General features: G+C 37.7%; 4 protein-coding genes across 8 annotated transcripts; all 4 read left to right on the top strand.

Moving 5' to 3' along the window:
* Positions 1-38,969: 38,969 nt before the first annotated feature.
* dusp5 (dual specificity phosphatase 5) lies at positions 38,970-44,364 on the top strand. Its single transcript, XM_067497742.1, has 4 exons — positions 38,970-39,454; positions 40,570-40,709; positions 41,180-41,399; positions 43,575-44,364. Exons 1-4 carry the CDS (start codon positions 39,091-39,093, stop codon positions 43,979-43,981), a joined length of 1,131 nt encoding a protein of 376 aa, XP_067353843.1. The 5' UTR covers positions 38,970-39,090; the 3' UTR covers positions 43,982-44,364.
* Positions 44,365-45,248: 884 nt separating this feature from the next.
* On the top strand, positions 45,249-72,713 carry smc3 (structural maintenance of chromosomes 3). Its single transcript, XM_067497741.1, has 29 exons — positions 45,249-45,436; positions 46,055-46,130; positions 46,313-46,351; positions 46,446-46,513; positions 46,734-46,805; positions 48,856-48,935; positions 49,039-49,117; positions 49,443-49,560; positions 50,354-50,529; positions 51,187-51,267; positions 51,713-51,877; positions 53,628-53,749; positions 54,256-54,469; positions 54,837-54,940; positions 56,408-56,507; positions 58,392-58,552; positions 58,792-58,933; positions 59,238-59,388; positions 59,857-60,009; positions 62,880-63,031; positions 63,127-63,285; positions 64,956-65,063; positions 65,368-65,476; positions 66,418-66,665; positions 68,593-68,805; positions 69,024-69,215; positions 70,729-70,906; positions 71,175-71,281; positions 71,531-72,713. The coding sequence occupies exons 1-29, from the start codon at positions 45,422-45,424 to the stop codon at positions 71,600-71,602; spliced, it is 3,654 nt and encodes a 1,217-aa protein (XP_067353842.1). The 5' UTR covers positions 45,249-45,421; the 3' UTR covers positions 71,603-72,713.
* A 10,020-nt stretch (positions 72,714-82,733) lies between these two features.
* On the top strand, positions 82,734-122,290 carry rbm20 (RNA binding motif protein 20). Of its 4 annotated transcripts, none has more exons than XM_067497738.1 (14): positions 82,734-83,233; positions 106,292-107,321; positions 108,171-108,235; positions 108,546-108,655; positions 109,497-109,597; positions 113,796-113,942; positions 114,934-115,065; positions 115,137-115,216; positions 115,576-116,281; positions 116,369-116,455; positions 116,590-117,172; positions 117,505-117,570; positions 118,513-118,634; positions 121,277-122,290. In XM_067497738.1, exons 1-14 carry the CDS (start codon positions 83,115-83,117, stop codon positions 121,334-121,336), a joined length of 3,408 nt encoding a protein of 1,135 aa, XP_067353839.1. In that variant the 5' UTR covers positions 82,734-83,114; the 3' UTR covers positions 121,337-122,290. The 4 variants fall into 4 exon arrangements, with proteins under 4 accessions (XP_067353839.1, XP_067353840.1, XP_067353838.1 ...); XM_067497739.1 differs by having other exon boundaries at positions 82,735-83,228; positions 121,274-122,290; XM_067497737.1 differs by having other exon boundaries at positions 82,736-83,233; positions 121,274-122,290.
* A 1,640-nt stretch (positions 122,291-123,930) lies between these two features.
* On the top strand, positions 123,931-132,446 carry pdcd4b (programmed cell death 4b). Of its 2 annotated transcripts, none has more exons than XM_067499008.1 (12): positions 123,931-124,024; positions 124,468-124,571; positions 124,930-125,244; positions 127,475-127,569; positions 127,780-127,893; positions 127,984-128,205; positions 129,408-129,505; positions 130,462-130,576; positions 130,907-131,014; positions 131,287-131,397; positions 131,503-131,642; positions 131,753-132,446. In XM_067499008.1, the coding sequence occupies exons 2-12, from the start codon at positions 124,529-124,531 to the stop codon at positions 131,811-131,813; spliced, it is 1,422 nt and encodes a 473-aa protein (XP_067355109.1). In that variant the 5' UTR covers positions 123,931-124,024; positions 124,468-124,528; the 3' UTR covers positions 131,814-132,446. The 2 variants fall into 2 exon arrangements, with proteins under 2 accessions (XP_067355109.1, XP_067355110.1); XM_067499009.1 differs by lacking the exon at positions 123,931-124,024 and adding an exon at positions 124,031-124,053.
* The last annotated feature ends 3,577 nt before the right edge of the window (positions 132,447-136,023 follow it).

Here is a 136,023-nt window from a genome sequence, read left to right as displayed (position 1 = left end):
TCAGTTTCATTAGAGCTGATTATGTGTGAGTATAAAAGAATATTGAGTATATTCACAATGAAGGATAGCGTGTTGAAGGTGTCAAAACTCATTTTTTATAAAAAGGCACAAATGAAATAAATAAAGCGGTCATCTGTGGGCACCGTGGCCATTAACAAAGGGTCTGTGTTTTTCTATGATCAAACCCAGCTTTATGAGCCAAAATGGCCTCATTTTCATTTACGTCCTGTGTGTTACATATTTTGTTATGTACAGTTGCATTAGTAGGTCAGTTTGGAGAATGGCTACAATGAAAAACAAACCACCCAAAGAACTAAAGGGATCACATCTGAACCTTAAAACTGAACTGTGCTTTTATGTTTTAATGTGTATTTGTAACAGAGAACTTTAATTTACAACAATTACACTTATTTTGGCAGATGCAACTGTGTTTAATGACAGACTTGTCTCCAGCTATATTTTATTACACCACTAGGCTGCGCTGAAGCACTATGGATCTCATAATCTCATACTCCCTGAGTATTTATGAGAAACAGAGGAAGATTTTAAAGAATCATCTTTGCACACTTGAAACAGAAAACTATCGTTTCATTTGATCCAAAAATATAGTAAACTCCATATTGGACATTATGCACAGCTGTTCAGTTTGTAAGAGTTAAACACGTTGAACATGTTAAAAATGAAAAACTATAAGTTTAAGAATACCTATTGTCATCATCACAGGAAATCTGTAACTGCTTTTTTATTTAAATGAACAATGACGATTATTTTCTCTTGTGAAACTCGACCTCCTGCTCTGATCATTAGAGGAAACCCAGTGAGCTGAATTTCATTAGAATAAGAAAACTCACGCGAGAGTTTCCAAGAAGAGACTGATCACTATATTGTGACGTTGACGCTTGTTTCCTCAAAAATATGGCAAGAAAGACAGATGCTTACTTGGAAAGACAGATACTTACTTCTAACTATAAAGCTGAGCAAGTTTCTCATGTTCAGGGCCTGTTGCCAAACTGGAGAAATGCCAAAAATGACAAAACTAGTCAACAACTTTTTTATGAGCCCCCTTCTAGGCTGACAATCAACACCCTACTGTTGTAAATAAGCTGGTTTAAGCTACAGGAAACACCGATCATTCATTTTATACTAATTATATGCTAATTGTGCCAGTGATCTTGCCGTCAGCCTCTGGAAACGTCATCAATAATTACTGTTTCCCTACTGGCTTTTCACTGAACTGGCTGCATAGCAACTACACTTAGAAAGGTTTTCAGTTTGTTCATGAGTTGTTTAATTATGTAAAATGTCTTTTTTAGACAGACTTTCTGCCATGATAAAACATAGTGTGAATGTTGCATCAGATCTGACGTCTGCGTCTCAACTGAAGTATAAGGGTATTTTAGTGGCACTTTGTGGTGGAAACCAGTCGTCCACTCTGGGACTGCTTACACCTGAGACACCAGCTGAAAGCAATGAGGTGCCAAGCAGCAGGCAGAGGAAGCATTTGGTAGAACACAGAACTGGAATTAAAATATTATTGTCTGTAAACAAGTGGAAATATTAATGAGGAACATGTATTTCTGTCACCTACAGGCTGACTGTTAATGATGACCTGTCTGTAGTCTGCACCATCCATCTTAAATGCAAAGCCTGGCTTTGCTTTCCAGCGGGTTTCCACTTCAGCCAAGGTCACCTCTAGCTTCTTCTGCACCAGAAATCTACCCTTACAAGCCTTTTTTGACACTTTCGATTGCCATTTCTAAAAATACTGAAGCAGCTTTTTTGCCCAAGGTGCCTTGGATTGGCTGTGTTGAAATTAGAGCACCCATATCCACTGTGGGGTCACATGGGTCAGATGTTTGTGTGTATCCCACACAGTTGCTGCTCATCATTGACAACTGAATTGAAAACAGAGAGTAGGCTTTTCTGCCTAATTAAAATGTTCCTGGCACCCTTTTGGTTTCCTGGACTGAAATGAGAGAGAATGACTGTTGGCTGGCTCTGCTGTTTGTGAGGAATGTCACAGGAGGAGCGATGTTCTGCTTTCACTCTGTTCATGACTCATATTCTGGACCTCATCTACATATCATAGTGATTGTTTTTCAACCCCACCACCCTCCCTCGAATTTCCTTGCAGGAGGAGCAAACCCATGCAACCCATTAATGTTCAGCGGGAGTCCACAGGGGATTATAAGGAGGTAAAATGAAGCAGGCCAGTGGGGATGACTGTGTGGAGATATGCTAAGGGTGTGGGGGGGTGGGGTTCCTCTAGTGATGCGTGAGTCATCGTCCCCTAGGCGTATGGGCCTCTGACATCACAGTGGCCTCATCAGGAGAGGAAAGCAAATCCCCCACTAAAGTGGTGATGGTAGATGATGGAGGAGGAGACTCTCTGCACAGGAAGCTTCACTGCACATCCCTGAGGAGCCTGGCAGCAAAGAAGCCTCAAGGTGTGTTCGAACTCTAAAATTAGGAGGCAGGTCCGTTTGCAGCAATGTGTCTACGTGTATCAGTGTGACAGACAGTGAGAGTAATTGTAGTTGGTGGTTGAAGGACTGGTTCGGAGGCTGCTCGACGTCATGGCAAGGCCAGGCTTCAGGGCACCCAATCGTAACAACCCCCTCTCTGCCCGTCTCTCTCTCTCTCTCTCTCTCTCTCTCTCTCTCTCTCTCTCTCTCTCTCTCTCTCTCTCTCTCTCTGCTGTGTTAGTCATGTTGTCAGGAGACCCACCAGTCACGTAGGTCCCTTTTTCATCTTACAGAGTCCAGCCTATGCAGGGCTAGGTGAACACGTAATGGCGAGCCTGGATGGAGCGAACTGTGACCTGTGGGACAACGGGAAATCACACAAGCTTCTCCTCAGCATCCTGTTTTAAGTAGCTAATCCAGGAAGATCAGAAGAGAGGCTGACACAGTTTTAAATGGATTTGTCCTGAGTGGCTCACTAGTAAAAAATAACTGTGGGCCTTTATTACCATTTTAACTTAATACTATTATATACATTGACTGTGATTTGGAAGGATTCTTACTGAAGGACTAACACTATGTGAGCGCACACTAGACCGAACATATCAGTTTTTTGACTGAAAGTACAAATCAAATGGGTTTGTGTTTATTCCTCTGCTTTTTCGGTCTTTTATAGTCTTTTGTGAATAAATGTGATTTGTGTAATTTCAACCTCCATTAGTGTTTGAGGAGGCATGAGGCAGCTTAATAACACAACAACTGGTCCCTGTATCCCATTTACACTCCCATAAATACATTTCCTGTTAAGCAGGTGCAGAGGAGCCTGAGGAGACAGGTGGACTGTTTGTGAAGCAAGCTGTTGTTACACTTTGAAGGAGGGCTGTGGAGTATACTGAATATACAAATCAAGAAGATGCTAATTTTTCTGCCTGTCTCCAAAAGTAAGATTTTACTAGTAAACATGGACGTGTATTTCATCGTAGAGGAATATATTCCTTTAATTAGAACTGATGTATTGCTTTGAAACGTGACTTAATTGTCATTTTAAATAAATTTTTTTTACAAGCCAAACACAATGCTCATGGCAGTTTGAAGCTACCTCTTCTACCTCTGAGGTTATTCCAACGCTGTCAGGCAGGCTTTGCAGATATATATGAAGTGACAGGTGTTTGTCTGTGAGAAGCCATGCGAACCTCATGTAAGCAGGGATTGTAGCTGCGGCAAATAATAATCAGTCACCAACTTAATAGCCCAGCAGACATGATCATACATCACCTTCTTGACCACCACTGAGATTCTTCTTATTCTCTGCTGCTGAGAGATTCCAGCACAAAAGATTGAAGATGCCTTGCATAGCTTTAGCTTTGTGATCACACATTATTAACGTCTTCCCACCTCCTCCAAACACTGCGAAGATACTTTAATTCTTTTAGTTATGTTGATGGCCCTGGAACAATACAGCACAGTTTATTTTAGCAGTTTCATAAAAGGAAAGAAATGGAGAGGAGATTGTTGTTGATGCTGCGTGTCGTTTCTTTCAAACATGATGTTTGCTCGCTGTGCATTTTCACTGCAAACTCACATTTCTGTCTGTATTTGACATATTATGGTGGAGATTGACAGGAAATGTGGGTGGACAGCAAGCTTGACACGAAACAAACACGTTGTCATCTAAATGACATGGCAAGGCCGAGCACCACAACAGTTATAGCAAAGCCTGAAAACACACTGAAAAAATGCAGTTAATGAATTAGTTTAGGTCTTGTGTGTATCTATGGCTGCTGGAAACACTGTTTTCAGAGATGTTACTGGACTTTTATGTTCGCTGCAGAAAAAGCAACAGGGTAAAACCGCCAATTGTCACAAGGGCCCCTCAGGGGGTCACAAGGCTTCAGTTTCACAAGGTTATGTGTGTGTTAATATTGAATTACTATTCTGTGATATTCCATAAAGTGGAGGGCCCACCTTATAGAGACCGCAAATTAATAAACTGGTGCTCCAAATTAAATGACAAAGTACTCTCTACAGTGACATATAAGTGTTTACTGAACTGATGCCTTATTAGGTAGGTGGATAGGAAAGGTATCATTTGTTACAGACCAGTGTTAAACTATACATGTGTTTTATAATGTGACAACACTGCAGTTAAGTTTAGGTTATGTGTAATCACAAAAACACTGTAAGGAAAGATCATGGTTTGGTTTAAAATATCTACACGAGCAAGGGACTTTCATCCATATAGATGCAAAAACTACAATTGTGCTTATGCTTAAAAAACTTTGTTAAAACAGTTGTTAACTCAGCATATCTAGTGTTTGATGTATAGGTGTATTCCTGCAAAAACTAATTATGATTTATTAATACATACACAATCGTTGGTTAAAGGAAAATGACAAAAACAACTAAAGACTGATGTAATGGCTTTTCCCTCAGGTTCAAAATCGATATCTAAATAAGGTAAAACACATGCTCGCGTTAATGTGGTCCGGGGGGGGGTTAATGCGAAAAGTTCCAGTTAAAAAGCATCTGGGAGTGTATTTCTCAGAATATGTCCTTTGGTTTTTTTTACATGTAAATCAGTGTTTGAGCAGCAGCATTTTTTTTTTCACAATGCAAAGAAATACAAATGAGCAACAGCAGCTCGTCAAGGTTGTTGAGCAAATTGAGAGGTGCATATATGACTACGAACCAAGGCTGCCACCTTCCTTTCTGCTCCATAGCGTGACAGATGGACAGCCATGACAAATCTTGTCCCTGCATGGATGAGTAGGACGGTCTTAGTCTTCTGGGCCACCTCTCCAAAGTCTCCACCTCCCTCTCTGTTTTGCTGAGCATCATCTCTTTAGATGTGACTGTTGCAGAATGGGAAATAACACTCTGCTGATGGAGTGACATGTCATTTCCTCTGTCCTCTACACACACAGAGAGACATCAACACAGATAACAACCACTGACACATGTAATTTACAAACACGCCCACACACACACACACACACACTTGCATTGCACTGCCGCGGTCACACTGTAACTTGCCCCACAGACAGGCTGACCTTGTTGAACACTCAAGGTTAGTATTTTTGTCAAGTTGTCATCACAGTGGTGTAAGGACCGACTGTGTGTCTAATTCTCTTCACCTCTTAATATGTCTCCTCTTTTTCTCTTTTTTCACACACTTTTCCCTCAATCTCGCACTCTTTTTGGCATAATTTCCTGTTCTCTGCGTCTCCTCACTCTCACGCCTTTCTCTGTCTCCATTTTTGCATGGTGCAGTGTGACTTGTCACAGTCTATAGCCTCTGGAGCAGTGATGACTACACAGCTTTTGGAGGGGGGGGTACAGGGATCCATCTTCCTTCCATTACTTATTTTTGAATGTGCCTTATCTCTTCTTGTTGCTTCATGTCTCGTTGTCCCCTCTGAATAAATCAGAGTCACAGCATTACAGTATGTGAATGTGTGCATACTAGACATATAAATAATTATCATTTTGCACCATCTATAATATGCGCGGATGGAATGTTGCAGGACACAGTTCACATACAATTATTACAATGGAAGAAATGAAATACAGTGCATTCAGTTAAATCATTAACTGGTTGAATCAAAGCCACAGTCTCACTGTTTTGACTCGCTCTCATTAACATGATTTCCAGCAGCAGCTGCAGACAGCTGCTTATAGTACAAAACTTTGACACTGCATCTGTACCTTACTCCTCCAGCGTCACAGCAGATCCTAAAGCTGCTAGAACACATGAGGAGCATTTAGCATTTCCTATTTTTTAGTTTACAACCCTTAAGTGGCATTAAGTGAGGTGGCAACTAGCAAAGAACAACGGACAAAAGTATCTGATCCAGAGCCGGTTGTACAGTTCTGCTCATTTACTCGTGTTCAGGCCTCCCTCCCTCACTCCCTCTTCTTCTGCCGTCACACTCTCACCCTCACAATCAGGCTCAGTATTTTCTCATGGACTCAGTGCATGTTGTTTTTTAATGTAAATTGATGGAGTTTGTTGTTGTTTAATTCCTCACCTTTGCTCTGTGCTGTCTTGCCTTCCCTCGTCCCCTCATGTCCATTAATTGTCACTTGTGTCCACCCTAGTCAGGGTTAGGTTAGTCCATGTTTACATGGTGTCTTACTGTCCATGCTGTTTAGACCCATGTCTCCCCCTTAGTTTTACTTTTAGTTTACTACCCTGTTCGTTTTACTAGTCTTTTTGTTTTGTGCTGCTGTTTTCTTATGCCTGTTTTCATGTTATACTCTTGTTTTCCTGTTCTGCCCTGCTTTAGTTTATAGTAATTGTGGTCACCCTTTTTTCCTTTGCCAGCCCTAGATTATCTACATCTTGTTTCCTCCTCCTACAGGAAGGATTTTCTATTTTCCAACTTTTTCCTCTAGTTATTTTGAGTCTGCTCAAAGTCCAATTTGATCTTAGCTTAAGCGACTTTTGTTCTTGTTTAGTTGACTTCTGTTTTAGCTATTTTTGTATTTTCATCGTAGCATCAAAGCTTCTTTCTTTATCTCACTATAAATCTTGAGTCTTGCATTTGGGTACTGACAGTGAAATTATTTTTTAAATTGTGAATGGCAAGTTCACAATGTGCTGTCATATGTCTCTCAACAAGACCAGAGTAGTCGTGCTCACTGGGCACACTGACTGTTGGACTTCACTGAGCAACCAGGGTCACCTCGGGGTAAGAGAATGTTATTTTGAGGAGCAGTGGGTTTTTTGGTCTCATGCACTGAAGACAGAGGAGGATGAAGACAGAAAAGATGCATTATGCAAAAGAATGTGCAAAGCACTTTGTGCAAATAGGGAGACAATGGACTACTACACATTAAATTAACTTGTATGCTGATGAGATTATTTACACTTTAAGAACAGACCTATAGTTTATTAATATTCAATAGTTAGTGTTAGTTTTTTATATGTTCAGCCAATAACGTGTTACACTATCAAAATAACATGGAAATACTGATTAAATTAAATATCCAGATATTCTCTCTTGCAGAGTTAGAATTTTTTGTTCAACATTCATTTTTAACTACGACATCTCTTAAGATACATTTTGGTGATTTCTGTCAACAATGTGTGTAACTCTAAATGTATGGAAATCCTCAAACACATGGTTTAAAGTCTCTGTGAGAAAAGAAAGGACTTTCTATCTGTATATGTGTGACTGGCAGCGTGTGGGAGTGGGATTGCTAACGCAGGAGAAAGGCAGTGGCCACTGAGCCAGTTGTAGCAGCTGCCCTGGAGATGTCTCAGCTAATAATCATCCACACTCATGCTGTTGACTCAGACTTTTAGGGTTGGGCAGGTGATGTGTTCAACTACAAGCCCATGTGTAGAGTGAGCAGTACTCTATCAAACACATCAAGCTCAGAGTCAAGTCCCCACAAAGCAAAAGACAGGATTTACTGTACATGTTATGTATATTGTTTGTGTGTAAAGCGAGATTTCAAATATTTGGACAAAACTAAATTTGTGACATTATAAAGAAAATAAATGGTGTTCATTTTGGTTAGGAACAAGCAAGTATCTCAAAGCCTTTGTTTTTGGATTTCCGGTCAGATCATCTATGGTTCAGACATAGTGATTCGTGTCTGCTAATGCTAACATTCAATTTCTTTGTGTTAAATCCCAACAATAGAGATTTACGTTTTGAATGACTTGTGTTCATTTAAACCCACAAAGTGGGTAACTGAACATGCAGATCACACCTGGTTATGGTGAGGGTGATTCACCAAGGCTGCACCTGGTTTGTTTTTATGAAAGAAGATTTATGAATGTAGCTCTGTGTTTGCAGTAGTGGGAGTGAGTTCACGGTGGTCTGATTACAACAGCAAATATGTCAGCACTGAGACAGAACCACATCATGGAGGGTGTCAGAGGCACATCATTCCCCGGCATCTGAATCTGATAGTGTATTTGAGGGGGAAGAAGACATCAACGGGGGGTATGAAGAGCTGCGTAATACTAATAAAACGGTTAACACAATAATAACAGCAAATATACTAAGAAACTAAGAAAATGTGATCATTTCTAAGAAGGTAAAATATAAAGAGGTGGATGATGAGTCACCAGTGTTGTTGGTGTGCATGACACGACACAGCATCCGCCCAGCCTTGTCTCCATCACTCTGTCTCACTCAGTGTCTGTATTTCACTATCTAGAAACTATTAATTTAAAGGAAAATACAGATATTTAGTACTGCATGGTGGACATACTTTTCTGATTCACATTTCTGAAGCAGCTATAATAATAATATGACATCTTTTGGTTGATGCAACTGTGAGACATTACTTGTGTTTTTTATGTATGCCTTGATTATTGTTTGGTGTGACGAATATCACTGGTGCCATTTGGCTTCTGTCAGTCATTACAACATTGGCCAAAACATTCGAGCATTTGCCCTTTTAAAATCTATTTTGAGCAAAGATATGCTCTTGTGGGAAGAAGCTGTCGAAGCCTCACCTGACACTAAACAGCAGTGGAGAAATATTAACTTTCAAAGGTTTTGAGTGAGGCTCAAATTGGCTTCCAACCAATCAGAAAAGGTACAACCCCGTGTTTCAGAGTGTTGGGATTTGGGCAAGAGATGCCAAAGCATCTGTCTGTTTATTTATCCTAGGAGCATGATTGTTGTTACAATCTTTATGTCTAAGTGTTCTAAAGGATGTCTGGAAGGCTGCCGTTTGGCTGATTGCTGTTGTTTTTTAAGCCTGGTGGCTGATCTTTGAGATGCATGCTATAGGGTAATAATAGTGTTATAGTGTTTTTTTGGATCATATGCAATATATATATATATATATATATATATATATATATATATATATATATATATATATATATATATATATATAGAAAGAGAGAGAGAGAGAGAGATAGATAGATAGATATTAAATAAATGTTTCTCTCTTGCTTTTTCACCCACTGATTAGTTGTATGTGCATGTGACAGCACTATAACCTTATAGTATTTGAGTTTTTGAGGTAATTTTACTTGTTAAATGAGGTGCGTGTTAAAATGAAACCAAACTTAAATATATGCCAGGAAAGAGGTCATGGTTTGTGTCATTTAGAGGAACAAATGTTTGTACATCTTTAAAAGAAGCTGCAGCCAGCTGGTGTTGCAGGTCTTGTTCTGCAGAAAACCACTGTTTCAGCTGCATCTTGCTTCACACAGATGAGGGAGGAAGCTCTGGGAATTCACCTGCTAAGGAGGCACTCAAAAAGTTTTCTTGCTCCGTCGTCTCCCACGGCCCCTGTTAGTGAATGTATCAGCATTCATCAGCTTTATCACAACTTCAGCCCCTCCATTAAAATATTCACACAGCAGATGACTGCTATGATGATGGAGATGACGCTCATAAGAGGATAATGACTAACTCTTCTTCTTCTGTGCTCTTAATCCTCAAGGATTGGCTATAATTCTGGAGCACGAGGATGATAATTGCATACGTCAACACCAGCAGCAGCAGCACCACCTCCTTATTTTTCCTGCTCTTACAGTAGAGTGTGAGTGGAATTCAAATTCAGTGTGTTATCCCGTAGCACTGCAGGTACACAGCTCACAGAAGAGAGTGATGACTTTGTTTTGTTGGCACTTACAATATATATGTGAGACAGGGGCAGTGTGTATCAGTTTTGCAAAACTGGAGCTCGTCTCTGTGTGTATTTTTGCTCATACACTCTCTTGTGGGTAAACAAATGTGTACATACAGTATGGGCAAGTGAGCTGGTGTTGTGTATCGATGTGTTTGTGTGTGATAGAGAGGCTGTGTGAGTTCGCATTTGTGCGACAGAGTATCACACACATTCCTTTGTTATTCCTTGCTTTGCTGTCTCCAAGCAACCTGCATCGAGGCGCAGCTTCTTCAACAACAAAAACAACAACAATGTGAGTAAAACCGCCACCAGTCCAATTAGACATGAGACCGTGACTGTGTAAGATCTGGTATGCCTGACACCCGGCGTCATTCACGCCTTATCATATCACACACGGTCACCAATGAGAACTCTCTGGGGTGACAGCATTCACGATGAGGAAGGAGTCACGTTTCCGCCTGCTCTATCTGCCTCTGATCTTGCAACGGTCTCTGTCTGCCTTGATCCATGTGCTAATTTGTTGCTCTGTGGCTGTGGTCAACAGGAAATGAGGAGAGGTGAATCACCGCATGTCTTAATGAGGCCTTTGTAGTAGGACTTGATGTGTTTTCCAAGAAGTCCCGTCTACTTCATATTAAACACTGCGTAGAAGAGTGGCTCCTTATTACCAGTCTTCTTTTTGTCGGGTCGTTTTAGATTACCTTGTCTGCTGGAGCACTTTCAAATGTCACATTAGGTTGTCTGGTGTAAAATGCGACAGTGTGAATCTGACAGTGTGTCTGCTATCTTTTAAATGATAATAAATGTCCACCTCACAGTAAAGGACATTTACACTTGCATTCAATAATGATGTTTTATTATAGGAGAGCTGTAAAAGTGTGCCGTGTTCAGTTGGGAAGTAATTACACCTTTACAGACAAGAGCAGTGAGCGAGCAACAAATGGACACACTGAGCACCTGCGTATTTTCGACCAGCCTTACTCTGTGTTTTTACCCATCTCTAAAGACGTGTGTGTGCCACTTCCATCTTTCCCTTAGAGTTCGTATGCATTCAAGTCAACATGACCCTTCAACTAATAAAGGTACAAAATGACAAAAGAGGCCGTTCCACTGTTTGTTGACATTTAATGTGTCTTTTTGGTGATTTTTCGTCCAACTGTGTCATTTTATTGTCTATAAATGATAGTCTTTTCCAGCTGTTTGAGTATATTTAGTGTGTATTGTGTATAAGTGTTTGTGTCATTTGAATGAGCTCTGTGGTAATGATGGATGATGATATATTTTCACATTGGCAGGTTTGTTTTGACCAAACCAAATGTCACGCCTTACATATTTTGATCCCATTTTGTACTAAAACCAAACAAGTAATGTGTCATATACTTAAAAATAACAGAGTTAATTTGAAGTCAGTGACTATCTGCTACTGCTTCAGCACTAAATCGGAAACGGGTGATTTCTGCGGTATCAAATTTTATTTATGGGAGTTTTTGTCACAACACACAAAAATGAAGTGTAGTTTATTGCCCATTGCATGACAGTCAGAGACAGGTTGTGATCTTGGGCGGTCAGCTGAGTGGGTCACATCCTGTCACACCAAGCCAATTTAGGCTGGTGGGTCACCCGGCTGTCCCCAGTGTCCTGCCTTCTTCATCTTCTGATTGAAAAGAACTGAGCGTGAAAGTCAGCCAGAGATTTGTGTTTTGGTGTGCATGTGTGTGTGTGTGTGTGTGTGTGTGTGTCTGTGTGTGTGTCTGTTTGTGTATGCACATGCATGTTGTGACAAAAGAGTGTGAGTCACCACTTGATTATATATTAAAGCTGCTTCTTTGTGTGTTTGCCTCTCTTTTCTTCTTCTTTTGCTCTATTTGTGCCTGTAGAATCTCACTCTTTTTTTACTCTCTCACTCTATCTCTCTCCATCCTTAATTGGCTTATTCTCTCTCTCTCTCACTCTCACTCTCTCTCTAAAAGTGTGTTAGTGCCTACAGGCTTATCACAGTCTCTGTTTCTCTTTTTCTTCCTCCATCTGTCACTCTTACTGTTTTTCTTTGGCTGTGTGTGTTTCTGGCCATAGGCGTCCATCTCTCTGTCTCTGTCTCTTTATCTGTGTGTGTGTGTGTGTGTGTGTGTGTGTGTGCTTGCAAGCCTGTGGTTCTCATCATGCTGTGACTCAAGTTTGAGAGCAACAATTTATGATGTATTCCACATCACCAGACCTTTAAACACTCAGTATGACACCAAACATGGGCCTTTTTATCTTTGGATTACCGTTAAAGTGAGCAAACATTTAAGACTTAATTCTCGAATAGAATTTCAGCCTGCAGTTATTATGTATTTTTTTACATTTATGTTGTTTGTTTTGTTTGTTTTAAAGATAACATTTTATAATCTGTATGAAAATTGATTGATTGTGCTGTCCTTTGCAGTCCACTACCATTCCATAACACACACACACAGACCTATATATTTTTGTCATGGTGACATCCATATTAAGCTGAGACATGTTAGAAGGTGACTGGTTGCACACAAAATGTCTCTAGAATTAAATTAGATGTGGGGCATTAAAGCCTTTCTGGAGTTGTTGTTAGACTTGTTAATGTCAGCGATGACTTTGTTGTGTTGAATCGCTGTGTCTGGCGGTTTAAGCCACAGTTTGACTTCATTGTAACATTTATCATATTTATGTTTAGGGTTCCAGCCAGAAATTGGTCTTTCTTGCAAAAAATTAGCTTGCAAAAAAAATGGATATAGGGAAACTTTTTGATCTAAAGTGTAACCACCAGTTATAATGTTTGACCTGATATGTTTACAAAGTTGAAAATTAAATCACAACATCCTGCATTTAGATATTCTAATAAATAATTAAGACAATTATTTATGAGATTACATGCATGACTTGTTTATCAATTTAAATAAACTCCCTGACCAAAAAAAGTCATCAACTGGATTTAACTAAGAAAATAGGTAAGAGTCTTCCATTGGGTAATTATTGCAGTGATACATCTAAGCTGGAATAATGTTATTATTACACATGGATTGGCCACCACAGAGTTCATTTCTTAACCCTACTGAGAAACTATGGGATGTGCTGGAGAAGACACAGTGGTGCAACTCTCCCATCATCAAAGCCAGATCTTGGTGAAAATTAATGCAACTCTAGATGGAAATAAATATTGTGACATTGGACAAGCTGATCAAACCAATGCCACAGTGAATGCCATGTTTAAAGCTAACGATGATCTAATGAAATATATATATGCACTTTTTGGAAGTGTAGGATGGTGTTGGGCTCACTGTCGACTGTTTAAATAGTTTCTGAAACCTGGCAAACTATTTAAATATAAAATGTTCCAAATAATTAACTGCCCAACCAGTTCGTGTGCACTTGAATTAATCAATGAATAAGTGAAATTTGCATAATAGCAAAAACAAAAATCATATTTTGGCTACAGTCTCTACTAAAAAGCCTTTCTATTTTACATTAAAATGAAAATTTTATATTTGCTTTTCCAGATTATCACCATTTGTCTGTCCACATTTGACTGAGCTAGATATTTAACTTATAATGGGGGTCTTTGAAATAGTTGATGACAATTACAACAACGCGTCCCAGAGCAACTAGTTGAAAAACCTGAAAAGTATTGCAGCTTCAATCCAAAACTAAGGGAACAATTCTTTTTTTCTTCTATGAGTTTTCATGTTCATTAAAAAATAATAATAGACCACAATCAAAAACTAAATAAATAAAGAGAGTTTATAAATTATGATATCTGGGGGCCAGTGCAGCTCCCTGCCTGTTGTGATGTGCGTCATCCAAGAACCTTTTGAAGACGCACACAGTTTATGTATTGACAGAGAAGCAAGAATCACACCCACGTGTGCCGACACACACACACACACACACACACACATACACACACACACACACATACACACACACACACACACACACACACATACACACACACACACACACACACTTCTGCCCTCATTCTTCACTGTATTTTTCACACATATCGTCATGCGTAAGCACATACACGCAGGCTCCCTTTTTCACCTGCTCTCTTACAGTCTCAAACACACATTCACTTTAACACCAACGTATAAATATATGCATGCAGTTGAACCACATGAGTGGAGACTATGTTTAGTGGTATATGATTCAGCTATCATTGCTAAAGAGAGTCCAGCCTCTCCTTGTTGTCTTTGTCCAACTCACAAGGCCAATTTAATGCAGCTTTACACAATGATACATATCCATACGCAAGTAAGGGGCTCAAAATAGCATCCCCCCCATCTTTCCCCCCACAAGGGCCCGTGGGAGGTTGCAAAACGGTGATGGTGATTGTGGCCTTAACCAAGCTGCTCCAAATAGAGGCCGAAACCATCTCCCCAGCTGGAGACAACTGTATCTGGGAATGAGTCATCAGAGGACCTGAGGGAAAGGGCTGGTGCCTTGGGGTGTCAGGGCAGGTAGTCACTGCTGCTGAAGATGACACTGAATTGGAATTGTATTAGGTGTTTTGGTTCAATGATGGTGTTTCAGCAGCCATAATTAGGACTTTTTATAGACATATGTGGAAAAGGTGTGGAATTCTTGTGGAGTTTTTTTTTTGGACTGTAGAGGAAAAGAAATTGGTTTTAAAATGTCAAAGAGCTCCACATGAAAACACATATATAGGTTATTTCAGCCATTTTAGGCAGAAACTGCTGTATACTGTTGTATATATTCAGGAGGCAGAAATGAAATGTGGGGAGAGAAAGAGGAAGATTACACACAAAGTTTCCCGGTAGGATAAAAACCGAGGACAATGTTCCAAGTTATGTGTAATAAATTAGCTCGTTGTATGTGATTTGTAATATTGCCATGAATTGTCCAAAGAGGATTAGAAACACTTAGGATTAGAAACACATACTACACACCGTGATAGCATTGTCTTGTGTTTGAAACATGTAAGTACAAATTATAGAAACAAAAAGCAGTAAAATAAAAATTGAATCCACTTTAAAAAAAATCTGTACTTGTGTTATACCGCCTAAACAAGATTGCTGAGTCTGACCAGAAATAAAAGTTGCACCTTCATCTATAGGAGGTGTGGTTGAGAGATCCACGTGGCTATTGCTATAAAACAATATTCACACTCCTGTAAAAAATCCAGGAAAGGTTAATTGTTGACTCTGGATCACATGATCAAAAGCAAAACAGTGTGTGCAGACTCAGCGTGGTGTTATGTGACACAACAAACAAGTTTACTAACAAAAACAAATACTGGTGACTCACAAAGGAAGCATGTGCACACACAACTCAGTGGGTGTGTCCAGGTGAATATTTGGCATCTCCTTCAAGAGCTGTTTAATGAACTCATCTCATGTTTCCTCTTTATGCCAAAAAACTTGATAAAACATGTATGGAGTAAATTGTAATGGAGAAGATACAGTAATTTGTACCAGTCTTGTTAATGGCACAGAGATGTCATGGCTGATTCACAGATCTTGGCCTCACCTCTGAGCACCACTCCCATCTTGTTTATAAAGGTGTCATTGCTCCTGCCCCCAGGACATGAAAGTAAATGCCTCATGTGAAACTGAACTAATGCATAATTCAGATCTTAACTGAGCGTATGTGCCAATCACACCCTCTCTTTTCTGGCAGAGTTTCACTTAACGTATCCTCACAAAGTTCAAGAAAGTGAAAAGTCTGGAAAAACTTTATCATGAAAAGCATTCAAGGGAATAGTTTCACATTTTGCTTTTTTGCTGAGAGCTAGTTGAGGAAAGTATTGATCACCAAATTACGTATGCTACATAGAAGCTAAAAGATAGCAAAACCAATCAAAAACCTTTAAAACAGGTTGGCTCAATCTCAACAATACAATCAACACATCAGCACCTCTGAAGCTGCCTAATTAACACTTTATATCACACTTGTTTTCACAAAATCGTTTCCTGAATACAAATAGAAGCAAACCAGCTTCTTGTTGTAGCCATAGATTCAAAAAGCACAAATGTCTAAAATGTCTAACTATTCACATCGGGGGTTCACAGACAATTGCAGAACATGGTTCATGAAAATCTCTATTATACAATGACGATGAACCTGTCCGACTTGAAGTTGGGTTGGAAAACTTCTTATGTAGCAGAAAAAAAAAAACCTGTAGAGTGGGAATAAATAGAGGAGGAAGTAAGAGAATTAGGGATTTCTAGGTGATTTCCTCGGGCGTTTCACTTTCCGACTTGTGTTTCCTTGAACATAACTTCCTTGTGTGTTTCTCTTGGGTTCCTTAGAAACACGTGGTCCATATTTTGAAATACTCGGCTTATTTCAAGTGAAAATTACCCTGACTGTACCTGTTAGGTCTCACATGTTATCTGCCCCCTCTGTTATTATTGGCCAGTCTGCTGTTCAGTACACATTCCTTTTTCAACTAAAACCAAAAGTGCAGGGTAAACAGTTCACGTGTTCATATGAAATAAAAATGTAAAGCTGGAGCCCCACTGGAGCATCAGCCACCCAGCCTCTACCTCTGATCAACACGTCTCCCCAGATTTGCTACTGTATATCTGCCTCGTCATCCTTATCTTCCTCACTGATACTAGTCCCCGTTATCATCATCCTGTCAGATCACACCTATATCAACAGATAGGTTGACTGCATACTCAGCGCACCGTCCTCCCGCATGGTGGATCTGCATGACGTGAGTTGAGCTCTTGGCTCGGGGCTGTGGCCTGCTGGGAGGAAGCAGAAGCCAGAGAAGTGGGGGAGCAGATTGGGTGAGATTACGCACTGTTGTCTGACTCTGAGGCAGGCCTGTTTGTGCAGGATGTTGCTGGGTAAACAGGGGGAATCAAGGGCCTAGAGTGTTAGGCCCAGATACCCCCCACTCCGTCTGCTTCCTTCCTTCCAGGATCCAGACAATTTGACAGGGAGTGTTCACCACGTGAGAGAAGATACAAGTCAGATACAAGTCAGGAGCACAGTTAAATCGCACTATGAGAACTGAAAAGGAAAGTTACTCCATACTCCAAGATTGATGACAAAGTACAGTGCATCTCTGAGCACACTGTCACATAGAGCAGATATCAAAATTTCTAGAATTAGCTCCGATTTTGCTGATATATCAGGACCCAAATGCAGAGGCAAGCTGAGTTTAGTTTAACAAGGTTTATTAACAAAAAAGCGCAGAATGCAGCTGACAAAACATGAAAAAACTAAAATTACCACCATGTGAAGGATTATACGGGATCAGTAACAATCAGGTAAGTCACATCAAAAGGCTGAATAAGGTATCTTCATGCTCAGTCTTTAATATTGATATATATATATATATATATATATATATATATATATATATATATATATATATATATATATATATATATATTATAGTTTAACACTCTCAGTCTCTTTACACAGAAAACAAAGAGCAGTAGAAATGACGTGGATGTGGCATGAAAGTCTGGTCACATGGTGTGTTATGGAAGTAAGAAAGAGCTTTAACACTCCACTGAAGCTGAAGAAAGCTGGGTATGAAAGTGTGGATCTCAAGCAAAGACAAAGATGAGACCTGGAGACCAGCCAGGAGTTAAGGACAGTGAAGGAACTGTTGAAACAAACTGAAGCCAGGTGAGAGTGGGCAGGGCTAGGCTAAATGAGGGCAAACAAAACAAAACACCAGGGCCAATAATCCCAGATCATGACATTGTGCAACTGTTAGAAACCAAAGGACTTCATGAGAATGGATCTTAAAAAAGAAAACGGTTTCAGTTTGCCCCAAATGTCTCTGTGGTGAAAAAACTGACTTCAGTTGACTTCAACTGAATTCATGAACCGGTAGCTTGGTACAAACATTTAAACATGCTTAAACAAACTTTACGATTTCAAAGAGACAATTAATGTCTGTAGCAGAGCCAGGAAACCATTTGCTTAGATTAGCATCATGCTTGAAGCAAGGGGAAAACAGCTGAGATGAAACAACGACATACAATGTGTTAATCATTGAGCTTTGCAGGTGCAAGCAGGTGTTTTGCTTTCAACAAGTTGGGAAACAGAATAATGATGAATAATTATGAAATGTAGTTTAGTCTGTTGCCATGGCTTCAGCGCAGTACAGCCTGCAGTGGTTAGACCCTTTATGACCTTGGCATGACTTTAACTGATCTACTTGTTCCTGCAATGGGCATTACTTTATAGCAGAGTGTGCACCGTAACACAGAACATGTTACACAGAGCATTAGAACATGTCTAATATACAGTTTTAATGGTTTGGCCTTAAGCAAAATAAAGACTATAGCTGAGGACATACCATGTGACGTTTGTTCAAAGCTGCACCATCCATTCAGAAACTCTCACACAGATGATTGTGAGTCTCTGAACTGAATGGGTGTTTGAATTTGCATATTAAAATTATTTTAACTGACTGCTTCGACCAAGCAAGCTAGGAGGGGAAGGAACACTTCTTTTAATGAAACAGGACCTGCCTGGGAAAAAGTTGATTCCTTTCTGCTCAGCCATTACATGTTTATGTTTCGCTGAAAGAGAACTACTGTGAAAGTGGGTGTGATTTCTACAAAGGAAGTGACACACATGCTGAGCCTATTATGCATACTGTACACAACAATGTGCAGAAATGTGCAACTGAAAAAATGTTTCCAATCACACTTATTTCTTTTGCACACACCTCAGCCTCATCCACACTGACACACACTCAGATGTTTGTGAACACATGAGTTTGTTCGCATCACATTCACCACAGCTTTGGTCGTGCTATAAGCCAACTCCCCTTTAAAAAGACTGTTCATGCTGACAGGCCCTGAGCTTGACACAGTGACTCAAATGCACCCTGGGGTGATGATTGCTGATTGCAATTCAGTTACCACGAACCCTATGCACACATGCACTTAGTTTGACTAATTTCTGGAGAAGGGTTTTTACTAATATCTTAATCTTATCTGACTCTGGGGGTTTCCTTTCCAACATCTATCATGTACAATGTATATTCGCTTTGTGAAATTTAAAACAGTGTAGATTTTAGCCTTAATGAACAGTAGAGTTGAAATTTTGGATAAGCTGCAAAGTAGGAAGCTGGGTAGTCATGGTTAGATTGCCTAGAAAGGCTTTGGAATACTAAATGGAAAAAATAAGAGTGCTGCTTCAAAAGCAACATGTTGCCATTTAGCCACACATTTAATTTGCAGGCACCACAGTGAAGCATATCAGACTAAAGGGACAGGGCTGTTTGCACTGGATGTCTCGAAAGTAATAGTCTTTGTCAGTACAAAGTCAATTTCCTTCATCGGGTACTTAAATGTTACTATAATGTTCTAGTTACCCATAAAACTGGCAGTATATATGCAAACTTTGCCACCCAGACCTAAAAACCTGTGACAACAACAGGTTGATTTTCCAGTTCCAGAGGAAGTACGTGGCTTCTTTGTGACTGCCCAGAGCTGGGACAGGAAGACTACACTGACCAACAGGAAACTGCTCCCTTCAACATGCCAAACATTGTCTACAGCAGTGCTTGGGCCACTTTTCTAAAGCTGTGGATGCACAGTTGTTTTATATACATGGTACATGATAAGCACTGAACACGCCCAGTCATCACTCTACAATAGTGGCAATAATACAAAATTTGTAAGAATAAGTTCCTGTGTAACTTACAAAGTAAAACATTTCTGATTCCCAGATCTGATCACAGATTTCAGTGTGATTCATTGCAGTATTATCTGAAGGACGTATTTTTGGTATTGAACCTTAACCAGAATCTCTTTTTCACCTGTGTAACACTGGCAAACAAAAACAAACACTGTCTGTCTAATGTTTTCACTTCACATTGAACCCAGTAATGTGCTTTTGTTACTACATCCTCTCACGCTGGAGGAATGTAACCCTCACATTATTTGTGTCTGTACATTCCAGTGTTCATTTCATGAGGCTGTCTTGCTGCAGGCTGTGTTTACAGTAATACACTGGTCAGAAATGGAATATGAATTCTTTCTGGGACAAATTGTTTTACTTCAGATAGCTGTAGTTCAGTTAGTAAGGCAGCTGTCATGGGCAAGAGACTGAACCACAAGTTGCTCCTGGTGGGTCAGGCACTCAACTTGCATAGCAGCTGCCATCATTAGTGTGTGTATGTGTGTGTGTGTGTGAATGGATGAATGTGAAGCAACACTGTAAAGTGCTTTACAAAAAAAGTGCTATAAAAGAAGCACAGAGTTTACATTTACAGTTAGTCATTTTGCAGACGCTTTTATCCAAAGCAAATTACAAATGAGATACAAGGCAGCAAATATCTAAGTCATTTGACAAAAAGTGTTTAGTATTACAAAATAGAGGTATGAACTTTAGATGTTTTTGCAAAGCATGGATAATGTAATATAAATTTGCACAGTTTACTTTGTCTTTTTTTTAATCATTTGTATAATGTGTGAAAACACCTAAACATGGCAACTCAATACATGTTGTGATATATTCAGATTTTCTATTAGAACCTTTGTTGACATTTTAATAAGGCTTGTCATGCTTCATTAATTACATAAAATGACACATGCAAATCAGACATCACATCTGTTTTCTGTTCTGGAGAATTCACTTTGAAAACAGAAACTACCTCCTGATATAATTAAGGAAGTACAGGAAACCACAATACAGTTTGAGCAGAAACTGATGCAGTGTGGATGAATGTGTTAGATTCCATTACAATTGTTTATCATTATAAGTGATGTAACAAACAGTTCAGAGGACACTTTATTAGGTAAACCTCTATACTCAGAACATTTACTTTGCTAAACAGTAGTAAAAACAGCAGTAAAAGGACTTTGGATGTATTTGTTTAGCTCTGCGATTTTATGTCAGTATTAATATGGTATTTTCACTTGATTTGTTTGTTCAGTTCTATTCTTTTTTTACCTACTGATTTATATTCATTAATATTTACGACGTGCACAATGTGGTGTTTGTTTGTTTGTTTGTGTATATTGTGATTGTTTTTAAACAGTATTAATACAATTTTGTTTAAATGCTATATTTAAATGCTATTTCAGTATAATTTTAAAGGGGATCTCAGCTGCTTTTACACAGGAATTTATTACCTAACGTTTTCCCATGAAAGGGAGTTCATCTGTAATAATGATGTCATCAGGCCTATCTTGGCATGGGCTAAAGGACATTTTACATTTGAGAAAAAGTGTTTAGTGTTACAAAATAGAGGTATGAACTTTAGATATTTTTGCAATGCATGGAGAATCTAATATAAATTTGCACAGGTCTGGTGGGATCTGGTGTTTTTTGAGCTTGGCCTTTATCAGGGTATACAAGTCAGAAAGTTTTGTCCTCAGATGTATCAGTCTTGACAATTATTTTCCTTTACCCTCACAACTTTTAGCTGTCCACGTAGGGCACAAAGTTTCAATGTAATATATATAGAGTTTGATTATTGTACAGAGCAGTTCTAAGGGTCTTGAAGATATTTTAAAAACGGTCCACCCATGCAAAAACTTGCTATCTCTTTAAAGCCCCAACCCTTCAATACTGAAATCCTACTCAAAACACAGTGATCAGCCCTGTGGAAGCTCAGCGCAAACTCAGACAGTCATCAGCACTGAGGTCAGCAGCATCATTACCACACTGACGATGGCAGCTGCTAATAAGAGCGTGAATGCAGGTGGGCAGCAGCATGGCGATGACTCATCAGGTGATGCCCGATCCCTGCAGCGAGATAAAATGGACACTGAAGGGAAGCTTGGTGTGTTTGTGTGTAGAGAGGATGGGAGGTACAGGCTTACTTGTATAGGCACAGTGACAGAACAGAGAGACATGGCCAATTAACTCCAGCGATGTGATGTCAGGTGCAACTGGCAGACTCAAACAAGGAAGAGCACACAGTAAGTAAAGCTGACTTTAGAGGATAAGGTGGGTGTAGCAGATAGGGTGGTTGACAAGAAAGGCAGCAAGTAAAGACTGAAGACTATTTGAGTTGACATTTATCGGGTTTGCAGCAAGAGCAATGGGTGAAACAAAGAGCAACTATGGAGGATGAGTCAAGAGGCAAGATAATTGCTGTCAAATGGTATAAAACAAGCTTTTAAGTTATCAGATGTCACTGAGAAAGAGTGTTGGTGGAATGGGGGTGGTCCTACGTCTGAATTATTCATTTTGTTCACCCATGCTACTGCACCCATTGTATGTAAAGACACTTTCCTCTAATCACCTCTTTACATATTAGTCACCTGAGCTAAGATTTCTATCTTTAGGTGTGTGTGTGTGCGTGTGTGTGTGTGTGTGTGTGTGTGTGTGTGCGTGCGTGCGTGCGTGTGTGTGTATGGTGTTTGCGAATGGGTATGATTGTATCTTTTAACCTTGTCACCTACAAAACACATTCACATACAACTATTATGGATTAGCAATTTATTTTTGTTGCCAATATTCATCATCAAACAAGAAGTCTTGTCATTTTTTTTTTCGGTTGGAAGGTGAACAAAATATGAGTCAAAATAATGAGTCATCAGCTAAAGGGCAGGGGAAATGTTGCTAATTTAAATCTAGGATTGGAAAATGTTTTCATTACAGTCCACTTGTGTGTCAAATGGGGCAAATTTGACCACTGAACATGAATCTTGGCTCCCGTGCTTTAGTTTGTTTCATGCGCATCATACTTCTTCAACAGAGGCCATTCTTGCTAGAGACATTTGACATGGTAATTATCAAACTTATTAGTTGCCACATTTTTCCACTCCAAAATCAATATTTCAAACCTTCCAGTCCCTGAGACTACAACAAGAACACTTTCAATGTCTAAAACAAGTCACATATTTTACTGTAATACACAAAAGTTGCACATCATTTCCTGTCATCATCTAATTTTTCTGCATGTTTGAGTGAATGCAGAATACTGTAGGTGCATGTGAACTTTGTAAAAGATGACGTGGTCAGCTTGTTTGACTGGTCCCAGGCACATCAAATGGTGTGGCTCATCTCTCCCAGGACCGGTAACCATCGTGGGCTGAAGTATGATCATTATGTAGCTGCTTTGGTGATGAACTCTGTGGGGAGTGAGAGAGAGTGCGACTTCACAACTGAATTTAAATCAGCAGCGGTTGAATAAAATGTCAAATATCAGCAACTAAACAAATGGATGAAACTGAATAATTCTTCTATGACTATGAGTGTACTGCTATTACTTACAGGTAATCTTATGTTGTATTCATTTTATGTGGCCTAAATACAAAAAGTCCTAAAATATGTATAATATTAGAACTATGTTTCATTGTAAATACAAATGATACATTGTAACAGAAATAACTAAGCAACTTACTAGATTTTTAGAAAAATGTTGAGTTTACTACCTGGGGGTATAGTATTCAGTATAAGTGTTTACACTACTCAAATAATTTCATTACTTGACCAGCCTTAGTATTCGTACTGAGGGGATCACTGTCTTTACTAACCTCTATAACCTAAACTTAAATGTATTAGGTGGTACACACCCAATGCAAGCCACTGCATTACAAGCTGATTGGCTGATTTACTCAACTTGTCAGGAAATGACCTGATGCAAGTGACACATTCTCGCCACTTCTTTCATGTCCTCGATCAGCTTCTTAGTAAAAGCGTCTTCTCCTCAGCACATTTTAAACTATCATACAAAAAATATTCAACTAATATTTTTACATATTGTATATATTTTAAGTTTATTCAATTTGAGATGATTTTATTGTCTGACTTATAGTCTTTTAATTTTAAATGATTAATTCAATAAATAAAGGGCTGTGGATAAATAAATTACGTTTTAAAGAAACAAAACACAAGGCTTCAGTACATGCATTGCTTGAGATGTAAAAACCTTCTCAGACTTTTCTTGTGGTTTGTAGAAGATATTCATCACAGAAACTTCCTGTGTGTCTTTTTAATTTTCACAATAATAAGAAGAATGTGAACCATGATACAGGCTAGTGTCTACCCCCAGTTAGGACATATAGCTGCCTCTTTCTTGAAATGACTCAAACAGCTGCAGCTAGTACTTAATGTAAAAAAATCACCCTTCAAACAAGTAAACCTACTTACATTTGTTCCATAATCTTACTTAAAATAATATAAATCTTTATATGACCTGTCATTGATTAGCAACTTAGCTTAAATTTGGTTTTGGTTGGTAAAAGTGAGGCGATCGGTTTCCCATCATGTTCAGATTTACTTAACATATACTGTGTATTTATATTGTGGAAACGAAGTGTGAAACTTGACAGCTGCTCAAATAGTGACAGGTGTTTGTTGTCTTTCAACACCTGCTGCAAAATAAAGTTGCTATTTTTATTCCAAGCTGCTGAAGAGCTATCCTTCTCTTTTCTTTCTTCTCTAAACCCTAGACATGGTAAAAGTAATGTTCAGAATTAGTTCTTGCTCCCTATCTAGAATCTTTCTAGTAAGTTCACTTGGGGGGGGGGAATGACTAGCTAGCATCTAGCCCCACCCGGCTCCTCTCTGTAGGGGAGACGGCTGATGGCCTCGTCCCCTTTCATCAGTGCTAGTGCTACTTCATGATAACAGGCTTTAGCTCAGTCACTGATTGAATTCAGGTAAAGTAGAGCTCATTTCCAGGGCATTGATCACTTCCTTAATGAACAGACACCGCGGAGCCTTTTCGGCCCCTAGCTTTACATTTGTAGCAGTAAACCAAAGAACAGAGATAACATGGCTTGGGTATATCTGCTTCCAGTTAAATCAAGGGAGGAATCATAGCAAAATGCTGTATCTGTAGCTGCAGTAGATTAAATGCCCATTACCGTGCGTCAGTGGCTTGACTTTCAGGAGACAGGAAATTACCTTGTGATCTTTTCTTTTACCCTTTTATCGGGGAAATTGATGTTTACAACATGAAAACAAACACAAGAGAATGATTTGTCTGCCATACGAGTGGCTGGCAAGCAACAATTTGCTAGTAATTCCTGGATCAAATCTGACTAGTCACCGTTCTGTTGATTCTGCAGTTGCCTTTTAGATCTTTGAAATGGCTGATAATGAAGTGTATGAATCAGAATGAAACTCAAGTGCATTTCTTATAAATCTTCATGATGTCACATGATGTAAGAGATCAGAGGGAGATTTGATGCAGAAAAAGAAAGAAAAATAAATAAATGGTAAAATAAAAAAGATTAAAAAAAAAACCAAATGGATTTGTTTTAAGATTTGTCTTTTAAGAAAAAGACACGATGTTCCTATTAATGGGAAAAACAGGGACATGTCATTGGATGCTCTGAGGCATCAATATATTGATAACGATGTTTGATTGTTTCAGTACTTATTTGTTTTTTTTAAAAAAGTTAGATACAATTTTAAAAATTGTAAAAGTTTTTTTTGTCTTCTTGTGTCAGTTTGCCTTTAATTTTTCTTCTTCTGTCAGTGATTTCACAGTTTCATAAAAATGAGAAGTAAAACTCTGATGGAACATGTCTGGACCTGTTTGTGCTGAGTAGGTGGAGAGACAAGTAATAATATCATGAAAAGATTTTTGTAACCAGATAAATTGCAACGTGTGTTATTGATCTTGGTTAGTAGTTATTTTAAACGTTTCCTACTGTTTGTACAGTTGGACGTTTGTATAAAGTGGCTGAGTCTGTCCCCGACCACACCCTTATTCTTAATTCTGCAAGATTTTGAGAAAAGAGTTGAGAAGTACTGTACGTCACAAAAAAATACGCTTTTAATGGTCTTATGTGTTAAAATGGATATTTTTCTTTCATGTCTGAGCTCTTTGTGCTGCTGCTCCCTTCTGTCTGCTTCTATCAAAGGGATCTGTGTGTCCGATGATCTTCTATAGAAATGGAAATGACTGTGAGAGGGTATTCCCTGGAGATATTTCTGTCTGATTCTCCACTGCAGCTTGTATCTGTCTGAGTGTGCTGGTTATTATCCCTAACCAGTGATGGACTTTTTCTCGTTCATCATTTCTGTCTGAGTGACTCAGGAATGGGATATATGTCTCACCAGGATGACTCATGCAGGGCATTTTGATCTCAATAACTGTGATGAGCTGCTGGTGAAATGAAAGGTCATTCAGCCTGTCACTCACACTTCTCCCCTCTTATTTGTCATTTTAACAGCTTCTCATTAACACAGTTATGTATGTTTTGAGAAAATCATCATCTGAAAAATCTTGATACCTGATGAATGCCAAAACATTGTGGTTTAAAAAATCTAATGAAAGTTTCTTACTCATGCTGTATCAGTATAGACCAAAATCCAAAGTCCCTGTTTGTTTCTTTGACCACTGGTGCACAGACCTTTTAAGTGGTGGAGGAAGGTGGATAAAGGTACCAGTAAGGTAAAAATGAGCAGTATTAGATTAGAATGTCCTTGCCGGACCACTTATGCCCTGTGCCCAAATCAATATGGTGGCATGTTACTAGTCAGCTGGTTGCCAAACAGCTGATGACTGAGCCAAAGATCATGAAGCATGAATGAAGCAGCTGGTGCTAATGAGCTAATGCAAGCATGGCTGCAGTGCTGTGCCTGAGCCACCGCTATGCTCCATTACACTAATGTGTTTTAGACTAGCAGCTAATATGCTACACTTTAACTGTTAGAGGTAATGTACATATTATATATAGTCTCTAATAACATATAGGTTTGAGGGGCTGTTGAGGTTGTGTTCTAAGCTCCACTAAAACCTTTTATTTCTTTAAGCCACAAATGAAACCTTTCATCTTTCAAACGAAGGCTTCTCCTTCACTTCCTCCATCTCTGACCCACAAATCTACCCTCTTCTGTTCCTACAGCACTCTGAAGAATCAATATGATGACCATATTCCAGTCCCCTCTTCCCACCTACTTTAATTAATCAGTGAGTCATTACTAAGGACTGCTTACATGAGTAGAAATGGCCACAATCCCGGACTGCCCTTTGAGCTTTGTTTATAAAAAGCAAAGATGTTCTTGCTGGTGGTGTAAAATAATCATGTACAAATGTAATGAGTGTGATGATGACATCATAAGCATATGATACATGATCAATGCATCTGACTAAGTATTTTTATTTCTTTTGAGCAATGACCTCTTCTTTTAAATACCAACATTGTGGAATATATTGGAAATATCAACATTCCTCCCACTGATATATGAAGTTACTCCCAGCACTGACCTTTTTTCTAAACACAGTGTGTGATGCTGATCAGCAGAATGAAGCCTCTCGCCACAGTGTACTATGCCAACATATACAGTATCTGTTGAGAAATACACTCTTGCCTCAAAATCAACTTTGCAAGAAATGAGCCCACATGGTCGTTCCATCACCTATGACTCAGTCATTGAGAAGTGTTACTTTGTAGGCAAACGCCTAAAGAAGATTTCACTCTAAGCATAATTTTGTCACTCACACTAGGCATTGATCCTGCAGACATTTCTACCCTCTAAGTAAGCTGACAGATGTGAGTAAAATATTATGTCTGCTTTTAAGTCTAGTTTTGTAGCAGCCTATATGCCTTTTCAGCCACTAAATGTTCCATTATAGTCACTACCTAGTTGCTAATTTAGTCTTGCTGGTAAAGGTAGTGTACTGCTGGTTAAAGCCTTTTGTTATGTTGATGTTGCTGAAAACTTCCTGTTGCAAAAATAAAATATGATGCATGAACTGCAACAGTGAAGTCGCAAACTACTAAACCAAAACAAAAAGTTAAAATAAGCTTAAAGGTTTAGTAGCACTAAGATGAAGAGGTCGGTAATCATTTTACTTAAAATTGTCACTATGAATGACTAATTTGATCATTTGATAAACTGTTAAAGGATGCCTCCAATCAAATTGAACTTGCTTATTTTGGCTCCACATGTAAATGAATGCCAGTAAGCTCACCACTGACTTCCCCATATGAAAATATCTATCTACTTCTACCTGAAAAACTACTCTGGATGACACCACTTGGAGGATGCTTCAGTTCAGATTATGTCGTCTTGTTGCTCACACGATGAAAACTCCAAATTACATCACCTGAACTCATAATGATGAAAAAAACTCCTCCAGATTATGTCATCTGGAGGTTATTTTTAGCTAGAAGCAAAGAAATATTTCAATATAGCGAATTCAGTGGGAAGTTTAAAAGCATTAATATACACCCTAAACAAAAGCTGGTAGGTGAGTAGGATCAGCTTTAAATTAAAAGTAAAACAGTTATTAAATGAAGAACCCAAGCGTAATTTCTCATGAATCACATGTAAACTGTGTATTGTACATCAATTCATATACATTTCCTTGATAAACGGTCCGCACTTTTATAGCGCTTTTCTAACTATTGGCACTCAAAGAACTTTACACTGCTTCTCATTCACCCATTTGCACTCACATTCACACACACAGATAGGGGAGCTGGTATGCAGCTGGTCAACAACCAGGAGCAACTAAGTTTGGGTTCAGTGTCTTGCTCAAGGACACTTGACATGTGACCAGAGGAGCCAGTGGTTGGTGAACAACTGCCCCACCGTCCTGCACCACAGTCCCAACACACCACAGATCTGTTCACTTCAAACCCAACAACACACTGAGACAAACACTCCTCCACCCGAAAGAAAAAAACACAGAACACCGTAGTTTATGGAGTCCATTCCAGTAAAGAGTGTTCAGAGCTCTTCATTGGAGAAACCAAACAACCTCTACACAACAGGATGGCCCAGCAGTTATCTTTCGGATAACCAAACCTAGATGACGTAGAATCTTCACCTTCTTTATATTTACAACCCTCCTCCTTCCATTCAAACCCCGGGGCATGCCCGAGGGGGATTTGATAGCTTTTCTCTACATATCTGTATAATGTAGTATTGACTTCATTATGTCAGATGATCATGTTGTGAATAGGCACTATGAAAGTAAAGTTTAATTGAAAGAAAAATAACAATACTGATCAAATTCTATTGCTATTTCCACTAATACATATCAAGTCTTGATCCCTTTGATTTGGCCTCTACACCTGGATTTATGTAATTGTCAACCACAAAACCTATTGATTGCAGTGGTTGTGACAGTGATTACGTTTATTTTTAATAAGATATTTATTTCCACTATATCATCTGAAATCTATGTCATCTTGCTGTGACATATTATGGTATACAGATAAACAAACTGTCTTTAATTTTGTTTTGTCACTTACATGAAATAACATGTTGTGTTTCTCATTCTCTCATCCGACGGGATCAAAAGTGTGTGCCTCATCTTGTGTAGGATGCAGCCACTTCACCACAGTTGGAATTCTAGTGTCATTCATGGCCTCCTCCACTGCCCTTCCTTACACCACTCCAGCCTCCCACCCTTCCCACCCACTCACCAAGTCTTATGAAGAAGCAGCGGTTCCTCGTAATCAAGGCAGTGGGTTATTCAGATTAAATTAGACCCTCATTCTATCAGATACATCTGTGGGTAGGAAGGAAGGAGGAGGAGGCGGGCAGCGGGGAAGGAATGCCTCCAGCAATAAGGGATGTGTAACCTTTGTGCCCTCTCAAACAACCACACTCTTCGCCCTGAATCCATTACTTGAGGTGGCAGCTTGGGGAGTTACTGCTAAGAAACACAAGAAAATTGAGAGTCCAACCTCCACATCTTTTGTCCCTCCCTCTGTCTCTGATTGGGGGTAAGTCAGATGGAAATAGACATTGTATGAGTCACCAGTCTGGCCCTTACTTCAGCTCCTGAGAGAGTGTTAAAGAATGATATAGAATGAGGAAATGTCAAATTCCAGCTGACTGCCTCTATAGACTTGTGGCCATCATCAGTGCACTAAATATATCAGCTTAAACACAACCACCATGATTACAATCTGAATAATATATGTACAGTATATATGCACGAGTGAGTGTGTGGTTACGTAAGGAGATATGGTTCACCTTGATGATTACACAGGATTTGCTCACCCACTGAAAATCTGTCATCTTGTTTTTTTTGTTTGTTTTTTTTATAGTGGAATCTAATCAGAGACTTTGATTTAAATGTAATTTCTGACTATATGCCAAATATTCTGTGACCAATGATGTGTCATGTGCCATGACACTGTAGGCCTGTGTGGAACAAAAAAAAGAAAAACTTAATTTTTAAAATTATTGAGCACATTTGCAAAATGGGTATGACATATTTCAGCATGTAACTGGAGTTTGTATCCATGCCTGCAGTTGCAGCATCAGTCTGCATCAGCTTCCAATTCATGGTCAGTCAGATTTCCTGTGTTGTTCCTCACCTTTCAGAATTTCAACATGGTTTCTCAGTTTGCTTGTGCAGCAGTTCCCCCGAACAGATGTAAAACAAATGGAGAAAAATACATTTCCTGCAATATACTCCAGACAGCACAATGTTTAATTAGAAAAACAAAGCATAAATTTTTTTTTTTTAAATGAAATTACCTGGAAACAGGGCTGGATTTTAAATTCATCAGGCTTTCATCACAGACAGGTCAATGAGCACAGTTTGCCTGAATCAGCCTCATCATGCAAATACGCTACATGATACTACTCAGTGTTTTAAACACCTCAGCTGAATGTTTGCATTTATTGTATTTATTGAGTACACAAACTATAAATTATTACACTGAGCGTAAAGGACCAGCGTTATGTACCAGTGAAGATATAAGTATACATTTCCATTAAACAGTAGCAGTACAAAGCCGCAGCTGCCCTGAACTGGACAACTACGTTGTGTGTTATCAATTTTCACATGTCCAGAATCACTGCATTCCTTTGGTACAAATGTTTTTCACCACTTTTCTGCCACACCTGCTCCCTATGAAAACAGTTTCTGTGTGTGTTTTGCACTGACGTAGTTTATACGATCTGTGTGTGTGTGTGTGTGTGTGTGAAAGAGAGAGAGAGAGAGAGAGAGAGACAGTTATGCCTATATCTACTTCCTACAATGTGGGCCCCATTTGCCACCCGCTCCCAGAGCTCCTGTCTATTACATCTTTCCATCCCTGCCTCTGTCTTTCCATCCGATGAGTGGGAGAGTGCCTGCGTCAATGTAGGCATGTGAATGTGCAGGTGTGTGTGTGGTACTGTGCGTTGTGTGTGCGAATAATGTGGATCATTTCAATCCAAAAGGTTCCAGTGAGTTTAAGCCCTGCTGAGTGGTTGTGGCGTTGTGTCTCCCACACAGGTGATAAGAGGGGAGGATGGGTGGGGAAGGAGCTGGACAGCATGGGATGAGAGAAAGGGCTGGAAGTAAAACACAGAGCAGAGCTGCGAGGGCAACTTCCAGACACAGTGAGGGAGAGGTGGGAACAGGAATGACTCGCCTGTCCTGGTCTTTAATTTAAAATAAAACGAAGATGATTTCTGACAAGTCTTCCCATGAAGGTCACACATTGTTGTTTTCCATGATGAGCCACCGTCCTTCTGCCAGCTCTATTGTTTTTAAAATGGGAAGTTAAACACCAGCTGGTTTGCAGCCGCAAACTTGTAATTTCCTAAAGAAATAATGCTCAGTCTCGATACTTGTACACAATTACTTTTTTAGGTCTAGCATACAGTATAATTGCAGTTTTTTTGTTCAAAATGTTTCTTTGTCACAGTATAATTTAGAATAATCTTCACTGTGCAAAGATTTCCTATTATAGATTATTCTAATTGTTAATAGAATAAAATGTAAAATAGAATGTTTTTTCTTAAGATTGTATTAGGTAACAACACCTAGAAGGAAATAATGCACCCACATACTGACTGGCAAAAAATCAGAAAGTAATTTTTTTAAACTAGCTCTCCAACTTGGGGCTTGAGACAGTTCTGAAACTCTCTTAAACATTTTTTTTTCCCTTTTCCTTGTATCATATTTCAGAGTATCTTATTTTAATTTTGTGAGCAAAGGTGAACAGACAAGTTTACAGCCCCTGTGATTGGAATAACTTCTCCTCAAAGGCCATATTAATAATAATTCATATTATATTCTTTTACATTCATACAACCAAAAGTTATTGCCGCCTTAAAGCAACATTGACACCCTCAGAGAGACAAACACCAGATGCATTTCCATTGCTGCTGGTATGTTTATTTGTCTTCATGAAGATGAATTTAGACAATAATAGGAGTAAATATAAATATTCTGATGGAGAATAATATTTTAGACAACAGGGAATCTCTTTGACACTCATGAATAGGTTATAGCATACTGACTAGTTTAACAGAAAATGCTTGTTAATTAATATGAGCAACAAGAGCTGTTGTTTTTCTTTTGTTTTGTTTTTTTGAAACAGAAAACTGAAATATCAAATATCTGTTGGCTGCGGGTTATGGCTTGGAACAAAAACTACTCATCTGACATTTGAAGACCCTTTTACTTTCTGTAACCCTGCTCTTAATTGGGATAAAATGCAGTGCTGCTAGCAACCCATCAGCATTGCAACACATTTTAAGTGTAAAATGCCAAATTGTGTTGTTGATAGTCCAAAACAGGAAATTACTAAACAGTTTTCTACGGTGATGCATTACTTTTTCACCACATGTTTCTGGTAGATCTGCTGTAAACAGGTGACTCATTTTTGGTTAAAAACTAGGGACAAGGTACACGTATTTATAATAAACTGAGTTTGGAGTGGAAACAGTTCACTGTGTGCTGTGTGAATGTGAAACAGGTTCAGAGTACCTGGATTGTCATCTGTCATGGCAGTTTTCACAGATTTGCATGCGAACCTGTGTTATTTTAAGAGATGTGATAAAAGTGGGCTCTTCTTTAAAACTCCTCTTCAGTAACCAGGTCATGCTATGATTCATGCTACAGTGCAGCTTTTAGCTTTCCTCGCAGTCACAGCATCCTGATACCCGGATGATCTGCCTGATTTCTGGAGCAGCTTTAAACAAATGACAACATGGGTGTTTTTTTCTCTTTATGTTTACTCAAATGACTCCAGCTCCGCAGTGAATTCCCACAGCACACTTGTCTCGAACAGACTGAGCCAAACTCGTCACCACCTGAGGGTACAACTATTTTTATGCAATGGAAATTTCACCCGAAGACCTGGAGAGACTTTACTTTTGAACAATAACTCTGAGTAGAGGAAAGATTAACTACCTTCTCTTTAACCTGACAAAACACGAACACACTCTCTCTTTTACTCTCTCCCTCCTCCTCTTTGTCTTGCCTAAGAGTTTGGCTTGTCTCAAACAGTCAATACATGACAGTGAACAGTGGGTGGAACTGGGGGTTGAGTCAGGCCTTTGAAGCATGTGTGTGTTTGTGTGTGTAAGTATTCAGCATGTGTCATCGGGGCCATCGTATCGTGACTTGAACCCAGGAATACCAAGCATTCTTTTTCTCATATTGAGTTTGGCAGCCACAGGTTGACTGGTGCTTTTATGTGATTCAATTTGAATGTGAGGTTACTCACAATGCTGACGTTTGTTGTTGCTGTGTCTGATCATTCACAAGAAAAAACATTTGACTTTATGCTCTACATGCAATTAGCCTTCCCTGTAATACTTAGCAATATGAGACTTTCATGAGAGTTAATAATGTTTCACTGCTAGCAGCACTTTTGACTCCTTCACTTCTGAATTTATGATAATATTTGCATAGTATGTAATGTACTTTTTGTACTTTATATTGGACTTATCTCTTCACTCTGTAGGTCTGTGTCATTTGTCTATGTTTATATGACACCTAAATATAGAGAAAGACATTTGACATTGCAACCATGGGTTGGACCCCTTTGTTGGGAATCACTGGAGTAAATTACTAAACTGTACATAAAGAAGTAGGCAACCTCCACCTCCTACAACAGTAAGATTCTTCTTTCATTTATTGATGCATCAGAATCACCCAAATTATAGTCCTTTACTTACTGAGTAAGTACCAAGGGAACAAAACTGTACTTTGACTGGGATTATTGCAATGATTACTTATATTTTAACAATACCTGAGAAGTTTTCTTCTGAAGGATTTTGACTGCAATCAAGTACATTTGCATTAATGAATTGGTATTTATACCTTAGTAAAGGGTCTGAATACTACAACATCTGATATATTACAGCTTTTTAATTGAACTACTGTGTAAAAATGTTCAAACCCACACATAAAGAATACTTTAAACACAGGTTAAACAATTTCCTCACTACACTTCCCCGTCAGTAATGACCATACTTAGCTTTACTGGAATTCAACCGACTCTATTCTCATGTTTGTATTTGGTTTACTAGTTACCCAAAGTGCCTCTGTTGTTCCAGCACTTGTACTGCAATCCATTTACAATGTATTTGCACTGAAATTCATGTCAGCCATTTGACGGCACCTGAGCGGAATTTCAGCTCGCTGTGCTCGGTGGTCAGAGGTGAGAAATGTGAGCCTTATTGGGAAACAGCATCATCATCTCGAGGCTCCGTCCGCAAACCAGGAAGCACCTGTGCTGCAGAGGGGTGGCTACGGAGAAGGCGGCCTATTGTGTTTGGGGGCTTTTTTAAGTTGGATGAAAAAAGGGACATTCTGGACAGGAAGTGATTTGATGCAGTAGCATACCATTCCAATGCAATCAACATTATTGTCAGGAGCTACTGGCAGCACGAACACAGAGACATAAAGACAGCTGCTAAATAAACTATTTTGTTAGCATATAATGTAAACAAGGTTGTTTTTATTTTATGCAATACAAGCTAAGATATTTTTACATAAGCATTTAACGCCCTCATCAAACCCGGTGCTATACACTATGCATAAATGTTTCTTTAAGCAATTTTATATTTAATACTGTTTTTATGTCTTTTTTTAAAAAAATACAGTATTAGTTGGATAGTGAAGTTTAACAGCCTGAAACATCTCATGTCTGAAAATAGCACACAGTGACAGTATGGTTCAGGGCACAGAATCAAAGGCAAATTGATTTTTTCCTAGATGTACTGTTTTGGATCAGTGTTCAACAATGTAACAGAAAGAATCAATAATAAAAGAGGAAAACTGACAGGAGCTTCTACCAAGCAGAAAACTGACTTGAGGGTCCGTTTTTGTATATTTGACAAGAGAATATTTCTTGAAAACATATGGCTGTAGGCAAAGCAGGTTAAAAATACGAAACAAAAACTAAACTGATGGAAATTTTCACCATAAAACATTTCGAAAGCACTGAACATCCCTGGCATCTGAAAATAAAATGTTTTGAAAAATTTGAAACAATTGGCCGTGATGTTGTAAATTAGGAGAAACCATTAGTCATTATAGAAAGGCCTATGATAACTTCAAATGTAATATTTATTTATTGTGTGTGTTTCTCATTGCATTATTTTGACATCACTTTATCATGCCACTGTAAGTATTACAGTGTGGTATTTTATGGCAAGTTAATCTGAATCAACAACATGGCTCAAATTAAAAATCATGTCTTTACTGTTTCAGAAACCTGGTTCCATTATCATGGTAAAATGCAAATAATGTTTCATATCTCACATATTTAGAAGACTGATGATGATCTTTGGCAGAGTGAATCATGGATCATGGATCATTGTGGCACCTGAGACAGCCGGTATCTTGGCATTATCAATTGTTCTATCGTTATTCTTTTATTTTGTCAAATGTCTGATTTATAGAATGACAACAAATGTCATAAAAACACTTGGAGTTCAAAGGTGTCTTAAAATCTTTTGACCAACAAAATTAACTAAATGTATGTAGGACAAAACCAGAACTAATATTTTATTTATAACAAATGTATTGTTGTTCTCGTTACTGAACTGTAAATAGAAAAATCCCAGAAATTCAAACTGACCCAATTCATTTTTGATCCACTGACATCATCACGCAGATGACACAGTTTGTGAAAGTACTGTGTCACACACAGTCACAGTCCATAAAACTGGGTCCTAATAGCCAATAAGCTTAAGATTGTGGGAGGCTTAAAAAAATGCCTGCCGGTCTCCCAAATATATTAGTTTTACCACCGAACCACTGGCATACAGTTGCTACTAATGTAAACCACTGATGTGAAAGGGAGGAAGGGGGTGGGGGGTGGGGGGGGTGGAGGTGATGAGATGAGATACATGAAGAGAAAGAAATCAAGAAAAGGATAGGGACAATGTGGGGGAAAAAAAAGGAAATGTTTGGATGAGAAAATGGTTGAATGTTGAATGTACATTTTGTTTTTTTCCCGACTCCTCTGGGTCCATTGTTATTATTTACCGCTGACATTAACAACCAAAATGAAATGAGGCTCGGAAAAGGATGGCGGGCGTCCCCGCTTATCAGCCATGATGTCACAAGCCCAGATTAGACTGGACCATATGGCATGCTGCCTGCTGTCCCTTTAATCCTCAGCCAGCATCCCGGCACCGCACCCCAGCTCATCCAAGTTATCTCCATATATTATCCCTCTACCTATCTATGTAACTGAATCTTTTTTCAGCTGATCACAGATGGGCCTGGCACAACTCTACATTCAGAGTTCTGCATGGCCAGGGGGGCTGACTGTTGTTTTGTCTATTGTTTTGTTTGTTGGTTGTCCATCTGTGTCTGTGACTGGAGCTGTCAATGTGTCTGTCTAGTTGTCTGTCCATTTGTCACATTTCTGTTGTTCACTTCTTTCTGTCTGTGTTTTGCTCTCATTACCATTCCCACGCATTTGTGCAGCAGACACAACATGATGTAACATTAGTTGGGTTTTTGTGACCAGGCTTTGCGGCTTTCATTCACATTGTGTATACAGGTTTGACCTCTGAGTGGGTGGGAAAGATGATTTGAACACATGCAGTATGTAGTATGTCAACGATTAGGTTAACAGTCAAATGACCAGTTGGGTAGTGATGCCAGGAACAATTCTAACATCTGTTTAAGTGGAAAGGTCCGCATATACCCACAAACATCTACACGTGTAGTGAAGAAACATATTGATATTCGGACATTTTTTTACTTTTATTATTTCAATCACTTAGTGTTTTAACAAAATGTGATTAAAATCTCTCTGTCTCTACACTCACCTCCAAAGCTCAGCTAGCCATATCTCATTTGTGTAATAATAACTTATTTTGTGGGTATAACCTCACCAAACCAAACATCGAAGAAATAGCAGTGACAAAGATCAACTGCTACGTCGGCTCATGTTTCCTTTTGTCCGGGCCAATAAGTGGCACCAATACACCACAAAGTCAACAGCAAACATGTAGTATACACTTTCTGAAAAAAAAAATTGAATGACCTGACACTGCAGATAAACAATCTGCAGACAAATCAGTAATAGCTCACCATTTTCACACCACTGCTCCTCACCACAGTTTATAGCAACTTCTAATCTAGTTTCTATTAATAAGTTACAAAGCCCATCAGTGAGGTAATTGAAAAAAATATTCTTAAACTAAAAATATGATTCTGGCCAGACAGATGAGAATCATTCCGTTTTTGTGAGCTTTTTGTTGAAGACTGGATGAAATCAATGAGCAAACACTTGGCTGTGACTCTACTCTTGCCCTATTCTGTAGTGTTCTTAGCTGCAAACATGACACACTGTGACTGCAAAATGGTCTCACGTGTATTTCCCATATACATATGGTTCCATATTTTAATCCAAACACAAATGCAGGCCAGCAGAGATCGGTTGCATGTCATGTGAGTGAAGGCAGTATGACGTTTAAACCTGTAAATTCATTACTCGGGGATATAAGGCAGGTCCACTGGGCTATACAAGGGACTGAGCGGAAGTTAGAGCTTGCATTTGTCTCAGTGTGATCTGGCTATGGACATCTCCTGAAAATTCCCCATGACACTGAATATTCATAAATCACTTTAAAAACAGCCCTTGGGGATTCACGTATCCATTGTTCAGTTTAGAGTTTCAACATATGTGGCTATTTACAGTACTTTTATATCAAAAAGTGTAAATGTTCCTCGGAAATGTTATGAGAACTCTGTGTGTTACAGCATGTGTTTCTTTGTGTGTGGGAAATTCTTACCACGTCTTCTGAAAATAAAAATGAAGAAAAGAATTAGATTATTCAGTGATGAAAATGTATTGTTTGTTGCAGCCCTTCAGCAACTTTGGAAATTACTTAGTCTACTGAAAGAGAACACACAGGAGCAGCCTTAAGGTAAGGACACTTTAATCCACTGAAATGTGGATAAAAAGAGCTGGGAATCAAAGTGCCAACCCTGGCATTAGTGTATAACCCACTGTTCCTCCTACACCACAGCCTGCTAGCACATTCAGATACTTTCACATTTTGTACATTTAACTGTTTGAATTTAATTTTAAATGAAAAATCTCAGGTTTTCCTGCAGATCAACTCTCAATAACCTTTAATAACGCAAAAACATATTTCTAGAAACGTTTGCAAAATGTAATAAAATCTAAACCTAAAATCTGTCATTTAAGAAAAAGGAGCAATACTAATTCAGTAGAATGTAGTGCTTTTGACAGCAATTACAGCTTCCAGGCTTCTTGTCTAAACCTCTGCAGGCTTCTCACATCTTATCCCATCTCTCCTGACTGATCGCAAGCTCAATCAAACTAGATAAAAAAAAGCATCTGTGAACTGCATGTGTTAAACACCACAATCATATCATATAAGCTCCGTTACTGTAGACTGTAGAAGTAGGATGTGTAACTGTGGCCTGGATTCTTGACAGCCTTCTTCCATGGGCACCCTTTTAGTAGGTCAGTGCGGGTATTTATACGAATATTAGAGTTTTGGTCATGCTCTTCTGGTTTTATTCCCTTTCATTAGTGTATGTAAACGAAGTGGAACCTGAAAATAAAATGTGTGGGTGCGGGCAGAAGACACACTGAGTAATAGTTGAATCAAGCGCACAGCAGATGTATTTTTTTTTTCATTTAGCCCGACCGGAGGAGGAGTCACAGTGCCGTCATAGTTGTGGGCGGGTTTTCTTTGCTGCAATCACACCTCGCCGGTGTCCATATATGGTTCGTGACATCACGCGCCGGAGGTCCCATTCACATAAAACTGATCGGCCGGAATCCCCTTGGAGGAAATGTAGGCACAGACGCGCACGGGGCACCACTCTCGCCCGTATCCGCCGTTTATGAGCAATCCAGTTTAATTCTTTACGCAATAATAACATCTCCTAGACGTCAAAATGAAAATCTCCAGCATTGACTGCCGGCGTCTGAGGAAAATCATCAGGAAGGAATGTGGAAGCTGCCTTATTGTGGACTGTCGACCGTATTTGTCATTCACTAACTCCAACATCAAAGGCTCTGTTAATGTCAATCTCAACTCAGTGGTGGTCCGAAGGTCCCGTGGAGGACCGGTGCCTCTGCAGTTTGTCATCCCGGATGAGAAAGCCCTGTTTCGCCTTCGGGAAGGGAGCATATCGGCGGTCGTCGCTCTGGATGACCGGACGTCCCACTGGCAAAAACTGAAAAAGGACAGTGTTGCACAAATAGTAATAAACACCCTCTCACATCTAGCGAGCGGAGCAAACATCTGTTTCCTGAAAGGTGAGAGTGCTGGGAAATCAAACTGTTTTAATCCAGAGAAAGAATCGTAATTGTCCAAGATTTGTCGGCCACTTTAGCACCAAATTTCAGTATGTCTTTATGTGGTGTTATCACATTGACTTAAGACACAAGCTTCTCCGAAAGTAGCCATTTTTCGGTTTATCCAGTATCGCCGGGATAACCACAGCGGATCTTTGGTCCGCACATTGATTTGGCACCGGTTTTTACGAAGACCGTCCTGACTCAACCCTTCCTGAGCTTGGGACAGGCACTCAGATGCGCACTGTCTTGCGCAACCTCAGCGGTGGGGTTGGACAGTTTCGAGGTTCGGTGTCTTGCCCGAGGACACTTGGGCATGTGTCTATAGAGTGAGCTGGGGCGCAAACCGCTGACGGGGAGCCACAGCAGCAGCTGAGCAACTGGCGTTCCGCAATTTAAACCAGCCCAGGCTACACTATAGATTACTGTACTGATGTAAATATTTATATATGTTTTAATTTTACTCATTTTACCTTCATGAACTTATTTGTCATTACATATTTGGGCTGTGAATAAATAACCCTTCACTTTCATTTCAGATGTATTGTAGAGAAAATTTGGGGGGACTAGCTCATGTGTTTTATGTTTTATTTTACATTTTTAAATATGCAACATAATAGCACCATATTTGTCGCCCGTGTTAAGAGAAGCGTCTATTTTTCCCGCACTTCTTGGGAAAATAAATGTCCTGCTATGTGCGTCAACGGGTGAGTCAGTGCGGCAAAAACGCAGGCAAATTGGTGGAGCAAAGACTTTCATTAATACAATTTAAAGTTTGTCAAACGAATTCCCCTAATCCCTTCAGGTTTTGATAATGTGTTGATACACATCCATTTCCGACTGTCACCTCTTCGTCGTCAGGATGTTGGCCTAAAAGGATTACCGGTCCTTCCACTGCCGACTCTTGTAATTAATTACGCGCTCATAATGAGGTTAGAAATGTCATAATCCTGCTAAGACTGTTTCATAAACGCTGGCAATTCACAAGTTGTGAACGTGTGTGTCAGGGGGTAGAGGTGACCTACTTACTTATTCATCACGATGTGTTTTTTTATGGTTTCTCCCCTTTTGTTCAGGAGGATACGAGAACTTCCACTCTCAATACCCTGAACTGTGCACTGAGGTGAAAACCATCGACCAGAGCGGAACTGAAACCGAGAAAAGAGTCAGCAGCCACAGCGAGAAGCTTTCTCACCACAAACCAGATTATGATCAGGTATGGAAACACCCTTTACTTCCCACTGTTTCTCTCACACAGCAACAGGGCACATGATCTCTAGTCTAAAAGAAAGAAACCACATGCAAATCTTTCTGACATCAGAGAGATGTACAGTAATTGGCACCAGCCCATCAAAACATATTCTTAACATACATATGGTATTCTCTGACATTCACTGCTCCCCAGCCATCTCAAACTTGGCTCAAAAAGGGTAGGGACCACTCACTGATGCCCTGACATTGGGACGCCAAATATAGAAAAACACTCTTTTATCTGTGACCTTTCTTCTATCTTCTCTGCTGCCCAAATAAAAAGCATTTGTGGCTGCTTCACGCCACACAGAACCCTGTATTGTGTCTGATGTTCTCGTATTGTGTGTTATTTCACAATTTCACTCTGGGTGTTGTAGATTCTAGTTCTTATCTACTTGCCTAATGTCTTTGTTTTCTCATTCCTTTCCCTCTCAGGGTAAACCTGTAGAGATCCTGCCTTTCCTCTACCTCGGTAGTGCCTACCATGCCTCCAGACAGGACTATCTCAGTGACCTTCACATCACAGCCTTGCTTAATGTCTCAAGGAGGGACCTGCAACCGGCTAGGGGTCGCTATGACTACAAGTGGATCCCAGTAGAGGACAGCCACATGGCTGACATCAGCTCACACTTCCAGGAGGCCATAGAGTTTATTGGTGAGTTGAAATGACTGAATGAAACACCTTTTTCCTTAGTGTGCATTTAAGATTTGGGTTTAAGATTTTATGTACAGTCGCTTAAACCAGCTTGAAAGGCAAACGGACACTACACCGCCAAAATAGAATCTTTTTCTACATCAACTCCAGTGTCGATATATTTACACTGCGACATCACCTAAAGTAGTCTTAAATATATTTGAGCTGAGTTAGAGACACCTATACATAGGTGTGTTTATTTTCTTCTCGCTGCCAATCTCAAATAGAAGGCTATAAGAAACCCAGTCGTAATCAGTTTAGCTTGATTGCCTGCCTCCAATCCCCCACTAACATACCCAGCCTACTTTGATTCAGGATTTGCTCACTTCCCCCGTCCCCTTTCGACATCCCTCCCTCCATTTCTCTCCCCATCTTAAATTGAAAAGACGCTCTTATGCCACCACCGCCTCCCAGGCCTAATCTCTGATGGGTGTGTCCAGAGAGTGAGTTGTCCGTGTTTAGAAATGGTGGGGTGGAGGATGTTCAGGACTTTCTTTTTTCCTTCACACACACACATACACACACTAACAGGCATGTTGGTTAGGTGGAGGATAAAAGCCAGCTGATTGACACACAGTGAGAAAGCACAGTTACTAGTTATTTACAGGTGGACCTAAGAGCACTGGAGCAGTGAATGTGTTTCAGAGGAAGAACAAGTGTGTGGGAGAGGAGAGAGGTGCTGGATAATAGCGGCAGCAGCAGCAAATGATATACACAATGTGCTGGTAGTTATTTATAGTCAGGTTTAACCAAGGACAAAGCTCACCCACAAGCAGCTTGGCTGACCAGCATTTGTTGGCTGCTATTGTTGGTATTGTGCATTGTTTGGAGATGCAGCCTACATTTAGGGTGTCGTTCAATAAGCCCGTCTATTGCATAAGACAGGAAATTATTCCAGGGCCAGGTTTAGCCTACATTCAGGGGGGCTACCAAAATTCATCAATCATGCCAAGTGATTAGAAAAGTAGTATACACAAATCCTCACTGAGCTTCCTCTGGCCCTTACAAGAAAATCAGTCATCAGTCACCCTCTGACCTGATGATGTACAATTGGGGAGGACATAATAAATATTATTGACACCCCAGGATGAAAACAGATTTTTGAACATGTCATAACATATTCATCCAATAAAGCATCACTTGAGAACCCACTGCTGCTGCTGTCATTCCTTTTACCACCCCTTTTCCCTCTAGTTGCATCCTCCACTTCAGATGGGAGGTTAGTGATTCATTCGTGTAGTTTAACAAGGATCAGAGTAGTCAGAAATCACAGTTGTTCTCATCCAGTGGCTCTCTGGGACACTCGGAAGTGAGAGAAAGTGACAGATAGAATTGTGTAGGTGTCTACAGTGGCTTTTTGGAGCAAAGTGTCTGTAGGCTTATCAAATTTACGAGACAGACAGAAAAAATTACACATAGTTGGTCACGATAGAATATGCTAAATCCTAAGATGTGTCATAAGCAACACTTATAGAAGTGAAAAAAGTACTTTTTTGTAGGTATTAAAACAGATAAGTGTGTATCGGTGCAGCAGCTCTAAATTTGAACACACATCTCTGCTCTAGAATGAACTCTGCAGCAGCACACAACACCCTCAGAGCAGTAGTAGAAAGTCTAATGCACAGCTGTGTTCCATGACTCAGACAAGCCTCAAAATTGCCTGTGTGCACAACTCAGACTGGTAGGGTAAAGGATGTGTGCACATTTCTGTATTGTTGACAGGATTGATGTTCCTGCATGTTCCGGTTGCTGCATGTATGTGTGTGTGTAAGAGAGAGACAGAGAGAGAGGAAACTAAATAGGATGTACAGAAAAAGGCTTACATTAATTAGTTAGTGAATGGGATCGAGGAGTAAATATTAATTACACAGTTACAATTGGTTTTTCCATTTTTTTATTGTTTAAATTCCCTGTTGATTCATTGTAACCTTGTCATGGCATAATTTGACTTTAACAATTCCAATTTGAAATTCACAAACAAAATAATGAATAAAACCTGAACACAACCATGCAATAAAAACAAATAAATAATGATAAATAATTTTAAACATTTTGATGATGATCATGGAAAAAAATTGTGCCTCCATTATACCCTGTCATTTACATTGGCTTGTTGGCTTCTTCTTTTTCTTCCAGATCACGTGAAGCAATCAGGGGGGAAGGTCCTTGTCCACTGTGAAGCAGGCATCTCACGCTCGCCTACCATCTGCATGGCCTATATAATGAGGACTCAGCAACTGCGGCTGGATGCAGCCTTTGACATCATCAAGCAGCGCCGGGCAGTCATCTCACCCAACTTCAGTTTTATGGGTCAGCTTCTGCAGTATGAGTCAGAGGTCCTCTCCATGGCCCCAGCTCACACTGCCACACCTGAACCGGCGACACCCTGTGCCCCCGAATCTGCCTCATTTTTTGCCAATGACTTTGCTACCACCTTTAACACCAAAAACTTTGAGCCATCTGTATTCACCCTCCCTACCTCTTGCCTGCAGTCCACGGTCCACCACCAGTTAAAACTGAGCCCAATAACTGCACTGCCTTAAACTGAACTGTGACTGCTTGTAGTCTTACTTGAAAAATAAAAAAATAAAAAAATAATGCTTTCTATGTGCCTGGTGTTGAAACCAGCAAAGTAGATAAGATGGGAGATCAGCAAGCGTGAAGAGAAGCGGTAACATATTAGCATTCATGTAATAGGATTTTGACACCTATGTCATCTAGGCTACTGTTTTCCTGTCTTATAAATTGCAGAGATGAAACAACACAGCGATAAACTGCAATATACATGCCTTAGGTTGATATTGTGATTTATTTGCCTACACAGTCAGGTATTTTAAGCTAATTTATTTGAAATTTTATTTGTTTTTGTTTTTTCAATAATGTGGATGTCAATGTGTTTAATAAATGTTTTCACCACAAACTTAAAGTTGGTGTCGTTAATTATGGAAAAATTGTTGGTATGTCTGGACCTGAGAAGGTAAGTGGGATAGCAATGTGTTCCAGATAATGTAATAACATATTCGTTTCCACAACCAAGACAGAAACAAAAAAATCAATAACTACTACAATAAAAACTGATATCTATCCATCTGTCTATATCTATATCTGACTATGTGGCTTTTCGTCTATGGCTCTCCATATTCCATATTTCATATTCTGACAGAACAGGCCTAAATAAAACAGAGTAGACAACAGTGACACCTGCAGCAACTTTGACTTTACCTTTATGAGCAGATTTGCATATAAATACTTTTATTCATTGCTTTAGTAATGCATGTGCGAGAAAGAAATTAAAGGTGTCCTTAACAGACTAGTACAATGTCAAAACATTTCCCTACAGCATTATATTTTGGAAATAAAAAATACAGTTAAAAAAAACAATAGAAACAAAGTAATATCGAATTTCATAAAGACATGATGAACCATCGTAATTAACATCAAACTAACCTATGATCCTCTTCTTCCTCTAAACGTCGACCACGTTTCGTGGCTATGCACCTGGTAACTAGCTCTCGGTTAGAGAGTGAACCGCAGCGTCAACTCTTTTATTTCTTTGGCGCCTAGAAGACAGACAGCTAGACGGTACCAACTGGACAAACAGGGAAGTAATGAAATAGCAAATGAGTCAAACGTGTTTTTACATACAAAATCACAGAAAGCAGTGGCTCCAGATACTGTACTGAAATGGTAATTATTTTGAAATGATTAAATTTTGCGTAATTAATATCACTACTACTAATAAGAAAAGATAAGTTTTTTGCTACAAGCCTGTTTTCGCACAATGGTATCATCCATGCAATCCCGCCCCCGCCGCCATTTTCGATGTTATTCTGTATTGCCACACAGTGTTTCATTAATCTTGAATGCTTCACTTTCCAATAAAATACTAACTTTGGGTTATTAAATTCCCGATTTCTCCAGTTTAGTGGAGAGGGGATTTTAACCTCCAAATTCAGCCAGGAAGACACCCTGCTGAGATAGCCATGTACATTAAACAGGTAAGCTAACTACACCGGACTTTTGCGTGTTGCCGACTCTCATTGGCCTGGCATTAATTGTACTATCATTAACCGCAGCATAACGCCATTCTTTGCTCAAAACATTGATGTTTTTCACTCAACTTAATTTTGGTTGCAGAGATAGGCAAACCATACCGAAGAACGCAGGAAATGTAATGTCTAGCTTGCTAATGCTAGCTAGCGCTACATGTATCAATGCTAATTCCGAATTCAATTGCCCGCCCCCTTCACGAGATGCTAAGCTAATGCTACAAGGCTAATCTTACATTACCGGATTTCTCTCGCCTTCGTTTATATGCACAACACCATATTGTAGTCGATTAGAGGCTTTGTAAGCATGGGCGTTGATGAAATAGTAGCTATTTAGTCAGTGGTTTATCAGCACGCATGCAAGCGTGTTAATGTTTACGAGGCATACCCATACAGCGCGGGGCCCTGCTGGAAATGGTTCCCCAATTGTGACACCGCTTTAATTAATGCTGCATTTCTGACGTTAAAAATCGGAGAGACCTTGCAGTGACTAGTGCACAGCATTGTTTGTCTAAATTAAGATGTTATGATGGTGTGTTCACCGGTGGTCTTTGGGTTCTTGTGTAGGTCATCATCCAAGGGTTCAGAAGTTACAGGGACCAAACTGTGGTAGATCCGTTTAGTCCAAAGCACAATGTCATTGGTGAGTATGTGCTCACCTCAACTTTTGGCTTATGCCTTTGTGTTATGCTTTCTTGTGCCATAATATGTGGACTTGGAGCATCCTGAAGTCATTTGATTAAATTCGGTGTTGAAAGAAGTAAGTATTCACAGCTCCTCATAGTTTGTGTGTGTGTGTTTTATTTATTTTTTGTCCTCCCACAGTTGGAAGAAATGGGTCAGGAAAAAGTAACTTTTTCTATGGTATGTGAGCCTGAATTAATTTTACCAAACAAAGGCAAATATTCTTCCATGGTTATTGTTTGTTGTGTATAACTGTAATTCTCTGTTCACTTAGCCATTCAATTTGTGCTCAGTGATGAGTTCAGTCACCTGCGACCTGAACAGCGCCTGGCCTTGCTCCATGTAAGTACTGGCAAATGTTTAACACACACCAGATCCTAGTTACTGGAATAGCTCTCTGTCATAGTGGTAGTGTCGGAAATCAGAAATTTTTTTATTAGACAAAGTCTTATATCTTCTTACTAATGGGTAGTTTACAGAATAAACAAAATTGGCAACATGGGCAAAACTATCTTGACAAAAACTATTGTGTTAAACTACTTTTCCTCCCCTCTCACTGTAGGAGGGAACTGGTCCTCGTGTCATTTCGGCTTTTGTGGAGATTATATTTGACAACTCTGATAACCGGCTGCCGGTAAGGATGACAAAATGTTTCACATTGATGCAATTACTGAAATTGGTAACAGTGATTTTATTTTTATTTTGTTTTAATTTTTTAACCAATTTGATATTGTTAGCAATTTGTAAGTCTTACTGAAAGTTTTCTGTTCTATTAGTTAAAAATTAAAGACAATTAATGGTTAAAAGCATTTTCAAGTACTTAATGCAGTTGTTTTGGACTTAATGATTCCCTATTTTGATGGTGCTAAAGCTGTAGGTGTACAGGTATAATAACATGCCATCTGGATTGACCAAAGGAACGTTTGAATACAACATTTGTCCCAACATAACATACACCTGTACGTTCTAATGTAATCCAATACAGCAGCTCTGTTGTGAATTCTACAAGGTTATTATTGTAGGTTGGAATTTTTTGGTTTTTAAGTTGAAACTGTCAAAAAGGAGGTAATACGTTTATTATTGAAATCAAAGTGGGTGGTGGATAGTAGGCCATAGGGAGTTGCATTGTGTCTTTGTAGATTTAGAGAAAGCTTTTGACAGGGTGCAGATAGAGGGGCTGTGGTATTGTATGAAGAAGTCTGGAGTGGAAGTATGTTCCAGAAGTATGTTAAAGTGGTGCAGGACATGTATGAGAGCTTTAAGACCGTGGTGAGGTGTGCTGTAGCTGTGACAGAGGAGTTCAAAGTTGAGGTGGGTCTGAGCCCCTTCTTATTTCCTTTGGTTATGGACAAGCTAAAAGATGATGTTAGACAGGAATCTCCGTGGACTATGATGTTTGCAGATGACATTGTGATCTGTAAAAAGAGCAGGAAGAGAAAAATTGTCAGGCATGCTGTGTGATTAAAGAGTATCAGCGAGAATGAAAGGAAAGGTGTTCAAGACGGTGGTGAGACCAGCGATGTTGTTCGGCTTAGAGACAGTGGCACTGAAGAAAAGACAGGAGGCAGAGCTGGAGGTAGCAGAGCTTAAGATGTTGAGGTTCTCTTTGGGAGTGAAAAGGATGGACAGGATCAGGGATCAGGGCATCAGAGGGACAGCTCATGTTAGATGTGTTGTAGATAAAGTCAGAAAGGCCAGATTGAGGTGGTTTGGACATGTTCAGAGGAGAGACTGTGAATATGTCGGTAGAAGGATGCTGAGGTTGGAGCTGCCAGGCAGGAGGTCTAGAGGATGACCAAAGAGGAGATTTATGGATTTAGTGAGAGAGGACATGAAGTTAGTTGGTGTGAGAGAAGAGGATGCAGAGGACAGGGTTAGATGGAGGCACATGATTCATTGTGGCGACCCCTGAAAGGGAACAGTCGAAAAGAAGAAGATGGTTGGTGCTGGAGTTATATTGGAGTGCATTATATTAGGAGGTGGAGCTAATGTTTTGGCCACCCAATTTAAAATAAATGATGGGGCTTAAAAACTGAAAAATTATAATCTTGTAAAATTATAATTTGTGACAGCTTCTGTATTGAATTGCATCATATTGTACAGTAGACCTTAAAAAATGCCTGTTAATATTAATATTGCCACCAGTGAAGCAGTTATTCTTTTTTTATTATGTCTACATTTTGGACAACTCTGATGGCCAAAGATTTTATTAAACTGCTTCCAGTACACATAGTGCCTACTATTCCTATGATGAATATATTGTGTTTGTGTCACTCTAGAAAAGAAAAGGGGCGGCAGTGGCTCAGTTGGTAGAGTGGCCGTCTACGGCCCACAGGGTCACATGTCGAAGTGTCTCTGGGCAAGACACTGAACCCCCCAACAGCCCATCCCCACCCCCAGCCATGCAGTGCCGGTCCAAGCCCAGTAGAAATTGGGGAGTGTTGCGTCAGGAAGGGCCATTCGGCGTAAAAACTGCCAAATCAACATGCTGACAAATGATTCGCTGTGGTGACCCTGAACTCACAGGATAATCTGAAAGGACAAAAAAAAAAAAATTACTCTAGAAAAGATGGCTTTTAACTGGGTGCGAACCTATAATTATGCAGCCTGGTAACTTTGCCATGTATGATTCTTGATCAGTAATAAACCTCTCTGCCCTCCTGCTCTCTCTTTGCTCTCTCCAGATTGACAAGGAGGAAGTCTCCCTTCGACGCGTCATTGGTGCAAAGAAGGACCAGTACTTCTTAGACAAGAAGATGGTGACGTAAGTATTGCTGATGAACTTTCCATGTTGCTACAAACATAGGAATTTATGCTTCAGTGATTTAGTGTTATCACTTGTTTTATGGTATCTGTTATCATTACAGTAAGAATGATGTCATGAACCTTCTGGAGAGTGCTGGCTTCTCCCGCAGTAACCCGTACTACATTGTCAAACAGGGAAAGGTGAGAAAGGAGTGGGTGTTATTCTCATGCTTGTTTACTGCTTCATACTTGTCTTTCAGTGCTGTTTAGTAAAATTGTGAAACGCAAGCAAGGCTTTATAAAGAGTAACAGAATCTATAATTTTTCAATCTATACTTCAACCTATTAGGAACAGATTCAGCGTTTGTGTTTATATATCTTTAAGACCTGGAGCGATATTTGTACCCTTATATCGTTTCACTCTTACTCCCCACCCCCTTCAAAAATCTGAAAACAAAATAAAATTTACCCTATGCTAAACATCTTGATCTACACTAAACACTGTATTCCATTTGATTTCTTGCAGATCAACCAAATGGCCACTGCACCTGACTCCCAGCGTCTAAAGCTGTTAAGAGAGGTAGCAGGGACAAGGGTTTATGATGAGCGCAAGGAAGAGAGTATTTCTCTTATGAAGGAGACAGGTAAAGGCTTGTTTACATAATAATAAAATTCTTTGCACACTTTAAATTGTTGGTGTTCACGCTTCCCTTTCATGTGTAGGGTTTTTTTTATTTTTTTTTTTATTTTATTAACCTGAATAGTAAACCAATCCTTATGAAGATCAAACTCTGCACAGTGACAATTAATGTGAAGATGTTGTTAAGCAGCCTACAATTCCTTTAACGTTACATCATGAGGTTACTACCTGATCACGCTTCACAAGACATGCCCCCATCATTTCAGAGAATACTGCCTATATCTTCATATTCATATTTTGCTTTACATAGATGTTAAACAACAAGTTGTTCTTGTAGGTAGACAGAATTGTTCATTCCAAATCCAGTTTGGTTGTGGCACAGAGTTATATACACACATCAGGCAGAAAGTTATGACGACCTCTGCAATTTAATCTAATCCAATACAGTGGCTCTGCCATGAATACTACTTTTAGCAAGGTTATAATTAATCAGTTTTTAGGTTGAAACTGTTAAAAAGGTGATAATTCTACCATATGTTTAATATTGCGCTCAAAGTGGGTAGGGAAGTTGTTGGTGTGCATTATTAGAAGAGTTGATTCTAATGTGTTTGTCACCCTGTTGATGAACGAGGTCCACAGGTGTTCATATTGTTATGCCTGTTCGGTGTGAGTGTGTTACTAATTCTATTCTATATTCCTAATCACTACTATATATAACTCTGCTCCAATAAAAGTATGCATGCCCTTAACTTTGGATTGCTTTTTAAAAAACATGCATGTCTTTGGGTTTTCTGCAGAGGGAAAACGAGAGAAGATCAATGAGTTGCTGAAGTATATTGAGGAGCGTCTGCATACCCTGGAAGATGAGAAGGAAGAGTTGGCTCAATACCAGAAGTGGGACAAGATGAGAAGAGCCCTGGAGTACACAATCTACAACCAGGAGCTAAATGAAACTCGCGCCAAATTGGATGAGGTAACAAATGTGTAGAAATTTTTCAATCATCACAATCACATTATACGTCAGTGTCTGCTATAATGGTTCTAAAATGGCCGGCTTAAATAGAACTTTTTTCCAAAGCACTTTACGATGTTGCTTCTCATTCACCCATTCTGTTTAGCCAATTTGCATGTCCAAGTATATTTTGTTAGACTTCTTTTTGTTTTTTAATTCTGGTTCTTCGATAAAATGTTTTACTTATAAAATATAAGGTATATTAGATAAATATAATATATAAGGTATAATAGGCCTTACCTGTGTATAGAGATGACCACGGAAAGTTTATTAAGCAGTTTGTGAGCATTGCAACATTTGCACAGCAATCTAGTCAGCAACCAATCCAAAATGGCAGCTACATTTTTATGCTACTGTGGGAAACTAATGTTACTTGTCCTTCAGAATATTATATATGTATAAAATAGTACATATCTTTGCTATGGTAGTGTTAACAGATTAGTAGTAACTTAAACTTACCTGGTAGATGGATAAGTTACTCTTTAAATACGACTAAATGCGAGAATCAGCCTGTAAATGTAGGCTGTGCACCAAAAAAATACATCTCTTCTGTTGTGTATATCTTTAGTACTGAGACGTGTGTGTGTGTGTGTGTTTTGTTTTTTGTTTTTCCCCCAGCTGTCCACCAAGAGAGAGACCTGTGGAGACAAATCTAGACAGCTACGTGATGCTCAACAAGATGCTAGAGACAAAGTAGAAGTAAGGAACTTTACCAAAAAGTCTGATATCTCTAATTAGTGTTAGGTGAAAATAATATAGCAGGTATCGTAAGAGCATCTTTAACAAGGTGTAACAACATTTATAAATGAGTAAAAGGCCTGACTCTTTAAGTCTCTGGCTTTGGTAAGATATACAAGTGAATATATGTAAATAACAGTAGTAATTTTAAAAATATTTTTGATGTGATTCAGAGAGAAATGAGCCTTACAACCAAAACCTCACATAGAAGCTGCAAAAAAAAAAAATTCACTTTGGAATATTAGTTTGCATCTAAGACCATCATATTCTTTGTTAGATTGTTTAGTTGTAAGCAGGCTTTGGCCTTGTTAAATAAACAAATCACTAAATAGGAAGTCATTTGCTGTATTTATAGACCTTTGAATTAAATCTTGCACCCTGTCACTTTATCTTTCCTGTTTTGTAGGAGACGGAGCGTGTTGTGCGGGAGCTGAAGTCCAAGATCTCTGCCATGAAGGAGGAGAAGGAGCAGCTGTCGGCTGAGCGCCAGGAACAGATCAAGCAGAGGACCAAGCTCGAGCTGAAGGCCAAGGACCTGCAGGATGAGCTGGCAGGCAACAGTGAACAGAGGGTATGGAAGCCTCCCATCTGCGTCACACTACATATGTGATGCTACACCAACAAGACTTCCCCTTTTCCTTCCCTTCACTGTATGTTGGGAGAGATGAAAGTCATTTTTTCTTTACATGTACTCCACTCACCCATTGTTACAGGAATAGTGACTTCAAAGGCCCTAATTATATGTATACAGTTTAGTTCTTTTAAGTTATTGATTCTGTATATTCTATAAGATGTTTATAGAAACAGAAGTGTGACTACCAGAACCCAAAGTAATGTCTCAAAATTGTTAAGAGTCTAACAAAGATTTGATAAAATGTTACTATATTTAGTCTTTAACACTCAGAATGATGAGACGTTGAAAAATTGAACTAGCAAATGTCTTTTTTTCTTGAAAACTCCTTTTCAGCAATTAACTTGTTACAATTACCTTGAATATCTCAAAAAAACAGTGGTATAATGTCATATTATCGATAGTTTTAGTGATGTCTTTCAGCAGAACCTTCTTGTCTGATACTGGGTTGAATTGAGAACCAAAACATAAGAAGCACCAGCCTGCGTATCAGACTCTTTGTCATCAGTTCCACTGTTCATCATTGTTGGCATGAGACTTTGTGTGCTGGCATGGATCAGTCCATACGGCCTCATGTTCAGTGTGTGTTTCTGTGCACGTGTGAGTGTAAAGATGATAATCATACATAACTGCTTTATTGGCTCAGTCTGTGCAAAGACCCAGGATCCCAGGCAGGATGCTGGCTGGTGGTTGGATTAAACCCACCTGGCTACGGCTGGCACAGCATCGGCCAAAAGTTATTGAAGCAAAATAAAAAAGCAAGGGAAGCAGAACTGCGTCACTAGCTGCTGATGGTCCTGGTTTTATTTGGTTTGAAGTTGTTTTGACACCTATGGGGGGGAAGTAGAGGGTTACATACTTGCCAGTTATATCTAATGTTAGTTCTGGGGGTGCTCAACCTAACATAACTTTAAGTTGCATATGCTCAAAGCCGACTAGTAGCCCATTGGCATTGCAGTTTTTTCAAATGTCACAGATGTTTACAGTCACCATCACTTGTAGAAATAGGAATTGTGAATTTTTGGTTCAGCTATTGGTTAAATTATGTTTGCTTTGTAGCTGTATACAGTGCCACTGGAGATTTACAATTAAATAATATTACTGAAATTTATTTACTTAAGTCATAAACCTGATTTTACACAATGGTTGATGGACGGACAGACAGATACTTTATTAATCCTGTGAGAAATGAATTTGCTCATATGATTTATATTCCCTACAAACCTTGTGGCATCTTTTCTCAACCTGTGATGGCTAAAGTTTGGGCAACATTAAAAAAATGTAACTTCAGACTTGATATGAATGTGATATCTGATCAGTCTTGGCCATAACTATTTCTAGAAATATTTTTTTGTAATGCATTGTGCTAAACTATATGGATGTGGAGTTAGATAAGGTAGTGAGATCAAGTTGCATGAAGAAGTGGATGTAAATAAATGAAAAATTTGGAATATACTGTGCAGAGGTGTATGGAGTCCTAACACATCAGACACTTAAAATTGGTTAATTGTCTTTTTTAACATTTCCTTATAAGTATCTTCCATCTTGAAGTGACTCCTTTTAAATAATCTCCCACTGTTAACAATGTGTCTTTATAATTCTTTTTTCAGCTTTTCTTTCCCTTCTCATATTTTGTATTCTACATATTGGATATTTGTAGTGAAATGCTTCATTGCTCTTCCTCTCTCAGAAACGCCTGCTTAAAGAACGTCAGAAGCTGTTGGAGAAAATCGAGGAGAAGCAAAAAGAACTGCAGGAGACAGAGCCCAAATTCAACATGGTGAAAGAAAAAGAGGAGCGTGGCATCTCCAGGTAGGGATGACTCACCCCTCAGCTATGGTCCCTTGAGCAGCTGGTGACCAGATATAATTTGATGAGTCAGTCATCACATTTTGACAGGAAGAGATCAAGAGAGCATGCACAAGAGATATTTGTAGATTCTGCTGTGAAGCAGTTTGTGCAGGTGCATAAACATTTGGTATCCTCAATGTAGATGGGTGAGCCTCACATGACTTCTTGTTACTTTTCCTTTGGAAGACCTAAATAAATCACAACTGTGCTTCCTTTCAGAGCTCTGCTGCTCATGTATAACATCACTATAAAGAATTTGTATTTGTGGACGTTTTGTTGATCTAAATAATCAAAGCAACAAAACAGATGGATAGAGAAATGAAAAAATATAGCAATATAGACATAGTTGTCATCTATACATGTCTTCTCTTGTGGGGTTTAAGTAGAATCTGTTTGACTTGTGGTGTGGCTTCCTCTTTGTCTGTTTACAAAATCCTAACTTCTTCTGTGGTCCCACGCTTTTACAGACTGGCCCAGGCCACGCAAGAGAGAACGGACTTGTATGCAAAGCAGGGCCGTGGTAGCCAGTTCACATCCAAGGAGGAGAGGGACAAGTGGATCAAGAAAGAGCTGAAGTCTCTGGACCAGGCCATTAATGATAAAAAGAGGCAGATTGCAGCTATCCACAAAGATCTGGAGGACACAGAGACGAACAAGGAGAAAAACCTGGAGCAGTACAATGTAAGACAGCTCAGAATGTGTGTAGATGGTAGTCTAGAAGTCTAGCATTCAGACCCATTTTTAGCGTTTCAGAAAGAGTATTAGTATCTTTTGTAGTTTTCTTAGAAAGTATCATATATGACCTGTCAGTCCATGAATACTTCTTGGCTACTATTTTTAATACTGCTAAGATGTGCTAACTTCTTCATTTCAAAACTATATCCATCAAATCTTGTGTTTTAACTGGAAGATGTTAAAATCTAATTTTGCTATAATTCAAATGAATTTTCACATGTGACATACTGGATTTTTTTTTTTCCTAGTTTCCACAGTTTTAATTTAATCTGATTGCAAAGTATGTCTAACCCCTTTTTAATTTGTAATTTAGAAACTCGATCAGGATCTAAATGAGGTCAAGACACGTGTTGAGGAGCTGGACAAAAAGTATTACGAAGTGAAGAACAGAAAAGACGAGCTGCAAAGCGAAAGAAAGTAAGCATTTATTTTTCCCTTCAAACTTTTCTTTTCCCTCTGATATTTAAAGTTAACCTTAGCCTTGCTATGTTTAATGCCTGTAACTTGCATTAAATTGAAATATACAATTATGTATATGCCCAATTAACATTACCAGACTATCTCCACACATCTGAACTATGACGTTTATTTACACTTACTATATAGAAGATGATGCTTCCTCACACTTTTTTTTTCCTCATTAAAGCTCTTCAGTGAAAGGATTGTGTTGTGAGTTATTAGTGAAAACATAGTCAGTCAAAATGCTTCCCTGCTTCTTGAAAACACAACAAACGGAGCCATTGAAGTCTCTGTCTAGTAAATAAAATGGGCATAAATTAAAGCCTGCTAATTACATAATAGTTACCCAGTAATTGTTTCGCATTTAAAGTGAAATAGCAACTAACTGATGCAAAATCTGTTATATTTTGAAAAAAATACATGGTAATTTTCTATAATCCTAATTTAATTGAATCATTATTTTTATATAAAACAATCCTGAAATGTAAATAAACTGATAATTTGTGCACCATTGAAACAGTATTTCACCCATTTACTGTGAAACGTTTTGCATATTCTCTCCACGCATGCATTGGTTTTCTCAAGGTACTCCATGTTTTCCCAGGGCTTAAATTGAGTTGCAACATTATTGCAGTTTCATTAAAATTGTAGACAAAAACGGGTCTAGATTTAACACTACTTGTGCATCAAGGCATTATGAAAATATTACCAGGTAGTTTTTTGTAAATAGCAGGCTGTAAATGTTATTTTGAAATATGATATAACATGACCAAGTCAAAATGAGTGTTACAGATTTTGTGTGTGTATAAGTTTGTATAGTCATTTTTAAGAACACAGTTGAATATGAGACCATTATGATGGCAAAATAAACAATCAAATTAATAAAGACAAATAATGAAGCATGAGTTTATGATGCATCCTCCAGTTCACTGTGATCCATTGTTGTCATGTAGTGGGTGAAAAGGCAGCATAATGAGAGCTTTAATAAAAAGGGCTAAAATATGCAGACCCTCCAGCTGCAAGCTATTAGTAGTGTAAGATCTAAAAATATGTAAAAAAGGTAAAAATTACCATAATGCAAACAAGACGGCTGAGGAGAAGAGGACTGTTAAGCAGTTCTGTTTTATTATTCAAAGTTTAGTATTTAACAATGGAAACAAATTGGTCTCTAGGACAAAATATTAAAGTGATTTTAATTACAGTGAAAATCAAGGTGAGTAGTTGTGTGATGTACACTGTATTGCTTATGTACAGAAAGTGTAGCTGCAGTTATTTCAGTTGAGATGTATTCAAAGTTTTAAAATAAAACTGTTTTCCTTAGTTTAAAAAAATATTTACATTGATTTCTTTAAGTATCATGGCTGCACTTGGTTTTTGGTCTTTATGGAAAAGTCAGCAGGGTGACGCTATCTCTGTTCTGTTCAGCTACCTGTGGCGTGAGGAGAATGCAGAGCAACAGGCTCTAGCAGCCAAACGTGAGGACCTGGAGAAGAAACAGCAGCTCCTTCGAGCAGCCACTGGCAAGGTCTGAGCAAAATTATATACTTACTATAAAGGAATGGTTTGTGATTTTTGAAGTTGATCTTCATAACAAATTTATGGTGTTTATCCATCTGAGTTTTTGTTGCTTGTGTCCCTTTAATGCTGAAATTAACGCTAGGGTTTACATCCCTCATCCAGTCTAAAAATATCAGCACTTCAAAGTCCACCTGAGACTCGTATAAAATGTCAGTTGCACTGGGCTACATCGATTCTGAATCTTATCAAAGTTAACAAGATTTTGTAAGACAAATTTCACATTTTAATTAAATTAAATTAAAATGTTCTTGTTTTGTTTTTTTCTCCCAAGCTCCAGGGATATCATGTAATGGCTTTTACAAATGTACACCAATCAGACATAACATTATGACCACTGAGAAATTTGCATTCAATCCAATACAGTGGCTCTGCCATGAATTCTACTTTTACAAGGTTATTTTTTCTGAGGTGAAAATTCTACTATGGTCAAAGTGGGTAGTGGATTTGGACTGGAGTGAATTATAGGACCCTATCACTAACCCTATTTTATATAGGGTGGCCAAAACATTAGAACCACCTCTTCTTATAATGTCATTGCTACCATAATATGCAGCACAGATTTTTTTTATTTTTCTACAAAACTGAGGGGACAGAAGTTTTTTTTTTTTTCTCACAGCATTGTCCTCTGAGAAATAGTGACCACATACACATGAAACAGTGCAAATGGTGTTATATTTCCAATGAAAAGACTGTGGGCTCCAGTTAGCTATTTGTGTCGTTCATTTTGTACAGTCTAGTCACACTTGAGTAGAAATTATTTTGGGAAAGTGTGGGGGGCTTTTAGTGAATCAAAGCCTTATTCAGATGCATAAATAGGTTTCTCTTAAAACCAGCTTGAAAAATCTCGAACTATTACTTTTAATAATACAACTACAGGATGCTTTAATGCTACTGCGTAGACACAACTAAAAGACATGTTTGTGTTTGAACAAAGAAACTAAAGAAAATTACAACTGATCACAAGTTAGTGATACCAAAATTCTAAGCACACATACACACACTCAGCTCCCATGTTTCAGGTTGACACTTGCCAGAGGTAACCCTGCAAAATTCCCATCTATGAACCCTTCCCATATGCTGTTTTTTTTTTTTCTATAATATTGTAACAGAGGAAATTAGTTAAAGAAGATGAATCAAGTGGGGGGGGGGGGGGGGGGGTACCTCGCCCTCCCCCTCCCCCTCCAATTAAGCCCACCTGAATACTGCAAAGGACTTACTTTGTCCTAGCTGGCAGGATAGGTATAATAAATGAAATTGTTTGTTTGCCTTGCTACTGGCTTCTTATCATATCTAAGCACATTTACATATGACTCACTTCTCTTTGCCTCATTCACTAACGCTTCTTCTGTGGTGGTGCATTGTGAATAATGCTTGCTGAGAGGCTGTTTGTGCCTTCATACATAAACGGACAAATATGCATTTGTTTTATATTCAATGGTCCTGGCTGACTCAAGCAATATCTAGCCTTAGATGGACCATTTGTCATGTCTACAATATAGTTTCTTTTTCTATTTCCTCTGTATTTGCAATATTCTAGCTTTATCGTCTTTGCAACAATGTTGTTTAGATTTTTTTTTTATTGATTAAAAAAAAAAGCAAGCCCTTTTTAATAAGGATTTGGCATGTTTATCTGCTATGCTGACCACTGTGAAGTTACTCTTGTCCGGAAATGTAAAAACACATTTATCCAAATCATGTAATTTTCTTGGCGCCGTTTTTAGGTTATCATATTTTCACTTTTTAAGTGATTGATTTAAAATTATTAAATTTTGCGATTTAAATGTTAAGGGAGACTCATTATTTCTCTTTTTTTCTTCCTGTGGTCCTCCAGGCCATTTTAAATGGCATTGACAGTATTAACAAAGTACTTGAACATTTCCGTCGGAAAGGCATCAACCAGCATGTCATCAATGGTTATCACGGCATTGTCATGAACAACTTCGAGTGTGAACCTGCTTTTTACACCTGTGTGGAGGTGACTGCTGGTACCAGGTGAGGACTGCTGTTTACAGTTTTACTGCCAGATCCTGATGGTTTTTTTTCACTAAAATGTCACTCTTGAATCATTGGTAATAGGTAAGAGCTTTGCCACACCAAACACTGTGTGATTTTAAAAACAATGGTGTCCCTTTGTCCAAAACAATACTAAAACAAATGTGTGCTGTTTTCTCAGAAACTCACTGTTTTTGTCTTTGCTTTTATGTCCTTCTATCTGCATTTGTCTTCACCAGACTGTTTTATCACATTGTGGAGACTGATGAGGTTAGCACGAAAATACTAATGGAGTTTAACAAAATGAACCTACCTGGAGAAGTCACATTCCTACCTCTGAACAAGCTGGATGTGAGGGACACGGCCTACCCAGAAACCAATGTAAGAAATATGCATGAATTGTATCTGACACTCTTTAGGTAGTAAATGTAGAACCTTACAGTATATGGTATAAGACATTCTGAAAATTGAACATAAATAAAGCTATATTGTAGTATTACTTGATTTTGCCAACTTGCGGTGTAACAACCTTTTGCTTCATGGTTTTTGGGATTTAAGCCTGCGGAATACTTCCTTGACACTTCCAGTCAGACAAAAGATTCTGTGACGGCCTTTTTTTATGTGTTGATGATGAACTTTGCCATTTTTGCCACTGTGGTCTTACCAAAATGTTTTTCTCCCTAAGGATGCAATCCCTATGATCAGCAAGCTGCGCTATAGTCCAAACTTTGATAAGGCTTTTAAGCATGTGTTTGGGAAGACCCTGATTTGTCGCAGCATGGAAGTTTCCACCCAGCTGGCCAGAGCTTTCACCATGGACTGTATAACCCTTGAGGGTAAGCTGACCTGGGATACAAAGTACTAAATACTACTAAATAAAGCTGTAAGTGATAAGTGGCAGCTCTCAGAAAAAGAAATAGAATTATACTTTTACAATAAAACTAAATCAGAGAATATATGTTAAAAGTAATGTTAGTTGGAAATTCTGTAACTACAGAGCCTTAACCAGTATACCTGATGATAGCCTGTGTGTGTGTGTGTGTGTGTGTGTGTGTGTGTGTGTGTGTGTTTTCAGTTGGCCAGTATAAATACAGGCTGATGGCTTATTAGCATCGTAATTATGTTAACAACAAATCCTGACCTCATTATACTCCCAGTTAAATTACTGTATCTGTCCCTTTGTAGATGTTGAGAGGTTTGGCATCTGCCATTACACTATATCAGAAATTGCGAATTGCGTCTGCCATACTTATAGTCATAATGCTACCTTTTTTAAATAAACTATTTTGTGTTGTGACCTCCAGGTGACCAGGTGAGCCACCGCGGAGCACTGACAGGAGGCTACTATGATACCAGAAAGTCCCGCCTGGAGCTGCAGAAAGACATGAGAAAGGCTGAGGAGGAACTAGGTGAGCTGGAGGCCAAGCTAAATGAGAACCTGCGTCGGAACATTGAACATATCCTTTTTACTGTAACATACGTAATGATGTTGTTCAGCAACATCATGTTGTCGATGCCCAGAAAACATTGGTGAGGTATCCAAATGTAAGACTTAAAAAGTCTTACATTTGGTTTTTGAAGCCATAAAAAGTCATATTTTTATTCATTGAAGGTTTTACATTTTCAAGACAATGCAGACTAATTAGACTGACAGTGACCCCGGACAAATTAAATGTTATGTGACAAAAACGTGTTAATATCTTTCCCAGACCCTGTTTGAGCCCCCCCCTTTTTTTTTTTTTTTTTTTTTTTTCTTCACCTTTTCTTGATGTTTGGTTCTGCACAGACTGCCATCTGCTCTCATGGCTTTCCCTGAAGGAAAAAATTTTCAGGAAGTAAATAAATGATTTAGCTACAATGCTGAGCTATAGACAAACCCAGAAATCTTTATTAAATCTGTCTTAGTCTATAGACATTATGGCTAAGAAATAAAATATGTGAATTTATTGAATATGGGCATACCATCTCAGTCTTTGCATGGAGCCCCCATGTTCAATTAATGTGTGAGAAGATGACAATGCAGACATTAATGTTAACTCCCAACTAAGTTTCACAGACCTGACAAACAAGATAAGTAGACCTTATATTGGGGAGGACTGAGAAGGAGATGGTGTGTTTTGCACTCAGTGATAGAAGGTAATAAGCTGTAGCCTTTCTAAATGGGAGCAGCCTCATTTACTAACCTTGTATAGTGTGTGGTACTACATGTTAGCATATGGTCTGGCAGTCTGGATCCCATCTTGTAAACAGCAGCTGGATTGTTTTTTTGTTTTTTTTAATTTAAAGTCTGCGCTTAAAGTTTGTGTAATAATATATGATTGATCAGAATTGGTGACATGGTTACAGGGAATACTAATGTAGTTTGATATATGTGTGTGACTAGAAATGTGTGAAGATTACCAGTCTTTGTGTAAATATAGCGTTATGTTCAGTGTGATTATAGTTTTTAAAAAGTGCTAGTAAGGCTAGCTCTGATACAGTCATGTAGGTTAGAAAGGTCCCTCTCGTCCTCTTTCTGTTGGCTGAGTTTGGGATGAGTTGTAAGTGATGCATTTTTCTCAATAGCTTTGTCAAATGGTCACTTCTTCAGGGAGACAGATTTTCCCTTGTTTAGATATGTGGAAAAAATGAGTTGAGTCATATACTGTATGAGTATGTGACCAATTATTGTGTTAGTGTTGATTTCATGAGGGTATACAGGACGGAGTATACGACATTAGAGACTTAAACATTTTTAAATGAATAATTCACATTTAGTTCAACTTATTATTAAATTACTAACATGGTAGAATTATCATCTTTCTGACATTTTCATCCGAAAAACTGAGGAAATTATAACCTTGTAACTGTATTGGATTGCATTAAAATGCCTAGATGGTCATAATGTTATGCCTGATTGGTGTATGGTATACTTTGAGAGCTGCCCTCATAAATTGCAAGTTGATGTCATATTGCTGAGCCTGTGTTTTTTTAAATGTCAGCAGGTGGCTGACCTGGATCAGATGAGAGCATCTAATCAGCTTAAGAAGATTACTGTATGTTGGCTTATATTGACCAGAGCCATGACTCAGTGTAAATGAAAACAAAATGGGTGGATCACAAAGGATCTGGGTTTATTTGTACGGGTTGGTAATGGATGTGGTCACTTCCGCCAAGGTATGATTATCTATGTGTGCTCACCTTGGTGATTGTGTAGCGTCTCACTCACAGCTAAGGATGTGTCTGCAGGTTACTGTGTGCAACTGCCTATTACGTATATATGTGAGTAGGCAGGGGAAACTGATGACTGAACCAATGTCTTGTCCTTCACTCCTGCTACAGTGAGTCAGAGAACAGATCAATCATTGAAAAGCCTCTTGTTGCTCAATCTCCACCTCTGCCTTGTCGATAACATGAGATTACACTGACAGAACTCGTACATCTTTTTCATTTTAAGTCGTCTTCATTTTGCCACCAGGAATCAAATAGTAGTAACAAGGTCTTTGCAGAATGTGTATTTGTCTATTGTGTGCTCATGAATTGTGTCGACTCGGTTATGTGGAATAGACCAAACTTATGTTTTATTCAGTGGAGTTGAATCATCACCTAAGATCCTCATCCATAAATGCCAGTTCTGATAGCTCATCTGATGATGATGATGATGATGATGATGATATTAGTCGGTCTCATTCTAGAAAATTGTCAGATGGTCTTTACCATATGTTTTCTCCATCTGCTCTAGGCAATAGGGAGGGCAGTTGTCTAAATTCTAGTGGCCCTTTTTAAATCAGCAGATTGATTGACCTAAGTGTTTATTGAGTGTTGTTAAACCTCAAAGGCCCAAAGGGGTATTGAAGTCCCGCAAGATCAATAACCCTGTCTGTTCAATTAGCTTAATGATGACTATGCACAGCCCTCCTTAATCCTTTGCCTGGATGTCAGTGATGTCACAGTCTTCCCTTGGAAGCCTGGAATTACATTATTAAAACCTGTGTGGGCTGCAGTAAAAGGCCGACAAATTTCACCGCTATTTATACCCCTGTTATATCTGTTTTCCTTTGCGCACAATCTTTGTTTTTTGATTTTGTGTTTTTTTTTTTTGTCTTTCCTGTGGCTAATTTCAGTTTTGTGCACTCTCACTCTTAGCTGCTGTTGGATAGAACAACAGAAGTAATGTTGTCAGTTGTACCCTGTAGTTCAGATGATACGTTAAGCTGGGAAATCTGTAAGACCTGTGAGAAAACGGAGTAACTCGTCAGCTCGACTTGCCTTTTCTATATAACTACTGAGAGGAAGTAAAAATTTTCATCCAACATGGAAACTATATTTCCTTAATGGCTTCCTGCACGCATCAACAATGAGATCGACCAACTGATGAACCAGATGCAGCAGATTGAAACACAACAGAGGAAGTTTAAGGCATCCAGAGACAGTATTCTGTCTGAGATGAAGATGTTAAAGGAGAAGAGGCAGCAGTCTGAGAAGACATTCATGCCCAAGGTTAATTATTATTATTATTTAATTTTAGTTTTTTTGTTTACTAATAAAATATCATATTTTAAACTTGATGTGTTCCAACCCCGCTTTTACCCCAGCAACGCAGTCTCCAAAGTCTGGAGGCCAGCTTACATGCCATGGAATCTACGAGGGAGTCACTGAAGGCCGAGCTAGGTACAGATCTGCTTTCACAACTCAGCCTGGAGGACCAGAGGCGTGTCGATGACCTTAATGACGAGATCCGTCAGCTCCAGCAGGTCAGAAAAATTATCTGTGTGCTTTCCCACCACTTGACGTAACGAACAATGGCATTGATATTTGTTTTTACTATGAATTTCTCAGTAGAGGAGTGCTGCCTCAGACTAACTTTGCAAGTACAGCTGTACACAAATTAACAGACCTTGGCCGTCTTGTAATTGAGTGGTTATGGGTACATACCTTATAATCGCAAGGTCGTGGAATCCACTCCTCAGAGCTTTGTTACATGTCCTTCCCTTCTGTCTCTGTCTCTCTCTGATCAGATTTTCTTTCTATCTCTGCACAACGAAAGAATACTAGGTTGGGTCTCTTGTCCCTCTTCATCTCTTCCCATCGCCATCAAATTTGAAAGATTTTAACAACTTTTTATACAAAGAAACGATATGTCAGTAACACATTCTAATCACTGTAGCGAGCGCAGGTTAACATGGCAGGATGTAATTTGGTAATGTTTTTTATGTTACAATTTTAGGACCCTCAATTACATGGAGTGATTGAAATTTTTGTTTATGCCAAGCCCTAATTTGGTGGTTTCAAAGATCTTTTTGTCTTTATGATTTGTTCTTGTTTAACAAAGCATCTCAGACCGAGCAGATTGGGTCTGAAATGTCTTTAAAATTCGCAGTTAATTTGAAATATTCAGTCATTCAGACTGTTAGAATATGCCTTTCACGTAAAAATTTCTTGGTCCCTTTCCTGATAATTTATTAATTTGACCTGACTGAGGCGAGAGTAGCGGCAGCAGCTTCACGTGGGACGTTGCTGTGAAACTCCTTGGTCTTACCTCAACAACTCTCAGCCATTCCTATAATGGCTATGAAACATCTCCTCCTCCACAACATTGACCTTTTCCTGTATCGTTCTGCAGTGTTAGTGGTTGTCAAATTACATTATTTGTGATATAACACACGATTGCTATTTTTGGGTCATAATTCATACAGTAGATTAGATCAGTGTAAAGTACTAAGGGAAACTATCCACATTTTACACCAACTGTCACAGATTTCTAGTCTTTGACTGTCTAGAAGGCACATATACCTGATGACTCAAAGTTCTGAGGTAGACAAATTTGCAAATCCTGCAAGAACTGAAATTCTTGCGTGTTTTTCTGCCAAACCAAATATGGTGGTGACAAGGATTTTACTAATATAGTAAAAATAAACGTGGTTAAACAGAGCAAACTTCCGGTAAAGATGTAGTCACTGTAGTTGTCAGTCTTAAATATTAAATATGTTTAAAATGATCTTGAGACAAATGAGAATGACAGTCTGCTACTCCATCTTACGAATTTAGCAAAGCAGAGCTAGCATTCAGCTTAACTTCTACTGGTATTGTTATTGGGACATTTCTAAATATTTTTATAGTAAAACCACCAAGTGGTATTACTGTCATGGCTGGTTGATGTATAGTGATGAGTACTTTTAATACAACAAGCAGTTATTAATCTGAAACTATTTCCCACTAACTAATTTTCATATACACAATTTCAGCAACAGTTTAATGCTGTACAGTCAGAACGAATCTTGTTGTCACTAGAGCAGTTTTGATAAGTTGCCATAGGTTTATATTTGTACCTAAAATGTACAGATGGCTTATTTGTCCACACTTAGTAAAGTCTTAGCGGCGCTAACTGGCCTGTGCTGTTTTTGATTCCTTTTCCCACCTAAAGGATAACAGACAATTGTTGAATGAGAGGATCAAGCTGGAGGGCATCATGACCAGGGTGGAAACATATCTCAATGAGAACTTACGAAAACGTCTTGACCAAGTAGAGCAGGTATGCTGTCTGTTGATACAATTTTATATAATCAGTTTGGCACAATTTTTGTGTCATGCAATCTAAAATGTATGTTTAATTCTAGTTTTGTTCTTTTCCCACTTCTGAAGTAAAACTATTTTGAACCTAAAACTATATATAGCATAACCGTCAATGTCAGTTTCTGTTTGCAGATGTTAAATAAAATGAAAAATAATTAAATTAAATTAATTAAATGACATTAAACCTGTATTTAATGTGTTCAGACATGTATGTTTAAATTTTCATGACTTTTTTCTTTTTGGCCTAATTTGCATTGACACAGGAGCTAAATGAGCTCCGAGAGACTGAGGGAGGAACAGTTCTCACAGCCACAACATCTGAGCTGGACGGCATCAATAAACGTGTCAAAGAGACTTTGGCTCGCTCAGAAGGTACACAGTGGATTCAAGACACAACAGAAATGTTTTGTTGTGGTAGTCTGAAAATTTACAGAAGCCTGCTTGTGACCAGAAAGTGAAGTGTTAAAATCCGAACAGTTGAATTTTTCCAGCACTAATCAGAAGCCAGCATTGATTTATTGTTGGTCTTTTGTTTGTTTTACTATTGTGTTGACACAACCTTAAGTATTTGAATTAGTTTCACACGTGAAATACTTGGGTTTTTAAATTTAGGCACTGCTGTTTAAACTTGAGCAGTTTTATTGTTCTATTTTCACAGTAGGTAGTACTTATTATCAGTTATAATAGGTCATATTGATTTGTATCTTTTTCATTAATCTCATATCTATTACTTTCCCTGGTCAGTTATCTTCCACTTCCAAGTCTACATTGTAAACTGTTCTTATTGGGTTAGTACTGCTGGCAGATGGTGAGAATTGCTGAGATTTGGATAATATGTTCTTCTACAGACAGCTTGGCTGGACAGTTGTATAAATGTTCAAGCAGTGCTGTGACTCAGATGAGGCTGATAGAATGCAATCATCAGAAAGCACTTGTTCCTGAATAGAATTGATTTGCATGCATTCATATTTAATCACTGTCACCAAGTTAATAAATATGTATGTATAGTAAGATCTTATAGACCTCACGTATTCTATTGTTCTAAACTCTTAGCAAGTCAGTTTCCCATTTATGATTCATAAAATAATCTGATCCACCTTACTCTCTTAAAGTAGGAGAAATATCTACATTAGTAGGTTGTGGATAAAGGCTTTAAATCCAAAAGGAGTAAAAAATGTGATGGTTTTTAATCTCTTTCTGAAAAGAAAATTTGGCCTGTGACAGTGTATCATTTCCTGAAAGGACTGTGTATGTACTATACTATGTGTCCATTTTACTGCATTACCCTTATCTCCTTCATAAATATCTATCAGATCTGGATGCTCTGATTGACAAGACTGAGGCAGAAATCAAGGACCACCTAAAAAGCATGGACCGCTGGAAGAATATTGAGAAAGAGCAAAATGATGCCATCAACCATGACACTAAGGAGCTGGAGAAAATGACCAATAGGCAGGGAATGTTGCTTAAGAAGAAAGATGAGTGCATGAAGAAGATCAGAGAGCTTGGCTCACTGCCTCAAGAGGCTTTTGAGAAGTACCAGACCCTCACACTCAAACAGGTACACAAACACACACATACACGCTGCCTTAATGCTTGCTGTAATGCTTTTAAGTTCAGTCTTTCTAAGCAAAAAAACCTCCGGAGCAATCCCAACTGCTGCCATGGTGCACGGATGTGGGGACACAAACAACCACAACCAACAAAAGATTAAACTCCCGGCAACACTTTTATTGTTATATGTCCAGTTAACTTTTTCTACCAGCCAACACTAGTATTATTCAGATGTGCGATCTTGGTGTCATTTGTAAATATGGCTTTTTAAATGTATTTATTTCTTAGACATTGCTTGGATTGATCTACACTAGATATTGTCATTTAATTTAACCTGTATATTTTTTATTTATCTATTGTTTACACTGACATGTTTATTTTATTTATTCTTGCCCACTTGTGGGCAGTGGAAAAAGCTGAAAACACATTGACATATTGTCACCTTGTAATGTATTATGTGGTGAATCTGTTATGCAGTCATCCAACAAATACCCTTGAACCCTTGGGCCTATTTGAAAATTATTAGTGCTACATATTTAGTGAGCCAGATTTGGTTTCCACTTTGTAATTATAAACTTTTACCACAGCAACATGGCCTTTGATAAACATTTTGCCTTCACATTGACATGAAAGACACAACAACACCAGCACTAACAAAAGCTAAGATCTACTGAAGGTCAGTTTTTCTGTGCAACCTCTCCTACTAACTAAGTCACACTTAAAGAGTTAGCACACTTAAACAAACAAATAGACTCAGCTCTCCCAAGGGACAAAGCTTAAGGCCCCCACCTCCCACCCACTCACAAGTGAGTCAGACACTAGTTACTCCTCCATGTCTTTTTTTTTTTTTTTTTTTTCCTAGCCAGCTGCCTCTGGGAGAGCAAGCTGTGAGCTGAGTGGACTTGGCTGCATCTTTCATAAATGTGTGTGTGTGTGTGTGTGTGTCTGTGTGGGGTCGGGGGTGGGCGGGGGGGAGGCTGTCTAAGTGTGTGTGTGTGTTTGTGTCAACCTACCTTCTTGACAATGCTGAAAATAACTTTCTGAAACTCCACACAGTTAATCTTTTTTTTCATGGGACACAGCTTTGGTGCAAGACGGGGCTATTGATTGAAAAGTGGATGACCAGAAGTGCCAAGTAATAATGGCACTTGCTCATATTCCCTCGGTCATGAGTGATTCAGATGGATGCATTTATAACTTGGAGAGTGCATGTCACTTTTAAGCCAGACTAAGCTAGGTCCTAATTAATCGGGGTGTGTCATCTTCAGATAAGAATAGAATCTGGCAAAGCACTTTTTAAATCAGGGTACCCACAAGTCCGGAATTCTTTTCAGGCCAGTGAAGAGCAAGGTCCTGGTGTTTCAGTGTTGTTGGGTTGAAAGGTTCAGACAGACTTTTATAGAGATTTTGGAAAACCATCATTATCAATGTCCTAGAGCAGTGGTTCCCATATGGTGTGCTGGAACACACTGATACCAGAAATTGTACATTTGCTTCTGTACACTTACTTATTCTCTACAGGAGGATGGATTACTGTTGTTGTTGACAGAAACAATATCTCATGTCATTGCTTACCTTGATTCTATGGTGCATAAAAGGCACAAACAAAAGTCTTTACTCATAAAGGTTACTAAAATATCAAACTAATGAGAACTAACAAATAAGACTAACTAAATATGGTTTCTAAGAAAGAAATGGGTCATTTTATTTTTCTGTTAAAGTGAATGTTCTTTTGGAACTCATGTATATGCTAGGTTTATATAGATAAAATTGAATACATACTAAGTAATTAATATACTTAAGACATCTCATCGACATGGCTCTGAAAACAAGCTTGTATAGAAAAACATTTTTGAGATAACGACAGACATTCAACTGGCTTCACCCAGAGCTGGAGATGATGTTTATTTGGTCTCCCCCCCTTTCTCCAACAGTTGTTCCGAAAACTGGAGCAGTGCAACACTGAGCTGAAAAAGTACAGTCATGTCAATAAGAAAGCTCTGGACCAGTTTGTCAACTTCTCTGAGCAGAAGGAAAAACTCATAAAGCGTCAGGATGAGTTGGACCGTGGCTATAAGTCCATCATGGAGCTCATGAATGTCCTGGAGCTGCGCAAGTACGAGGCCATACAGCTCACCTTCAAACAAGTAGGTAGCACATCAGCGTCTTCAGGATTACATATACATCACAAGTCCATTTTGTTTGATCTGCGCATGATGTAAGGTCTTTAAATGTTTCATGTGAAACTGTATGCATGCATGTTGTCTGCACATGGGCTTGCTTGAAAACAATGAATTTATTAGCACTAGAGTTAAAGATCACGTTTCACTTTGTGCTTCTCCTTTCCTTACTTTCTGTCCCTCAGGTGTCAAAGAATTTCAGTGAGGTTTTTCAGAAGCTGGTGCCAGGTGGCAAAGCTACACTAGTGATGAAGAAAGGTGATGCTGAAGGCAGCCAGTCTCAGGATGAGGGAGAGGGTGGGGCTGACAGTGAGAGGGGCTCAGGTTCACAGAGCAATGTTCCATCAGTGGACCAGTTCACCGGTGTGGGCATCAGAGTAAGTGTCTTTTTTTAGGTATTTGTAATGTTACGTTTTTTGTTTTTAATTTTTATTTTTTCGAGACTGCTATCTGTTAAATCTTTTTGTTAATTGCAGGCTATGCATTCTTTTATTTAAAATATAAATCTATTTTAAACTAGTCATGCATGATATGAGTATAATAAGCCATGTGCAATAACGATTTGTGTGATTTCCGATAAATATTGCAAATTAGCCGAAGTCGTCCTATGTTTTTCTGTTTTTATAGGTGCACTGCAACATAGACCCCAAATAATTAAAAACAGCAGAAATAAAATAAGGAATAGTGCTGACATTATTCACTGGGTGAAGTTTCCAAAGAATGAAACAGTCATCATCACACACTGATCATCGGATGTGATTCAGTGCTAGATGAGTATACCTGGTAAAGGGAGGTGGCTATGGTGTTGTAGCTGCTGTCTGAGAGAGAAAGTCTTCCAAAACTTGCTTAATTTTAAGACACTATGTGGCACATTAGACTGAATGGTTACACATACATACATGGTCAACTTTAGTTTTAGTGTTTTCATAGCAGTCACTCATTAGAAAAATAAACCAAAAACTTGGTAATATACAAACAGTGGATAGAAGAATGGGGAATGCTGCAATTAGTATTTATGTACAAGTTTATTCTTGTATAATTTGTTATCATAAGTGCTTGTTGTGTTTTACTGGCCAAACTTTTACTGCTTTTATTGTATGAATGTAGATGTTGCCAATTCCAGTATTGTTTGACCTCTGCTGGGTTGCCTCTCACGCCTCTGTCCCAAGGATCACCCCAGTGATACAGAGAGGCACAACTACACTTTCAGATCCACTAATTAACTCTCCATTGAAATGCAAATTCCTAAACGGAGTCACTGGCACTGATGCACCCAAATAAATCCATACATTTGCTGAATCTAATTTTTTGTTTTAGTTAGTAATGTGCGATGATCTAATAGATCAAATGTTCAGAGTGGAAATGCATAGCAGGTGTAAATAAAATGATTGTTCCTCCTCCTTTATACGAGGAGGAAAAATCCTTTATTTATATATATTATAAAATACGAGAAATTATTAATTTCTCGTATTTTTCATATTGTGATGACAATGAAAATATAATTTTAATCAGCACTGTTTTGAACCAGAGTCAGAGAGATATTAAGAGAATGCAGTAGGAGCACAACATTTCTGTGGTCCTAAAAAAGTTTTCTTTCACCAAGTCTTGACGCTATTTTTGTGTCATTATATAACCCCAGTGTATGAGCGTTACCTTGACATTTTGTCTGAATGTTTATTTTTGGAGTATTGGCTACATATCCTTAAATACCTTATTCATCCTACAAAGCAGGAACAGGGTGAAGTTGGTCAACTAATCCAAAACTAAACTTGCTTATTATCAAAGCTGTCACAGTGGCACGAAGGACGTGATCTGTCTTAAAAAAATGGATAATCCATGAAACCAGAAAACGAAAGGCCTTTGGTCTGATACTTCTTCGTCCTTTTGCAGGTGTCATTCACAGGGAAGCAAGGTGAGATGAGGGAGATGCAGCAGCTGTCTGGAGGTCAGAAATCTCTGGTGGCTCTGGCTCTGATATTTGCAATCCAGAAATGTGATCCTGCCCCTTTTTACCTGTTTGATGAGATTGACCAGGCCCTTGATGCCCAGCACAGGAAGGCTGTCTCAGGTAAAGTACTAATGTGTAGTCTGTGTGTGCGCACAGAAAAGAATAGAACATCTAATCTTACATGAAGTACCAAGAAACATGGAGACCAGTATACTGTAATCTAATACAGTTACTGTAAATACAACATCATGTAGTGTTTTGTGCCCCCATCCCTTCCCAGTTAGACACTCACAATGTGATTACTCATAATCATGTTTTGATTCATAATTATCAGCCCTAGCAGCTGTATGTAAAGAGGTAACATTGTCATGTTGCATGTGTATTCCAGACATGATTGTTGAGCTGGCAGGCCATGCCCAGTTCATCACCACCACCTTCAGGCCTGAGCTGCTGGAGTCTGCTGACAAGTTCTATGGTGTCAAATTCAGAAACAAGGTGAGGCTTTCCCTTTAAACATTCTGTTCATGTTGATGTTTTTTAAGTCAGCAAGAAAAACGGATTCAGGAAAAAGCAGCTGATTATCCATCTCAGACTTAACAATTGTATATTTATCAGCAAACTTTTTTTTTTTGTTGAAAACGTGCTTTAAAAAAACAATGCTAACAGTGAAGATGGCTGCTTTTGTAGAGTGGCTCAAATTGGGGTTATGCTTGGTCATTAACTGTGTGTGTATTTTTTCTTAAGGTGAGTCACATTGATGTGATAACAGCAGAGCAGGCCAAAGACTTTGTGGAAGATGACACAACCCATGGGTAATGGTCTTCAGCTCTTCATCACCCCCCTCTTCCTCCTCCATTATAGTGCACTGCATAGCTCCAAGCCTTTCACAAAAGGACGTGTAAATGTCTTTCAAACTTTCTGTTTGAAAATTACCTCACTTTATCTAAAGGTGGGTCTGTAACTGGATATGCCTTTATAAATTCACTCTGAAAACCCTAAATCCCAATTGTTATTAACAGTTTACTTTAGACATTTTTCAAGTTGTTAAAACTAATTTGACAAAAGTGTTCTTGTGGAAGATCTGAAAGTAGGGAGCATCTGTCCCATTTCTCTGTGTTGCTGTCCGGTTTCGGTTTTGCAGATAACACAAGTTTCTTTTACACCAAGAAAGCAAGAAAAAAAAAAATCCTCAATCTGTCTGAAGAAGTCCTAAGGACAGCACTTGTTACCACTTTTTCTGTGATGTTTTTTTATAACAAACAAAATAGATTTGAGCTGAGTTTTATAGATCAGTTATTTGGAATGAGAAGTGCTGATGATGTTCTCCAAGGTAACAGCTTCATGACCCTTTCCAAAAACAAAAAAACATTTGTGTACAGTTGACAGTTTTGATACGATATAAATGAAGATTGTTGGTTTAAAAATCTTGAACCTCCATCTGTGCAGGTGGAAGGGCTGATCTGGGTTTTTAGTTTGGGAATAAGAAGAGTACCTGTTCACTCTGTGTGTATACTCCTGTACTCATAAAAAAAATGCTAAATTGTATTGCTCATAACCGGCCACAGGCTTTAAATGTTTGATGTGTGTTTTTATGGTTGTTACTGTACTGTGTAATTTCCTATTTGTACGTCATTTAAATATATGAAGAGTTTAATTGAAAAACATACGTCCCTTTTGGAAAGAACAGTCTCCTGACTTAATATTTCAAACACAGACATGTTTCAGTGTTTGTTCTATTTGGGCCCTCACATGATTAAGTTTCACTAGTTTGCCAAGTTGTAATTAATCTTTTATTTCTCTTATGGATATATTGTTTGGAATTAAACTCTCATATGTTGCACCAAGTTTCAACTCTGCATTTTAAACATTTTGCTCCTTTATATATAATGACAAAATTTACAAAAATAATAAAATATTTCAAATTAAACTATGGTTGCTTTTCCCCGTCGTTGACCACTAGGTGGTGCTGTGTTACCAATACCTAACATCCTTACATGGTTCTTTCAGTATCTATACAGAGAACACTTCAAAACCAAGAGGTGATGAACTTTATTAATACACATCTTTGTATTAAAGTTCCAATTTAAACACATTGTTCACATCTTTTCTAAGATGATCATACTTTTTTAAATAGTTGTGTGTGTTTGTGTATTTTATATTTTTGGGGGGATGGAAGGGTTAAATGTGTATCACAACCAAACTAACCTTCAGTAGTTGGGTCAATTAAAATTCACGAAACTCTATCCACAGCAACTTTAGTCAGCAACTGTCTGACATCAAGGCCATATCTGTCTCACATGCAGCTGTGTTATTTTTTGTGTTTGATATAAATGATCCTGTTCAATTACTGTGTCCCAGGGGAAATCCCACATCATATAAAGCATGCTTGTCATTTCACTGACAGCGTATCTGAAAGATCGTGACCTCCTGAGATGGACTGGTAGATTGTTTTAGTAACACAACAGACCTCCAGAGCATCTTAGTCCATAGCGTTTAGCAGGACTTTTGTGGTGTCTTGTCCCAGCTTTTTTTTTTTTTTTTTAAACCTCTTTGAAGGCAGAGCAGCCATGACACCTACAAATACTTGGCATAAGTACATTTTGATTGTCTTTCTCTGTCAGCTTCTATTACAAGAGGAAAAATAGTTTGACTAAAGACTCTGGTTCTGCTGAATTTTATTTACTACTGCTTCGCACATGCTTTCATTGCTGCCCTGCCCTCCTCCACCTTCCTCCACAACTACTTCACGCTTGTGAAGTGAAAAACAGAAATAACTCCTCATTCCACAGCATCTTACTCCTTAGAAGTTCTCCTACAGGTATTAAAGGAAGATTTATTTAAATTTTTACACTCCCGAGTGTGAATAACACTAATTTACACTGTTATATTATGGTTTTATGGCAGCTTTTTAATCCCAACTGATTGTCGGAATTAAAAAAAAAGCAAAAAAACAACAGCTCTCTTATTTTTCTGGAAGTGGGCATCAGTTGATCACCGATGATCAACTTTGCAGTTTTTAAAGACTGCATGTCGAGTCAGGATCCAAAATGTATGCGTTTTTCTAATTTCATTTAATTTCAACAACGCTACTTGCAAAAAAACACTACAAAACGGGTGATAACATGTCACCCAGTGAGCCTATTGCAATACTGACAGCACCCCTCATCTCTGTGGCTCGGGCCTGCCAGCTGAGAGCAGATCTGTGGCTCTGCGTGCCACATATTAACATTCCTTTATGCGATCTGTCACCAAGTCAGCTGACAGATGACGAAGATCAGGAAGACCTACGATTCGTCTCGCTGTCAATGTCGTCGTATTCCCAACTCAGCAACAGATTTCAGTGTAGTGGTATTCTTCTTTACGAAAACGTGTCCTCTGTTGTCCTCTTTTATAAGTGTAATGTATTCAATAAGAAAAGGTTATGTTTGAGCTGATGGTTTCCAGTAGACAGGATCCATTTTCATCAAAGTGTGAAGTGCTTTGTAAACCCACATTCATACTATTTCTATTAAAATCTGCCAATCAGATTTCAATTTGCGCCTTAATTGTCTTTATCCCGGACATACATATACAGTACGCAACTTCTTTTTTCATTTTAAAATGTCAGTACCTAATTTCTATCTGATATTAATTTCTAACTTCATATGCTTTCATGTTGTTCTGTTCAATTCAGTTTCTTGTTTTTAAATGTGTTTTTTAAATTTTGTTCCTTTTTTTGCTTTATGTTACAGCACACTCCTAGATGAACAAAATTCCAGTTCACTATGTGTAGAATGACACTACAGCTTCTTCAAGTTCTTCAATTCCAAAAATTTCTTCCTGCCAGATATTTTTAATTCACTAGTCTTTCAAAAACAATGTATTAATCACAGTAGGTCTGTTTACGTGTCTGAAAACCAGCACGCACATCACCTTGGCTCTGAAACTGAAGCAGGTATCGTTAATTTTTATTATTTCCACCTGTGCTTTTCCTAATGTGGCAGGTCAAAAGGTCAAACATCTCAGAGTTCACCAGGCTAGCTGGCCTACCTGGTTGGTAAGATAGCTAGTTTACTATCGGCTACTTGGCAGGCTGCAAAACTAGTTTGGTTTAATTATTTGTCTTCCAGGACTGGATTCTATTCCTATTAACAACCTGGTTCTGTGGCAAACAGAAACACCATGGTATCAAAACGTGTACCACACTTAATAAACAGATCATACCAGTTCTCAAAATCAAGCTCCTTATAAAAACAGGCATAAAGCTGTCCTGGTACAGTCAACAAGTTAATTTGTGTTAAACAGGTGTTTATTAACTGCGGTGGAGAGTGGGTGGAGGAGGTATCCCTGTGAACAGATTGCTCTGTCCTTGCACTTCATGGTGGTCCATCTGTCTGTCTGTCTTTGCTGCTCCAAAGTCATGTCCATATCCGGTCTGATTTATTTGTCTGTCAGCTGATCAGTCCGTCTTTTATTAACTTGTCTCGCTGCTTTCCCAACTGTGGGTGTGGGATAGTAGCTATTGCAAATGTCCTGCAATAATAAACATGTAATTAGTTATATGGGAAGGCCCGAGCTGGAGCCTAAAAATGGTGGTGAGAGATGGGTTGCAAGCTGAAGCTGAAGCTTTTCCCAGGGTAAAATAATATCATCCATTAACTCAAGTCTCAGCCAAAGACCCACTATTATTCTGACAGATTAAACTCTGGGCTTTTCAGTAGAGTAAAGGTAATTAAAAATAAATAAATACATTATTTTTTTTTTATTGGGTGCTTGGCCACCTCATGTTTATTTACCTCTTATCTGTGACAGAACTAATGATTGATCTAAATGTTCTTCTGAAGTTGGAGAAAAGTAGATCATGATGGTGATGTGAGCTGTGAACATTCAGAATAACTGATACAAGAGGAGTGGGTTAGAGACCCATAACCCATCTTCAACACCGTTTTTAATCACAATTTAAAATTAACAGTTTGCACAAATACATGTACTCCACACTGTATTTTGCAAAGGATCTCCAAATACAGCACATAACTTCACCAGAGATGTAGGAGGAATGGTTTTCAGTTGTTCTTGGTATGTTATTAGGCCATACACTTAAATTACATTTATAGTTTAAAGAACAAATAGAATGGAGACTATGAAATTTTGCCCTTATGTAGTCTTATGTTATCTAATAAAATTATAGGCACCAATAGCAAATTAAGATTCTGTCGAGTCCTGTAAAATATCAAAATCACAAATTCGGGATTTATTACAGATTTCTTATTAAATATTTAGTATAAGAAGGCAAACTGTTTCATCCCACTTTGTGTAGAACCTAAATTTATATATATATATATATATATATATATATATATATATATATATATATATATATATATAAATTTTTTTATTATATACAGATACACTATATTTTGAGTGTAGTTTCTAGCTTCATATTTAAGTATTTAGCTTCCCCAACCACACTTTTTGCTGACTTGTAAGCTAACACTAGTTAATTGAATCTATTAGCCGTAAACTATAGGCCTGTAAGTGCTTTTAAACTATTTAGCTGGACTTTTGAGCTTCTAAAGCTATGCTGGTTTCTCGACACTTTGTCAAAATAAACATCAAGCTTATGATTATACATTTAATATATGTCTACGAAAGTAGTGTTTGTTTAGCTGACATTAAACTACCATACAGACAGACAGACAGACATTAAACCTTGCTGGCCTAATGTTGAACTACTAATGCATTTGCAGGATGGCCAAGGATTTGTGAAACCAAAGAGGATGAGGTGACTTGATAAAAGACCACTGGCCTGCTTTGAGCTAAAGCACGATATGTTTGAAAGGGGCGGGTGACTTTAAGCAGTATTTGATTTGCATGACTTTTCAACCATGTGTAATTTAACTTCATGGGCATCATGGAAACCCCCATATTTTGAAATGGCAAAAAGACTTTAATATATACTTCTTTCATCGTTTTGTTACTTTCGATAAATAAAGAAGATTTGTTCTAATTGTTCATTGTTAGGGTTTAGGGTTTAGGGTTAAGTTTGTTTCCCCCTTATATAGTTTCAATGTAAGAGAATGCAAACTTAACCCTAAACCAAACATAATAACACACATTTAGCTAGTACAATGTTCTTCTGTCATAGTAACAATGGTGAAGGAATGTATAAAAAAGGTTATAGTAAAATAATGCTAATTTAAAAAGTGTTTTAAAAGCTCGCACCCCCTCGATAAATATATAAAAAATGAACCTTATGTGAGCTTTTAAAAGATTACATTTAGTCATGTCTCTGCCATTGTTGTTTGCGTAATACAAAACAAGTGTTTGACAAAGACATTGTTTGGACCCATTGAGTTCCCTCTAACATTTCAATATGTGCTTTCTGACAGGCTTTCATAGAAACTATACATAACTAAATACCTGTACACATCCACTAATTGAACCACTTTCTAATCCAAATATTTCTGCTAGTTCTGCTACTTGTTTGACTTTGCCTTGAGTAATATTTGGGGAAAGTGAAAATACTTCTATTTCAATATAACATCTTTGTAATGAGGTTTGTGTGCTGGATGGCTATTTTAAGGTAGGTGTGAAATTGCAAATCCATTTGTGTTTTCCTGTAGAAATCAGACTATTTATTGGAAAAAATGGTCCAATACCTTGACAAGACTTGATTTTTGCTGGTTATTGTGATGGTCGTTCAAGTCTAAACTCTCTCCCAATCCAAGCTGTTTAAAGCTTCTCGGGATTTATCTAGGCCAGTTTGCACAGGATCGGATTGTAGTAACTGGTGATAGTGTCGTTCAGGGCTATAAGACATTAAGTGCTGACAAACTTGATTGAAAACTCTGTTATAAACAGAAATATATTTTTCCACCATAAAGCCGGTAACATGAGTGGATGATAGTGATTCTGTGTGTCACTATATAATTTTAGTTCAACGATAAAAAACACAACTGCTGTCCTGTCGTGAACAATGGAATTTACAGGCTGTTGTTGTCAGTGATTGCTGGTGCCTCATTTCTTTTTAAAGCCCTTTTTTATGAGGTCATATGTTCTCTGGATTGTTGGCCAAATGCTGATGGCTGGTCTTAACTTCTTTGAAGTCTGGGTCAGCCACACGGGCACCAGGGTCTACACCGTGAAAGACAACTGTCCAAGTCTTTTTTGGGCTTTTACACAACATTTTGAATGTGTGCTTGTCTCTGTGGCTTCCTGGCTCTGCAGATGTTTGCACTGGGCAAATCTGTAAAAAACATTTATCAGTGGGCCCACTTATGATAGGAAAGAAGTCAAGCTATGTCTTGAGACAAGCAGGACTTAAAACCCTGCAGATAAATCTACACGCCCTAATCTTAGAGATAGCAAGGGACCTAAGCAAGTTCTTGCCATTGGATAAATAGAGAGTCTTAGTTTTCTCTGGCTTTGATAATGCTCTAACAGAGACTGTTTCTTCCTGGAAAGTATCTCCATGATGTAGACATTTATTTTACATTAATTGACACTTTTGTTCTTAATAAACTGTAACTATCTTACACAGCTTAAAATCCAAACCAGATAAAAGAATGTTGTGTGTTTTTGTGGCACCTGGTTTGCCTGTTTACTTGCAACAACAGAGGACTAGTGAAATAGATGCCTTCAGGCCGTAAGAACAGTTGACCTTGAGTATGTATATGTGTTTGTGTACGTGAGCCACATGTTTTCTGAATGACTTTGTGAGCTTTGACTTGTCACATACTTTAATCTGCTCAGCTCCCAACACAAAGGTCTAGCTGTTGTGAGGCTAAAGGGAAGTTATTAGAATGCTTTTATTTATCAGACTAAGCCTGCTTAATGGCTTCACACATCATCTTAAACTCTGGGAAAAATAAATATGGCCTTCTTTGTGGGCAAGCTCAGCTCCATATATGCATTCTCAGCTGCACCAGGAGCATTTTCTGGAAACCTGATTACTGTCAGGGTGAAACGGATATAGAGAGTTTTGTACATTTTTCATCAAGCAACATTAGTACAAAAGAAACGCCATCCACTTTTTTTTTTCCTTATCCCTGTGAAACTGGATATACTCCTAATACTTACTCATTTTCTAATAATGACTGGATGCCTGGTAAAAACTGACACATAACATTTTGGTTTGCATGAAAAGCTCAGGACTCATAGTTTGGTGTTCGACGTGATTATTGCATATACTACGTCAACTCTGCCATCAGATAAAACCTGCAACTATGCTTTGTAACATGCCGAATTATTCTGCTGGCCTAAAATCTTTGGAAATTACATTGCATTAGATCATTAAATGTCTTTACAGGAATTGGCTCTTAGTTCATCTGAATCTGCCCGAATTTGCAATGTAAACATCATGAAAACGTTGCAACATGCTTCACAATTTAGAAAAGCTGTTTTGAAATTAGGCATTTTATGCTGCAACAACATCCCACAAATCCTGAAGGGACTGACTAATTCACATTTAAAGACAACGGAAAAGCTTTAATTCGTTTCTCTTACTACAGTATATGCACAAATTGTTAATATGATGAAACAACAGAATGTTGATAAGTAATAAATATGTTCAGCAATGAATAATGACCAATAGAAGTAGAGGACAACCACCTGTTTGCACCCCAGCTTCAGAAATTCTTTCCTGTGAGCCCCGGCTTCCTCTGAGTGCTTAGAATTCATTACTTTGACATACACACATACATACTTCTCTTTCTGACCTTCTTAATCATGAAAAAATACCTTGCGCCACTTTAGCTAACTGTACTGTGACAGATTACATTTTAGCACGGTCTTCATGCCCACAACTGTGACACAGTTAGCTGTGAGTCTACATTGATGAATTTTAGGAAATGTAATTGAAAAGCTGTAACAGCATTCTACATTTATTGACTAAAAGTATTATAAACATTAGGGCTGGAGAAATTGACACCCATCTGAGTGCTTGCAAAGTATGATAAATAGAAGTTCTTGTCAGAAATAATTACATCTAAAATAATATTTTTTTGTTGCACATTTTCTAACTTGGGATGTAATATTGAACAAATGTAATTAATTCAGAATTAATGAAGGTTGTAGAGACTAAAATGTAAATAAATGCATTTTACAGACTGTATTTGGGTAAAGTAACACTTTCAGTATCACTTTTACTGAATTCCCCGAGTCACCTGTTCCACTCACTCGCTCACTTATGGTTTAATGTTGGTGTTTGCATGTAGCATTGGAGCTGCAGCTGGCCTGTCATGCTACACTATCTGTATAGACACAGATAAATGCTACACACAGATAGTGTAGATACTGTAGCTGAAAGCTTGTCTGCTTTCACCCCAGCATGATTTAGTTAGATGCAGGACCCACACACCTTTACAAAATTGTTCATCCTTTACCTCTTAAAAGGTCTTGTCTAAATAAGGTTTATTATCACTGTAATTTGTAAACATTCACTATCTGGATAGGACCATCTTTAGGTCCAGACCTGTACCTGAGTCCACCATTTGGTGCACACTGTTGTACAGTAAAGCAGTTTGTTTAAAAGAATAAGTATTTTATTGTAAACGTGGATGATTTAAAAACATTGCATAAGATTAATTGGGAAATTAGTTAAATGGTAATTCACCTCAGTTACTGCTATGATTAACACTGAGTCAAGCAGGCATGCACCATTATAGAAACCACTTCATGCTACAGTGGTATCTGCTTTCCCACAGAGCCAAAAATAAGTGGGGGGATTGTTATGTAGGCTTGTCACATGAATATATGCACACGTTTGTATGCATGCAATGAGTAGCAGGAAATAGAGTGAATGCCTATAATATTGCTTGGTGAAGAAAATGCCCTCTGTTTTAACAAGACTGACAATTTAGGGTATTGTGTGACAAACAGCTGGATTTCTGCTTGCAGTCAGCTAAGGTTTGAGCTTATTAATGATGTCCCTCTGTAGATGACAGTAACTAATATCTTCAACACACTGACCTTTGACCTAAACCTTGTTCAGACTGAAAAACTTATCTGCCTCAAACAACCTAGCGAAAACTAGCTCATGTATTTACCAACTATAAACTATATGTATGTGTGTGTGTGTGTGTGTGTGATGTGAGCTCAGACATTCACCAGTAATTCTAAATCTTGCTGTTACATATGTGAAGCAAATTCTAAAGCCTGGCATCTGCCAAACGACTAGATGTAAATGTAGATTTAAAATGCTGATTCCACTGTAGGAGTCTTTGAGTTATATTAATTAAAGAAACGTGTCAAAGTGTTTCTTTTCTGACTATAATTAAAGTTGTGCATGGTTCAAGGGCACATGCTCTGAAAAAAAGCAAATTCTTTCAGATTCCAGGCACATTTTACTTAATTAGCTTTACATTTGTTGACACTGTAGACCTCCGTTGTTGTCCATAAACTATTAAAAACACATCAGCCAGAAACTCTACTGTGCCATGTTATTTTTTGTATTCTGAAAACCAGACCCTTGTCACATTGTTCACACTCTTTACAGTCTTTAAAATGCCCCTGTATATGTCGATCATGCACAGTTCACTGGCTGCAATACATGGAAGTGAATAATCGAAGCATTCTGACGTTTGTTAAAAATACAACCCCAATTCCAAAAAAGTTGGTAAGATGTGAAACTGTAAAAAACAGAATGCAATATTTGCAAATCTCATCAACCCATATTTTATTCACAATAAAATTTTAGAGCCACATATGCTCTCATCCAGACAACGTCTCCTTTAGGAAACGCCTTAGATATTTCAGCAAGACAATGCTAAACCACATGCAGCATCCATCAGAACCGCATGGCTTTGCAGGAGAAGAGTCCAGGTGCTGAACTGGCCTGCCTGCAGTCCAGACCTTTCACTAAAACATTTGGCACAAAATAAAACGAAAAATCAGAACCAGAATTGTTGAGCTAGAATCCTGCATCAGACAAGAATAGGACAATATCCCTCTCCTAAAACTCCAGCAACTTTCTCTCTGGCAAAATTCAAAATTAGCTAATATTTTCCATGAAATTGTAAAATTTCTCAGTTTTAACATGTGATATTTTGTTTATGCTCTAATGTTTTATGCCACGTTTGATTAAAGGAAAGAAACTGTTGCTTTGTTGTAACTTCATTTGTAATCAACTGGATGTATATAATCAGTCTTACCTTGCTCTTATTAATTAGTCTGATTTATTTAGTAAGCTGTAAAATATATATTTCACCTAATTCAAATTTTATTATTTTTGTTTGAGGATCAAGATTGGGGAAAACACTTGTAAAAAGTAATATATTTAACATTACTATTCATTAAAAGTAATATGTCAATTTACATTTGTCAATTTATATTTTTAATTGTGGTAATTTTTTTGTAACTTTTTGTTATTTTGGTACTTTTGCAGGTACTTTTGCAAAACGTCTATATAAACATCTCTAAATTTCTCCTGCTTTTAATGGCGGGTCAGTTCCATTGCTCTTACACAGACTTCCCAAACATTCATGTGTACTACTCTCCGAGCCCAAACTAAGCCTCCACATGCACATAAATGCAATAAAAGGCCAATGAGAGAAGAATGTAAAAAAAAAATGTACACCCTTTCTCTTATCTTCTCTTAATAAACACACACCAGCCTTTGGGTTCACAAATGTGAAGCCTCAGACATTACAAAAGGCCTGGAGACTGAACCCCTCTGATGATTCAGCAGCTAAATTGATCCCGACACCTAGTGAGTGACTGATGGAATTCCTAGAACCACAGTGCCTCCCTTCATTGCCCGGACTATGTGTGTGTCTGTGTGTGTGTGTGTGTGTGTGTGTGTGTGTGAGACTGTAGAGGTGATAATCAGCAGTGGCCGGAGGGACGTTCTTGCCCCTGTTGTTGTGCTGTGGGGAGCTGGACTGGGCAGGGACTCCCAGTTGGTCCTTTTCAGCTCACCCCCCTTCTTTAGTCCCCTGGACCCACCTCTTCTGTTATTTCCTCATAAACTTCACTCAGTCAGCCTCCTGTTTCCCTTTGAAGAGGCTTTTGACACTGGAGAGAAGAGGGGAAGTGAAGAAAAGTTTTGAAGTGTATATAGCATAGTTTATAGTTAAAGTGAGTTGGAGAGTAGTGGCTAAAAGGGGCTTTGCTGCCTTTGTTGCTGTCGATCAGGAGTAGCTGAGTGGAAGAGCCCCTGCTGAAATACTCACTCAGTCACTTCCCGCCTGCTGGCGTTTCAGTCAACTGTCCATGCAGTAAGGGAAGAAGAAAAAGAGAGGAGACTAGAAAGTTGCCTCATCAGGATTAGCTCACTTTGGACTGGGGTTGTCATTTTTGAGGGAGGTTAAGGTGTTAACGCTGCAGGTGGTACTAGGGACGTGGTTTTGCCATGCAGCAATTCTGGGATCGGACAAGTAGCATTCATAGTGTCAGGAAAGACCATGCAGAAATGCTGGGAAAAGGACAAAGTACCGGATATCCACCTGAGACAATGGGTGACGGGGTAAGGTAAGATGAAATTAAGTCAACCACAAGATCAAATGTATAAACAGTAAAGACACATGTCTGTTGGTCACATATCTGTATAACTGGCTTTGTAGTGATTATATTCATGTATACATTCTAATTTCCAAAACTTGGTGGAAATAATTCCTGGAAGATGAATTCCAGGAATGTGTGCCCTCATAAAGTCTCTTTTGGTCTGGTCTGCATCTAAGGTCATGTTTTTGACAATGTGTCTCAAAAGTATTTGCCTATTTCTTATTAAGTGAATTTTTGATTCTAGTCAAAAAAAAAAAAGAAGCAAGACATAATGATTATGGACAATGATAAATGATGTTAACTAATTTATATATATACACACACACACACACACACACACACACACACACACACACACACACACAAACACACACATATATATATATATATATATATATATATATATATACATATATGTGTGTGTGTGTCTGTGTTTAAAATATAAGATACAGATAGTTGCCTAGAATTTATTATTAGATATCTGTCCTTTGCTATTTTATCACTAATCTTGAGTGACAGATAAAATTGAGAATTGAGTAAAGGTTGCAAATTCTACTTTTAAAGTGTAATGTAAGACAAATATAATTGCAACTTTATAAAGGCATAAATGCAAAAATATTATGGGCATGCATTTAATTCTTATCTATCTTATCCATCAAATGCTCTTTCATCTTAAATATAGTTAACTGAACTACTTGCTGCTATGCTGTCTGTCTTAACATTTACATCTTTTTTCATGAGTATATTTTTTAACATAAAACTTTTTATGTCATCTTAGATAAGCCCAGGAATTGTTATACAATTATATAAAATAACTATATATTTTTCTTTATATACTTTATCACTTAATCACTTAATTCATTGAACATGGCTTGTCTGGAAAGAATTATTTTCTTCATTTTCTTGATAATCATAATTTGATTCTCCATAATGAATGTAAGAAAAATGGCCATCTGGCAAAGTCATTTAAGACACGCTGTTTGCCATGAAATCATCTTAGTGCCCTATATTCTGTATGTCAGCTTTGTTACATAGTAGTGTCCCATTATTACATGAGGTTTTAAAACATGGACATGTCTTACTGCTAAACTACAAACCAACAAAAAAGTGCAGTTTTCTAAGGGTTTTCTAAGACTTTCTGTTAACCATAGGCTATTTCGTCTCTTAAAAATGATCATTTCACATTTATTGTTGTGCATTTCTGCGTATTGTAGATATATAGCACTTCACTGTTACATTAGTAACTGATTTCTTTATGTTGAAAATAATCACCATGTACAGAATAGTCAAATTAAACCTGTTCTTTTCCCAAAAATCAGCTTTAGAATCTGTTCAGTACCTATAGTAACATGTACTGGGTTGTAAGAATTTATGATTCTTGATTGTTACTTAAAGGGTCATTGAAATTTTAGAATAAATAGATGCTGCTGGACTTCATGCAAAGGATCTCAGAGCTTTGTAATGGATTATAATTGTTCATTACTTTTATTTAAAGTTTGGAAGAGGCTACATTAAGAGACCCCCTCCACTACTTCAACAAGTGAGAGTGTTGTAGTAAGACAATTACAAAAACATATGAACACAAATAACTATTAAAACACACGAACGATAACACCACTCTAAAAATTTAAGGGTTGGAGTTGGAGGGAACAATTTCTTCATAGTATGTCACTGTTTATGTAATTCCATAATTTTAACGAATAAAGCAAGACATACTCATTTAAAATTGGGTATTTAAGTTAAACATTTTCCATAAATAACAAGAACCCTGTTGTTTCTTTTGTTTGGGTCAGAGTCCTCTCTTTTGAGTTAAGCTAGTTATTTGCACAGACTACTAGTGGGTTCAGTGCATTGGCTGTTGTGGTACCATCTATTTTGTTGACTTCTTGAGCCACTTAGTAACTGTGGAAAACAAGCAATGGAAACTGTGGCGTTGAGGTAAAAAAACCTAAAACATTCACTTTGATATTACAAGTTAGTCTAATGCCATAATAATGTAGCTTTTTATTTTGGGGCTTAAAAATCCAGATGACTAAAGTTACGGGCGAGGATGGTTTTCCGTTTGCTTTGCGTGTTCTGTGATGAATTAAGCTTCAATCCATTTGTAATGAAAGAGTTTATTATAAACATGCTTAACATGTTATGTTTTACCATTCACAGATTAGCATTAATCCCTTCTCTCCTTTTTTTACTATTTCACTTTCCTGTTCTTACTCCTCTTTGTCACCTGCTGGCCCTATATCACTCTGTCACGCAAGGGAAAGTTGTCCAAGCCAATTTCACGAGTTACTGCAGTCTCTGCAGCCGTTCATTAGTGCACTAATGTGTGAAGCTGACTAAAGAAAGGTAACGTAGTAGTAAAGTAAAAGTAGTAAAAGGTGCCCTTTGCTTTGAAGCAGCTTTAATAATACATTCTTTAGATAATATTTTGCTATAACTTTTTTTATGTATTTGCACTTATTTTCAAAAATGTGACCTTCATGAATTTATTATTTTGAATGGCAATGTAAAATAAGTGCTGTGAGAATTAAATTCTTTATTTCCAGAAAAAGAGGCATGTTTTTATTATTGTATTATTGATTTATACTGGTTAGATGGTTGTACAAAAAGGAAAGGAAAGTATTTCGTATTACTATAGTAAAGCTTTCTGATTTAACATGACATGAAAATTATTTTTGTTATATAAACATCAAATACAGGCACTCGATTGTGTCTCTTATTCAGCAGTATATTAGTTGTGCCCTGGTCTCACTTATGTGTGAGAAGATTTGCCTCTCTATTTATTGCAGGAATAGCATATTTATTGTGTCAGCTCCAACAGTCTCGATACTGCCCCCCTCCTCCAACACCACTTTAAGGATGTGTTCATTGCTGTGTTGACACGTGGCACCAGCTGTGTCTAATCTTAATGTTAAATGGCTGACAGTTGTGTGGCACTGGGCAGGGACCTTTGAGGTGTCATCGTTACGATGGCCATGTTGGCGTCCACTTTTGTGGTGACATGTGTGGTCAAGTGTTGGTCTATGTTGTAATTAGATCATTAAATTAGCATATTTAATACCCATCAGCCAAAATCTTACAACGTGATGAAGTGAGAAGAATATCCCATGTTTCATAACTGTGCAAATGAAATTCTAGTCACAAGTACATAAAACTCACATTAATGAAAAAAATCCCAAATGTCAAAGGACACTAAAACAGAAGCTCACAGTGCAGCTCTCCCACAGCTCTCAGTTTGTTATTTTGGATGGTTGTTCTTCTAACTGTGCCATCATTGAGTTTGAATGCTCTATTGTATGTCTCTTTTAACGAAGTTTCAAATTAATATAATACTATAACGTGTTCTTAGAAACCGCTCCCAAAACACTGAGTTATCCCAAGTTAACATCAGCTTGATACACATCCCCAATGTGCAAAGGGATTTTATTTCATTTTAGTGTCTGTATCTGCATATTGTTGAAAATATGGGGGATATGTGCCTTTTATTTGCCATTTGGCTTAATTCCTCCTGTTATTACACCTTACAAAACTCTGTAAAGTGCAAATACCTTGTGATGTCAGAATTGATTATTAAACTCATCACCAAATTTCTGTCCTCCAGCAGAGTATAATATCCTACTGGGAAAAGCAAATGGTTTACAGGTGTTGAGTTGGTAGACTTAGCCAACTATCTGTGGCGTTGGCCCTGCTATGACAATGGGAGTGGACAGAGTTAAAGAGGCTTGCATGTCATGATACAATGTATCAGCATTAAAACATATTTCAGTCTAAAGTGCATCGTAAAATATTTTCATCTGTTTATATTTACCAATGAGATTTGGATACAACTTGGAGTGGGATACACCAGTTAACCCTGAAATCGTTACAGTTTTAGGGTTTATTTCTGGGACTGCTTGGCACAATATAAAATTATGAGTGAAATAAAAATGTGTGATTTTTTTTATGGCTTATCACAGCTGGTGCTTGTGATCTTATAGAAACTGTTATGTGTTCAGCTGCACATTACTGTGCATCTGTAATGTCATTCTTTAGTGCTGACCTTTACCTGTTATTGGTTTGGAAAGATTGGTGGTGCTTATCAAGAGAGACATACACACTATGTAGAATGTTACAGTACAATACATGTTTCTAAATAGCGGTACCTTGTGTCCATATTACATGTTTAAATATTAAATATTTTTCAGACAGATGATGAAACAACTACGTTTACTTTTAGACTAAAAGGTAAAGCTACATTTTTGGGAATAAACTTAAGAGTTAACTTTTATAAAATTTGCAATCTCTGCAGCTAATTTGATCTCACTACTTTTTTAGTTCTTAGTAGAAACTATAAACATTTAAAAGATTGTAAAGGGCTGTGCAAATAAAGCTGAGGTTTACTGCTACGTGGAAAATATTAGAGGTCTTAAGTTTTTATGTGTGTGCATAGTACTATAAGTGTGGTTAAGTTTATAAGTATTTTCACGTGTTCGTGTGTGTGTGTGTGTGTGTGTGTGTATTTGTATACTTTTTATTTTTGAATTATTGTATAAATTGTTTTATGTTTTGCAGTTTTTTAAATTAAATGAAATTTGTAATCAGTAGTTTTCTCGCATATAATGTCATATTCTGCATACGTTTGTACGTTTATACAGGCAGATATGATGTGGTCCTGTAGGCTTTCATCTATTAATAGGCAGACCTGAAATTGTTCCATATTTTATAAAGATATTGAAACTGTAGAATAACATTTTGAAAAATAGAATTTTTAAAAGCTGTGCAGCTGTGCTGATCTACAATTGACCTCTATGTCAAAAGACAAGCGTTTCTTTCTTTTTCCAGAAAAAAGTCCAGTCTCTCTTGGAAGAATCTTAAATATGACTTAAAGTGACAATGAATTAACCTACAATTGTAGATTAATTAATCAGCAATTAATGTAAATGGCAAAGACATTTTTTAAATCTTCATGTTGTTTTAGCAGATGCATCCAGTTGTGTCTTATATCTGGATTGTGATTGTGTGCATCAAATTGTGCATGTCAGTGACAGTAATCCCATGGCCAGAAAGTAACTCTGTAAATTCCTGACAGTTCACTTTTACATAAACAAATAAGGATTTGTACAGAATATAAAAGCCAGGCCAATGGTTTGAATTTGAATTCATTTATGTAAATCTGTAAACTCTGTATCATTAATCGTAATTACAAAGGGCAGATCTGTCACTTAAGGTCTTCTTGAGAGATGCGTTAAAGATGAGTTGGTTTAGTGTGTACAGTGAGGCACTATACATACATACATGCCAACCTGCATTCAAAATTTGAACCATATCTTCTTAAAATGCCCTCTGGTATGACTTCAGTGCCCACTTTGACCTCAATAATAAACACATTCTTATCACCTTAAATACCAAATTATCACCTTCCTGAGAGTTTGAACCTAAAAAACTGGAAAATTATAACCTTGTAAAAGCAGAATTTAGGAAAAAAACAAAGCCACTGTATTGGAGTGCATGAAATAGCGCAGGTGGTCAAAATGTTATCCCTGATCGGTATATATTTAGTAAATGTAAATAAATTTAACACACAGAAACTAAGAATACTTAATTAATACCCATATAAAAAAATCTGTTTTTGGTTGCTAATCATCTACGTAAAATGTATTTGGACTTATATTTAACAAGTAATATATAATATATATATTTAAGTAATATTTCACATACTGAGTTTTCCTAAAAAAATGCAGTTTGTTGATTTGAGGAGCCTATAATTTAGCCAATATCATGGCATCGCTAAATGTTATTTTGTATTAACAAACTCAGTGATCAGTGCTAGATAAAATCAAACCTCCTTTCAGATGGGGATTTGTAACAATAGACCAAAAAATCATAACCATGAACAACAACAGTTATGCTATGAAAACCTAATACAATATAAAGTAAGGAACAACAGCTCAAACAGTTAGATATCTACAGATTCTGCTGTTGCTACTCAGGTTATAATATGTGTCTTTTTTTAAGCATAGCTAGAGACGCTAACCTTGTAATAGACGTTTGTGCAACTCTGGTTTAGATATATGACACATGGCAGTTCGGACAGAAAGTTATTCTTATTGAGCTCTGCATTTTTGTCTCTACTTCTGGAACCCACGAACGTACAGTATACCTCAGCTCTTCCATAAAGACAAGATTCAGTCTGTTCAAAACTAAAACCTCCAGCTCATCTTTGTGCCATTAATCAGGCATAAGAAGAAGCTGATTAAAACTAAAGAAGGTTTTTTGACTGAAATTCATCAAAGTTTTGCGTCTTTAGTTTTCCGTACTTAAAATCTACTCAGTAGTAGATTAAAGTTTTAAACTAAAGTTTTTCAACATTTACCTTGTTGCACTCTTTTACTCTGATTTTTGTCTTAAATATTATTTCACCCAATCTCAGTTTTTGTCTGACACGTCAGACAGAGTGGAAAAGCTGATACTGACATTTTTATAACTTTCCAAAATGGACTCTCGTAAATTCAACTCATGGACTGCTTCAAAGTGTGACAGCCTATCACCTCATTCAATGAACTGTCTTAGCTATGAGTTTGGAGAATGTACTGAATGCATGTTGCCTTCTGAAGTGTAACAGTAGGAGAGTGGGGTGTCTGAATTCTCATATTCATAGAAGATTTATTTTGGGGCAGGTGTGAAGATTTTAGTATTACATCCAAATGAAAAAAAAAATCTGTAAATTCTGTATCATTAACCTTAATTACAAAGGGCAGATCATCACTAAGTCTTAAGGTCTTCTTGAGAGATGCGTTAGAGTTGAGTTGGTTTAGTATGTACAGTAAATGCTTTCTTTTTTGATTAGGCACCATACATACATTAGAATATGTAGGTGTGCACTTCACTTCAATTGAGTGCAATTAATCCCCACATTTGTTCCCTTGAGTCACAAGTGAGTCAGATACTGTTTTACATTTTTGTCTATAATTCTATGTCTGCAACCCTATTTAAAATGAATGAGGTAGCCAAAACATTAGAACCCTCTGGTATCACTCCACTGCTACTTTCCACAGAGTAGAATTATCATCTTTCTGACAGTTTCAACTTAAAAACTGAGAAATTATAAAATTGTAAAAGTAGAATTCATGGCAGAGCTGTTGAATTAGCTTGCATTAGATTGTACAGGTGTACCTAATAAAGTGAGTGTATATTGAGGAGCTTGAGAAGGCAGGGGGTGCCAATGTATGAGGAAGAGAAGGGACACACAATGACAGGGTACCTATTCAACAGAGGGCTCTTTTGAGGTGGGGGCAGCCATGGCTATGGCAGGTATGTGTCCTATAGAGCTATTTATTATGTCCCACAACAGGCCTTGCAAGCCATCACCCAGTATCTTTGTCTCTCTTTTAGCTCTTATGTGCCTGGGGAAGGTTTTTGTTTTATCTTTTGGTAATAGCCATCTTTTGGTTTTTGTAAGGAATATTTTAGCACCTGCCTTCCCATGTAATGTCATTATTGTCTGAGTGGGGCTTAGGTGACACATAAAGCCCCCAAATAATTAAAATCCCCCAGTCACTATATTCTGCTCTGTTAGGCCGGCACCAACAGCTGAAGCCAGGAGAGACTGTAGCATCTGGGCTCACATGAGACATCAGGCTTTTGGCCTTTGGCTAAAAAATACTGTAAAAAAAACAAAAATTCTCTACATCTGTGGCAGATGCGCAAAGACACATTTCTAAATTTTCTGCACAGTTCTCAGCTTTACTGTCTTTCATTCAGAGACTCTGTCTGTACTGAATGTAACATGGGTCTGCCAATACTGATTCATCGTGCTGTAATTCTTTATCCTTTCTATAAATAATTTGTAGTGGTTGAGTCAAAAGTACTTGTCATGTGCAGCTTAGAAGCACTACTGATTACAAGTATGATGAACCTATGTTACTTTTAATAATATTCTCTGTTGTTCTATATACAAAATATTTTCTGCTTTATTTGGAAAAGGTAGGAAAGGCTCGTTAAACATCATGATAGTATAGAAACTGCCAGTCTTTATTATACACCATCTTTGTGATTTCAATTTAAAATCTATTGGTTATATAAATAAGCAGAGCTAGAGTGTTAGTGATTATTGAATTGGGACATCGGGAGGTGAGGATCTTTAGTTTGGGATCGGTGCAGTGTGAGAATCTTTAGTCTGACATTTGACTTTTGGCTCAAGTTTCTAAAAACATCCCTAACTGCAAAAAACTAAAATGTTTAACAGAATGTTAAATCTTTTGAAAAGTTCTGAACTTTGGAAAAACACCTTAAATGATCTTAGTGGTATCTCAAAACCTAAGATCTTTCAGACAAAGGGTGTACAAGAAAACGGAAGCCCTTTAGAATAGGACCAGTAGACGACGAAAAAGTAGAAAATAGTACAGTAGTATTCATTGTTTCTTTGATTTGTGGTAACATTTAACTTTATGAAACAGAACTCGTATGTGGAATTTCCAGCCGTAGTAATAGAAAACAATGTGTCTGCACCATTTTGTGCTGAGTCTTAATCATGTTACCAACCTCTGCCAACAGCGGAAACAGCTGAATAGGATTCTTGACTTTGTGTATTGTTGTTGACAGTTGAGAAAAAAATCACCTTGCATCTTGCATCAAGATCAGTGAAGGTTGTTGCTACTGTGCCATGGTGGATAGAATAAGGGCAGTATCTGTGTTTTTTCTGTTCGTTTTAATGAAGAATAACTTACATACAGACTACTCATAAAGCATCAACATGTGAAAAGTGTTTTTTTTTTTTTAACTACTCCAGCACATGCACGCAAACAATGATTTGAGCTAAAAGTTATTTTCTGAGAATGTGCGCTGATGTTCACATACAAATTTTGTGAGCTATGGATGACTTGTAACTCTGTTGTAGCATCTCTTTTAGAGCGCTGATAAAAACAAAAACTGGCAACCAAAAGCCAGCATGAAGAATAATTAGCAAGCTTGAAAGGAGCTGCAGCTCTTGCTGTTCCCGTTGGTAAATTGTGGATGATGTTGTCTGAGTTGCTGGGGCAGTATTCTCTCCTGGGTCATGTAAAGGGCAAAAGGAACTCTATTTTACACAAACACTGTAGCTACAGTTACACATTAAATTAACCACTCTTCTATTAAGCTATTTCACACTTTAGCCACCGATTTTACACCAGTAGAACCCACAGAACCTTTTGGAACAACTTTACATTCTTGGATTAGGTTTAAATGGGTTGAGCAGGATAGCAATAGGAAGAGTGACTCTCATGAGACCACATTGCCACCAGTGAGAACTACTCAGTCTGTCACCAAGCCCACTTTGTATTATCTTCCCTGTAATCAAAACCCATGGCACTTTGCCAGACTCACTGCACCATAATATTAAATGATGTAATGCCAGTCATGGATAAATGTTTTCCAAACTCAAAAACTGAAAGCTCTACTTTTGTATGCTGACTGTTTACTGGGTACTTAGAAGGTAAGTGCATAGGCAAAGAGGGTGAAAACAGATGCACGCAGGTGAAAAGAGACGCATACCCAAACAAAGCAAAAGGAATGCACTTTTGTCATGGATGAAAGTTACAAAAGGATTACAAATCAATCCTGCTAAAGAGGAACCAAAAATACCCAGTGTTTATGAGGGAGAGGACCTGGTTTGTTACCCCCAGCTCTAAACCCACGCCAAAGAGTTTCCTGTCAATTAACCTTAGAAGTACTCCACTTAAATGACTCCACACTTAACTGTTCTCACTATTCCACATTTTCTGTATTCCTATATTAAGTTAGTTTAGCACCAATAACACCTGTAGAGTGAGCGAGTGCAGATGAAACCACATTCATTCTTTCAAGTGTGTTTCTGGAACAAATCAGACACAGCTGTCAGTGACTCGGTGTGAAGACAGAAGTGCAGTAACTTTCCTGCCCACCTGTGGTGTGTGGATTTGCTAGCTCCCCCTTTTAGGCTGTAAACTGAACATTTAAACCTTTCTAGATAAGATTGTCTGCTAATACTTTAGTTTTTCTGACCTTGATGGCTCCTAGCTATTAAATTAAACACACAATCATCAACATAATATTTAAAGGACATTGAGCTAGTTCAAATGTTCCTTCATCAGAAATTGACGTTAATGCAAACTTTTGCTCTGATATAATTTTCAGTATTTTACTAAAACAATTTTTTACAGTCCTTGACCATTTTTATTACCTTTGATGTTTAAGGAACATTTGTAATTGCTAAAGGTGCATTATTATTTTGTTAGGGTTAGGTTTTATCATATACGACTGAATTGGCATATAATAAGATGCAAACTATGTTATTTTCTTTAGATCTGACATGTCTAAAATCCTATTGAACTCATTACTTTTCATTTCTTGGATTAATATATTGTAATAGCTATTGGAGCTGTATGTGATGCCAGCAGTTACCCAGGATAAACATTTTGACTAATATGGCTTGTATGGTGTGCACCACACTGTGTAAAATACTGTGTGAAATAAACTGTTTTCATTGAACGAATGTTATAGCATGATAGTATATTTCAACTTTTCAACTTACTAGAAGTAATTGTTTTAATTAATAAAAGATTGTAGCAGAACCAAATGTCTATTAATAAATTAGCAGTAGCTATGTTTTATCTACTCTGGGAAAGCCAAACTTAAACTCTCAAACAGTATCGAACTTTTAGTGGCTTTTGTTTCAGATATTTAATGTATTTAGGAGACCCAGTAACAGATGCTGCACTTATCTTTCTCTGAATGTTGCTAGCAAAGAACAAGTAAAAATAATACGGATAGTCCAATCTTTCATTTCCAAAATTGAAGTTCAGTAAAACTCACTATTTTTCTTTAGCCTGTCCTCAATAATCTACTGAAACTGAACACAGCATACTTAAAATATAGATACATGGTCTTTATTTTTTTTACCTTTAGCTTCACATAATTAAATTGTTCAACCCTTATATAAAAAATCGTTTGGTATATTTTAAGTAATTTAAAATAATTATCCACCATGCTCTTATTTTGTTTACATTTTTTTTTTTTGCTTTTTTTCTCCATTTTGGTTTGGATATAGTAATATAATGAACCCTGTGCATGCTTGTCTTGGTCATTTTCAAGCTCATGCTTAATGTTAAAAAGGAATTGCTAGGTGTGAGTCAAAAGACAGACGAATGAAGTTGACCTTCATTACAAGTGTTTGTCTGTTTACTGTAAACTAAACAGATCTGGTAGAATCCCAATCTGTCCTAGTTTTTAAACAGCAGCACAGACAGATGGTAAAAAAAGTGCTTGCTTTGGACAGAAATGGAGGAGAGTAGGGTGAGCTCATAATGAAGAGAGAATGGGAAGGAAGGATGTAGAAAGGAAGAATGTAGGGGACTGAAGGAGGAGTTGTTGAAATCATTGTTACGTCACCTTGTACACCAATATAGCTCCAATGTTGCTAACCAGTATCACGGAAGACTCCAGATGATTAGATAATCCTTACTGTACGCTGGAGCTACTCATGAATAATGGGCATGAAAATGTAATGGTTAAAATTAATGTTTATATTTAGAACTGCAGAATTTCAAAACAAAAAGTTATAGACGTTTAATGTCAGCGGACAGCACAGAAGCCGCCAGCAAGAGAAAGTTACTGTCTACGCCCAGGCAGCTGCTATAAATAACTATTTCAGAGCAGCAGGAAAAATGGCTGGTCAAGCTCAGTTGTCAAAAGCAGCACAATCCTCCCCCACTGCCCGTATGACTTCACCTCTAAATTTTGTGACACTTTATCTGCTTGAATTCCTACCTTACAAAAATTGTTCTCTTCCAAATTAAACTTGCTATGGATAAATTAATTAATATCTTCTTTTTTACCTGATTTGGGCCCACACTTTCCTGTAATTCTCTCTTATGTATTTCCCTAGCTACGGGGAGCTATGCAGAGCTATAACTGCTGTAAGTTTAGACTTTTCCTGCGGCCTGCAGGGTCATCATCCTTCTTTTTGCTGTGAGCAAATTTGAAAAACCAGATGCAGCTCTGATGTCAATCTGGAAGCAAGCTGTCACGTGGCCCCTGGCACTCAGCACCCAGTTTGACACTCCATGTCAGCAGATCCCAGGTAACCAGAGGGCTTTTCTTAGCTCTTGTCAGCACGCCTACATGAAAACTGACCAAAGAACACCTGATAGGTCAGACAAGAGGGCCAAGTGTTGATAATCTGTCAAAAAAAATGGTGGTGTTGGAATTTATGGTTTACATTTAAAAGCTCATCTACGTCACTGGTTTACTTTTGAAAATTGCACGGTGAGCACATTTTGTTCTTGGCAAGAAACCTATAAACGGTTATTTTCAAACTTCCAGTATTATTTTAATTCTTAGTAAATACCATGTCAGGAAAACTTTGAAGTCTTATTGCAATTTTCCTGTTCGGGAACATATTTGTTTGTATGTTCTTAAAGTTTCACAACTGATAGGCGGCTGTCGTATCATAAGATTCCTTATGATGTGTATGTGAGAAGGGCAAAAGATGTATCTCCTGCATAGGCCTCTTAGGATTTAGTTGCACGTCTTGAGTAGTGGCCAGCATTTGGCCAGAAATATTTGCTTTTAAAAGCTTTTAAATGAAGGTCATCCCTTTAACTAATTAGAGAATGTCAATTATTTCTGCTTGATTAGTAGGTTTTAAAGTATTCTCATTTATTGTCATTTTTATAAAAATTACTTAAAGCACTGGAAGAAGTGTGAGAGAGCATAGCACAGCATAGCTATGTAGGGAGAGGTGGGGTTGGGTGGAGCCCACTGGATTGATTTGGAGTTTCATGATAGCGCTAGGTTAGGTTGGATATTATTGCTTTAATGTTCCACATGAACTTAGATGTATTTGACAGTGAATGAACAAGATGAGGTACATGTGCTTGTTGTTGTTGTTTTACCTCACAAACTTTAGTTTACGCTTTTAATATCACTTCATAAAATCCTGTGACTGATACCCAGGATAAATCTGATGTTTTTACAAGCATCATTAGAGAAACGTGTCACGAATCAAAGTGATGCTTAACTGTCCGGCCTTAAGGGGGTCGCAAGGAGCCAAACCCCATGTCTGTGTGGCCAAGACAACTCACCCAGTGCTAGAGTGCAATAAATCAGGAGCCACTCCCTTGCAACTTTGCCAAATGTAGAGGAAGGCAAGCTGACCCTGCGTCCTCATTCATCCCTCACCCCATGCAACAGCCTCAAGGATGATGGGGTTGGTGTGTTGACTATGCAGGACCCAGCTATGTGTCTGATTTGCTTAAAAGTTAAATTAAGGATTTGGAATGTCACTAACTGTTTATGCCATCTTGGGAAGAATAAGTGTTGCATGTTGTAATCTTGAAAATGAAAAGTTCATGTATGTTTCTGTGTATACTTGTCCATGTACATTCACTGGCCACTTTAATAGGTTTACCTGTACAATGTAATGCAATCCAATACAGCAGCTTTGCCATGAATTCCACTTTTGCAGTGTTATCACTTTTCAGTTTTTAATGCGAAACTGTCAGAAAGGTGATAACTCCAGTCTCTTTTTATTATTGAGGTCATAATGGGGCGTGGAGTCGTAATCGAGTGCATTATAAGAAGAGATACTTCTAACATTTGCCCATCTTTTTTTAAATAGAATGAGGGGACCAAAACATTAGGACCACCTCTTCTTACAATGCACTCAAGTATCTGCCATAAGCATTTGTTCTATATGACTGTAAATATTGGAAATATTAGAAAATTTATTTCTCGAGCACAGTGGCATTAATTATGAGTCAAAGTATGTAAACAATTGCAAAAATAAACATTTTGACTCCCATTCTCTTGACTAGATAGACCCAGCTAATCAAAATGAGTACAGTGCCTTCACTTGGCAGGCTATCACACCTGCTGGGGCCAGTTATGTAACATCTAGCACCACCTAGTGGTCCAGGGTTTCATCCGACACCTTGGCTGTGTGCATGTGTGTGTTTGTATGTATGTGATTTTCTGTGTCTGTGTAACTTTCTGTCCTTCCCTTGATTATCAATAATTTCTGCAGCTTCATAGTAAAAGTATAAAATTAGCAATTTAAAAAAACAAGCGCTGCTGCAGACAAAATCTACGTGTTGCAAACATGAAAATCTAGGGAAGGCAGACCCACACAAATTAAATGTCCTCTCAAAATGTGACACAGTACACAAAAGGGGGCCCTATAATAAATGCAAATTCATTTTGTTTAATGACTCACCAAGTTAAAGTCACTTATTTAAAAAGCGTTATGTCTAAATCATCCCTATATTGAGTTGCATCTTGTGGTATAGGTCAGACCCATTTCAGTGTGACAGTGTTACAGTAACACATGGTATAACTGATCATGTAATTACATCGTCTAAACAATACAACAATTTTATAAATTACTATAACAATCATAAATAGATTTAAGTTTTATACCAAGTCACCAAACGGCCTTGTTTTTAGAAAAATGAAATTGTCAAGGCCCAAAGAGTTCCTCCAGCTTCCCAGTAGAAATGTTTTACTTTGTGGTCAGATGCTGCCATCTGTTAGATAACTGGCATTAATACAAATATATTATTTTTTCAAGTAACTACAGATCTTTTGTGTTTGTTCAGGTGCTTGGATGCTGCAAGTCTAGTTTAAATTGTATTTTGATATACAATAGCCTATTAATTGATCTCAGTTTTAGAAATGTAGTGGTAATATAATGTGACTTATGAATTAATATAATGAAGTCATATTTTTTTATCATCATACAGTATATTTATTAGTGTTTAGGAAATAGTATCTGCAAAGGTTTGAAAGCAACTTGTTATCTCTTTGCATTTTGGGTGTGATGCCAGCGATTTTAAATATGTCATGTCAAATCTGTGATTCCTGCCTGGAAGCTAAATGGTTGTATACTGCCAAAAATCTAAAGCTAAATAATCCATATGATGTGAAAATATATATATATTTAAATATATAAAGAAATGAAAGGTGTATTTAACATTTCCTTGATATTGTTATCATCAGTTGATGAGTTATAGATTGTAAAAATAAATCATAAAAGTAAATACTCAAGATTATAATGGGCACTGTATATGAAATAGAAATTCCAAATTTACACAAATGTATTTATTTAATTGTATTTTACTAAATAGACAATTATTGGTCACTCAAACATGCCTTATGTATTCTCTTTAACACATAAAAAGAAAAAAAAACTTTTTATAACGATAAAAAAAAAAAAAAATACAGCACGCAAAGCATTACATTTGCACACAGAAAAATAAAGTTGCCATTTTGTCCGATTGCATTGTGTTTCTTTCAGTCAGTAATGTAACATTCACAGCTAAGTCGTAACAATTTTTTTCTCTGGCCTTTGTGTTTGTACCAAAAACTTTAATTGTGACAATATTATGCTCTATTTTTTATTATTAACAATTTTAGAGTTTCAGCTTTCAAGACATATAATTTTTTACTTGTTGGAGGATTTTCAATTTTTCGGTTATGTTTGGTTATTTGTTTAGAATCAACAGTTTTACTGTAACTTTAATGTAAATAGTTTGTTTTTATGTAGATTTATTTTACAATGCCCTAACCTTACCGTTATTAAGATGGTTGCGCACTTTATTTTATATTTTGCTCTGTGTCAAACACAAGGTACACACAGGAAAGAGTCCATAAAACATCTAGCTTACAATCTAAATGGACTGAACCGTACATGTGGGTGTATATTGTTTAGTTTTCTTTAAAGATTATGCCACATGCAGTTTCAAGAGGAGTGATGAAATATTAAATTTAATATCCAACAAATATTACTACTAAAGATGTTGGTAGCAGGTCAATGCTAATCAGACATTTTGCTTTTTTCTACTATTGTGAGCCTGTCTGCTTACTCCAAGTTTACATGGGTCAGATCGTGGAAGCAGCGGCTTCAGGATTGCACAACATTGCCCAAAGACCTGCTACGTAAATGCTTTCTTTCCCTTTTGTTTGTCTACCCCCATCCACACACAGACACACATGCTGACCACTTGTGACTTTTCATCACTTGCGTCTCTTCTGCCTGCCCGGTTTACACGGGGAAGCAGTGTCACTCACATAGGGTATAGGCTACTAGCAGGGATGTAATGTTAGGGTAAATGTGCCAGCATTACTCATCTTACCCTCATGTTAGCGAGTCAAGACATACAGTATTTCCATATTCGCTGGTGGGCAGAGGTCGGAATATGAACAAGGAGTGCGGACTGTAATTTGTAATAGGTGTAACTTGGATTTCTGCTGTCTTTTCAAGGTTTGTCTTTCTTTTTATACCACCAGGTGTGCGTTTTAGTGCAAGCCTGTTCTAGTGTAAGGTAAGTGATGGAATGTCTAGCCAGTTGTACTATGTTGTAGAGCTGCACACAGGCCGAATTCATAGTTGTCTGTGTAGTTGTGTAGTGTGTTTGGACGGTGTAGTAAATTTCCCTGGATCCTTCATTGGACATAGCAGACGTCCTCTAATTTGTTATTTCCTCCAATAAGCCCTGTTGACTGATTGACCCATGTGGCATTTTGTTATGGCTACAATGCTGTCTCAAACTGTGTGAATGTGTCTTTTTTTCAAAACTGTCCTGAGAAATATTGCAGTTAGTGATAGTTAGTTAGTTAGTTGATAAAAGTGTTATAACCTATATTGTGTTATTAGGCCACTATAGGCACATTTGTAGAAATACATACAGAGAGACAGTGAACGTTCATGGTTAGGGTTGATCACCATGTGGTGGAAAGCATAATTTGAAAAGCTGATAGCTGTTTATTGTTTGTTTATTTAAACATTTAGTGAATTTGAAAACATCATTACAGTATATTGCCGTGGGATAAAATGTTGAGCATTAAAATAAGGAATGTGTTTAGCAGGGTCCCCGTTAAACAGTAGGCCTATCACATTTTATAGTCATGCTTTTAATGCCTAACATTAGGGTTGGCACTGAATAATAAGTGGCCGACAGGAGTTAAAAAGTCATTTTTAGTATCACAGTGGTTAACTATAATATATGATTTGTTCTTTTACTAGATTAAAATAGAAAAAAAGTCTGGACAGGCAGAATTGGCAGTAGAAATTAGATGGATGGGGGGTCAGATAAAATGGGGCTAAGCAGAAAAAGTTTTTTTTATATACAGTAGTTTCAAAATCCCATGTAACTACCCTTAAATTTAAATGTCATTACATCCATTGGTAACACTTATAGGTTAAATTTATAATATAGGCAGGGGAATGTATGTTCTTGATTGAAACAGACATAACTTTAGGTGTTCTTTTTAAAAATACTACGTAAATAATTTGACTTCTGCGCCTTATGAGCTAGACGTTACAGTAAGGTGAGCTGTAAAATTATAGTACTCTCAACTCAAATACAAATTAGATAGATAAACTTTACGCATTAGTTAAAAGGTCCATATACGAAATACACACACACATACACACACACACAACAATCTTTTCACTAATTTTTATGTTATAGATTTATTAGAAAACTAGGATTTGTACACTTAATTTTCTTATGAATTGTAAAATTAAATAAAGTACATTAAGGTATGCAAATTTGTTTTCTTGCATGAATTATTACTGGACCACATGAAGCTATTCTTAAGACTGAGCTAATACTGAGTTTGGTGGTGCAGACGCTCCACTATGCCATAGCTTTGACTGTGACTGTGGCTTTTTTTGGCTGTCAAAGGTACAGTCCATTAACACATGAAAAAAAAGACTAGTGGTCAAAACATCACAGCCGAAAATCTTCTTAGGAAATGTAAATGTTGTCTTCCAATTATTTTTTTATTTTATCACAGTTTACTCTGTGAGAAGCAACATTACATGGTTGCAGTGGAACTGAAAATAACAAGAACTTGCACACTTAAATAGACCTCATTCCAGTCATTCTGCTTCAGCTTAGAGGTTTGGTGAATTAAATATTTGTTACTTTTTGCAACTAATTTAAAGACTTGTAGTTCTGTGAACCCCCTGAAGACACAGAAGAGCCTTCTTTACAGAAAACCAATTTTGCTGTTATGCTGTGTATATTATTTAATACATTAAAATAATTGTTTTCTTGGCTTAAAACATTTCTGTAGCAAGTTTATTATTAAACTGCAAAATTGTACAGCAGCCTCGATTTGGTGCATTCAGTGTTAGCAATTAGCAATTGATGGTGAATTTAAGTTTTTTTAATCAACAAGAAAAATGTTAGTGTTGGCATTTCAAAAGAAAAAATACATTTTTTATTCCAAGGTTTAAAGACATACAATCAACACTTTGCTACCCTGCTCTCTCCCCAAAAGCAGGGATTAAACACATGTAGAATCATTGGAATCATTTAGTTTTCCAAAAAGTATAAAGCACATTTAACTTTTCCGGCCTCTTATTGCTACCTGTCCCAACTTTTTGTTGTGTAGCTCTCATGAAATCCAAAATGAGCCAATATTTGGAAAGGCATTTCAAAATTTCTCATTTTCAACATTTGATATGTTATCTATATTCTATTGTGAATAAAAAATAAGTTTATGAGATTTGTAAATTATTGCATTCCTTTTTTATTCACAATTTGTACAGTGTGCCAACTTTTTTGGAATCGGGTTTGTACTTGAACATTATCTACTATAGTGTTGCTATATTATTAAAACAATGCAATGTATTACACATATTTAGCCATCTTCTCCAGTATTTTCTAAGGGTACTTATAGTTAAAGCTTTTCTCTATTAATAAACGCTTACTTTAAAAACACCAGCATTACTTTTATAAACTCTTCTCTTCTACGCCTGTTTGAAGTTTATTTCATAACTATTGTCATCACGAGATTGGTCAGAAGTGTCTATCCACTGTGCCAACTGCCAAAGTCCTTATTAGTCTATTAAGGAAACTGTGTCAGGATGTCCGTGGACAACTCTAGTATTTATAGCTTTGACTCATAAGTTGGAATGGTGTAAGTTTATCTCTCCATCAGCATGCTTGTTCACTCTGGATGTGCACAATCAACAGCAAAATTGTCCAAAATAAGCCTAGTATGTTAACTACATGTGCAGCTCCTTAGACTGTGGTATGTGATCTTAGACGAGTAGAGGTCTGTGGTAACTCTTTGCTGTTATAGGCGTCAAAAATATAAAAAAACTAACCTCGCAAATATACTCATATTTTCTTTAACTCACGGTATATATGTGTACCAGTAGTTTAAGTTATGTTCTAATAATTCAATAATAATAAAACTTTTAAAAGACTTTTATAAAACAGCACTAAACTATTTTGTAAAACTACACTAAACAGTGTGAAAATGTAGCAAATGAATTATTGATCTAAAATGTTTATCATATTCTTGTTCTTTGTTTTTTTGTAGTATATTTTAACTTCAATGAGGTCGGTTGATTGGTTATTTTATCAAACCACACTAGGTTTTCACCAAATCTGTTACTAGGGTTTCATGTATCAATTTATTGAGGCAACTGTGAAATAAATAAATAATGAAATTTTGTTTTCAAAATTTTTTAGCCATTACAATAAAATGAATTCAGCTAAAACGTTTGTACGTTGTAATTAGTCCAGCAAATCCTTAAAAATGTCTTAACATTAGAGCACCCCGGCTCCCAGTGCATCAAACCTACATTGTGTAGTTTAGTGACAGATGTAATCTGAAATTGTAAATTGAAACCTAGCAATTCATGTTTTAACATTAGGTCAGAATACAAAATTATTTAGTAATTAAAATGGAAAACCAAATTAACTTTAATTTTCCAACTCAGGGGTTGTTAATTGTTGTGAATTCAGGTGTATGATGGATGGTTGTCAAGTGGCAGTGTCATAAACTATAAAATTAAAAAGTTAAATGAAAGATGCTCTTATGATCATGATGATCATGCTGACTGAATAAAGAAAGCCTCAGTCTTTCAGGCATCTGTTTTGATTTGCAGACACTAGAATCATAGTTTTGTGGCAGCATTTTGAGCAGCTGCGTGAGTAAGAACACTAGCTAAGAGGTACAGTGAATTAAATTAGCCTTGAAAAAAATTAACTGGTGATGAAAGAGAGGAAAGACTCTAGTTTGGCAATACCTGGAAGAAGAGTTTTAATACTGATTTTATCTATTTATCAGAGTTTCAGGGTTTGCTCGATGCCTTAGGTATGAGGTATACATTGTTTGCCTGTGCTGGCCATCTGCTAGTTTATCACTCTGGCCTTGTTTGCTAAAGCAAACTGTAATGGTGCATTCATAAATGCAGTATGTCCTACTAGCTTACGAATCACGTGTTTTGCCTTTTCTTCTTTTTAAATTTACAATTCATTCACGTCGGGTAGTAAACTGCCTCAACATGATACTGATAACTTACATTACATATCTTGAAGGGCTTGAAATTAAAACTTGCCTGCTTGCCCAGGGCAAGAAACTTTATGTTCAGGTAAGTGGAATGTGTCAATGTCATGGCAAAAATGACAATATCTGGTCTTAGACACTTCAAGTGTAATTAGTAAAGAAGCTTCAACATCCAGGACGTCTTTTAGGGTTTTATTATCTCGACAGAGTTTCAATTCTCCATCCTATGCAGTTCTAAACTTCATCCATCACACATTACTTTTATAACCTTCTGTCTGGGCAGAACATTCTCCACCCTACTGCCCCCAGCCCCTTTCTCCTTTTATGAAAACCTTTTCCCTTTTCAGCTCTTTGATAAGCACGTATGAGCATGGAGTGACTCTGTGTCAGAGACAGTGTGGGATGGTCTGCTGTTAGACAATAACTGACCTTGAAGCAGTTCTGCCAACACTTCAAGACAAAACATATATATGAGACAAAGTTGGAACAACATACAATTTTTTAAACATTCCTCAAAAGTACACTGAGTACAAGTTGCTATTTTAACTAGGTAAAATGCTAAGGATTAAATGTAATCATCATTTAATAATACTTGATTTTCCATCACAGTCAATCAAACCAAAAATAATTGTGATGGTCTGCAGTATTTCCCCAAACATCGATTTGTTTGGTGTCACTCTACTACAATATCAACACCGACTGCCACATATTGATTTCCTATTTTTGTAACTACTTAAATTGGTTAAAATCTTACTTCACCGTAGAGCTGTGAGCAGTGTGTTTGATCTTAATATTGTATTTATCTTTTAATGCATTATTCAAAGCCCCTACCCTCACCAATGTAATGCCAAGTTTTAAGCTGAAAAATATATTGTTTGTGAATCAGGCACTTCAGTATTTGGATCAATTAGTTTTTAAATATAACGTGTAAATTCAGACTACAAATGTTATATTTTTGTAGTAGATACACATTTAATCAACCTTTAATTTTCTGCTGCTCATCTCTGGTTTGATCATGACCTGTGATCAGTACATTATATATGCTTTACTATAACACCATAGAATTTTTGCCATCTCAATTAACAAAAAATACAAACACAACATTTAAATTTTTAAAACAAACACTCACATCTGAGGACAAACTTCATAATTGATTCAAAACTAAAACCCTTACAACAGTTAACACTTGATGCTTTTTTTATGACCCTTTTATGACGCCCTTCTGCCAGCTGAGCTGCAGTTGCCCCAATTTATTATTATTTTGAAATAATAATTTTGAAAAGTAGAGATTATATGTTATTACCAAATGAACATATTTTTCATTTGGTAATATGTATTTATGTTATGTATGTTATATATTAAGACAAGCAAAATAACTGTCCAAACCCCTGTTTTAATGTCATTTTTAATTTGCTTACGTTTTCTAATTTCGGGCCGCTGTAGTTCAGTTGCTAAGGCAGTCGTCCAAGGACCACAGGGTCAATGGTTCAATCCCCGGTCCTGGCTACATGTCCTTGGTGAGGCACCGAAGCCTAAGTTGCTTTCGTGGTTGCTTTCAGTTGAACACCTTGCAAGGCAGCCACCGTCATAGGTGTGTGATTGGGTGAATGGGAATCAAAATTGTAAAGAATAAATGGCAATTTACCATTTACCATCTCTAATTTGGACAAGTAAGTTTGACTTTCAAGTAAAACATCTCAGCTATATGCCTGAAGGGCAACTGGTTGAAAAGCTTAATGTCAAGCCCTGTTGTGTTTGTCAACACATGTCATTGAAAAACCACAAAGATCATCTTTTTCTGTTTTAGTTTATAATTGCTTCTCCTTGGTTTCTGCTTGAGTTAAAATGCTAGAGATTGATTCTCACCCAGCTGTAGCTGAACCAAATCACCGAGTATTTGCATAAAGCTCCGCTTGCTTCAGCTTCCTCCTGTTGGCAGCTGGTCTCCTGTTGAATCTGAGGTGCACAGTAGGTGGTACTCAGCAGCACAGCTGGCTTTCTATTGGCAATGAATGGACAGCTGCTGTATGCGTGAAAGCCCTGTAAGGAACATAGTTGTGTGAGTATGAGGATATTATACCTTCTAACAAGCATTTTAAACAACAATGAAAAAGCTGTTAGGTGCTGAACAAAAGTCACTTCTAGTTTTAGGATAAATAAAGTTAGCTGATTTAACTGGAAAGTTGTACATTTTGTATATTGATTTATTTATTATTACACACCAGGTTCTTTTTCATACATTTGCAAACATTTCTAACATTCTGTTTTCACTTTGTCCTAGTAGGGTATTAAGTGTAGATTAATGAGAAAATAATGAATTTGAACATCTGCAGTATTAGGCAGCAACATAACATCATTTAAAAAAGTGAAGGGTGTCTGGAAATGTTTTGAATGCACTGTACAGTATATGCTGTCCCAGCTCTTCCACTTTCTCTTTCTCTCGTGAAAACGCACATTCAAATGCTTGTCAACTTTTGTCTTTAGGCTGTCTTGAAGTACCACTTGTTTGCCCAAAAAAAGATGAACCGCACACAGCAGTTCAATTGGACAGAGCAGTTCAATTTTGTCACCTTTTGTTCTTTGATTTGGCTTTGTATGTCATTGCCTATTGACAGAAATGTTCATTTCTCAGTTACTGTGTGACATTTGGCAGCCCAAGTGAATTTGTCATTTCAGAACATTTTAAACCAAGATGCTTTAAAATGTTTTTTTCCCTTACAGCATCATTGCAGGTTCTGTGGAGAGCACCGATAAGAAAAGTCACCAGGTGAGTGGCCCATTGGCAGGAAGCGCGCAGGTGGGGCCTCAGCAGCAAAACCAACAGCTTCTCCTGACCCCAGCCAGCCTCCAGCTTGCTCAGCTCCAGGCCCAGCTAACCCTTCATCGCCTTAAACTGGCTCAGGGTGGCAATACAGCCAATGCCGCCAGTGTTCTCAACCAGGTACTTTCCAATGTCACCATGTCCCATCCCCTGTTTAATCAGCTACAGACTTCAACTATAGTTGGAAATCCACAAGGAGCGTTCCCCACAGGAGTTCTAGGTTTTCCCGCTTCGAATTCAGCTTTGGGGGCCGTAGTGGGTGCGGGATTCAACCAAAACCCAGGGAATGTAAGACTGAACCATCCTGGTGGAGGTGACACAGTGAGCCAACAAGGTGGAGAGTATAGTAAAAAGTCAGGGTCATCATACCCTTGTGATACTGACAGGCGTCTTCAATATAACTTAGTTAGAGGATCCTCAGCTAGTACTGCTGAAAAGTACAAAGTGATTAACACGCAAGCAAAAAATAATGTTGGTTTTCAGAGGGATTCCTATGGGCAGGATATGCAGGGGCATCAACATGTTTTCAGTGCCAATGAGCAGAACATCAGTGGTTGTAACTCCACAGGCCATAATGAGCAATGGAAGAGCCCAGTTAGCTTGAATCACTCTGGAAAAGTGGATATGGTTTCCAATGCTTCTACTTTGTGGACAGCGGCTGGGCAGCCAATCCATTCCAGAACGGAACTGTATAACCCAGAGGAGCCAACCCCTGAATCCAAGTTCAATCCTAGTAGTGGGGTTTCATCTTTTGGGTCAAGTGGCACTCTGGGATTTGTGGGCTACCCGCCCCTGCATGGACGTGAGGAAACAAAATCTTCAGGTACCAGGACACTTCAGCCTTATCAAGTCAATGATTACCATGCTGTCACACCCACTCAACTGCCACACCAGTGTAGTATCTGTGACAAGAAGGTCTACAACCTCAAGGTAAGTGAATTAATTAGTCAAAATATAAATGCATGCTTCTTTCGGAAATTATACATAGAAACTCAACACAATTATTGACAACAAGTGCAACAATTGTCAGCCCCCTTTCAAATAAAAACAAAACCCAGAGAATTAAATCTTCAGTATGACAACTTGGAGAATTAAGCTAGTGGTAGAAAGGACTTAAAGTCAATCCACTACAGTTTGCTCAGGCCATTCTCTCACTGTTCTGCTACACTCACCCCAACTCTTCTTCTTTCTGCTCTTCTATGCTTGTTCCAGTCGTCCCTCTCCCTGGTTCCCCCTGCTCTTCTGTGCTCTGGGCAAGCCTTATTGAAACACTCTTAAAAAGCAATATCTCTGCACTGCTGCAAGTACTGTTAGAGATGTCTGGGTCACAAATGCCTTAGACAACACCTCTCCACATTAAAACAAGTTTAGAGCCCATTTTCAAGGTAATAGTGGAATAAATTCTGCATTATGTTACTTTAAGCAGTCAATCTATATGAATTTTTATGAATTCATGTGAGGTTCATTAGATTTTCAAAACGCTTAAGATTGTCATCACATAAGTTGACTAACTTTGCATTTCAGCCTGTGAATAGTTGATATAATATAGTTCAGTGTTTTGATTTAAGAAGCAGCCACTAACTAACCAATTCAAAATGTGCTCTTATGCTCATTTTGAGCAAAAGAGCTGCTCCCACCTCTGAGCTTATATAAGGGGTACTGTATGTAAGAGCCTCCAAGGGAAAGCAAGCGGTGAGCATCCAGTGGGTTTAAGCTGTTTTGGTTTGCATGGTTTGTGTGTGTTTGTGTTTGTGTGTGTGTACGTGTGTGTTTGTTTAGGACTGGGATCAGCATGTGAAGGGAAAACTACACCTGCAGAATCGAACACTGTATACAAATGAAAGGTGAGTCATTTGCAACTCTACAATTTATATGACAGATTTTAAACCTCTCCAACACACAGTTGTTTTACTGCTCAGTGACAATTTTAGATGTTAATAAAGCTAAGTGCCCTCACACCATTTATCTTTTGGTGTTTACTTTTATTGATTACATAGTTTTTAAAATTTCTCTTTTAAGATGCTGTTTATTTCCTACTCCTTGTTCTTTAAACAGCTATTTTAATGTTTATATGAATATGAGCTCTTGTCACAAGATATGAGTGAGCAAGGAAGGAGAGAGGCAGCTAAAATCAGCCTTCTATGATTGTTGCAGCTCCTCTGTGGTATCAGCTGGAGCTGGACACTACGCTGTTGGCAGGCCTTCTGATGGAACGCCGAACCTTGGAGGACTGAACTCCATGGTCCACTCAGCTGCAAGTCAGGGTAGGAAAACCCACACATCACCGCCACCAATTCAAGGCCTGTTTTTTGATGGCAATGTTTTGTTGTTCGATGTTTTTCTGAGTGCTATATATGAAACAGGGTAATGGGTGGAGTTGTGGGTATTTTTAGCGTTACGGAGACTGTTAGGCAATGTGTTTTTATAACCCGACACTGTATTTTGATACAATGCTGTTTGATGTAAAAACTTAATGGCTTGAAATCCTTTTTATCCATGGTTTATGACTTTTGTTACACACATAATTGCAAACCCAAAAAGTTGTTGATTTGTGGTAGTGCTTTTCTACACATAGCACAAATTTAACACAAAGTTCACACCTGTTCTTTTTCATACATTTAGAATCTGTCCAGTGTTTAACATATCCTTTTTGTATCCCCTTATCTACAAATAAATATTGAGAGGCACCACTTGGGTGGATGTCACAGACAGCAATAAATGAGTTGTAATTGATCAATAATTTTTCTTCTTGTTTAGAAAGTTGGTAAATAAAAGCTGTAAATAGGAAGGAAAAGTCTTTGAGTAACACTGCTTTCAGATTAGAGGTCTTTAGAGTTTATATTGTAAATGCAACAAAGAAATATAACATATAAGAAACATAACTGAGAACAAGGGACAAAGTTTACCTCATGTTAGAGACTGAAATGTTAGAGACTTTAACTCTTTGCAATGATGTATGTTTAATGACATTTCCTTTAACATGTTGTCACATTCCATTATTACAACAACAAAAAATACAAGAAAAACAACAATTTGAATATCGAACTTGAACTACAGTAGTAGTCTACTGTATAAAGGCAATTTTAAATCAAATTGTTTCCACAGATGTGTCCTCAGGATCCACTACATCATACTTGCCAGCTGCAGCCATGAAGACGTATTCCATGTCAGACACAGGATTTGCCTCACAACAGTCAGAGTCGAAGGTCAGACAATTGTTTGGGTTTTTATCTCTGGATTATTAAAGTTTGCTCTTGGCATGTAAATCAATGCTAGGGGTAAAGAAACATCTGTTTTACTAGAACATGAATCAGGCTGACCCTTAATCACAGACTATTTCATAAAACCTTTAAAGTTGTATTCTCTTCATTTATCTGTAAGTATGTTTACACTTATTCTTACTACATCCTGTATTTGTCCATGTATCGTTTGGATACACTCATTTTTTTTTTATACCCTACAGCAGGAAAATGTTTATAAGGTTTGCAGTGATGGACCCTAAATTGGTTTTGTGTCATGAATGAATCCATTCAAACAAAATATGGCATTAAATGCTGGCTTGGTTCAGATTTTTCTTATATTCTTGTCTTACCACGCAATGATTATCTAGCATCTGGCATCATCCAGAACAGTTGGCTCTAAACTAGGGTTGAAAAACAACAGCTGTTGATAGACATCCATCAAGAAGGCAGGTCTCTTCAAAATGCAAGTGATGAGTGAGGTGAAAGGCGTCTGAAATTAGCCTCAGTAAACCTAAAGAAAGCCTACTCTGGTGCTCAGGGCACAGCTTTCAACAGTCAGTTGGCAATAACATGCATACAATGCAAAAGCAAATGGCTAAGGACTGTACTGCATGACACATCTGTTCAGGATTTCATTCATAAACATTTTTCCTGTATTTGCCTTCAACTCTAATTAATCATCAGCGTTTAATTTGTACATTAAAAAGGTCAATAAACAGTACAGCTATTTATATTAAATGGGTAAAACAAGAAAATGGAATGAAAAAAATAATGAAAAGTTTCAATATAAACAGTACATATTGAGACTGACATACTTAACATCTGAGAATATGAGAAGTGATATTAAATTAAAGGGGCTGTTCCAAATTAAGAGACCATTTAAATTACATGCTAACCATGAAACCACCTCTTCAAATCTCAACAAAGTGTAAGTCTATTCAATGGAAATTTGAACTGTAAAAGTTATGTGAGAGTTGTATCTCTCGTTGGTTGTTTACTGACAAAGGTAAATCAGTAGAAAACTAATTTTAGGCTGCTACATGAGTTAATGCACACACCTGTCTAATCCAAACAGGTGGGGTTTTAATGTTGTTAAAGTCCTGAACTCACACAAATGAGCACATACATGCAGATGCATATATAATTTATGGTTTGTTTTTTTTATGCACACATAAAAGTTGAAAGATTAACACATTTAACATTTGTAGAAACATGCTGTAAGATTCAAGAAAACCTTTTTTTTGGTTGAAGTTGGACACAAATTTAAACGTAATTAATTTGTGCGATAAAAATAACATAAGATGGCTGTGACTCAGGAGGTAGAGCACACTGTACACCAACCACAAGGACTGGCGTCCTTTTGAAAGAAGCGAACCACGTACACACTCGCGCACATATAGGTATTCTGTAGTTTGCCTAAATTGTCCCACAGCCTAGCCTCAAGTAATACAGTAGCTTCATGTGACAACAGAAGAACTCATACAGAGATAAACACAGGATTACAGTTAAATGCTGTTAGGAGCAAAGCCCCTAAAGAACCGTGGGTTACACCTCCGGGCAGTGGTATATAGTTTCAGACTGGGGAGAGACTGGAAATGTGATCTGAGGGATCGGCGTGCATGTACTGTGTTGGAACGTGGGGAAAAACTGTGAAACCAGACTGACCATCTCCCTGGTCCTCTAATATGGATCTTGCTTTGTTCAAATAAACAGACACGTCCTTCAGACAGATTCCACCTAATATTAGTCAGCATGCAGTCAGTAAAACACATTGTGAAATGGTTGTTGTCCTGTATGCCATTCAAACCTAGTGCAGCAGGTCATAGTGCTGAGAGTGAGGTTTACATCACCAAAGCATATGGCTGAAAACTGTGGATGAAACTAAACATACAGCCGATTGTTATGTTAAGGTCACTTGATATTCTATATACCAAAACTTGTTGTTCTACATTTTGTAAGTCTCATCTACAAATTCGACCAAGTTTGTGTGTACTGCCTCCTTTTGAGTAGGCACAACTCTACACTTCTGTCTTCCTGGTCAACACAAACAGCAACTGTTCACAGCTTGAGTCAGACCTTGACAGTGATATCAGTGCTCTGGTCAAGCACTCTAGACTTTCAGACAGACGACATTTTACAGGTCAGACAATAGTGAGTGCAATGACCAACAACCAAGACTGTTGTTCTCTGTAATATTCCAATCCAATAAACAACTTATCCGCATTGAGTTCAACACACTGTGACCTTTATTTATTCTGGTGGTATCATTGGCACTGTCACAGGGCTGTTAATAGAATTATCACTCTTGCATCTGAAGTTGTTAATGTCAGCCTGCTGGCCAGAAACCATAATGTTGCTGCATGAAACCATGCTAATCTTTCTCATCCATAATATCTTTTGGTTGGGTATGTAGTATGATCTTTACACTTTTTCCTTAAACCCTAATTACTTTGTGAAATCTAGATTTTCTTATTTGCCATGTTAAAAAATATCCTTAAAAAAAACATGAACTCTCAATATTTACCTTTTCTGTCTTGATTTCCAAGTGGATTTTTTCTTAATACAAGATACGTGCTTTGACATGTTAAGCATGTGAGTTTTATCGTCCACTTTTTGCATTCTGCAGCTCATGGCTATTGGACCCAGTGTGAAGTGTATGTTAGTGTTGGGTGTTCCTTGAACAAAGTCCCTGTAAAAACCGAGACTCTGGCTGCTGGTCTCAAGTGAAATTAGGACCCCGGTCTGTCCCACACATGGAACTGTCTGTCAGGTCTGTCAGCCAACGAAGCAGGAAAAGGAGGAGGGGTACTGAAAAAATTGCAGTGGCAGCACAATGGTTGCAGAAATAAGACTCTGTGATTTAACGAGCTGAATTTACAACTGCTTTCTGCAGTGATGTTTAAGGAACATGAGGTGTCAGATGGTATGTGCAGTTACTAGTCTGATGATGGATATAAGTCAGTGGTCCTTGCATACAGTATATGTTTTTAAAGGTTTGGATATGTAGTTTGTTAATTATTCTGGAAAACTAAAACAGACAAATATATATATGTACTGTATATATGATGGATGCTGATCGCCATCGTATAATTTATCAAGGCTGCTGATCACCTTCTCCCAATACACTAAATCACAACAAGTTCTTGCTATGGTGGAATTACTTAAGATTGTCTTGCTCAGCTTCAGAGCAAATATTGTTCTTTAGATTCTGCGTTTTAAAAAGACAGCAGTGCAATAGATAGAACTGTAAAAAAAAAAAAGGATTCTAAAAATGGCTTTTACTCTTTCTCTTTCTGCTCTTATGCCTCCATTGGTAACATTTGAGGGAAAGTTACATAAATAAAATTACTTTTAAAACAAAAAATAAAGCACTATAAGTATTAAAATAATTAAAACACTGTAGACTGCCGCAAATAAAGTGTGTACTTGATAAAGAATGGTCATAGTGGAACATCTACCAAACAACACAGAACAGATATGATTTTTTGTCATATCTGTTCTGAAGATTCCCTTATGTCTCAATCATATTTAAAAACAAAAAGGGAGAAATGGTGATAGATGTAGAGAATTGCAGGTCACTATACTTGGCTGCCTGTAGGGATTTGTGTTAAAGGTGTTAAATGACTGGGGCCAGTCAGCTGACAAGTGTGTAAGTCCAAACAAGAAAACTTTCATTATCACCGTGGCCCTACTGCCAAAGAGCTATAAATAGATCAAATGAGGTGACCTGTATCAGGGAAGGAAAATGACATGACATCTTGTGTGATAGTGTTACACTGATGTTAGACAGACTTGTTTTATACAGTATGCTCAGACAGATTGTTTAAAGATCACGGTAAGATGAGAAGATTGGTATTGGTTCTAACTCTGTGTCTCCAGCCGAGATTCACACCATTACTGAAGCCCTGTCAGGTTTGCACACCAAAGTTAGCAATTAAACAGAAGCTTGAGACCAGCTCAGTATATACTGACCAGGGCATCAATGGCACTGTGAGTAAAGTTATTTGGATTCTTGTTTGGTGCAAGTTTGAATATTGAAAAAGTGTTATATGATGGTTGCTGACTGAATGCACCAACTGATACCAGTAGATAATTGATCTGTGTGCGGTTTAAAACTATATTCATGGTTGCTCAAGGATTGTAATCTTATGATTATTTGCAGGCATTTACACCTAGAAAGGCAACAGCTGGGCGAGTTGTTCACATCTGCAACCTTCCCGAAGGCAGCTGCACGGAGAATGATGTCATCCACCTGGGATTACCCTTTGGTAAAGTCACCAACTACATCCTCATGCGCTCTACCCATCAGGTATAGTAATGCTGATAGTTATTTGTAACATTTGTTATTTATATTTAACAAAATAAATATTCAAGAAACATTTGTCAATTTTCACAACACTAAAAATGGCATACATATAAGATTTTTAGTACTTTTTTAGCACACTCATTTCATGCATCAGACATGAAGTAAATACCAATATTTAAGCTATACAAACAGTTTTGGTTTGTGTATAATCAGCATGTGGCCCAGCTGTTTGCTACATGTTCAACAATATGACACACAAAATAAAGGGTGGGGTGACGCGTATTCGTAATCGATTACAAAATACTTCGATTTACTAAACCTGTTTATCGAAGAATCTCAAGTTGAGCTAGAAAGTAATGCTACGCAAAGATTCGGTACCTGGGACAATTTGTGACAATAAAGAAATGACCTCACAGTGCACATATTTAGTTGTTAAAGGTTAAGTAGAGCACACAAATATAAATATTTGTATTCTGAACTCACCGGATATTAATTCTTCAAGACCACCATATGATATTAGCGGGTAAGAAAATTGCCTTATGGAGCAGCTCCTTCACTGTGACTCTGAGCGAGGGTTATTATATTGAAATATAAATAATTGATAAATTGAATTTTTTATTTTTAGTAAATTAATTGTTATGTTTTTATATATATTATGTATTATATTATATTATTTAGGTGCAGCCCTACACAAAATGCTTCCACAATTTGTTTTTTTCAGTGGTACCATGAGAAATCTGGCACATTTTATTTAAAGTGGCTGTTATTGAAAAGTGACAATATCAATACTTCAGAAATTAACCTGTAATTAAAAACTCACTGAATCTTCATCATTCATCATTTGCACAATGCTATCCTGATGTGTGATATCATATACTTTATCATGACTTACTGGTAGCTTGACCATCAGTACATAAAACATCAGTTAACACAACATAGGGCATTCATATGTCAAATGTGGATTATTGTTAGCAGATTTCTGTTCTCCCATCAGGCATTTCTGGAGATGGCCTATGTTGAAGCAGCTCAGGCCATGGTTCAATATTACCAACTTACCCCAGCTATGATTAATAATCAGAAACTTCTTATACGAATGTCTAAGAGGTACAAGGAACTGCAACTAAAGGTAAGATTGGTGAACAATCTACAGCAGGTTAAAGGCTGTTAGCAAATTACTTATACTGTCTTTCTATGTAGAAACCAGGTAAAGATGTTCAATCAATCATTGAGGACATTACCTGTCAACGGGAAAGGAATGAGTTGCAAGAAACTGAACAGTAAGAGAACGTTTCATTGTTCTTTTAGCTTGAATGTTTGTTTTTGTGTAGTGGAGTTCTGGAAAGATCTTTTGGACTAAAGCAAAATTCAAATTATGTGACGTAAAAACGTTTAGGGTGCCAGGGCCAGTCTTTGTATATGATTGAGGGTTGTGTCTGTGCCTTCCACTGGAGGTTTTCTAGGCATGCCAACAGGGAGGAGACCGTTTGAATAAGTGTGAAAAATGATTGGATAGATGGGTGGATAATGAGATTATTACTTAAATCAACAAATAAAACTTTTTTGAATGAAAAGATTCTAAAACAAAGCACAGCTGTAAAATGTTCATCAATGCAATCTACCTGTCATATTTCTATAGCTACATGCCAGAGAGAGCACGCTCCCGCAGCCCTCTCAGCCGCTCCCTGAGTCCTCATTCCCACAGCCCCAGTTTTACATCATGTAGCTCAGCCCACAGCCCCCAGGGAGCACCATCCAGGGGTCCAGAGAGAGGCAGCAATGGCTTGGGCCCTCGCCGGGGCTCCTGGGATTGGTCATCACACTTCAGAAGGAGTGAGGATGAAAGAGAGAGGGATGACTCGTGGAGGAATGGGGCAAGTGTAGATGACGATTGGTCACCTAGCCGGGCAGCTGACCGTCGTAAGGCCCACCAGAAACTCTTGGACCATTTAAGCTCAAGATCTGCAGATGAGCGAGGAGGAGGTGGCGGTGAGGGGATGAGGGGCCACAGAGACTGGCACCCAAGGGGCAGCCCCCAGGGCGTGTCCTTCAACTCAACTTATAGGAACATAGAAGATGACTTCTACATGAAGGATCAAATATACAAGTTGGACAAGTTGCCCAGACCTCAACACCAAAGATACGATACAAACGGAAAAAGGAGGGATGGTGGTGATTACCATAGTAGAGTGAGACATAATGAGTTTGAATTGACAGAGGAGCCACTTCGCAGAACACCAGAAGAAAAGAGACAGACTTCACCAGGCAGAGACAGGAGTGAAAAAGCAAATAGGAGACACATCGCTGCAGAGAAACACAGGAGTGAAAAATCTTCTGAAAATATTGTGAGGAATGTTTGTAAATGAAAATTCTTATTGTCCACATTTCTCTGTCTCACCTTCTTCTAACAAACACAATAATAATTTTCCCAGGATCGCAAGTCAAAAGAAAAATCGAGTTCACCCCAACAAATCAATAAGTCAAAAGAGTCTACTGAATGCAGTAAAAATAAAGATGCTGTAAGTAGACATTTTGATCTGCGTGAAACATGACTTGACTTCCCCCTTACTTGAATCAATAAGTTAATTGTAAACATGTCAGGCTGCTGTAGCAGATGTTGCATTAAAAGATTTTTCTTGATCCATTTCTATAGGAGAAAGTGCGGGAAAGTGGAGATGACACTGATGAGGAGTGCTGGTATCCCAAGAACATGGAGGAATTGGTCACAGTAGATGAAGTTGGAGAAGATGATTCTATCATTGAGCCAGATCTTTCTGAGCTGGAAGTAAAGGCATGCTGCCCCAAAGAATCTGTGGAGGAAGAAATAGTTGAGAAGAACACAGCACAACCTACCACATCCTTAGAGGTGCAAAAGTCTTGCCAGGAAATGTGCTGTGGGGAGGCAGGAGAGCAGAGAGAAATATGTATCACGGAGAAAGCAGCAAATGATTTAACCACAACCAGTCCTGAAATCAAAAGAAGTCCTGAAGTCCTGAAAGTTTCTTTAGTGGCTCCAAAGGTACCAGTTGGTAACAGTAGTGATTTTCCTAATGAGGAGTTCAAAGCTGCCGTTGAGGAGACATGTTTAGATGACAAAGCAACCAGCAGTGAGCCTTCAGAGGACCCTGTTGAAAATCACATTAGTATGTTGGAGGACAGCAAAAGGCAGGAAGTTGGACAGATCGTGGAAACAGTCACTAATGGGACAGAAGAGAAGGATGGAATTGTTAAAAAAGGTATTTTTCATAAGACAAATATTTCCAAACAAAAACTACACATACAATGTTCAGTCACAAGAAGCATGTTTACTTAAAGTCTTACAAAGAAATTGAACAAGTTTTATTGAAGGAACCAAAGAATGTTTTGATTTAATTCACATTAAAACTGATTTAATTTAGATTTCGATTACAACTGATTTAATTTAGATTTAGATGACAACTGATTACAGTAATGCAGCATTGAAAATGCTTGCAGGAAGGAAGGCTACACATTATGAGTCTTTTTTGTGTTGTCCTGAAATACATGCATTCAGTGTATTGTGCTTTTATCATAATTACACCTTTTATAGAGATTGAGGCACCCTCTCCATCTCGTGAGCAGGATAAAGTTGTCAATGAACACAGCATTCCACTGGGTAAGCACAACAAATTTTATATTATTTATCTCAGCCATTTTTGATGGGATCTACATTTAAACACAGTGACATTTTCAAGGAGTCTTGGGCCAGTGGTCTTAATCCTAAAGAGACAGTGATATCCTGTACGCCATTAATGACTGTACTGACAACCTGTTGCATTAGCACTCTAATTGACTGGAATTGCTAGGCCACTTTGCTGACCTATTTCCATGAGCAGTTTGTGAAACGTACCCCTGAGAGAAGAGTATTTATATTATCATTAGAGCTAGAATGACAAGAGCCAGCACATGGCCAGTGCTAGGCATGTGGCTTGGAGACTTACGTAAGCTGTGGTGCAGTGCGGTAACAACAGTGCACAGTACAGACATAAGAGCTATGTTTGCCGTCATGAGCTTTGACTATTTCTGTTGTATTACGCCCCGTGTGTGTTTGTGACTGGGACAAATATAATGCTGAGAAGTCGTGTGCTTGTTTTTGTTGACATTTTGTACATGTTTTATTGTGACTTTGATCTGCAGTTGTTTTGCTGGAATTAAATATTATGCATACTTGTGCATACTAATTGTAGAATAATTGCACCAACACTTAGTTCACAATCAGCTTACTCAACTGGCTTTAAATACGCCTTGCTGCCAGTGTGTGAAAAGACTTCCCTTGTAATTGTTTCTTTTTAATATCCAAGTGATATTAAACATAAAAAAAGTTTCAATTTAATTTTAATCTTTTCTCTGTGATACATGCTGTATTGTGTTTTTCTAAGAATTTGCTATATTTTCCATTGACTGGAATTAATCAAATGGATTAACGAATAGAAGAAAGTCCATCATTTAATCAAATGGGTTGCAATATTGCTTCAAGTACTGTCAATGTTGAGAAACTTCTCTTGTCAGGTACGGATTTCTTGGATTCAATAAAAGTGTTCTGTTTGCTGTCTTTTAGGAATGGAGTTTATTGTTCCAAGAGCTGGCTTCTACTGTAAACTCTGCGGATTGTTTTATACCAGTGAGGAAACTGCAAAGAGAACGCACTGTCGCAGCACTGTACACTATAGGAACCTACAGGTACACGTTGCATGGTGACACACCACTTTTTTTAGACATGGAATGGTTTTACATGCACTTAAGTAATCAGGGTACTGGAAATCCATGTATACATGCAGCAGAACAGTAACATGATTTCTCCTCTACCTCTGGCCTATTTTGGAAGCCTGGCTCAGAGATTTTATTTGTATAGTGAAAGAAAATGCTGCTTTCTGGCTTTTCTTTTTGTGTGTGTTCATGATGTAGTGGAGTACACAGGGAGAGAGAAACAGAAAAAAAGGGGAGACACATGCAGCTACTCCACAACGGAAACTTTCTGAATTTTAAAAATCCAGTGATTAGTTAGTTAAATTTTCTGGAAGACTTTAGGCCGACTTTGTTTTTTAAAAAAAGGCAGCATCACCCCGTTAATGATTTCTCCTTTCATTCAGCCTTTTACACAGCTTTGTGTTCCTCTCTGCAGCTTTTTGTTACACACATGCACAGTTGGAGAAAGACAATTGGAAACTTGGAAAAGTGCATACATAGATGTTCTCAGTCAAAAATCTGAATGGGGAAACTAGATAAGATAAGAATTTATTGATCCTACAATGGGGAAATTCCATAGGAATAGGGAACCAGTTTTCCCTAAGCCTGTTACACACATGAACTCCAGACAAAGTATAGGAGAATTCAGCCTTGGACATTGTCTAGAGTGGCATTTTAGACACGGAACTCACAGCAGGAGAACACCTGAGTGAGAAAGGTCCTCCATGTGAAAATCCCCAAGATTTCTGTGCGTAATCAGTGCGCACAGGAGGCATGATTTGCTATAAAAATTAATCTCTGGGAAACTGTGTTAAAAATATCATCAAGGATATGGTCCGGATAATGTCGGCAGCTTTCCGCTCCTAAAAAAGTCAGGATAATGTAAAGAATTCCAGTGCATGTCTGAAAAGGGGTATAATCCCCTACCTCGATTTTGAAAAGCAGCTTTCCAGTTTACATGACAGTTAAGAATCAGATTTCCTGAAAAAAATCCCTGTGACATGTTACTTAAGTCTATGTAAATGCACTGAGTACGTGTGTGTGTGTTTGTGTTTGTGTGTGTGTGTGTTTACATTTAAGACAAGAGCAGCTGTGCGTTTGATGTTATCTCTTGTATACTAGCGAGTATTATATTTAAAAAAAATAATCTGACCACATTTAATGTGGTCTGTTAGCAACATACATGAGCACCTGTTGCTGGCTTGGTGCATAATCTCTTTGTTTCATACACAAAATGTACATTCAGCACATAAATATAATATGTTTCCTTGACTTGCCTGTTTTGATGCATTTGATTTTAGCAAGCTGGTGATTTTACATATTAGACATACTGTAAAAGTATAATAATACACGCTCCATAACTATTTTTGATTTTGCTATTCTAACTAATAAGCAATTGTAGTAAACAGTAAAAAATTCAAATTTTGTATATATCTTTTCTAAAAGAACAAATGTAATAATAGACTAGTTAGTCAGAAGATTATTCATTTTATAATATTATGATCCATATTGTATATCACTACAATAATGTCTGTGGTTTGATTGGCTGGTTGGTTAACTATTTTCTGACATGTAGTTGAAAACATAACTAACAAAAAAGCACATATATGATATATAGCGATTTACAGACACACGTCCCACCATACACACAAGCATACACATTGCATGTAAACTTGCAGCTGTATTAGGTGTCTGATTACTGGCCATTCAGCACCAAGCCATCTTACATTTCTCTCATCTCGGCAGCACAGCTGAGGCAAGCCAGAGGAGTGGCATTTCCCTAACATTTGATGAATTACATTCCAAGAAGAAAAAAACTGTTTTAAACAGTTGTGCTGTCTATCAAAGCACTGGGTATATGTGTGTTCTGGTGTTTTACTTTTCTTTTTTTCTTTTATTCTTTTGACCATAGATTTCTATTTTACTTTAATGTACTTATCTACAGTATATAATTATTATTTTTTTCATTTTTGTTATTTGTAGTATTTCAAGGATGAACTGTGTCTTGTTTAGCAGCAGAGTTCTTTAATGTATCCATTAACCAAATTATTATGTGTATCACCACATTAGCTGGTAATGTACACCATAACTCCTTCCATATTGGACTGGCTCCCATTCTGGGATATTTGAGTAAACCACCATGACTGATGGCATCCTAATTCAGATATTTTCACACCAAAACTGACGTTAAATATATTGATGTTGATATTAGATGCAGATAGCCTATATCTTAATATTAGAGATTTGAATGTGTTTTTTACAGTAATTTGTGGCAAATCTATTAACAGAGCATTTGGACTTTGAGTGTTGGCAGTTCTCATCAATAACACTTCAAACGGTAAAATAAAAAAGGAATTAGCCCTGAATATGTTTAAAACTCAAATACTTTTTAAGTTTTTCACCCCTTTGGTAAAAAGTGTAATAATATTTATTTTGGTCGTAGAGAAAATCACATAAACCATCATTACACAAGTCTTGACTGTTGTTCTAATTGGTTCTTGTGTTAGTAGAAATGGCCTTTGTGCAGTTAAGTTGTTCAAACTAAATGTAATATTTTATAGTAAATATTTAATTTTTGATATATTTGAGGTTTCAGGTTTTTAATCTTTCATCTTTTTTCCAATTCTCCACAGAAGTATCTGTCTCAGCTGGCAGAGGAAAGCTTGTCAGGAGCACTTGTGGTACCCTCACCTTAACGCCATGACATCACCTTAACCTCTCACCTCTTATACAGCAAACAGTAGAGGAAATATTGATGTATGTGTGCTGTTGGTGCAAGGCTATGGACAACTACGGCATAGATAATGTGGCCCTTCTAAATTAGAGTATGTGGACTGTTGCACTGCTTTTAATATTTTCAAACAAGAATCTTTGGATTCCTAGAAGGACACTTAAATTTGCTGCCATAAATGCTGTCAGTCTTGTACATACTTGAAGTGTAATGTATAGTGAGGCCACAGTATTTAATTGCATTGCTTTAACCATTTTTATGGTACTGAGTTTTTTGGGGGTGTGTGAATTTATTTGTTTTAGCTTTTAATTTATTTTTTTGAGAGGAATTGTATTTGCAATATTCTAAGTAATGACACTTTTATGCATTATGGGCTCATAGTCCATTTGCTATGATTAAGTCAATTGTTCTCACAAGAACCTTATTTTCAATTTGGCCTGTACATTGTCTTAGCAACTATTATACATGATACAGACATCAAATGACTTGAAATATTTATTAAAGGATACAGATTCTCAGGTTTGATGTATTTGCTGAAGAGTTTTATATTTACATCTCCATACAATGCATCTACATTTTTATTTATTCAAATTCAAGGTCTTTTTTATGTATCTTGTGCCAGCACTACACTATCTCTGTATTAGGCAAAATGTGTTATCATTTGGAAATTCACAAGAAAATCCAAGTCATAGTACTGCCTTAATTATTGAAGACCTTACACCGGACCATTTGTTTAATTCAGCAGGAAATCAAACAGTGATTAATATTACATAAATACTCTCAGGAGGATTAAGTCAAACTGTTTTTGTATACTGTGAATACTGATCCTTAGACAATAATGAACTTTTTTTTTTCTCTGACAACATTTTATTTTGATTTTTGATGGGAAAAAAACTTCAATAAATATTTCTAAATTGTTGTCTCTCCTTCAGAGTTCAATTATGCCATAGAACCTGGAACTCATTTCAAAGGCCACAGTATTTAATTGCATTGTTATAACAATTTTTATTGCCTTGAGTTTGTTGGGGTATTTCTGCTTTTTATAACATATTTTGTTTTCTATGTGGTATTACAGGTAAGGTAGCATAGTTATAAATACCTGCACAAATTTTACAGTATACAGTACAACTCGGGGGGATGTTTATTTTCAGTCAGTGGCTGCCAGACTGTGGAATGACCTGCCTGTCTCTGCATGTGGCTGATTCTACTGATTCTTTTAAAGAGCAACTGAAGACACTCTTCTTCAGATGAACCCTTTGCTGTCTGGGCATTTATTGTTGCATCTTTGTTGTATTTGTGCTTTAATTTAGATTAGAATTTTTACAGTCTGTATTTTCTCTTTTTTACATTTTGTAAGGCACTTTGTGATTTTATCTGTGAACGGTGCTATATAAATAAATTTTAATTACTTTTGCTTACTTACTTTAACATGCATCTATTTTCTATACCCACTCAGAGTGGGATTTCAGAGTGATTGTTGTGAAATTGCTCCCCCAAGTGTTGAGGCAAAACACGCTCAGGGGCTAAATCTTAATCTGTACGTAACACTTGTGTATTTTTATTAAAATGTTTACGTACATGCATTTTCTCTGTTTATTGTCACATTATATTTTGTAGAAACACATTTTAGAGCAACTTTGCAATTGTTCAAGTTGCTTTTTATAGTTCTAGTTTGTGAGCGCATATACAGCGATCAGCCACATTTTTTGCCACCTAATGCATTTTAAATATTGTGGCCAAGACATTAGAACCACCTCTTTTTACATTGCACCTCAGTTTGAATCCACTACCTACTTTGACCTTAATAATAAACACATAGTAGAATTATCACCCTTTTGACAGTTTAAACCTAAAAACTGAGAAAGTATATTATTGTAACACTAGAATTTATGGAAGCGTCACTGTATTGGACTGCATTAAGTTGCACAGGTGTACTAAATGTTGTGGCTGTGTGCTGTATATAAAGGGTATTAAACTTCCCTGTGTCTTCCCTTTAAACACTTTAAACAGTTCACTGAAAAACTCCTCTATGTGTTTTCTTTTAAACTTGTGACATCTTATTTTACAGACGATGTAGTCTTGGTCAACCTATGTCTCATTGACTCCTCCAGATGATATCATCTGAACTAAAAAAGTAATCATATGGGAGAGTTTTCCAGAAATATATGTTAATATAGAGGGGGTAGAAATAAGTTCGGAAGTATTTATAACCTACATGCAGTTTACATGCAGGACGCATGTAAAATCGTTGCTGTTGACCAAGTGTATTAACTCTTATGATTGGGTAACATTCTTTAGCCAGTTAAATAGATTATGAACATTTGACGGAGTTAATAATAGTTGTCATAATCACCATCAATTAACGGGGGTGTTGTATCTGATGTCATACACATCAATTTCCCAAATTAGAAAGTGAAGTTCTGCAGGACTAAAGACAGGGGGCAGCACGTTATAAATCAAATTGCCCACGCAGAAAATGCGAGAAGAAAATCCCGTGGTGCATTTTCATTGGCTCTTTGTTTTAAAGAACCCCCTTCCAGCCAATCAGAGACTGAAAACACGACGCTACGTGCCAGCGTTGCTGGGTAGTCAAAGCAGAAACAACAGCGTTCAGCGTTCGTATCAAGAGTTTGCAGCTTGGACGTAATAAACGGTCAGTGATTTCATTGACAAAAAAGATAGGTAGATACGAATGTTTATTATGGTAGTTTTAATATTAATTTAAATATTTTATAAATATAGGGCAACGATATTCTCCAAGCTAGAGGGCTGTGCTAGTGACTTTATATTTCTGACGTTTAGGGTCTCATTAACATATAAGTAAAGATATATGAACGGATAAACAAGCTGTACACTGCAAATGTTAGTATTGTAGGGACGAAGCGATCGTTGATCAGATTCTAATTTGCTAATCTGCACTTTAGTCCTCTGGCGCAGCTCCTTCCTTTGACAGTGAACATTCAAGCTAACGCAGCGTCAGCCATTGTTTACCAACAAAGTGAATGAGTAGGAGGAGGGGAAGCTGTTGCGCCGCATTATGTCTGGGCATGTTATTAACGCGTCTCTGCGTCTGAAATATACTCTTCGACATTGCAGGTTCAATTTGAGGATCTGTTTGCACGCTGTACTACTGCAAATTCTCCATTACACTGTAAAAATGGCAACTGACTGCGAGGCTTGGCTGAACGCAAACCCCGTTGGTGAGTGGGACACGATTTAAATGCTTCATCAGCTGGATCTTGTGTGCAGGCACTGGGACTTTTTCGTGCGGAAGTGGTTCACTGCTTGACGTTAGCTAGGTTTTTGCACTGCCTGTGGGTTTAGTGGTGTTGAATTTGTCGTCGTTTATAGTGTGTGAAAGTAAACAGAAACTCACTGCAAAGTCCCGAGATAACGCACATTTCCCCATAATTGCACTTGGGCCCTGCCAAAATAAATAAAACACAATGTAGGTATCACCTTTGGTTTCCTTAATCTGATCAGCAGGTTAAAGCTTCTTCTTTTCATTGTCTGTCAACAAAAACTCCCCTCCCTTTTTTTAAATTACAAATTCAATAGAGGCTGCGGACCTGAGTGACTCCTTTGTGTCTGGCGATGAAGACATTGGAGGATTGGTTATTTCCAACAAAAACATTAATGAGATAAATGGAAACTGGCTGTCCTCATCTAGCAACAGCATCCATGAGGCACGTCTCAAGGCAAAGGCCAAGCGGAGGCTAAGAAAGAACTCCTCCAGGGACTCTGGCAGAGGGGACTCACTTAGTGATAACGGCGATGTGGTCAGAGGTACCTCAGCAGCACCCACCAGCCCCAAAAGCAAACTGCTGGACAGAAAGTCCCGACTGGGAAAGGGCAGAGGCCTTCCAAAGAAAGGTAAGAAGTGTATGAAGAAGTATGCAGTGGCATTATGATATCAAAGAGGTATACTGTTTCAGTTCCCTTTTTTTAAAGGATAACCTTTTGCTTGTTACTCACATAGTCTAAGTAAGTCACAGAGTGTTGGTGTTTCAGGGCTTCAAATGGAAGCAGAAAATAACTTTTCAGTTATTTGTGAATTTGCTAATCTGCACTTTAATCCTCTAGAATTTTCCTTTAAAAGATAAATAATTAAATGTATAACTATATTTATAACTGACATATCAATGCATAAGATGTAAACATTCAATATTTTAAACCATGAAAAGTCTCTACAGAGATTGCTGAAAGAAATTATTATTTTCATTTATTGAGCTTAATCTTGTGTGCTAGGACATGGTCATAGCTGTTTATACAGTATATAATTTATTATTGTGTGACACCACAGATGAAACATTCAGGATAAACTGTTGCATAATAGCTTAGTGTGATATCCAATTTATATATAAGAAAGCTTTTCTGACCTACCTTCTCTTTGTGTCTAACTGCCTAACAAACATACACTCAGTGGGCAGATTATTAGAATCAACATCTGTAAAATAATTCAGTCATATACAACAGTTCTAGAAAACAAATATCCTCCTTCAGCAATATAATGTTCAACTTTTATAGTAAGTTTCAGTTAATAGTGTAGTGTTTCAGTTAATTTTAGATTAAAGTGATTCATCTTACTGATGGGTGTTCTTATTAATTTGTCAATCCCATTTATATTAATGCGCTATGCTTAACAACTGAACACCTGTTTAATTCTCATCACAAACTACACCCTCTAAAATGATCATGCCAATGAACTAACAATTATCTAAAACAGCCTGAACAAAAACTTAGCACACACCTTCATGATGGGAGATGTTATGGCAAGATTGCAGGATTAGACAGCTTTAGTTTAAGATAGGTGTGCCTAATAAATTACAGTGTATTGAAAAAAAATCTAAATAGAATAGAATGCCGTTATTGTCATTGTACAACGAAATTTAAAAAAGAATAGATCAATACATGTCATGGTAGTCAGGCTATCTCTCACTGCAGGTCTTAATTCAGTGTTGTAGTGTCTATCTGTACCCCTGCAGACTGCAGTACATTTCAGTCACTTCATATGGGCAGTAATTTTTGTCTTGCCAATGTGTCCGTCCATTTATTTTGGTTGCATAACAGAATTGCTTTGCAAGTGGTGCCCTGTAAATTGAGCTTAGAGCTCACCTGCATTCAATGTTCATGCACAGCAGTTGCGAAAGACAAATGAAGGGGATGTCCAGTAATTATGGCCCGCATTGTTTTGTTTTTTGTTTTTACTTATTTGATAGTTTTTAATGAAAGGTGGGCAGGAAAGATTGGAGAGGATAATCAGTATGATGTGCAGCAGAGGCCCCCAGAGGGGCTCAAACCTCAGATACTGTAGTTGTATGGCTTGCACTGTAACCCATTCAGCTGCCAGTGTGGCCCAGCCTGCATTATGTTGTGGGACAGGTTTTCACAAACAAAGTGGGTGGTACTAAATATAGTGGCATGTCATATGCAACATGCTGGGTGTGACTAAAGCGTGTCACACAAGCTGCTTCTGTGTGGGTTGTGCTTTGGTACAAATAACACAGAGATGCTTTCAAATTTAGTAAAATTTTACAAACAAATAATTGTTTTTACCACAGGACTCAAACAAAGTTTATTTCCTGCTAAATACTAGGAGTTTTGCTGTTTAAAAGGTAGTTGCATAGAGAAAGGCTTTGGGCATTTTGAGTGCAGTAATCAAACAGTAAATTAACTATCACTACTTGATATCTGTTACATGGTTCAGAGTAAAAGCCTGTACACTCTGATGCACATTGTAAACATCCTGAACATCATTGCAATGAGGTTGCTTTGAAAATTAACTGATGAGGTGCTGACTGTCTCTCAGCATGGAACCAGTCAGGCTGTAAACTAGCAAATTCTGAAAATTGGTCTGTGAATGGTTTGCAATAGTCACATTTCAGGGTAAGTCACTCATAAGAAATAAATTGACTAAAACATTTTAAATCGGACAAAAAAAACAAAAATGTGAATTTTTTTCTATAGTAACCACAATTTTTTTTTTATATATGGGCTAGTAAATCTTTTGAAGATGTGTAATATTTTTAATACATTGCATTAACGTGGGTAATTGTGATGTTGTCAGATATCATACTGTAACTACTATGGTCTTTGCACACAGGTGGAGCTGGAGGAAAGGGTGTGTGGGGCCGATCCGGTGAAGTCTATGAACCGGAGGAGGTAGATGAGAAAGACCCCAACTATGATGAAGATCAGGTACTAACTGTAGTGTTCATATTGTACATCTGCGCATCAATATCATGAATATCATGGTCGCTCATATTGTTAATCACTCAATTGCATCATATTGTATTTATTTTTGTTTGTTTCTTTTATAATTGGACTTGAATGGATAATCAATACAATGTAGTAATCCAGTACAGGAATGGCAAACACTCGAATTGGAACATGATTATGTTTCTACAGGAAAACTGCGTTTATGAGACTGTGGTTCCTCCACTGGATGAGAGAGACTTTGGGAAGACGATCACCCCCATAGTGCAAGAGTACTTTGAACACGGCGACACAAATGAAGTAGCAGTGAGTGCCTGTGGTGTCAAGAGTGAACAGGATGTGCACACATTTAAAAACATTTACCCATGTTAAAGTAATGTCTCTTTTCACATACAGGAGCTGCTCGCAGAGCTAAACCTGGGCCCCATGCGATGTGAGGTCCCCTCACTGGCAGTGTCACTGGCCCTGGAGGCTAAAGCCAGTCACCGGGAGCTTACCTCCAGGCTGCTGGCTGACCTGTGTGGGCCTGTCCTGTCTCGCGCCGACATGGAAAACTCATTTGACAAACTGCTCTGCGAGCTGCCTGATCTGGTCTTGGACACACCTGGAGCCCCACAGGTGAGGTTTTCGATTGTCTGGAAATAGGTTTAGGTGTGTACAAGCTTAATCATTGAAAGATCCACAGTGGGATACTGAATGAATTTCTTAGAATGCAAGTTTATTAGACAGTGAGTGTTAGTTGGTCCAGCAGGCAAAGGTTCACCTTTAATTCAGATAACAACACAAGGTGCTGGAGTCACAGTAAATCCAAGTTTTAGGCTGTTTGACTTTGACTTTGATGTTTCAGCATATTTTCATGTTCTGTTACGCTCTGATACAGTTTAACAAACTGACCTGCAGATGTAGATCATATCTAAAAGAGCCATTGGATTAAACACACAGGACCTCTCTGACTTGTCAGTTTAAGGTCTCTGCTGTGGTTTGGTGTGTTGGTGTGGTCTACAGAGCTAATGTATTGTGTGTTATCTTTCCTTTTCAGCCTGCACAGAGATTACATTCAGTCTTTTGTCGATCTGTGCAAAAAGCAGGCTGAGCAAAGAACGCTCAAATGGTTATTGGTTGTGTTCACCAACCCCTCCTGTCACAGTCTGATTTAGTCTCAATGATAATTTCTGTCTCACTCTCATAGTTTTCTGTGGGTTTAAAGAGATGTTAGGACTCTGCCTTTCTACCACATCCTTCCCTTCATCTGATCACTTTCTTTTTTTTAGTTTCACATACACTCTCTTTTCTACGTATGCCTGCAGGTATAGCCACAATAGAGATGAGACAAAGCTGCCTCTTGTCTAAATTGGAACAATGATCAATGATAACTGCAGGCTTTGTGGAGGCCAGAAGAGCAAAGCTATTGCTTTCATTTCCCTAAATCATGTGCTCATACTACTTTAAACAAACACACACACGTGCACCTATAGCCATTGTCAGTTTTCGGTCATGTCAGTGTTTTTGTGAAGACTCCTTGAACTGAATCATTTTTATAAACAGCAAAAGAGTTTTTTGTTTTTGTTTTTTTTATTGATTCAGACTTTTAATCATTCATTTATAAAAAGCTTAAAAAAGAGCCCTAAAAATACAATATTATATTAAACAATCACAAATATTTATTCCTTAGTGCATACTTTAAATACTCATGCATAAACACAAGGCTCATGACACTTTGACTTGATTGCTTTAATGAAGGGACCCTCCCTTCTGTTTTAGAAGACATAATAAATTTAAGACAACCTACATTTGTATTTTTTTTTCCTGTGTTTCTTCAGTTGGTGGGCCAATTTATTGCACGTGCTGTTACTGACCAAATATTGTCCAAGAGCTACATCGAGGGCTACAAAGGCAAAGTTGATTGTGAATATGCAAGGTATGTTGGACAAGCTCTGCTGCTCATGACTTAAATTTCCTGTTTTACAATATTTTCAGTCTTCAGAGATCACATCATGGTTTTAAAATCTGTGCAAGAGATATGATTTTCTTGCTGCTTTTAATATAATTTTTAGGTGCTAATATAAACACAAGTGTAAGTAACTGAGAACAGTATTTATTTTGTATAAAAACATTGACAGGTATCTGAACTCTTCATATGCCATTTAGACAAAATAAATTAACCTTATCTGGAATTAGTCTTTTCAGTAGGAAATACTTTGTTTGTAATAGGAAAATGTACTAAAAATACTGCATATATGAAAATATACTGGTGCTTGCTCTAGCGCAGACCTAATTTTAATCTCGTTTAGCTTTACCTTTTGAAACTAATTTTCCTGATGACTAGTCAGTATGGACAAGAGGAATGAGTTCAGCAAGAACACTCGTTCTTAGTTTTGATAAGCAGCCCTAAATAACTTTCAGGATTTAAAAGAGAGAATATGTTTACATTTCCTCATGGACATTTGGCTAAATGCAAAACTGTCAGTAAGCCAAGACTTGACTAAATAAAATGTATGGAAGAGTAGAAAAATCTAAACTTTCCATTTCTATTTGTGTTAATGAATTTACACAGGGGAGGAACTTTCTAACTTTAATCAACTCCTCCCAAAGGTCATCTTAGTAGGTACAACAATAAATTAAAAACAAAGGTTTATCGGTCACTACAATAAAACTATTGGTAATAGGGCTCTGCTTCAAAGCAAAGGTATCCAATAAACAGGTGGGACTTACTTGTGATTACAGCTTTCAGCATGTTATGGAAGAAGGAATTAACACGCTCTTGCAGTTTGAGGAAATGGGGCAGTAAATCTAAAAATGCATGTTGGAGTTAGTGTGTGACAAGTTGCCCCTACAAACTCTGAAAATTTTTTATTTTATTTTTTAATCTTCTAGGGCAGCACTAGACAGGGCGGCAGTGCTGCTGAAAATGAGTATGGGAGGCCTTCACATAGACAACCAGTGGGGGTCAGGTGGAGGCCAGAGACCTGTAACACAGCTTATCAAGGAGGTAAATGACAGCCATCAGTCTGGAGAAGAGACTGCCAGTGAACCAGTTATTCACGATCAGAAATCTAATACTGCCCATCGTTTTTTTTAACCATTGCTCTAAATTTGTGCAAAAAAGTGCAACACTTATTGAGGAAAGTGGTTTTCTACTTTTTTACATTTACCTTTTTTTTACATTGTGTTTATGTACAGGGCAATTTGCTACACTCTTAATTGGTGATGTTAAAAGTGGAAGATTTGCTGTGGATTGTACATCCTTTCGTACTCTTTGTGGCTGTAACAAAAAGAGCATAGATTAACAACTATCATTATCTGTTCTCTGTCCTGTCAGATGAACCTGTTGCTGAAAGAATACATCCTCTCTGGAGACAGTAAGGAGGCTGAGAGATGCCTGAGAGATCTGGAGGTTCCTCATTTCCATCATGAGTTTGTTTATGAGGTAAATCCCCACACTCTCACAGTGAAATTACTCCTGTAGCATCAAAGTGAGATATACAAGAGGAGGCAAAGAAGGAAGAAATCCTCAAATGAATAGTTTGTTCTTTACCTCATCATTATTGTGCATCTGTGAAATAAAACTGAATGTTTGAAAAGTTCAGTCCATAATAATTTTAAGCATCTTGATGTTTCTCCTTTTCAATCTTTAACGACTGTATTTTACTACAACAAGTGCATCTCCAGCAAAGCTGTGAATGGTTTTGTTCCTCTCAGGCAATAGTAATGGTGTTGGAGTCGAAAGGAGAAAAAACATTCAAAATGCTTCTCAAGCTACTCAAGTTGCTCTCTATGTCCTCCATCATCACTGTGGATCAAATGAGAAGGGTAAGGTGCCACCTGGTGTTTGAATAATACATTGCACATAATAATATCAGCCACAAAAAACATCTTATTTGTATGCTAGTGTTTTATTGCATTCTTTTTTTCTAGGGCTATGAAAGGGTTTATATGGACATAGCAGAAATTAACATTGATGTTCCTCGTGCATATTTCATCCTGGAGCAATTTGTTGACAAGAGCTTCAACATGGGAATCATTGATATAAACTTAAGAGATTGCTGTCCCTGTCGGTGAGTGTGTGCTATAGGTTTTATCTGACACAGTCCATACACACATCCCTGAAGGAAGATACGTTGCCCTATTCTTATATTATTTGTTATTGTGACCTGTCTCTTGTCAGAGGCCGGAAGAGATTTGTCAGCGAGGGAGATGGCGGTGTTGTCAAATTTGAAAGCTACTGAGGAGCCCTTTTTATGTGCCATATTTCCTGAAAAGAGGTTAAGCTACTTTTTTACCTGGATATTTTTCAAGAGCGTTGGATACAGTTTATTTTTATTTTTTTTCCTTCTTAAGTCATAAAGATTGTACATTTGTGAAATTAAGATGGGCTATAAAAAAAGGCACTTTTGATTGAAACTGAAGTAGTTCACTTTGTCTGAGGTGTTTCAGTATACATTTACATAAGCTAACCCTTAAAGTGCCGCACCTCTCAGTGTCAGTCATTCCATGTTTTGTACAGTATTTTGTTGATTTCACAGCCACTCCTTTTGTGTTTTCTAGAAAAAAGTATTTGAAAAAGCTTTATGAAGGGTTAGAAAAAAAATAAAGACAAGCATGTTGTTTCAATGCAATTCTGGCTTCCCAGTGGATCCTGTTTCTATGCTGATCTTGACTTTTTTCTTTTACCCTTTAAATCATACAAAGATCATTGTGTTCAAGACACAGGTACAGTGCATAAATTCCAGTCAGGTAACTTCACAAAATGGTGTTTAGAAAGTTTATTTTTATATCTGGGCATAACTGGTGTGTGTGAAATGTACCACATATTGCTCCTTGTACATTCATTAAATCATTAAATAATTCAAGAAATAGTTTTTTTGAATGTCAGCATATTAATGTGCTACTAACCATGTGATGCAATTTAACTACTGACACATAATTGCTTTGCCCTGCTATCAGTAACAAGAAAGGTATTAAATTACATTTTGTTGATGAACTATGACCAAATTACAGGTGCAATAATACAAATAAACAGTATAGGGATCTTAGTAGCTGAGTACACACACAAAAGTAGCAAGCAACACACTTAATCCAAGTTACTATTTGCATGCAATAGATTATTAAAGAACGACCAGGTAGAAGAGTTAAGTGATTGACCTCGTGATAACTGTCACAACCTCCTCAGCTTTTCTGCTCTATAAAGCCAAATATCAATAACTTCTTGACATGCAATTGTCCATACAAATACTCTCTACCAGGGCTTATAAAAACTGGCTTTGTTCCATCCATCTCATGGAGGTGTATGCCAGTTTGATGGTTTCTGATGGTTGCAAATCCTCCACTGGCCCATCTACTGTGATGGCTCCTTCATTGCCAGTTCCTGCTGTTTGACGGCCTCTTGGGCCTCCATCTGCATCTTCTCAAGTTTCTCTAGGGTGACCGATTTGAGTGGGAGCAGCTTTGGCTTACACAGAACCATGGTAGGTACGTCTTCCATGGAAAGCTGCCCTGTGGATGTTGCCAAAACAAAATAGTGCGGGAAAAAAAAATCACTAAACTGTCACATGAACTCTCAACTGTATTTAAATTATGTTGTATTAAATTAAAATGATTAACGTTTGGCTGGATTTAGCACTGAAATATTAACCCTAACGAAACCTACAATTGTGTTGTTACTGTAGGAAACATCCATGTTGTATATGTCTGCTGCTCTAACCTTAAAAACCTTGTAAACATTAAAACGCATTACAGCTTTTAACACTGGAATTCCTGTCTTATCCAGGTATAGCTACTCAAATAATAACTACGATGCTGGAATGTTGATGGCTTTGATCTATAAAGAGTTGTAAAGAAGGAGCATACAGCACAAACTAATTTTTGCAAGCTTTGGCACATTTCTGAACAGCTGTTGTATTCTACACACAACCTTTTAACTACTGCTGTCCACAGCTATGGTACAAACCTTGTTTAGGCAGAACTTCTCTGAATATTGACTTGACTTCTGGCATCTTGATTGCGTGCTGAAATGTAAACATATTGGTTTATTACATTTAGCGTTAACATTATTTTACCTCCCACAGATTTATGCATTCAAAGTATGTAGGGCACTGAATGTTGACGCCCCACGCAGAGAAAAGGTTTACAAATGGACACTATGAAGAAATTGAAGCCGATACAGCTAATAATTACTTTCGCTGAGTATTGTCTCAGTATATAATCAACGTTTATCGGATTCACATTCAAGAAAGATCTGTGGCCCAAGTGTAAGTTGGACGTCAGCATATGTAAATAAACAATAATAATACTTCAATCAGGTGACATGTTAGTTAGTTGAATCACAAATTACAGCAATTACAAACGCAGCACCCAATAATCATAAATAAAAATGTTTTTAACGTTAGCATTGCAGCTGCCATTCAGTGTATTTCAGGTTATGTTTGGTTAGATACAATACGCAGAATTTTGACGCTTCCGTTGTTACACGCTTCAAGGAGTTAACGTTATCTTTGTTGTAGAATGACTTTATCTCACATATAATAAAGAGATTCGGCCTCATGGTTTGGAAATAACGTCAGCAGTGTCCGTTTGTTATTGCCCTAAAACAGTGCGCTGAAGTTACAAAAATGTTAGCTAACGATAACACTAGTGTTTGGTATCTAAGAACTAGCGCTAACAGACTGATACGTCAGGTAAATTACCTAACGTAAGCGCAGCTAAAATAAGAGAACTGCCCTTCAAATATAGCTTCTGTCAATACATTGTAGAATATTTTTGCCGTTGTATGTAAAAACACAATGAATAAATAAAGAATGCTGCTTACAAAAATGAAGCTTTACTCGAGGAAAGATTACAGCTGTTGTCAAGCCAACTAGTCGCGAAGAGTCACGTGACCTTCTTCTTCGCTTTAGTTCACTGTCACAGTGTCTTGCTGGCACCTCCAGGTGGCCCTCAGAACATCACTAACGACATTTCTGCTTGCGTTGCGATGTGTTATAAATCACGTAAGCATGTTTATAAATGCTAAATAACGGAGCTCGAAGCTTTTTGCAAAACTGGTTTTATACATCCCTTGCGAAGTTATACTTACCATATTTGGAATAGAGGATATTAATAATCACATACATTTTAAGTACACAGAGATGAATGATATATAAATTCACAACTTTTAAGGTTCCTATGTTAACTGTTTTGATGTAGAAAAGTGATTATATTTATTTATACTTTACTTGAAAATTTCTATCTTAAGCTTCTTTACACTTCCAGTACAATGGAGAAGAAAGTGTTGTACTGTTTACTTTAATGCATTAACTTGAGGTCTGTATGCACTAGTTATTTCAGATATATGGATAATAACTGTGCATTATCTCAAAGAAGATCGTCAATTTTTACTTAAAGGCCCCCGCCACCTCTTCACTGTACAGTTTTTGAGCTTCAGTGTTACATTATGAGTGTTAGAAGAGTTTGATGCGTTCATCCAGTGAATACAGCTTTATGTGCTCACCTGAAATATGGGTTTATGGTGTGTACATATTACATACATACACACATTATGTCAAATCAGTGCTGCATTTCATATAGGAGTTGTGAAAAAATCCATCTTACTGTTTGAATCTCAGTGATGATGAATCCCAGGCCAAATACATCACCAGAATGCACGGGGCAGCCTGTTACAGCAGCTCTGAAGTTGTTCTTATGTTTTACGTGTGTAGTAAATATTTTAAGGTATTTACGTAACTGGTGCTGTTTTATTTCATTTTCCTTTTTTTTGATAGTTTCAAGCTGTTTTAACCAGTTTGCATATCAGTCCAGCTTTATATCAGTTCAGCTTTATATCGGTATGGATGAGGCTCATGTCTGCATGCTGCAGAGGACCTATAACCCCCTGGAATCCTCTGATGCAACTGTGAGGATCATGTTCTTTGACATCTCAAGTGCCTTCAAAATGATCCAAATGGAGCTGCTTGGTGAGAAGATGAGGATGATGCAGGTGGAGCCTGCACTCGTCTATGGGACAGTGGATTACTTGACCTGCAGGGCACAATATGTTTACCTGAAGAGCTGTTCCTCCAGCAAACTCCTGAGCAGCACAGGGGCCCCACAAGGTACCATTTTGTCCCCTTTCCCTTCACAATCTACACATCGGACTCCCAGTACAACTCAGAAATTCTTCAGAATTTTTTTTAATGAGTCTCACCCACTGCACAACCTGGAGGTGTTTCAGCAGAGCAATTTCAGCCATAGACTTATACCACCACAATGCTGGACTGAAGGCAGCAGGAAGTCCTTACTGCCAGCGGCCATAAGACTTTTTAATAAACAAGAACACTTGCACATTGCACATGTTACATTGATCATTTGAATGAATCTTGCTTTTTTCTCAGTTTTGCTATTTTGTTACTAATCGTTTTCCCTTTTTTCCTTCTGTTTGTTCTAGTGGGCCGCTGTAACCAA

Source organism: Channa argus, chromosome 3 (assembly GCF_033026475.1).
Source record: "Channa argus isolate prfri chromosome 3, Channa argus male v1.0, whole genome shotgun sequence".
In the NCBI taxonomy this organism is placed as follows: domain Eukaryota; kingdom Metazoa; phylum Chordata; class Actinopteri; order Anabantiformes; family Channidae; genus Channa; species Channa argus.
Note: the sequence above shows the minus strand (reverse complement) of the source record. Positions and strands in the feature narration are given on the sequence as shown.

What these genes read in the sequence shown, in the direction of transcription:
- dusp5 (XM_067497742.1), top strand. Translation starts at nt 39,091, where the DNA reads ATGAAAATCTCCAGCATTGACTGCCGGCGTCTGAGGAAAATCATCAGG. An exon ending in ACAAACCAGATTATGATCAG is followed by an intron (nt 40,710 to 41,179) that starts GTATGGAAACAC and finishes TTTCCCTCTCAG; the next exon opens with GGTAAACCTGTAGAGATCCT. An exon ending in GGAGGCCATAGAGTTTATTG is followed by an intron (nt 41,400 to 43,574) that starts GTGAGTTGAAAT and finishes TTTTTCTTCCAG; the next exon opens with ATCACGTGAAGCAATCAGGG.
- smc3 (XM_067497741.1), top strand. An exon ending in AAAAAGTAACTTTTTCTATG is followed by an intron (nt 46,352 to 46,445) that starts GTATGTGAGCCT and finishes CTGTTCACTTAG; the next exon opens with CCATTCAATTTGTGCTCAGT. An exon ending in TACAGCTCACCTTCAAACAA is followed by an intron (nt 68,806 to 69,023) that starts GTAGGTAGCACA and finishes TCTGTCCCTCAG; the next exon opens with GTGTCAAAGAATTTCAGTGA.
- rbm20 (XM_067497737.1), top strand. Translation starts at nt 83,115, where the DNA reads ATGCAGCAATTCTGGGATCGGACAAGTAGCATTCATAGTGTCAGGAAA. An exon ending in CACAACAGTCAGAGTCGAAG is followed by an intron (nt 109,598 to 113,795) that starts GTCAGACAATTG and finishes GATTATTTGCAG; the next exon opens with GCATTTACACCTAGAAAGGC. An exon ending in AAAAATCTTCTGAAAATATT is followed by an intron (nt 116,282 to 116,368) that starts GTGAGGAATGTT and finishes TAATTTTCCCAG; the next exon opens with GATCGCAAGTCAAAAGAAAA.
- pdcd4b (XM_067499008.1), top strand. Translation starts at nt 124,529, where the DNA reads ATGGCAACTGACTGCGAGGCTTGGCTGAACGCAAACCCCGTTG. An exon ending in GTTGATTGTGAATATGCAAG is followed by an intron (nt 129,506 to 130,461) that starts GTATGTTGGACA and finishes TTAATCTTCTAG; the next exon opens with GGCAGCACTAGACAGGGCGG. An exon ending in AGAGATTGCTGTCCCTGTCG is followed by an intron (nt 131,643 to 131,752) that starts GTGAGTGTGTGC and finishes GTCTCTTGTCAG; the next exon opens with AGGCCGGAAGAGATTTGTCA.